Source organism: Amblyomma maculatum, unplaced genomic scaffold, assembly GCF_055883805.1.
Source record: "Amblyomma maculatum isolate TAMU_Amacu unplaced genomic scaffold, ASM5588380v1 scaffold_13, whole genome shotgun sequence".
Lineage (NCBI taxonomy): Eukaryota > Metazoa > Arthropoda > Arachnida > Ixodida > Ixodidae > Amblyomma > Amblyomma maculatum.
In genome coordinates, this window is record NW_028146738.1 from 39,164,832 (window position 1) to 39,309,010 (window position 144,179).

Here is a 144,179-nt window from a genome sequence, read left to right on the forward strand (position 1 = left end):
AAATAAAGCCTCATGGTTTTCAAACCATGTCCGCGCAGACGCTTAAAGAGTGAAGTACACGTTCTGGAGCATACGCTTATCGGTCCACCCGTTGTAACGAGCGACTGGCTCGTAGGTCTCAAGCCAGTCCTCGGCATGCTCGAACACATCGCCATGAAAAGACGGAGGTGTTCACGGCTGATGACATAGGATGTGCTTGGAAAGCCTCCTCTCAGATGTCATTGCAGAATGTTGTACAGCCTTCTAAGGCTGCGTCGTCCTGGTAGTGGCCGGAAAGGTCCCGAATTCAGGGGGCTCTCCACGTAGGTGGCGGCCGATGCGGTGATATACCGGTGTAAGCTCCGTAGTGATAGGTTGTTTATGCAGGACTGGATCGATAGCCGGCAAAGCCTCCACCTGACTTGTAACAGAGCATTACACAGAAGGCACCGAGGAACAGAAACACCGACAACCAGTTAGGTCAGCACGGGACTGAGCAGTCTCTTTTTGTCGTCGTTTCCCAATCGCCCGTACAATTCTCCGTCGTCTTTGAATGGCATGTGTCAATATAGCTGAAGTTAGTTCATTAAAACTATAGGGGCCATATTGATGCCTGAGCCAACCATAACAAAAATTCCGTAATAAAGCTAAAGAAACCATGAATAACGGTTGTATAAGTAGAAAGCGAATATTTGGCATTGACATTCACAGATTTGATCTAAATGCTGCATATTCTGTCACTTGAACAGAGCGATGCTGTTACTGCTGTCTCTCCACCTTTGAGAACAGTGAAAACTGCTGGATCGTTCGAGAAGGCGGATGTTCCAGCGAAGCTTCAGAGTAAAAGAGATAGTCTAGCTGTATGTAGTGGTTGTTTCTGATCTCTGATATCATTAGATATGGAAGAGGAGCGTTTGTGTAGAATGCTCACTTCTGCTTGTATGAATGGTTCTGAGTAACTAATTTTCATGAATTGTTCTTTACAGGATTTAAATTGCAAGAATGCGCCTTATCCTGCTTGGCAATATTTGATTGGTATAATAATACTAATAACAATAATAATAATAATAAATATGAATTCGTTCACAGGAAGGGGAAGGCGCAGTATCAGTCACACTTGCTCTGTGGACGCCTGAACTGCGCCGTAAGGAAAAGGAGGAAAGTGGGAGTGAAAGTAGAAAGAAAGAAAGGGGAGCCGTAGTCGAGGGCTACGGAGTAATTTCGACCACCTGGGGATATTCAACGTGCGCTGACATCGCACAGCACACGGACGAACTTCGTAGTGGTCACCAGTGATTATCATCTAGTGATGAAAGAAAGCAGCGGTTTAATTTTGTGCCATGGTTTGCGCAGTTCAACAAATATATTTATGATTCGTAGATTAACAAGGGGCAAAATCCACTTTTTGTACGGCACTCTGGTGTGCAGTTTAAGATATCAAGTTATGACGCTAACCACCGATGCGGATGCGCAATTTTTTTTTAAATTTACCGTTTGTGAACATACTGTAACTAAATTTACTATAAACCGCATATAATAACAGACGTATTTGATTTATATGCTGCGTTACGTCGGTTTAATGGGTTTTATTTTGTCCGGTTTTGTTTCAAGATGTAGCGCCGCGCTTTTCATAGCGTCCTCCGAAGGAAACGCTAAAAAGAGATCGCCAGCGCCGTGTGTCTGCTATGCAACTCCTTTTGAATAAAAGTCTCAACTCGCTAAAAGAGCGCTTAGGTAAGAGTTTTCGCTTGCTCGTGTGACACGGGTATTAGACACGCTCCAGTGTTATTTGGCAGCCTGCTATATCTTGCCCAGTCACGATCATGTCATCGATGTAACATCTGGCATGCGGGATGCCGCAAAGCACTTTGTCCATCATGGACTGGAATACTACCAGGGCACTAGCCACACCTGTAAGGTAGGCGCTGACATTCAAACAACCCCAGGCTAGTGTTTACATCAAAAATGATCTGGAACCTGGAGTAAGCGGCAATTGCTGGTACGCCGAAGAAATGTCTAGTAAACAGAATACCTTTCCTCCTTTCAAAGCAGTGTACATATCCTCGGGCCTGAGTAGTGGGTAACGATCTGTTTTCAATGAAGAGTTTACGGTTATCTTATAGTTTCCGTATAACCTGGTACTGTTATCTTCTTTTAAGACTAACGGTGTAGCCCAGTCCCGGCGCATTACAGGCTGCAGCATGCCTGTTTCGACTTGCTCCAACAATTTTTCTAAACCTTTTCTGCAATGCAAAGGGTACAGGTCTAGCGCGGCAAAATACAGGAACTGTACCACGTTTCAGAACAATTTTCGCTTGCAACTTATATATTGTTCCTAATTTCTCAGAGAACACCGAAGGGTACTTTTGTTTAAGTGCCACCTGTCCAATTTCCCGGCAGTCAAGTTTGAGATGTTCCAGGCAATTTCGGCCAGGTAGTGCTGGTAACCTCTTTTTGTTGCCCTTAAAACGACAGGTAGCGCCATGCTATTATCCTTGTACTGAACAGCTACGTCACACTGCCCTTTAAGTTCTATCTGTTCCCTAGTATACGTGCGAAGCGACATTTTGCATGGTATGCCTCTTACGCGCGAAAAGTGGGACTGGTACACTAGCTCTGGAACGACTGTGATGGCTGCTCCCGTGTCAACCTGCATATTACGGGCATGCCCCTCAATGTTAATGCCCCTTCAAAACATGATCGGGTTGAGTTAACCAAATGATACAGTTCATGCTCAGAGTCTTCGTCGAAATATTTGAGCAAGTGGGCGCTTTTAGATTTTGCCCTAACTATGCGAAACCTTTTTCTTCAAGTGGCCTACTTTTGAATACTCATGACAACCGAGTTTTTGTAACAGAAAACTTCCGATGACTGTGCCCTGCCGCACCTATCACACCTCCCGCTCTTGCCGCCTTGCCTTCTCTTGGGCTTAGGTTGCCTCGGCTAGGGATGCTGTAGAACTTTCACTACGAGCACTAATGCCTCGTGTTCTCTTGACCGCATTTGCCCACTGTCTCGCACCGCTAGTTCTCTGTCAAGGGCGATTGGGCATGCGCTTTGAAATGTCATGTCTCGCTCCGAGTACAGAGCACGCCGAGTCTCTTCATCCCGTGTGCCGGCAACCAGCCTGTCTCGGAGGGGATCTTGTAAGAAGTCGCCGTAGTCGCACTTCCTGGCTAAGTGATCGACTACTGTCAAGAAGACGGGGAGACACTTTTCGTTGGTTATCTCATTTGCCGTTAAAAAATGCTTTGAGTGCTTTAAGTACGACTCGAAGTTTTGCGTTTTGGGGTCGTATTCTGACATCTTCCCCACTCACGGCATGTTTAAAGAAGCCCAAAAGTTCGTTACTCATCCGTTTTCTCCGGAGACTGCTGTTGGGATGCCATGGGCGATGCTGCCCTCTGAACGCTGAACGAAGGTCAAGACGATGCTTGCATCCGTGAGCGTCTGCAGGCTGCGGGGTAACATGAGGGAGACGGTCTTCCACCCCGCCGCCACTGCGCGGGAGCAGCGTTCTCGCTAGCGAACCGCGGAGGGAACAAAAGGACAAGGAAGGGTACGACACAGCGTTAACTCCAGTCCCATTTATTGCACATGAAAAACATACAGAGCATGACGGCTAGCTATACATCAACAAGGATTTCCTTGGAAGGGCAAGGCTACGTAAGAAAGAAGGACTTCTGACTCACCGGCTGGGGAATGGGGGTGCGACTTTGGCTGCGGAAATTTGCATGCGCCGTGAATATGGCGGCCGGGATCTCCCATCCGCGCCGTGTTCTTCGGACAAAGCCATACCACGGCGTCTGCCGCGGGAGGCGGCGAGAGCGCGCGGTATTTGCTCGTCGCTTCGCCGTTGGAAACCACAAGACGGGCGGTCGTGCACGACGAGTCATCGCGTGTGCGCTGCATACTCCGTGCCCGCTATCGTCTCCAAGCGACAGACAACTGCTCGCGTTGCCGGCTAGATCCTGAAGCTCTCTGTGGGCTTCCTGCGGGAACCCGCGCAGACTTCTTGGTGGCGCACCCAACGATGGTCTCCTTCCCACAAGGGGAGGTATTTACCTTCTCTTCCAGCCGGCGCTGCCACGACGCTCGTTGTGGTGGTGGTGATTGGCCACGGCGGAGAGGGACACAACTGGTTTTCCACAAGGCGGTAGTCGTACCCCGAGAGCACGCACTACTTCGTTCCTTTTTCCTGTAACGCAGAACGGAAGTCAAGGCGATGCTCTCCTCCTGAAACACTGAACGAAGGCACCGCTCGGTTACTCGCTTGCTCGCTCCATCCGCCGTCTGCTTGTCCCATCCTCGTCGCCAGTTGTTATAACGTCAACAGCGAGTCATTCCAGTGAATGAACTGCTTTATGCAGTGCTGGCATCCATATACTCATGTGTGAAGTGACATTAGTCGGACCCAGCGACGCAGTGTTTTAGCCGTCGTGCTGCATTATCACATAGGTCAATATCGAGCCCTCCACAATGGCACCTCTCATATTCAATCCATGAAACTATCAATTTTTACTGCTTCCTATTCCCAGCTTATTTGAAAATATGGTTAGATTCGGTGAACTGTGTTGGCATGTATAGGTTTGTTGGCATGTGTTTGACAAACTGCAATTCAATACAGTGTATGAGCAGTGTGTTGATGAAAAAAGGATGACATGCTGGATTTCAGGCTTTCTACTGTTGCTCGTAGTCCTGAACACCAAAACATTTACGAAGTTTTTGGTGTAGGCAGAAAGTAGGGGCGTGCGAATATTAAAATTCTCAGATACGAATTGAGTACAGATATGGGGCGAAAAAATTCCTTCGATTATCGAATCGAATATCTGATAATGAAAAAAAAATCAAAATAGCAAACATTGCTAGTCCTCTTTATATCATAGTTGACATTTGTATCCAAAGTAAAATTAAACTAGATTCCTACAGAAGCATATGGCGCACTGAAAAATCTTGCATCCGAGTTTTAGAGGATTTCTTATTCAGTTTCTTTTAGTATAGAATGACCAGCATGAAGCCGGGTCGAGTTTTCATATTGCTGCTGGATGCAGTGAACTCTCATTACTGCTACCACGGGACCAGAAATAATGCCCTAGTTAACCGAAAATTCGAATTATCAAATGGGCCTAGAACAACTTGAGGTGCATAACAGCAACTTTGTGTGATGAATAGGTCTTGCGCTTGAGGTGAAATTTCAATGAGAACAATGTTTTTTCTTGGTGTCATGGATGGCTTTGTTTTGTATGCATTTTTTGGGAGACCTTCCTAAGGTCCCTCTTCACAAAACTGCATTGTCGCATGTTGAGGATGCTTAGCAGCAGTCAACGCGGTCAGGTATTGCAGTAAGGCTTCGTACTGTGAGTGATACAGTGTGGTAATTCGAAGATCACGAGTATCAGTTTTTTGACTGCAAGTATGAATCGAACAACAAACATATTTGATTGGTATTTGAAATATTCAATATTCGCACCCATAATAGTACGGTTCAAGCTCCAAGAATTGGTTGTGGCTGTTTATTGAATAGGCTGATTTTTATTCAGTGGCTCATTATTGATGTGAAATTGCACAGGGTGGAATATCTGTACACGTTGAGGGAACGTTGTCGCTTGTTCTCGGTGTGCGCCTTGCGAACATTGAAAATTGTGCTCTTCAGAATGGTACTGGAATATTCATGAACAGCTCGCACGTATTGTCGTAAAACAGCACAGTGGGGCGTCAAGCATAGTTTTTCCAATGCAGGCCAGAATGCAGGTTATAAAAACGAGTTCTGTTCTTGATGTTCCGTTGCTGAAGTGCCTGGAGTTGTGTAATAGGCACGGTCTTTCTTGCAGTGTGGAAGATGTACCAGCAGTAGATGAAGAGCCAGAGTTGCAGGCTCTAACCGATGCGGATGTGGATGATATTGTCAGGTAAGACAGGATCTTCCGCTCAATCGGCTTGTCCTTTCATCGCAGGAACCTTGGCGAGGTTAATCAGGTTCTGTGGCTTCTCTTGACTGCAATTTAAAACGTGGCCATGCTTTTTTACCTGTTAATGCGTTCTGGGAAGGAACAAAGAAACAACCAAAATAAATAAACGAGCATGGAAGGTGCATTGGCTAAAGACATCCACTATGCTTTTCACAAGTTCCTTCTGCAACTCCACGAACTCTGCCAAGTCTCTACTGGGGAGTTTGCAAGTTTCGTGAGTGGACAGTGGTAGCATATAGAGTTGCATAAATTGGAGCTGTAACGGGGGTCATGTATTGCAGCGTGTTCATGTAGACTTGCTCATTGTATGTTGTTTTGACCAACGGACATTGAAAACTGCCGATCGCTACTTTATAGTCTTTAGGTGTGAGCACACGGCAGCTATGTCACTCAAATACGAGTTGGCAAGGGCTTGCTGTGTAGTATACGAGCGCATTACAAGTATGCAGCCTGACCGTATGCGGCTTCATATTGCTGCTGCAGACGGCTACGGGACTTCCTGCAGGAAACCGGGCCGTCCCAGGAGGATGACTTGCTGAAGGTCCTGAGCCCCCAAGAGGCGCGGCAGGTGCTGTCAGAGTACAGCACGCTGGCCAACTTTGTGGACCGATATCCGGGATTCCGACAGGTGCACGAAGAACCCCTCTCCTTCCTCTACTACCAAGACCATGAGGACGACACCGATGACTGCACCATCCCCACTGTTGCTCCAGGGGGCGCCCACAACGGGCTGGAATTGTCTGCGCGCAAGGTATGGGTGCATGTGTTCTTGCTGGGTCTGGGTGATGGAGTTGTCGGGACGTCATAAATTAGTGCTAAGGGATAGGCACATGAGGACCTTGGTTCGAGAATTCTTTCTGCCTACATGGAAACATTTTGCAAGAAAGATCTGGGCAGAACCTGCAGCCGACTTAGCATGCCAGAATATGTTCAGTTTCTGTTCAGTATGGGACACACTGTGATTGGATGGACGCAGACAACTCAGTAGTGACTACACACTAATCACTACGAGGTGGTGGCTAGGGTGGAGCTAAGCTTTTGCCGGTGTCATTTTGATGTCATTTTCTTGTCGGTAATCTTGTACCTGAACAGAATAACATGCACTTGAGAACAGTATTTTCAACTTTTATCCATCCTTCCATCCACACCACTTGGAAATTGCTGTCAACTTGGCCGCATAAATTCAATAAATAGGCCACATTTACTGGATTAACACTAAATTTCTCGGGAAGGTTCATGTAACCAAAGCAAAATAATGAACCTGTAACGAAAACTGGATTAATTTTGGCAGGGAGGAATTGATCCGCAGAAACAACTGTGACAGATACGTACACTTGGTTATGAGACGTTACATGTCATGGAAAACAAATGTCGCCCTTACGTAAGGGTCACTTTCCAAATTTAGAAAACATTGGTGTCACACACACACACACAAACACACACACATTCACACAAAAAAGCTGTTTCATGTGCGCATAATGTCTGCTGCGTAATGTGATGCACCACCTCGCCGCAATGGTTAGGGCGCTCAACTGCTGTGCCCTAGGATGCCGGATCGAATCCTGGTCATGGTGGCCGCTTTTCGATGGAGGCGAGGTGCCCGTTTCTGTGCGATGTCAGTGCACGTTAAAGAGCGCCAGATGGTCAAAATTCTTGAGCCCTCCACTACGGCGAGTCTCTCATAGCTTGAGTCATATTGGAATGTTGACACCCCTAAACCAAACCAAACCATTATGGTAGTGGTTGGAGGCTTCGTAGTTCGGGTGCAGTCTGACGGTAGTGCACTGGTGTGCCGGAAAGATTGACCAGGAGCTGGAGCAGCCCGTGGAGGCAGGTGATGGCGGATATCAAGGTGCGCGGGCCAGTCCGTGCAGCCGCACCTCGTACGAGTTTGCTGAGGAGGATGGCGTCGAGGAAAAGGATGTCTGTGTCAAGGATAGCTGCAGCCAGACGCCATACCAACCTCGCTGCCTGTCGCGAGCCATGCAGGCTGTGCAGCTGACATGCGATGCCGCGACCCAGACCCACATTGTGGACCCTGCCCAGGTAACTACATCAGCGAAGAAAAAGTATGCTCATATTAATATTGTACAGCGAGGCTTTTCTGCAGACTAGGCGAGCTTTCTTCCGGACAAGTGCGATGTGCTTTAGCTTATTCCACTTACACTTCTTTTTGGGCGAGTTGGTTCATTTTTGGAAAACTTGTTTTGGTTTGGTTTGTATATTGGTTTGTATCCTGGCTTATGTTTCAGACATTTAGAAGCGTTAAATCTTTACCTAAGGCTAATTTTCAGTGGCTGAATTTCTTCAAACATGAAACTTGCAACCAACGTAAAGTAATGAACCTTTAACTAAAACTGGTTTAATTTTGGTGGGGACAGATCGATCCATGCTTTTTGGATTTCAAGGTGGTCATGTGGTCACGTTAGTTCAGTCTTAAAAAAGGTGGATCAGCTGAGTGTACTATGCGAACGGGAGGACCAGAATTACATTTGCAAGCTAAGAGAATTCGCGGGATAAATTTGATCACCTTATGAGCCCACAATAGCTTGCGAGATGGTGTGCGATTGCTTTTGTACATCCAAGGATGGTCGTGCCGCAGGACAAGCGCTGCCGCTGCTTTGGGTTGGAGGCGCTTCGATGTCGGTGCCTCCGCCAAATACTTCTTGACCATGGATGGGCTGGATAGATGTGAAAAGTGCGCGAACTGGTGTCTCTGGTATGGCTCTGCCTTGTCTAAGCGCCGAGAGAATGACATCCGTGGCTGCATTGCACTGAAGCCGCTCTCTGCAGGGACACGCTTCGGCGGTTCACAAGTCTCTTCATGCTGATAGTTTGGGGTTGGGGCGCTGCTGCATATCAAGCCGGGGATGAGCATAACTTTTTGAGTCTACAATAGATCATATCTTCATTGGTCTGTGGCAGAACGGAGATCGGTCATTGTTACCTACACCCCAAATTCTCGTATTAACCGGGCTGGTCCAGCCTAGAGCACTGGAGACTTGGTCAAATTTACCTACGAGACTGCAGATGTTCTTCGAACTGTTCAGAACTTCTAATTATTGAAGTTGTGCTTGCACATATTCAGGGTTATTTACAGCCACATTTTCTCTCTTAAATACTACGGCTACTGATCCTACTATGCTACTGTGGCAGCATTGATGTACGAGGAGCGAATAGGTATGCCAAGCACACGTACCAATGTGAGCTCTTAAATATGCCAGCATTTACCCAACACTTTACACCACCAGATATCACCAAAAATGCAGCCTAAAAAAGCGGCGCAAAGTTGAGTTCGACTGCCTCTTTGGTAGCAGTTTAAGCACTTCCCTCTAAGCTTAATGGTGCAGAAAGGACGTGTCGGGCCTGAAGACCTTGCATGTTTACCATACTCTCTGGGGACAAAACAGCTAAATGTGATAATTTTCTTATCAGCCTTCCGGACCACCTTCTAAGTTCTTTTTTTGGGGGCCTTTGTCTTTCGTGCGAAAACAATGTTCAGGGTCCTGACATGCAAGTGTCGAAACACGTGACGCAACTAGTACTACAAATTCATTATTTGTGGAAAGAAGCATCACGTGGCAATGCAGGACTCTACACTGCGCCGACATTGCCACGATTACCAGAATGCATTTCACTGGCTGTAGCATAGCGTAGCTCCCGGTGAAATATATTTTAGTACTATATCATGATCCAAAGCTGTTCAATTTGGGGAAAATCCTCCTCTGGTATCCTAAATAACATTTTTGGCCATTAACTGGGATGTTTTGCCAACGTTTCTTCTCGTGCAGCTGGAGCTGATACTGAAGGTCCAAAACGATGAAATCTCGGAGCTCCAAGACAGGCTGACGGTTCTGCAGGAAGATCATGCGTGAGTGTCCATTGAGCGTGCTGAATAGTTCCATTGCAGAGCAATTTTCTCACCTCTGCTTGAATAGTATGGTGTTGTTGTTTTCACTACCAAAACCCTTCAGTACGATACCTGTAGTAGTATAGTGTAGTAGCTTTCATAACCTATTGAAAGTGGTATGAAATGCCACCTAAACGGATGCCACTGTGGTCTTCGTACGAATTTCCAAAAATTCTTCCAGCTATTGTACCCGCCGTGGTGCCGCAGTGGTTAAGGACTGCAGTGTCCAAGGATGCGTTATCGAATCTCGACCGTGGCAACTGCTGTGCGATGTGGGTGCATGTTTAGGAACCCCGGATGGTCGAAATTTCTGGAGGCCTGCACTGTGGCATCTCTCATAGCCTGAGTGGCTTTGGGGCATTAAGCACCATAAATCAAACTGAACCATCAAGCTGTAGTAGGAATAGTAGTAGTAACATTAGAATACATTTATTTGGCCATAAATTATTAAATATTGGCCAAGTATGTTGATAGCCTGGATAACTAATCGAAGGATGGGTCGAGGAGTGGGTACATAAGTGGGTTTGAAAAGTGCACTGCTAAAGAAATGTAAATATGTGCTGAACAGTTTGGTTAGTAAACATATGCTAAAATGTTTCGTTTGGTACTTTGCCAGTATTTATTTAGCATGAAAGTGATATCTGTCACTGCGGCAACATAAGCAGCTTCCGGTTGTTTGAAAATGCTCATTAACCACCGGTGGGACACGGCAAGGAATTTGACTTGGTTTCCAGGGCGTCATTGATGGATATTGTTTTTTTCTTTGCAGCCGCGAGTTGAAGAAGCTTCATCTCCAGCTTAAAGAGCTAAAAAACAAGCCACTAGTAACACAGTCACCATCACAACAGAATGAGGTCAGTCTTGTTTCTTCTCTCTTTCATTCTAATCTTTTTGTCATCTTGGGAGTAGGCAATCTGTGTGTCATCTGTTCTGCCAGGCGTCCTTTAACTAGGCCATTTGCTGGCAGTGGTGCTTACGTTTAAAATGTAGCTTGCTATCTGAGGTCATAGAGTGTGAGGGTTCTGACATGGCTCGGACACTCCTCTCAGAGCCGAGACCCAGGCCGCTAGCTCAGACCACAGTCGTTGTCGTGAAGAACGGCACGCCGAAGCACAGCCAGTGGGCCAAGCCATTTATTGGGAGTGCCCAGTTTCCATCGTCGGTCACAGCAGCATCCGTGCGCTCCGGCGATACGGCGTTGTCTCTGGCGCAGACGCTGTCCGCCGAGATGAGAGGGGAAGGGGAAGAAGGGGCCGCCTGGCACGCTACGCCAGTTCTCTCATTCCCGCCCTCTCCACCACAGCCCTGGGGGAAGGAGGCCAGAAGGGAAAAGATGAGGGGTCCCTGGGAAATAGAGAGAGGGTGTTCCCCGCTCTGGTGCAGGCGAGGGGAGTGTTGAATTCCCACACCCTTCCTCTCTTAATGGTGACCTCTACCTGGGCGCTGTTTTCCCCTTTGAAGCTGCACGGCTGATCCCTCAGCAGATCCATGTCGCAGGACAGGAGCTGGGACTCGGGTTGGTAAGCTCTGTCTCTGGCACCGCGGCCAAAGCGAGGACAACCACCCTCCCGTTGGGCTGGCTCTGCGTGCAGACCGCACATTCGACTAGTTCTGCTGAAATCTCCGCCGCTGCTGTTACGGCGGAAGACAAGGGGCAAAGTACCCTGACCCACCATCTGTCGGGCCGTCGGTATGCCCACAGTGCGCTGCTCGCACACGGTCACGCCAAATTAGGGCAGCAGGTTCCGTTCCCTCCACCCACCAGGCGCCTTGCAGAGCTCCGTGTACAGGAATTCACACCGGCCTGCGTATCTACACGGGCTGAGTTCTTCTCCAGCCAGGGTTTAACGGGCATGCTCCAAATCCCAGACGGCAGAGGGAGAGGTCATTGTGCACTGGCATCTCCTCAGCCCTCCCGTTCGTGAATTATTTGTTCGAGCTCGAATGCAAGCTGCTCCAAGAACGTTTGTTGGCTGGCGCAGCCACGGGGCGCGCCGTCTAAACATCGCCATCGCCGTCCGAACTCAAACGGTGTGGCCCGTACGTGCGCCCGGAGTGCAGGTGTGATAAATAACGCCAGTGGGCGCGCACGGTTCGTATGAACATGCTCAGCACAGGCTTCGCGTGAAGGAACGTCGCCGGCTTGAAAATCGACACCTGCCGGGTAACTTTAAGTAAGACCTCCCGTGCCCTTGCGGTTGATATTCGGCTACTTCGCCTACCTTCAGCACTGCAACCTCGCGGAAAGGACTGTTTTTCCTTATATCCGCTCGCGCACGAACTCGAGGGTCTGGTGCTTGTCTGTCGCGAGCTCAAGTTGCACAAGCAGCTGACGGCACCGGTGCTGTTCTGTGCGTGATCTCACGCTCGAAGCATTCCGCTTTCTTTCATCGATCGCGCTTACTGAGGGTGTTGTAATCATGCCCACAGTGTAGCTGTGCGCGGGGTCTCACATGCACAGCATTTGACAATCCTTCAGTGATTTCGCTGGCTGTGGCTGCTACAGAGCCGCGGTTTGCGTGATTGCACGTGTGCGCCATTTTCCGGCTGTCGCAGTGAGTGCGCTGGCTTCGGGAGTTGCAGCGATGCCCGTAGAGACTTCTCTGGGGTTTGCTAGCTGACGCTCCATTCAGCGCGTGCAGTTTCCACTTGAACAGTCACTTTAAGTGTAAGATGCTGTTGGCATGGGTCCACTGATTCCGCCTTACCTTGGGATTTTCAGCTTGAAGCCACGCAACAATCTCAGCAACCTCTAACGGTCGCACCGATCTGAGCGCACTTCCTAGAGCGGCTTTGTATTCAGATTTCGGCGCACGCTCCTTTACGCGAAGCTTGTGCCGAGCGCATCCAGAATTACCGAGCCTGCCGATTGGCCTTATTTACGCCAAAGGCATTGCGGGCGCAGGTAAGGGCCATGCCGTTTGAGTTCAGGTGACGAGAGCGGGAAAGGCGATGTTTAAACAGTGCGCCTCGTGGCTGCGCCAGAATACAAATATTCTTGGAGCTGCTCGCATTCGAGCTCGAACGAATACCCGGACTCCAGAACGCCAGTTCAACCTTGGCTGGAGGAGAACCCGGAAGAATGCGGCCCGTGTAGATAAGAAGCCGGCGTGGTTCCTGTACACGGAACTTTTCAAGATGCCTGGTGCATTGAGGGAGGAAGCGTGCTGCCCTTATTTACAACCTGCGGGGTGTCGGCGCGGCAGGGGGAGACCAGCGCACTGCGGACGTACCAGCGGCACGTGACAGTATGGTATGCCAGTGGACTTTGCCCCCTCTTCATCCCCGTGACTGCAGCGGCGATGTAATGGCTGCCATCCTCGATTTGGACGCGGCGCCAGAGACAGAGCTTACCAACCCGAGTGCCGACTCCCGTACGGCGGGATGGACCTGTTGAAGGACCACAGCCGTACGTCTCCAAAGGGGGAGAAACAGCGCCCAGGTGGAGATAACAATTAAGAGAGGAATGGTGCGAGAATTCAACATTCCTTCGCCCGCATGACGCGGCAAACCCCCACCTTATCTCTCTCTCTTTCACGGGGACGCCTCATGTTTCCCCTGATGGCCTACTTCACACGGAGCTGTGGCGGAGAGGGGGGGACTGAGAGGACTGGCGTAGCACATCAGATGGCTCCTTGTTTCCTCTTACCTCCCATCTCGGCAGACGGCATCTGCATCCGGAGAGACGACGCCGGAGCGCACGAATGCTGCTATGACTGAGGACAAAAATTGGGCACTCCCAGTAAACAGCTTGGCCCACTGGCTGTGCCTAGGTGTTTCGTTCTTCCCTATCGCCGACGTGGTCAGAGCCCCAGTCCCGTGAGAACACTCACACGTCAATGCCGAAAACCTTGTGCGTCTTGAGGCAGGAGTAAGTCACCGCTATACTCTACCGTGTGCCGAGACAGGGAACAAAAGGCTGGCAATAATTCTATTTTTTGAGACAGCTATGCTTTTTCTCTTGCACCGCAACTTTTAGAATTGGTGTAGCAATATTACGGTATTATCATGAACATCATATCATTTTAAAGGACACTAGTATTGGGAGACAAGGTGGAAAATATTCACTTATTCTGGTTCTAGATCTTACCGCACAAATTTTCTTCAGCCTAATTTTTTTATCTCCGCAGGATGTCGTTTTTATGCTTGCATAATGTCTTCATTGTAGTCAAATTAGTGACAGAGGGAAGGTGTGAGAAAGTGGTTCATAAATGTAGATACAATTTTCGTCTAGATGTCAGCCAGTTGTTTGCTACTCGCGGTCGCCAATACTGTTTAGAGTTTATTTGAGGCTGTTGTTACGGATAATTTTTTGGTATGCAATTGAAAAGTTCTTAATAGATTTCAAATATATTTCTTGAAATTTTATTTTTTGAAGTTTTTAGTGATTTTATATCCGCCTTAACTCTTTCTATGTCATTGGCACCCCCGTTTGTTCTCCGCTCTGCATTAAAAAACACGGCGAAAATATTGTTCTAGATTTCTCTGCGCTAGCTTCGCACTTGTGCAGCTTTCGAAAGTGGTTGTAATCTTTTGGCCAAGCATCTACGAGTGTTGTTCGGTTATCAGTTGTAACTTAGGTTTATCATTTCCTCACTATGGCTGCTACGTAGAATCTAGTTGGTCTCCACTTCAAATTACGTATTTCGGCGATATACGTGGCAAGCTTGGTCTGTAGATCACTTAAAAATTTTGTCTCGCTACCACCGTCACTCCCACATAACCAGTTTCGAAGCTTTGAATTTGAGGCCCACAGCGCAGTTGTTGCCTCTGCATAAATGATAGCTGCCTCCTTGAGCGCTGTGCTGAACAAGCGCCGAATGCTTTTTGGACTGAAGAGCTCGTGACTAAGCATGTAGCCAGTCGTAAAGTCAAACGTGTGAACATGGAATGACCGCGAACTCAACGAATGATCCATGTCTGCTGCTCCATCAACCATCAACACTCCCTGGAAGTGCCGCCGTGTCACGTGACCAGACGTGACTGACGTGCAAAAAGGGAGCTTCGCCGCGATTCTAACAGTTGCTCTTCCGTAAACTATCGACACTCCCGCAGCTGCAGTTTGTGTTGTGCAGTAAAAGTTAAAGAAATATTCTTCCCGAAAACCGGATAAGCACGCACAGTAACTGAATGTTGCACTTGCTTTGGCTAACTGTGCCACTCTTTGGTTTCGATTGTAAGTCGACTCCCCAGCTTCGAATTTACGAACTTTAAAAAAGTGTCGCCTTACAATTGTTTAAGTACAGTATAGGCCGCTTAGCCGGACAAAAGTTTGTGTCTGGCCCCTTTGTTTTCAAGCTCTACCTACCACTCTGTCAAGAAGCACTGAGAACAGTGCTCTTTTTGTGTGCGTTGGTATGTTGCCGCTGTTTAATAACCAGGATGTAGGGGATACTGATATGCTCACTTGCAGTTGTCTATGTGACGTCGTCTCTTAAGCGAACCGAAAATGAACTGCCGTTCTCGTTTGCAGAGCTGGAAATAAAATCCAAAACATCAAAAGGACTGAAGGGTAAAATTTTATGCCGAGCTACGTGCCGTAGGAGCTGGTTCATTTTTGACAGGCGGACCAGAAGGTGAATAACTACTTCATGGATGAAGAGGAAGGAGAGGATGAAGACGAGATGCCTAGGGGAGCTGTCGCTATGATTAACACTTCGCTGTCCGCGCCTACTCCCATCAATATCCCGCTATCAATGGTTACACGATTCGAATTTTCCCGTTTTCGAAGCGCTCCTTGACAAGTGGCGTCCTCCTATGGGAAGTAGAGGAACTCTCAGTGTTTCCATCGAGTCGCGCACGTTCAGATGGTCTCCGGAGTCAGGTGATCGGCGCTCCTTGTTTACATCATGTCGTCGACGTCGTGCACTCCTGCTGAATGGATACGGGTGTTTCCGCGGAAGCTGACGCCTTTCACGGAAACGCCCGTTTGCACGCAGCAGGAGCACACGACGTTAACAGCAGCAGTAATGACTCAGAAGACGAATTCAGCTGTTCAGACGATACGACAGGCAGTGAAACTACGTCAGAACTACCCGGAACATCGACAGCCAGACCTCGACAAGTTTTGCGTTCGCTCCTCGAAAATGCCCGCTTTTGTTGAGCACTGATCAGAAGAGATCAATGTTCTGAAGGTCAGAACTGTTATCTGCAAAGTGACGTCTTTTGGGTTGTATTACTTGCCGCCAGTAGCGCAGGGAGTCGTGTTTTCCGCTAGAGGACAGCCAGTGGTTGAAATCGACACTACTGTTTTCTTTCCCAACACAGCAAATACTGTACACAGAAAGCTAGTATTTGCTGCAATTTTGCATTGGTCCCTGTTGTAAAAAAACATATAATTTGAAATATCTTCGTTTTATTTGTATCGAGAAACTGATCTCTTTGTGTGTTTGCTTTTACTACTATTTTCGCGGATTGTTTTTTTTTTAAACACTTATTCAATAAGTATAATGATTGTCACTAATAACCCATTGTGAAGAATAATTTCTCCTCTACAATTTGATACTAAACGCTCCTGTACCTAGCACGTTTTGTTAACGAAAAAATATTAATGACACCACCCCAAAACCACCATTTTTCCCGCGGACAGCAAAGTATTAAGGAAGCAGAAGACTCTGGAGATAGGGGGGAAGGCCAATGCCAGCTGCCACCCGCTCGGCCGTCATCCCCATCGCCGCTGCTGCGTGGGAAATCTCCTCCAGTTCGTGCTGAACCCGAAGATTTGAAGAAGGACGTTGTGTCCGTCTGGCCCAACCTGAAGCCACGCTCGGAAAACAACTTCAGGAGGCCAGGTGGGCTCCAGTCTCTATTGTGACAGTGTTGTGACGTGGCATTCAGGCTTCAGTCTAGTAGCTTCGAATAAATGTAGCTACCTTGGGAAGGTTGTGAAAATCGGCTTGCCCATAGGGTGTAAATTTGAGGGTTTTGCGGGTGCTGAAATTTTCGAATACGAATGTAGCAATTAAAATACACGATTCCCTGTTTGCTATGTTCGACATTTCGACAAACTTAGGTTATGTATGATATGTCATTACTCAAGCCCCAAGGAGCCGTGAAAGTACACATAGGCGAGAACCCGAGAATCAGGTCTGCTTCCAGCATTGATATCACAGTCCAACCCATATCGCCTCTCGAGCCAACAGCCGCTTCGTTGTTGTTATCCCTAAGCGTGGTAGCCGCGCAGTGCTAGGCACGTGGCAATAAGTTTTGTGATCAACCAGACATATGCAAATGAGCGCTCACAACGTTGGAAAACTGGTCAGCGGCGATCACCCTTTCCAGTTGCTTTCCTGCAGTGCCTAGGTGCAACTTCAGCGAGCCAACATACGAGGCACCCGTTCCCGTGGAAACAAGATTTTATGCGGAGAAACGCGGCGGCTTCTTTTGCGGTTTCTTAGTGACATGGGGGTGAAACATTTGATAATTACAACTACACTGAAAGCTCAATTCGAAATAGCACCATGACTGGTGCGCCAGCTGGCGGCGCCGGTGTGTAGGGGTTGGTGTCAGCGGCTGCATCTGCCTGCTCTTTTCTTCCGCGCAAGTTCCGAAGCTTGCAACTAAATACTCGTTAATTTGACCCATGTTAATTCAGAAGCACGGATAAGTATTTGTTTGTGCGGTCCCAGCCGGACGCCCATGAATGGTTATGGCATCGGATGGGCGCCACAGGATTTCAAATGAAAAACCAAGTCACTACGCAGGAAAAACATTCTTTTTTTTTGTAAGTCTTTCATTCTTCCACCCATAAGTCATTAACAAAAGCACGCGGTCAGTCGCACTCATGACCCTGGCTTTAGGCTCCGTTCGCTTCAAAAGTCGTTTGCACTATCACACATTCCAATGGTTGTTTGGCAGTGGAGGTTGCCAGCTTCAGACGCCACACGATGAAGTGAAAACGAGGCCTGTACAACCGTACGAGCACTGGCATTCTGCCCTGCCAAGTTGCCTCCCCCCACCCCTTTGCTTCCTCTTTCCTGATAGAGCTGGTGTGAAAAAATAAACACACCATGATGTTATCGCTGTGCAGCATCTTAGTGAACTGCCAAGTAATGTGCGGTGGAATGAGACGGTGACAGCAAAAAACGGGCACGCTAACGAACGCTTGCTTTTTTTTAAAGTTCTCAGTGGCTAAAGGGGGGGGGGGGGGGGGGTCATTATGCAAGAGGCTCGCACGCGAGTAAATACGGTGTAATTTACCGCAATGCAAAAACGGTTCTTGTTAGTTGCTTCTTTTATTTTTTTCGGGGAAGCACCCCCATAAGATAACCGTGTCCTTTTGGGGAGAGGAGACCACTACTATTGTGATGCACTGCAATGTGGGTAGCGGAAGCCTCTGAGTGTTCCCGACAGTGTGCACAAGGCGAAGCACTTCGAGTGCAAATACTGGGATGCAAGCAGTTCCCTACTGTAAACAACGTTTTTTTTCCTTCTAACCTGAGGACAGAATTAACGAGGATTTACGTATATGGCAGATATATGACAGCTCCACTCTTTTTCTGCAGGTCCATGTTGTAAAATGAGCCGGTATGCCAAATCCTGTGTAAAATTATTCCTAGATATTGTAGTAAAGTGTACATGAGCGATTTAAAAAAAAAGTGACAATATTTGCTTTTTTTTTATTTTTCACTGAATGTTTTCTTCCGTATTCGTATTTCATTTGTGTTTGGAAATTTAGATATTTGCGCACAGTAACATATATTAGAACGTACCTAGCATCTTTGCACATCTTTTAGGGGCATTTGTGTTACGGTTACCTATTTCTTTGCCAGGAACGTGGCATTCAGTTTAACTAAGGATCATTCCATGTTAGCTGATCCACACTTTTGGCTTTGCCATTTTCAATTTCTTCTTTAAAAATCAAGGCCTATTGTGTTACTGTGACCGATTATTCCAGTTTCTTTTTGGCGAAAAAATATTTTTACGTCTGTTAACTTTGCAAGCAATAGCCGAATGCAACCATGCAAATAATTTGTAAAAATAACATACTAAGCACAATTATGAGATGAATCATTTTTCTCTCAAGTAGAGCACATTGTGCTTTCTTGTGTAATGAATAGAACGTTTTTCTTATTTTTGTTGATACATTATAAGGTGCAGAAAAGAATGCAGTTTAAACTTTTATATATTCTTGCAGTAATTTCAGTTATTTGGTCAAGTTGTTGAGGGTGTTGTAGTAAAAATGTGAGATGGTAAGTCTGCATAGTACAATTCGAGGACGTTTATTTCTGAAGAAGTACTTTGCTTTGGGCTAGTTGGTTCATGGTTGAAGTTCATTTCTGAAAGTTTAAATCAGAAAAGTTCTGTTTAGGAAAATAATTTTGAAACTTGTGTCCTTGCAGTCAACCATGGCGTTGCTCCGTGCTAGCTTTTCATTGCAGCACACTTGCTGTCGGCTTCAAATTTGCGCAGAACCAGCACTCCTCTAATTAAATAAATTGGTGCACTAGGTTTGGGCACTGCCAGCTTCAGCAACAAAAAAGTTTGCTAAGGTTATTTATACAAAATATAAAATGGTAGCGTGGCAGAGGATCTGGATATACCCTGAATGCTTTTTACACGTCCTCTATGACACTGGTCTCTGAATTTATAATAGTTCCGTAGGCATAGTATTTTCAGAAATTGGGAGGAAAAAAATTTTTAGCAACGAGGTGAGGGCGAAAAAGTCGCAAAAGTTTGTTCTACCCGGAAGTAAACACTCTATGTCTAAATAAAGATGAAATTTTTTTAATAAAAGAAGTTTACAGTTATGGTTAAAAAAAATATTATTTTTAAAACTGTTTTGTGCAACTATGTTTTGATACCGCTTGTAAACTTAAAATGGCAACCACCACGGCTTGGAAAACATTTTAAATGAACGTGGGATAGCATTTGTCATGGTGACAGAAAAGACCACAATGGGCAGTCTGGATCAGTTGTTATGGAATGACTCTATATTGAAATGGCTAGGCTTAATGACTCCCAGAGTGATGGTATGCAACATGTTGCCTTGATGCCAACATTATCTGCATGTATATAAAACAATAGCTATACGTATGTCTTGGTGATATAGAAACCTTTAGGTTTGCGGTCGCAGCTCACAGATTTATATAAGCCATTGTAAACAGTGCCAGCCGGTTGGCAAATTTTATGAACTCATATTTACCGGATTTGTACCGTCAGGATTTTGCTCTCTTCCTGCTACAGTAAAATCTTGTTAGAAGAGACATGATTACAAGAGACACTCGGTTATGAGACATACTTAAAAATGCTTTGGTTGGTTTTCTTATGTTTGCCATGGTAACATCGCATACAAGAGACGTGATTACTAGAGACACTTGGCTTATTAAAGACAGCTATTCTGGGCACCTAGAGTAAATTCGTAACTCTTTAGAAAACGCATAACCCAGACACACTCGCACGACGTGGCCGACTTCGTACTAACTCGCATGTTCTTCACATCTCATAACCATGGCTCGATTTCATTACATGCTGTTCGGCAGGAGGATGTCGCACCTCGCATGGTTGCTACTATTGTCTCACTGCTCCGAAATTTCCGTCATTCTGCTTCTATAGTGTCATTCGCACTCCTGCACTGATGTTTTAGTTGAATTTACGGTTGCTTGGATTTTCGATCCAGCTTCCGCAATGCCAGTCACTTCGTACGCCAGTAGTCGGACCGGTCGGACTCTAGAGTATTGTCATTTAGATGGAACACTTCCGCTCGACGATTCATCCGCATAGTTTCTCATCAGACACAGACTCAAATCTCTAAAAGTCATGTTGAAGTGAGTCCAATATTTAGTTATCAAAAAAGGCAAAACAGTTAATTACATTTATGTTACGTTTAACTTATACCACTTCAAGGGCATTGTGAGCAACAAGAAGGCTTGCAAACACAAATGGGCAAAGCGGCTCACTTAAGTGAGCAACTGCGTACGGCTGAGCTCACTGAATTTACCCGCCTCATTTGAATGGCTCGCTGTCTGACTTAAATCTGGGTCGCTAAGGAGAGAGCAGTGGTTCTATTGGAGAAAGCCGGCTCTCTCTTTCTCGTTCATTGATCCGCGTCCAATCAGCCTCCCAAACCGTTCCATTGCAGCTGGGTGGCTGGGTGCATCTTCCGCGGCTGTGTTAGTGGTGCGACAAAACAACTGCTTTTCCGCCCTTCCTCATAAGAGCCGCAGGTACTCTCTCGCTACAACACTATAGCCTCGCCTTCGGCTGTCTTTTCAATTGCTCTTACCAAATAACGATTGTGTCGTAGTTTAATAAACGTGAACAATGGATCTTTTGCCCTCTTGAGAGCCAGTTCGCCCTTTCGTTCCGTGAGCCGTGTATAAAAAGAAACAGAGGCTCTGATTATTCAAAATTCGGGTGTTTACGAATACTAGCGAAACGCACGGTCATTAAACTGCGCCTAAGCTGCAAACGTTCAGATTGCTGGTAAATGCATAATCACCTGCAAAATAAAGTCGGTCTAGATGCAGTTACAAAAATTATTAGAAGAGCTGTAGAAGAAGTTAAGAGTGGAGACAAAAACAGGAAAAGAAGTGATTTTGAGAAGGCAATAGCGCGATTGTGGATGCTTTTATTTGCCGCTTCTAGATGGCGCCCGAAACCACAAGTACCTAAGGCTCCTTTATAGATAGAGGAGCCTACGTGTAAGCGGGTGGGCGCACCATCTAGCGGAGGCATCACCACCACCACCACCACCACCACCACCACCACCATCATCATCATCATCAGCAGCCTGATTATACTCACTGCAGGGCGAAGGCCTCTCCCATTTTTCTCCACTTAACCCGATTCTGTGCTAGCTGCATCCACTTGACCCCTGCGAACTTCTTAATCTCATCCACCCACCTAACTTTCTGCCGTCCCCTGCTACGCTTTCCTTCCCTTGGAATGCAGTTTGTTACCCTCATCGACCATCGGTTATCCTCTCTCCGCACTACATGTCCTGCAGATGTCCATTTCTTCTTCTTAATTTCTACTAGAATGTCGGTAACTTGAGTTATTTCCATTTCTTCTTCTTAATTTCTACTAGAATGTCGGTAACTTGAGTTATTTCTCTGACCCACTCTGGACACTTTCTATCTCTTAACGTTACCCCTACCATTTTTCGTTCCATAGCCCTCTGGGTTGTCCTCAACTTAAGTAGAACTCTCTTGGTTAGCCTCCACGTTCCAGCCCCATAGGTGAGTACAGGTAAGATGCAACTGTTGTATACTTTCCTCTTGAGCGATACCGGTAAGCTGCTAGTCATAATCTGCGAGTGCTTGCCAAATGCACTCCACCCCAATCTTATTCCTCTTGTTATTTCCTTTTCATGGTCCGGATCTGCGGTTACTACCCGTACTAAGTAGACATATTCGCCTACTACTTCCAGTATTTCGCTACCTAATGTAAACTGCTGTTCCTTCCCGAGGCTGTTGAACATTACCTTAGTCTTCTGCATATTGATTTTCAAGCCTACTTTTCTACTTTTCCTGTCTAGGTCATCAATCATTATTTGCAGTTCATCCCCCGAGTTGCTTAGCAAGTCAATGTCATCTGCATATCGCAGATTACTGAGGTATTCTCCATCTACCCTTATCCCTAACTGCTCCCATTCCAAGTCTCTGAATACTTCCTCTAAACAAGCTGTGAATAGTACTGGGGAGATTGTGTCTCCTTGCCTAACACCTTTCTTATGGGAATTTTGTTACTTTCTTTATACAGAACTATGGTTGCTGTGCAGCCACTATATCTTTCAGCACTTTCACGTTCGGCTCGTCTACCCCCTTATTTCGCAATGCCTGCATCACCGCCGAGGTTTTCAACTGAGTCAAATGCGTTTTCGTAATCAATGAATGCAATGTATAAGGGCTGGTTATATTCTGAGCATTTTTCTATCACCTGATTGATGATATGGGTATGATCGATAGTAGAGTACCGTTTCCGAAACCCTGCTTGATCCTTTACTTGATTGCTGTCTAATGTTGTCCTGATTCTATTAGCAATTACCTTAGTAAATACCTCATACGTAACAGACAGTAAGCTGATTGGTCTGTAATTTTTAAGGTCCTTAGAGTCCCCTTTCTTGTGAGTGAGGATAGTGTTTGCTTTCTTCCATGGTTCCGGTACCGTCGATTGCACCAGGCACTGCGTATACAGGGTGGCCAGTTTTTCTAGCACGATATCCCCCCCGTCCCTTCAGCAAATCTGTAGTTATCTCAACCTCTCCAGCTGATTTCCCCCTTTTCATAGTTTCTAGTGCTTTCTTGACCTTGTCCTTCGTCACTGGTGGAACGTCTGACTGTTTTTCTTTACTGCCAAGCTCATTACGGTCCCGACTACTTTGGCTACTGTAGATATCTGTACAGAACTCCTCGGCTACTTTGACTATATTTTCCATATTAGTGACGACGTTGCCCGCGTTGTCCCTTATCGCATACATCTGGTTTTTGCCTATGCCCAATTTCTTCTTTACCGCTTTAAGGCTTCCCCCGTTCTTTACAGCATGCTCAATTTTCTCCATGTTATACTTCCTTATATCGGCCACCTTGCGCTTATTGATTAGCTTTGATATCTCGGCCAATTCGATCTGGTCTGTTGGATTGGACGCTTTCATACTCTAGCGTTTCTTAATCAGATCTTTCGTCTCCTTAGACAGCTTACCGGTATCCTCTCGAACTATCCTACCGCCTACTTCTATCGCGCACTCAGTAATGATGATGGTAGTACTCACTTCCTAACCGCATGCAATGCCGCTCGCGGATTTCTCTACGACAGTTTGTTTTTGCTGCGTATGTCAAGTTTTCACATCGCCGTCTTAGCATTTTATCTTTCATTAAACATAGAGAAATTTTAGTGATAAACATCTACCGGGTGGCGATAAAGCTATTGTATCCAGTGTACCGGCGATAATCGTTATATCTGGATCAGTTTACATTAGGCCAATGAAAAAACTGGTAAATCCGGAGAATTTATTCATTATAAGCGATGTATCGTTATATCTTGTATCGTTAACGTGGACTGCAGTGTAATAGCTTTCCATGACAGCTTGCACTGCAAATAGTCCCACACAAAAATTCTCGTTTTTGTAGCAAAACTAAATGGACTTTTCAACTTTGATGGCTCTACAATGCTTGTTTCTGTAGCATGTGGGGTATCAGAGTGTGCATTCAGTTCGAGCGACGTTAAATTTAGTAGTTGTGACAGGGATATAAGCTTGCTTGATATCATGCTGTCGCATAGAACTTCAGCAACCACAAGGTACTGCAGGCAGACAGTAAGCTATCCCACGCGGTACTAGATGCCAATTGTTTATCCTTTGTGCCACAAACAAAAAACTTGTTTCTTGGGTCTCTCTCGCTGTAGGTTTTTGGGTTTGCGTTTAAGGAGGAGACCTCTTACATGTGTGGTCTCGCATGTGTGATTCTATGGCTGGTATTACCTGTAACAATGCTGCAGATGCCATGTTTGGAATGTATGCTTCGGGTCTCCTAAGCTGCCCGTTACGCGTGCTTTGTATTGCAACAGAGGGGCGGCGGGTTTCTGATTTCTGGGACCTACACTGGATGTTGGAGAAGGAAGCCTTGTATTCCAGCTGTCCATCCTCTCCGACTAAGAGCAGGGTGAGCATTTAGCCTGTTTTCTTTGGCTTGTGTGGATCAACTGTCTTTTTTGGTAGAGCTTGTTTTGTCTATACATCAGTTACGTTTTTAGAAATAAGTTCTGTAAGCTCGCTCTAAAATATACGCTCTGCCCATTGGCTTCAGCGCACAGCACGCTAGAGTGGCAAATAAAGACCAGGCTATGATTTATTACTTGCAGCAGTAGCATTATGCTCTTATGGTGTGTGCAGGGGCCAGTGAAACCGGTCTATTAGTGCTGCTGCGTGATCAGATCTGTCATAGCCATGATTATTTCCTTTCAACTTCAGGGAGGCAGTCATACAGTCAGTCTTTTTAGCGGTGATGAATGCTAGAGCTAGTGCTTTAGTAATTTTGCGAAAAGCGAGCCCTAATGGCACGGCCGCTCAATGGAGGTGCACTTGGGTGCGGCCCGTCGCGTCGCCCGGAAGAGCCGTATTGCGCCTAGTTCTCATCGCCACCGCGGCGGCGCCACCGCTTCGTGACGAGTCCGGGTTGTCCGGGCGGAGAGCGGCGCGCAGCGGCCGTGGCTGTACTTTCGTTTCAGCGTCCGCGCGGTCGGCGCTTGCTCAGATTAGGATTTATGAGCGGCGTTTCACACATTATGTGATGCTACGTGCAAGTTTGCTATTTATAAGGGGGATAGCAGCATGTCATCATCACTGGGATTTTCCAAGTCATTCGTGGACTTCCGTTTACAACGAGAATCGAGGCAGTCGTGCGCTTCGCTGAGTGGGCACCCATTTAGTTGCGTTTCAGCCACTGTAATAACGTATTACATATTACAATCTTGTAATTGGGACAAGGTTTGGGGCCATTTATTCAGCGTGCACTTTTCTGGAAACTTAGAATTCAGGATGTAGCGTTCAATATTATTGTTCAGCCTGTTCCTCCGTTTTCACTGGAAATAATATTCAAGTGGGTACCACCACCTAAACACGATAGCTAACACAAACTGTTGCAAACTGTTGCAAAAGAAACAACAAAAGACAGAAACAACGACACGCCCGCAGGCTAAGGCAGTTTTTTTTTCGTTTGATTATGAAGTCGCGTGATGCACAGAAGACACGCAGGCTTATTTGACAAGCGAAGAACTTTCTTCGAAAGTTTATGTGCAAGCGTGGTTGTTTTCACTGTCAGAATTATGTTGCCTGTCCTGTTGGTGAGCAGTGGTCGCATTGGTTTGGTTAGGTCCTTAGTGTGACTGCGGTCTTCTCTCTCGCAAATCAACTCCGGAAATGGCACGAAATTGGGAAGAAGGGATGAAACCAACATGTTGCACAGCTTGCTGCTTCTACTGACCTCCGGGCACTTCATCACCTTGTAACAAAGGTGCATGGTGATTTTCAGATACCTTAGGCGTCCATCATCAAGAACTTTGATAAGTCCAGGGGTTTGCAGGAATTAAGGCACAAAATTAATAAAAGGATGGGGACTATTAAAATAAAATTATTGACACTCTAAAGTAAGCACTCAAAGATATTTAAACTTTCGTAATATATAAATAATGAAGACAAGGGAAGGCACTGAAAACAAAATAAATAAAAATGTTTCATGAGATTCTGTAAAAATATGTATACCTTCTCTTCACATGGACGTGCAAGGTAACCAGCCAAGAAAGCAATCGGTGCTAACCCTATGTCAGCTGTTGGTTCACACCACACATGAATGAATGAATGTAAGCTGACTCGGAAACTGTCTCGCAGCAGACGTGATGGCAGTGGGCAAGGTACGACTTTTATAATCACGAATGCCAAGTTTTACAGTTGCCTAAATATTGATAGGTGCATCTGCAGTTTGATGCTTGCAAGATGCCAACCTGCCCAAGCATAGCAAAATGTGTATAATCTCAGTCGATATTCTTTTTTCGCTAGTGGTACCTTCAGTATTTTTTCAGAGGTGAAAGCAGTAGCATTTGCGTCAACTCTGTTGTTCCCGCCATTCAATTGCCTTAGGCTGCTAAAAAGCGATACTACTAACCCGCTGTTGAGAGCATGCTTTAGGGCGTATCGGAAGCTGAGAATAAGATTCGGTTAAATGCAATGCACTACACACAGAAGACATTGTTGTAAGATACTTGATGTGATCAAAAAGGTACTGAATTAGCGCCACTGTTTATCTGGTTGTCATGATTGTTGCTTCGTACGTTTGCTTGGTTAGCCTTTGCATAGACGTGCCACCTTGGACCTGAATGTCTTCGATATGGCAAAGTCCAACCCTAACCAACAGAGTCGCTCGTCATCTGACAAATAAAGCGACTCTTCTTGGTGTTTCCACGGCTTCACTGATGTGATGTTGTGCAAGGCATACCATTTTGATATCACTGTCATAAAAGTGATAGTAGCGGAGCTATCTTGAAACTCACATGATTTAGGATGACACTGGGAGTTGTCCAGGAGGAATTGAAGTGTAGCTATAACAAGTGGTGAAAATATATTTATTGGCATGCGCGCTTTCATTTTTTCAAGGGTAACTTAACTTGTGATGTGGGTAGTTCGGGAACACGGAGGGGACGGCTGAAGGAAGCGGGATCTTCAGTTTTATGTTCTTCCTGTTGTCCTCATCTGTGAAGTACAGTGAGATTACCAGTGACTTTTCACCGGCTCCCAACGGCTTCCTTTTCCGTCCTAGCCCCCCCGAGATATGTTTTTCAGCCATGCTGCTCAACGTTGTGAATCGCATGGGAACTCATTGTAACCGATCTTCAGATTTTTTCTTGCATTCGTGGTGCACAGCGGCACACAGCAGTTGCCTGGCATGGTGCTACATGCGCTTAGGACGCTGTTGACACAGACACCGATGGCACGCATGCAGAACTATCAGAACCACGCGGTTATGCTGAGTAGTCAAAACGAAAACAAGCGCCAACACATCCAGCGCGCTCCTTCCGCGTCGTCTGCTCGTTCGTGCCGGCGGAGCCTCGTCATGACTGGTGGCGCCCTCGCGGAGAATGACGGCGGAAACTGTAAATTATCCCAATACGCACTTCCGCAGCCATTGAGGCGCGACGCGACGGCCCGCACCAAGTGCGCCTCCATTGAGCGGCCGTGCTAGTGGACTGTAGACCAGGCGTAGGCTAGAAATTAGGGCATTTAATCACCACTCTGTACTTAAACAGCTGTGCTCTTTCGGCAGCGCTATCGGTCAAACAAAATGATCACTCAAAACACGCAGCTGTTGATCCAAATTTTCATTCGGGGTGGGGTAGTTAAGGCGAGCGTGGGCTAATTGCATTTATTTGTGCATTTTGAGCAAGCTTGTGTGTTGTATTGAAATATTTCTACCACGTTTCGTTTCTTTTTACAGTCGGAGAGGCAGATAGAGAAAATAGTACACATGGTGAAGGAACAGAAGCCCAACTATACAGTGTGAGTTTTTTTTTTGGTTTCTTCTGTTCTGTAGCTCTTCTTGGCGGTGTGGTTTATCGGCTGAAATGACTTGAATCAAGCCAGATTAGTCATTGCCATAGCATATTACAGTAGAATCCCACTAAAGTGAACACAGATATAGTAAAATCTCAAATATAGTAGGAAAGTGTAACTGAAGTCCCAATTCGTCTTCCATAGACTGCAGTGTGTTTGTCACCCCTTTATAGTAAAGTGTGTCTGGTCGCGGTAATGTACTTCCTACTAAAGGGCATCATCGCATGCCCGCTACCTAGAATCTAGAGGCATATTTTTTAAAATAAAACAATCGCAATGCGTGTATTTTATTTGGCTTTACCACCAGGTTCGCCAGCTCTGAGGAGGAGCCAACGTTACCTATGCCTTAGCAACATAATGAAAATCATGCGGCGCATAGTGTAAAAAACTAAAGCTGGCTACGGACGTGGAAAGAAGGCTGCGTGGTTCGTGGAGAAAGTAAACGAGAGTAAAATTGCGGTGAAAAGAAGGGATGGGAAGAAACGAACAAACAACCTCAGCAGTTTGCAGTGCGAAGTAGGAGGCAGAAATGGCAAAAAGTGGAGATGCGGCATGTGGTTTGGCCCTCTTGACTGTCTCGCGCAGTTCTCATCTGTTGATCTCCTGCCTCTTCGATCACAGAAAGAGCAGAACGGCCCCATGTTCCTCCAAGGCTCTGCTATTCACATGAAATCACTCAATTATATCCGTAGCCACATTGCATTCATGATTAGGAAATATAACCAGAAGATGTGAACAAGCATTGAAAATTGCGCAGAGAGATGGTGAGGTTTTTTGCCTTCATAGTTCCTGCAAAGTGCTAAAGTATCAAAGTTCGGCTCACTGATTCATCAGCGGCTAAATCGGCTTCTGTGTGCTTGTTTAACAATCTGTGAAGTTTTTATTATGTGAACACAAAAAAAAAATAAGTTGGCTTGTGTAAATAGATTACCTCCTTCATTGAGACCACTTTTAAGACAAGATAATGGTTTTACAAGGTAAAAAAGAGTACTGAAATACAGGTATCGCCCCCACAGCTGTTCTCGAAAATGTCTCCACACGTGGGAGAATTCGGTCGATAACAGATGATGTGTCTTATGGTTTCATGTCGAATTTGTGAAGTAGACTTTTGTTTTGAACTTGCCTGTGGGCTTTGCATGCTTATGTGGTTTTGTTTTTAGTTTGCCTCTGTCTAAAGGCTTGGAGCAGTAGAGGAAGACTTCATATTTTGGCAAGAGACTGCATATATTCGGTGTCGTGTTTACTGGTGTTGTGTGATGTTCTCAAGCATGGAAATTACCGCAGTGTAAAGTAGCGCGCACTGTCTGCTCCCAGCTGCTGCTCAATGCCAGTGCTGTGTTTCTGTGCGCGTGCAGGCATGAGATCCGCAGGCAAGTGGACGTTGTGCGCCGCCTACGGGGTGGGTTCTCGCAATTGACTTTTAACGAGATTGCGGCCCTGGTGCTCAGCCACATGGAGTCCACCACCACGCGCAGTAAGTGGCCACAGTCCACCGTCCCTACACTTCCGCAGTAAACATCCGTCCAGTTGATAGACGGCAGGTTTGCAGATGTGCTCTCTATTTATTCATCTTATCTATTTCATTATGCGAATGTCCTGCTGAAACCGACCTCTTAATTTTACCCCAGAACCAGACTGTAGTTGGAGACAGTAGTAATGTCTGTCTGTCTGCCTTTATCTGTTCCCATCTATCTTTATCTGTTCTTATCTATCCACCCGACTTGTCTGCTCCAGTTTGCCTTCTTTTAGAGTCCATTGATATTTTATTGACTTAAAAGGATGATGACAGGGTCGTTCGAGGTATTGCAGTTTTATACTTCTGTGAAGTATATGCAGGTCTGTGATTCTAATCGCAAATATTTAGTGCCTAGTATGTGGCGCATATTACAATAATGCGATAGAAATCGTAATCTGAAAACTCCTCCCTCCAAGAGAGACCGACATTTTGAAATGCTCATGTGGCGTCGAAAGAAAATACGCGGGGGAGCGTTGTCTGCAATTCAGGCTGCGATATCAAAGGACATGGCTCGTTTTCTGTTGTGGACAATTGACAGTGGTCATCCCTCATGCAGAAGTGCTTGATATAGATGTTACCACACAAAGGCGATATGGAGTAAGGAATATTTTCTTCAGCATAAGGCACTGTCACAGTCAGTGGGCTGCATGGTTAGGTTGTTATGTTCTTTACCTTATTGATGCATTACTCCTGCGACGACACCAGCACAACCAATGGTCGCCTATCACCATAGTGTGATGTTTTTGGCCCCACGACGCCGATAGAACTGAACAGCGGATGGTCGCCCGATCTGTTTTGGTTGAATCGGAGGCAGAGTTAGAACTTCACCCGATTAGTTAACAGCCTGAACAGCTGCGCTTGTCTGTAGCTTAACAGTGTTTATCAGCCACGACCTTAGCCAGATTTTTGAGTCGGCGCCGAACTGTCAGCGCGTGAGACTAGGAATACCGGGAGTAGCGGGGTTCGGGTCTAGTGTTTTGGCGATTACGAAGCACACATTCACAACTTTAACGGTTGTAGGCGTCGAGTGCAGGTCTGGCAGTACCAAACCCAAATTGACGACAGCTAACATCACAAAGCGCGTGCACATTAAGCAGGAAGAGTTTATGTGACTCTGTCTGACAAGCGCAAGCCGGCAGCTGTCGGCGCCACCTTTGAGTACCCGGCGCAGGTAGAGTATGCAGCATCCATGGGGCTTCTTAAAGCGCAGTTGTAATTTGTGATCAAACAAGGGTGCAACGGGTGCAAAAAGAAGTGGTTAGATTTGGTTGTGCTAGCTCAGCCCACATTTTATGCCGTGCAAATGAGCAGCATATATCCAGTCATAACAAAAGCTATGTAAACAAACACACTGTGGGTGCAGACGTAATTCGCGAATCGGCAAATATCTACGGGAGTTTCGGGCTCCCACTTTAAATGCCAAATGGTGGATATTTACGCTGAAGCAGTCACAATTAACGTGCTGGACAAGCACCAGAAAAACGCTAGGTTACGCTCGGAAGTCTGTCGCAGTCGCACGCGGCTGCGGGGAAGGCGAGATGAAGACGACGGTGGATGGGAGGCCCTTTTTCGGTGCGGGCAGTATCATCATCATCATCAGCCTGATTATACCCACTGCAGGGCGAAGGCCTCTCCCATATTTCTCCACTTAACCCGGTTCTGTGCTAGCTGCATCCACTTGACCCCTGCGAACTTCTTAATCTCATCCGCCCACCTAACTTTCTGCCGCCCCCTGCTACGCTTTCCTTCCCTTGGAATTCAGTTTGTTACCCTCAGCGACCATCGGTTATCCTCTCTTCGCACTACATGTCCTGCCCATGTCCAATTCTTCTTCTTAATTTCTATTAGAATGTCGGTAACTTGAGTTATTTATCTGACCCACTCTGCACGCTTTCTATCTCTTAATGTTACCCCTACCATTTTTCTTTCCATAGCCCTCTGGGCTGTCCTCAACTTAAGTAGAACTCTCTTGGTTAGCCTCCACGTTTCAGCCCCATAGGTGAGTACAGGCAAGATGCAACTGTTGTATACTTTCCTCTTGAGCGATACCGGTAAGCTGCTAGTCATAATCTGCGAGTGCTTGCCAAATGCGCTCCATCCCAATCGTATTCTTCTAGTTATTTCCTTTTCGTGGTCCGGATCTGCGGTTACTACCTGTCCTAAGTAGACATATTCGCCTACTACTTCCAGTATTTCGCTACCTAATGTAAACTGCTGTTCCTTCCCGAGGCTGTTGAATATTACCTTAGTCTTCTGCATATTGATTTTCAAGCCTACCTTTCTACTTTTCCTGTCTAGGTCATCAATCATTATTTGCAGTTCATCCCCCGAGTTGTTTAGCAAGGCAATGTGATCAGCAAATCGCAGATTACTGAGGTATTCTCCATCTACCCTTATCCCTAAGTGCTCCCATTCCAAGTCTCTGAATACTTCCTCTAAACAAGCTGTAAATAGTACTGGGGAGATTGTGTCTCCTTGCCTAACACCTTTCTTTAGGGGAATTTTTTTACTTTCTTTGTGCAGAACTATGGTTGCTGTGCAGCCGCTATATATATCTTCCAGCACTTTCACGTATGGCTCGTCTACTCCCTGATTTCGCAATGCCTGCGTCACCGCCGAGGTTTAAACTGAGTCAAATGCTTTTTCGTAATCTATGAATGCTATGTATAAGGGCTGGTTATATTCCGAGCATTTTTCTATCATCTGATTGATGGTATGGATATGATCGATAGTAGAGTACCGTTTCCGAAACCCTGCTTGATCCTTTGCTTGATTGCAGTCTAAGGTTGTCCTGATTCTATTAGCGATTACCTTAGTAAATACCTTATACGTAACAGACAGTAAGATGATTGGTCTGTAATTTTTAAGGTCCTTAGAGTCCCCTTTCTTGTGAATGAGGATAATGTTTGCATTCTTCCATGGTTCCGGTACCGTCGATGACACCAGGCAATGCGTATACAGGGTGGCCAGGTTTTCAAGCACGATATCCCCCCCGTCCTTCAGCAAATCTGTAGTTATCTGATCCTCTCCAGCTGATTTCCCCCTTTTCATAGTTTCTAGTGCTTTCTTGGCCTCGTCCTTCGTCACTGGTGGAACGTCTGACTGTTTTTCCCTACCGCCAATCTCATTACGGTCCTGACTACTTTGGCTACTGTAGAGATCTGTATAGAACTCCTCGGCTACTTTGACTATCTTTTCCATATTAGTGATGACGTTGCCCGCCTTGTCCCTTATCGCATACATCTGGTTTTTGCCTATGCCCAATTTCTTCTTTACCGCTTTAAGGCTTCCCCCGTTGTTTACAGCCTGCTCAATTTTCTCCATGTTATACTTCCTAATATCGGCCACCTTGCGCTTATTGATTAGCTTTGATATCTCGGCCAATTCGATCTGGTCCGTTGGATTGGAAGCTTTCATACTCTGGCGTTTCTCAAGCAAATCTTTCGTCTCCTTAGACAGCTTACCGGTATCCTCTCTAACTATCCTACCGCCTACTTCTACCGCGCTCTCAGCAATGATATCTCTGAAATTATTGTTCCTTGCCTCTAGGGTAATGTCGCCATCCTCAGTTAGAGCTGAAAACCTATTCTGTAGCGAGATCCTGAACTCTTCTGCCCTCCCCTCACCGCTAATTCGTTGATGGGTTTCTTTCTTACTAATCTGTTGCGTTCCTTCTTCAGATTTAGGCTAATTCGGGACCTCACCATCCTGTGGTCACTGCATCGCACTTTCCCGATTACCTCTACATCTTGCATAATGGCGGCGGTTGAACACATTATGAAGTCGATTTAATTTTTAGTCTCTCCGTTAGGACATTTCCATGTCCATTTCCGGTTCTTCCGTTTGCTGAAGAAGGTATTCATGATTCGTAAGTTATTGCGCTCTGCAAACTCAACTAGTAACTCCCCCCTGCAATTCCTAGAACCAATGCCATAGTCACCTACTGCGTTGTCTCCTGCCTGTTTTTTCCCTACCTTGGTATTGAAATCGCCCATTAGTACAGTATACTGCGTCTTTACTTTTCGCATTGCCGATTCTACATCTTCATAGAAGCTTTCAACTGCCTGGTCATCATAACTACATGTAGGTGCATAGGCCTGTACAACCTTCAGTTTATACCGCTTATTCAGCCTAATTACTATGCCTGCAACCCTCTCATTAATACTATAGAATTCATCTATATTACCCGCTATATACTTATTGACAAGGAAACCTACTCCTAGTTGTCGCCTCTCTGGTAAGCCTCGATAACACAGTACATGCCCATCTTTCAGTACAGTATATGCCTTATTCGGCCTCCTAACCTCACTAAGCCCTATGACATCCCATTTCATGCCCTCTAGTTCCTCTAACAGCACTGCTAAGCTAGCTTCACTAGCTAGGGTTCTAGCATTAAACGTTGCCAGGGTCAGTTTCCAATGGCGGCCAGTCCAGCGGAGCCAGGCTTTCTTAGCACCCCCTGCTGCGTCACAGGTCTGACCGCCGCCGTGGTCAGTTGTTCCGCAGCCGCTGGTGAGTGAGGGCCGGGGTTTTATGGAGCTTATCATAGGAGGTTGCGGCCATTTACTGCACCAGGGTGGCCAACACCTGTTCTGGTGAGGGAGTGCGTTGCCGGAGGTGTTCACCGGCATCAGGTCGCACCCCAAACCTGTTTATGCAATTCCATCAACACGCGGATTTTTTTTCTTTCATCCGGTGGAGAATTGCGCGCCACCGGGATTTAAACCCCGGTCCTCTTGCATGCGAGGCGGATGTTCTGCCGCTACGCCACCGCTGCGGGCAGTAAATTGCATTCAAATCCTGTTGGGTATTGCGATGACGGGACTAAAGCGGCGCATTCTTTACCAATGATTTACCAGCTGAAAATATATAAGTTTGACTGACACGCGCATGTCACAGCAAGTCCACAGGTACCGCTTCATACAAAAGTTTTGTCTGCTCCTCTGATGTCGTAAGGAGTGCTCTCGCGTAAACATATGGTTGTTTAGGGTTTCCTGTTAGTTTTTGTACAAAATGATCGGCGGGTAATAGCTCGGAAATCAGCAGCACAATGCCAACCCATCCCCCTTTCGTTGCGCACAAGGCGGAAGGATACTTTGGACATGTACTTTTTATAAGCGGGGCCGATTGCTGCTAAACAAGGTAACTCTCATAACATAAAAATATACTCCTGATTGTATGCTCAAATAATACAGTCTGAGCGCACCAATTTCGGTCTCCTCGACGATCTCTAGACGAAGCCCAAAACAAGTCCGAAGATCACTAAGGTCACTTATTATGGTGAAGGCTTCTCCAAGAAAAAAAGAGAATATGGAATAAAATATTTTTGCTGAAGAAAAAAAAAACACCGCGTGCATGCTAGAGTGCAGCCTACACTGTGAATAGCAGACGACATGCGGATGATATCTCGTCGTGACGCCAGCGGCCATTGGTTGACAGACCTGGATGCTGTTTTGAAGAATAATTCTCAAAATTGATTTTAAACCTACCTACAGATTTACAAGGTTGTAAGTTGACTCGAATGTAAGTCGACCCCCCCAAATCGGGAAGTCCAAAAAAAGACACACTGGCGTTGCACGGAAAGCCTGCACAGTTGCTTACTAGTACTTTGATGATTTTGATACTTGCAGACCACTGCAGTTCATTTCAAATGTTGCATAGGGCATTGGCAGGGGCGACTGGTGATTTGCCACACAAAGGTAGCGCACAGATATATCGCACGCGTGGTATCATCCAGTTTAGTAATGCAAGATGTGAAAGTGCCCAGACGAAATGCGTTTAACTGAGATGGGAAGTGAACTCTCAAATAACCTTTTTGGTCTCTTCCCTCCTCCCCTTAACTACAGAAAAGCGCTGAATGCAGGACGTCGGCAATGGAGACAACAGCCCCAGAAGAGCCACCACCTCTTTGTGCCACTACTCCTTCACGGGCCTCTGAGCTGCTCGCAACCATGCCACATTTTTTCCATTGTGTTTTCTACTGTGCTAGCCTTAATTGTTTTTTGTTTTCTCGTTTGCTTCAGTTTTTTTCTTTCTTTTCATCATAAAATTTTTCATCATAAAATTTCGCCGGTCTTAACTTGACAGTGTTGGGCAAGGGCAGCTGCGTTTGCTGTACAGCCAGTGGTGAAACTGCTGCGCCAATCGCGCCAAACTGGGCCAGATCAAATCCTGCTACATGCTGCTACAAATTCGATGTTTTTGCCTACTTCTGCGCCATGGCTGCTCCAAAAGTTGCTTAATAACTCTGTCGACTGCAAAACCGAACTGTCGCGAAACCAAAACTGACATCTGTTGGAACCGATCGACATAATGTGTACTCCTCAGCCAGTGAAAACGGAAAATAATGTTTCTTGGTACGTCACAATAAGGTCTGTCACAGCAAAAGAATACCCCACCGCAACACAACCAGCTACTACAACGCGCAATTCCCACGTAGTGCAACCTGCGAAGTTGCCAGGAGAGCGAAGAAAAGGCAGCGGACACACCTCCTCCAAGGGGTGGTTTTAAGCCAACCCACGTCCTAGTTACAGCTGGTGTAAGGGCAACACCGACCCGGATCTTCCTAAGCACAACCTCCTCTGCACGGGTGAGACCGCGGGGAACGGATATCGCACACGGAGGGATAAGTCCACGTGTGCGGCGCCGAAAGTGCTCCTTTCTTGACAAAAGGGGGTAGCATCGTCGACTTCGAGAAGCCGTGGGATTGATGCGTCTTGGCTCACGAGGCGGGTTGCAAAATCAGCTTGACTTTGGGAAGGCAGCAGATCCTGTTGGACCTACTCAATGCGTATTGATTGTAAAAGAGGCGAGCACAATTGGCTACTCGCCTTGCTCCTGCAGTTAAAAGCAAACCTTGGAAATAGCCCTTGTGAGAGACAGAGTAGTACAGGCTTTTGGTCTAAACACTCCAACATCGAAAAGCATCTTTTGGAAAAAACTGTAAGCCTTGCTTTTTTGGATAGAAACTATATCCTGGTGTGTGTGGCATTGTTTTTTCTTCAGATTACGGTTCCTCTTTAATCCAATAACCCCTACCACTGTTTGGTGGTGTGCTAAGCGAGGTGGTTTCTTAAGCGGTTTTGATAATAAGGTGTAATGTAAAAGAAAGAGAAACGTAAAGAATGGCTTTGCAAAAACATAAATGCCTTCCATACGCCATAAGAAAACGTTGTCAATGTCTCTTCAGCCTCGAGTACCCCTCCTTTTATTCCCTCCACGGACCTCATTGCGAGGAGCGGTCACCTCCGTACCACATGACACGAGCGGTTGAGGCTACTCCTCTTTATCTACTCCCTCACCCTTATGTTGAAAATTGGGAGGCTGCCCTGCAGGACTCCTGCCAGGAGAGCCACCAACAGCTGGCCCGCAGCGCAGTTACTGCAGTCTCGGCCAACGGGACCCTGGAGTGAGGGTGCCCTCCACTGACATAATAAAATTAAGATGTTTTGCCATCCTCCTCGTCCTCCAACTACCACACTGAGTTTGTGTGAATTCCAGATTGAATAACACAAATCACAAAAAAGCGTTTCACACTGGCATCTTCTGCGGTGGCAGCGGGGTATAATATCGCGAGGTGTTCCTGAAACGACACTTAAAGCAAAACAAGATGTAATTTGCTGCTTATATAATTGCTGCTGTAATTATGCTATTAATTGCCATACGCGCATGAGGTTATGCAAGATACTGTTTTATATGAAAGACCGCAAGCGGTATAAATGAACTAGCCTTTACCGAAGTCATTCATGTGTTCCTTTGCCGCCTAGCCAGTAACGTGCCTAGCTTTCTAGCTTTTCCCCTTAATCAGCAGCAGTCTACCATCCTTTGCAGAGATGCAATATATTCCATGTAAACATAATTAAACATGGCTTCATGTAACATAAAGTGCCATAATCCGTCTTTAGCCTTACATTAGCAATAAGCGAACACAAGTCATACTCTACAGGGTCTTGAATATTTGGGGGCTGGGATTTAAAAAATTCCTATGCAAAATCTACTAACCCATTCGAGCTGAAATAACGTCCACAAAGTAGCAAAATATAGTCTACGTTATCTGATAAGTGATTCAACATCGGTACTTGCCTATATTTCTCGAAATCGAGAAAAAACTGCTCTCGGTGGCGTGCACAATTTTCGCAGAAGAGAAAAGCTATTTTAACATCATGCGTCATCTGTCGAGCAGTGAGACAAGCTCCATCCCGGCCGTTGGCGCGCTTGCCTCGCTGCCCGACAGATGACGCACCATGTTAAAATAGCTTTTCGACTCTCTTCTGCGAAAATTGTGTACGCCGCCGAGAGCAGTTTTTTCTCGATTTCGGAAAATCTAGGCAAGTACCGATGTTGAATCACTTATCAGATAACGTAGACGATGTTTTGCTACTTTGTGAACGTTATTTCAGCTCGAATGGTGTAGTATATTTTGCATAGGAATGTTTTAAATCCCAGCCCCCAAATATTCAAAACCCTTATTAAATTATGTTAGACAACACAGGACAGAGGTTTGTACAAGGAACCCCGGAATGACGCATCGTCTTCTGCTTTGGCATGACGTGGTTTTTAACCAAAGCCGAAGGCGCCTTTTCTGTTGAATGGGTACCTTGAGGCTGTCAACAGATCATAGATTCCCTTCTCGGTGCGTTAGACTTAAGGTAACTCAGCAGGCTGTCGAAATGCTACTTCTTAACCATCTCTCATAATTTGAGGCGTTTAAGGAAAAAACTTGAAATCTTGCTAATGGAATGATTGATAGCTTTTAGTGGCTTAGAGAGGATTGTGACGATGCGTCCAAAGTGAACGAATACGTCCAGGTGGCCGTTGCAGAATGAGCACATTGGCTTCTTCGCAAACTCTTGTTTATGATCATCTTTGCGCTTCTCTGGCGAGCGTTCTTACCCCTGTTGTCGCTTTTAATTTTATTGCTTATATTTTTTAACAGGTTTCTTATCTCTACGTGTTTCAAGCAGTGTTTGCTTGGAATTGCCGCTCTGAGGTTATGGTCGCATATTACAATAAAACCTTTGCAGCATGCTCATTTAAACATTTTTTTATAACGGCATGTTCACAAGAACTGCGAACGAATATACCAGTTTGGTAGCAATTTCATAAATAAAGTGCATTGAAATAATTCACTGTTTAGTAAATATTCTATGGTACTAATTTTGTGCAGGGCGACAGTACTCGGTGGATGAAGACAAAAGAAGGTTCGCATTATTCAAAAAAACGTTGCGTTACGTGTATGAACAAAACAAAAAATGCAGAAATGGTGAATCGACATGGATGGCTGGTATCAACCAGTTCGCAGACTGGGTGAGTTTTTGCACCAATCTATCAGTGTGGATCACATTATCGTGTAATTCGTAGTGAGCAATGAGAAGGCCATTCAGATGCCATAGAACATTCTCAAGGAAATTAAGAGTTTTGTGCTGCTGGGGCAAAGCACCAGCACCTCTGGGTATTCTCAGTTTAGTTGAGCTCTCTGCAGCGTTGTCCTGATGCTGTAGTAGCTTTGGTTTCACACATATTTGTATCGCAGTTAAGTGCTCTTTTGAACAAGAGCGCGCCAGTTGGCTAGCTTTGCTTCCATTCATAGCACCTATGTAAAATTGAATTATAAGTGAAAGGCTTTAATTTACAATATAACTGTCTCATTTCGCTTTGCGGTGAATGAATATGAAATACTCTCATGATGTCTCGGTCTCGGTTAATATCGCAGGGAATGACATAGCTTCAGTAGTTCAAGTAACAACTATGTTGAACAACCAGCGCTAAATACAAGGACGAAGAGCAAGAAGCAAACATGACTGGCGCTGACTCCCAACTGATGATTATTGAAAAAACACACAATATAAAAACCCAAGCCCTGCCGCACTAAACCACACGTTAAGCAAAAAAAAAATCAAGATGACCCAGCACAGATACCACGTTCAAGAAACCTAACCTCATTATCTACTAAATCGATTAACAATTCACTAGCACATTTTTCACCTTATCGTACGATTGGGTGAAATATTCCTCCTCTTCAGCTTTTCATTTCATTTCGTTTTCAATTTTATTTTTCCTTTTTGTCTGTGCTTTTCTGCCACTATTTCGACGGCTTCCGCAGAATTCCGACGTCGCTGCCGGTTTGAACTTCCATCCTTTATATTGACATCCTGCACGGCTATTTTGACGTTTATTTACGTATTTCCATGTAAATAATTACTTAATCCTTCCAAGTCGATCGCATTTGATATTCGGCGACATTGTTGTACCCTCTACCTGATACTCTCGTTTATTTACGCTTCACTTTTTATTCATCTACGTAAGGCGTGCACGCACGTTTCTAGTCGGCGTTTTCCGCCTATTTGTGTCTAAGCGAAATCGCGAACGTAGTCAAGTAAGGCTTTCTTCTTATTAAAATTTTCGATTGAGGTGTGGATGATGGGTGACGGGAGCTAATGCATTCATGGCGTCTGCAAAACTTTCGTTGTCGTCCAGAGCGTAAAAGAAAAGGCGTTCGTACCGTGTAACAAGTTTAATAACGCATTTAATTACCCTCGCATTTGAGGACCAACATGCTACCTTAGTCTTACCCTACGATTGGTGGCTCAGATATTGTCACAATTGGTCGTTAATGCCAATCGTACGAATTATGCTTTCAAGGCCGAGTAAATTGAGTAGTGGTCTTTGTCCCAGCGCTTGATTCTCGGCTACTACTTATATGCATTCATCAGAGTGACGATGGGGGCTGTAATAATTTTGAGTAGTACATTTATGTAACTGTTATTCAGCGTTTGTAATAAATAAATGTGAAGTTCGGAAATGCTTACCGTAATTCTAGAATACCCTCGCATCGCGCTTTTAATCTTCTTAAATTTACCAAAGCGTAAAACGGCGCATTGCTCACGTTATCTTGAGTTAGACATGTTATTATCGTTTCACAAGACATATCACAACATCAAACGTTTCAGGAAAGCTTCAAGTGGAGCTTCTTTTTTCGGTTTCCTGGAGAGGTGTCAGTTTTGCGCCGCACATTACAAGTCATTTCGGGCCGTTTTAAAACGTGCGTAAGACTTCCTGCTTCCTGGTTTAGGACCGTTGCTGAGACCGGAGACTAAATCCGGTACTTTGACGCCTTTATCAGTTCATGAGATATATGTGGGTGAAGTTATTGAATACAAAAATAGATGGCGCCATATACCTCATTGGCACGAAAGGTAGGCGAATGTCATTATCGCTGGTCACTCAACACAACTTTTGCTGCAAACTTGCATTGCAGCCTGCCAAACGGCAGTATTGCGCCAGTTGATACTTGAATATGTGCAGCCTATTCTTCTCCAGCCTCATTTATGGTAATCGAATTGTGACCTTAAGCTGCGTGTCCGCTGCCACTGTAAGAAGCCAAGTGCGACAGGGTGCAGTAGATATCTCGTGATCGAAATTGGAGCAGTGTGGAACATGGTCGTGCCTCGGTCTGCAATGGCCACTTGTTGCACACCAGTAGCCGGTTAGTGTCAAATATTCCCCAGAGCAAACCACATCACGTCAAAATTAAAGGCTGCAAAGAAAGCAAACCTTACAATTAGCACAAGAGGCCAATAGCTTTAGACTTCAGTTTCGGCATCTTAGGTATATGACTGAACCGTAAGAGAAAGCGACAAGGCAGTCGCAGATGCTGACAGAGCTGCAAACTCGCCGCCTGTGCCTTCAAACCGCCTCTATTAGATGTTTTAGAATTTGTCGTGGTGAACATGTGGAATGTCAGTACGTACACACAAGCGGAGGGCCACCTGTCTGAAGATGAGCTCCAGTATACCATTCAACCTCGCTAATCGTAACCAAGGTTTCAAAAATATATTTGCCCTAGACCAGTAATCCGATGGAAAGCTTTTCAGAGTCAACTTATCTGGAGCAGTTCTTCATAGGTAATTAGCGGAAATTGACCAGCTAGGTTTTATTCATTGGCTTTACGAAAAAAGTGTACGGGGAAATGCAGGTCGTCTCAAAAACGGCTAGCTACATTCGTTCCATGCAATTCCAATTCACTTTTTGTTTTCGTAGAAAGACCTCATGTGGCGAAAAGCTTAGTGAAGAACTAGCTCAGTGGGAACACAGCTTCATCGGAGGCAGCTATAGAAAGAATATCGGAGGTTGTTACCTGATATGGGTCTCGGAACATTAAAGTGGCGCCTCTATCAGGTAGAAGTGTTTTCCTATTATGCGAGATATCTTTCGAGGCCAGTAAAATATGGTACTCACAAGCTAGCTTAATGAAAACAATTTTACTGGCTATTTTTGAGACTACCTAAAACAATTTTTCAGGCATCTTTTCCTCAAATTTATAAATAAAGCGTTGTCTAATTAGTCGTTAGCAACCATTACTTTCGCAAGAAATGTTTTACTGCAGACTACTCCAGGCTGCTAAAAAGAGCCGTCGGCAGGTTTAGTTCAGATAGGACGCACCATATTGTTTAAACCTTAGCTGCATTTAGCTGGAACTATTGCTATATGGATTAGCTCACTAAATGATCAGTGTTCCGAATCGTAATACAACTGTCACTATTCACTTGCAACATCAAAGTTCCTTTGACGTACAAAGTATTCCTTCTAGCTACTATGTAGTGGTGGCTGTTATGACATATATGAACCACAGTTGCCACAAAACATGACCTATTTATTCGTTATTGAGCCCTTTAGATATTCAACGTAACGCTGAGCTCCATCTCGGATAGACTACATGGTCCGCCAAAATTCTTTATCTTCTGCTTACCTCACAACTGATCGGATCTCACAAACTCATTACAGCGCGCATGCACAATTCTTCAGTTGCGCTACCAGTACATGCCTGGTTAGCCTACATAAATATATTACTGAGACTATTAGGTAGGTGTTCACAACGAAAACAAGGTGATATGTGCCCATTTCACCTGACGGGATGCCTGCGGCATCAGAGTTCTAGCTTTGTTGCTTCTTCGGAACAATAAGAGCAAGTTCGATCATGTCTAAAATTTATTTCTTGTATATATGAATAACACGTTGGAGAATTTTTAAAAATGAGCGCAGTCGCCAGCTATATGAAATCAATGTCTCTCTTTTCTTTCTTCAGACACGGGAGGAGATGAATACACACCACTAACTCACTGTGAATCAGGATACAGAGAAGCATGCTGCACTTGTGGCCCTATAAGTATATTCATCAGCTGCCGTTTCTGTGAGACGACGATCAGCGTAACAAAAGCTTTCAAATGTTTTTTAAAATGCCGAATAAAACTTGGTTGTCGCAATAAAATGAAGGCCAGCACGATGGAGGATAACACTGTATAGGAAACAGAAATCTGAGTTGTCGAAACCCGAGTGACGTGTAGATCAAAACAAGAAAGCAGAACTTCATGATGCATAAGTCTGCATTTGCAAACACTAATAAGTATAGAAGGGTAATTTGCTTCAGCAATTTCTTGAAAACAGCACGGAAAAGCGTGAAAATGAAATGAATGGCATGTACACATGTTTGCTTGCCGTTCTCTCGTGTTGTTTGCGCAAAATTTTGGAAAACGCATTGCTGAAAATGTTGCATAATGGCGAGTGCGTTCGTCGTCTTTCAGCCTCTGTGCCATGTTAGCGCGCTCTTCTGGCTGGATAAGTAGGAGGGGGGATTGCTTGTGTATTTGTTCGATTGCAGGCGTGTTTCCTTCTATATGCAAATTGTCGCACGCAGCTTTCTTCAAACGTGCTCAGTTCCACATCGTTGGTCCTGGTGCATGCGTGTTGGGTTATTCCGCAGATCTGAAATTAGGAATCGTTTTTTCACTAATTTCATCACTGGTTTTTTGTAAACCTTTCAGATGTTATAAAAGTAGCCACAACACAGTCATGCAGATGATCCTCTTAGTCCGCATTATTTTCTCTAACGCTGTTATTAATGCTCCACATGATATCGTCAGTACATTTAGTAACAAAAACAATTGTATACATGATGCTCACCCGACCTGTGAACTTTGCGTCGAACTGTATCCATGTTTGGGTTTATGAATAGGTATGTTAACTATTCACATTGAGGATAATGTAGTGTGTTAGATCGCCTATGCCAAGGCAGAGAAGCCTAATGACGTTTTGTAAAGAATCAGCGTTGATACTTTCCAATTATTCTTGGTAAATCCCAGTTCCATCATCTGCTTTAATATTACGTGCCTAAGCTCTGGAAATTTCATAAGAAACGGGCCTCTAACATGACAATCTTGCCCACACATCTACATTTTGGAAGATATAAATTGGCATGTCTAAATAACTACTTATACCTGCTCCTCTGTCTGTCTTTCTCTGCAGTGCACTTTAAGTAGAGTTCTGTTATTTGAACAATGCCGGTATTACTGGTGTGGTACGATAGCTTTAACATAAAACTAAGATTTAGAAGTATCCCGAAAAGAATACCGAAGGCAGATGCTGCATTACATATTCGCACATTGAAGTCTGCGTGGGGGCTGTAATTGGCGTAATGCCAAGAACGCTATATTCAGTTTGAAAAGAAACGCATTTCATGAATAGTTGTTCATTCATTTTTACAGCGCAAAGACGGCACGGAACAAGAGGAGGACACAACAGAATATGGACACCAGCGCTGTTGTGTCCTCCTCTTGTTCCGTGCGGTCTTTGCGCTTTAATAATGAATGTATGTAACCAACTCGCCCAAAATGTTGTATTATGAATAGTTGGACTCGGCACCTTACGGTGATCATGACAGAGTTGACTGACTTAAACCCCAAATTGTAATATTTTTCTATATATATTCAATTTATCCAGACACGTATTCTCCCTGAAGCAATGTTATAAATAAAGTTTAGATCAGTGAATAAAATAAATTGAAAAACCTTCTAAATATCTTCAATATTTTCAGAAACAAAAAATACTGAGATAGTTGTATAACAATAAACAGCTCTGTATTTCACGTTTGTAAATTACAACATTTCTAAAAGGCCTGTCTATATTATGTCCGTGAAACAATAATCGAGAAAACTAAATAAAGTGTACTTATGGTCTTGCGGGACAGTTCCAGGAAATTATTGATGCGTGATGTGCGCATAAAACTGTGGGCAATGCTATTTTTTTGTTTGCGTGGCGTATGCAGTGATTTTAATGTCAGACAAGCCTAAGACGAAAATTATACAATAGAAGTCATGTTCAATGCAGAGTTAATTCATCCGGAAAGATTTCAACACGAAATCATACATAAAATGAGTTTCCCAAACAGCGGTGATTGATGCCGGTTGTGGTATCGGAAAATTATGACATTTGCTGGAAACGCACAGCTTTTTCTGTGCTCTCTATCACCGAATTTACAGCACCGAAAAAATGCATAATTGCTAAGCTGTCCTGGTAGTTTATGAAACTATAGCTTCTTGGTTTCAAGCCTGCTTGACCGGTGTCTTTTTTAGTATTTCGGGGATCGAGGCATACATAATGCCGGATTTCAAGCTATTCAAGGGCTCTTTTTTGTTTCAGGAAGCTACAACGTTATAGTCATGCATAGTGTGAGCCCTCCACGGATCTTCTTTTATTTGTACATACCATGATCTTCTTCTTCCTCTTGTACATACCATCATCATCGTCCCACGGCGCCGACTCTGGCGCGCGCTTGGGTTTTCTCCATCAGATTAAACGCTGACACGGCATACCTTGCCTTGCCTTCACGACCTTGCCATCTGGACCTGGCCTTCTTTCACAAGTGGTGGAGGTGAAATTCGATCCCCTTGCTGCCTTGTGCCCTGCCTCTCGCTGGAGCTACGTTCCGGTCGCCGTTTAACAACTACCATCGTCATGTCAACCGAGAGCAGCCCCGACCCGGCCGGACCCTCTACCTCGGCTACACTGCCGCCTCCGATGGTGCCCACACGACAACGCGAACCGCCGCTGTTCGCTGGTCGTCGCGACGAAGACGTCGATGACTGGCTTGACACTTATGAACGCTGCAGTGCCTAAAAACGGTGGGATGATGCTTTGAAATTTTTGAACGTATCTTTCTACCTTATTGAGGTCGCCAGAAATTGGTTTATTAACCGCGAGCCCCACACCACAAACTGGCCCACCTTCAAGCAGCAGTTCCGACAGTACTTCGCCGACCCGGCTGTTCGGACGGAGATCGCAGGGAACAAGCTCGCTACCCGCCGTCAAGATCAAGATGAGTCCTATGCGTCATACATAGAGGCCGTGCTGGCACTCTGTCGGCGTATCAGTCCCACCATGCCGGAATCTTAACGTGTACACCATGTCTTGAAGGGAATCAATTCAATGGCTTATACCACCCTAGTTGCCCAAAATCCATTAAGTGTTGATTCCATTATAACGACCTGCCAACACCTCGACCAGCTACAGTCCTCCCGATTGCAGCCCGGCTTCTCTACTGCCCCGACCTGAACTGACCTCGATCTACGAGCCATGATTCGAGCGATAATCCGCGAGGAGCTCCAAGCCCTAAGCCCTTTCTGCCGGCACGGGTGCGATCATTCGTCTCCTCCTTCTAACGAGGCCGGCCTCCGCCACATCATTAAAGAAGAGTTGGCCACTATCAACCACCCTGTCACACCTGATCCTCCTGCACCTCGCCCAGCACCGACTTAAGCTCACGTCGCTGCATCCCCTCCTCCTTTTGTTCCCCCACCCCAAGCACCACCCTACAACCACATCAACGCCATGACGACGGCTCAACCGACGCCACCCTATTACGCACCTTGGCGCCCCTCTCGCCCAGTGTGCTATTATTGCGGAATTCGAGGACATATATCTCGCTTTTGTCGCCGACGCATTCAGAACGAGCGACGTGGTTATGACGCCTTCGAAAGTGACATACCTGCATATTATCAGCGACGACCAATTCCCAGCCAACATCGTCGATTCTCTCCACCGCCGGTATCCTCGTCTGAACCAAGTGGGGCTCATGTATCCCGACGCCGGTCCCCTTCCCAATACCGCCGCTCTATTTCGCCCCTTCGACCAGCAACAAGTGTTCCTGTCCGTAATTCGGAAAACTAAGCGATGCAGTTTCCGGAGGAGAAACTGCACTTTGCGAACTTACAAAAAGTCCTCCTCATCGCCCGTATATTATGATTTTCGTTTTAGCTGAAGGATTACCGGTCAAAGCTTTGATTGACACAGGAGCTGCACTTTCTGTTATTCATGCTGATTTGTGCCACCGTTTGCGGAAAATAACGACACCATATGATGGACCTGAACTTCGTGGAGCAAATGGCGTCCCTCTGCACCCTTCAGCAAAGTGTACAGTTCGAGTTGTTATAGACGGCGTCCGCCACCATGCGCAGTTTGCTGTGCTTTAACCGTGTGCGCATTTTATAGTTTTTGGATGGGATTTTGTGTCAACCGCTTCAGCGTTAATTTCTTGTGGCGACCGTGTCGCCCATATGACAGACAGTGATTTTTCATCTGACATTTTGAACAGCATCATTCCCTCATTGCAGCAGTTGATACTGTATTGCCTCCACAGTGCGAAACACTTCTTACCGTTGTTTCTGAACACATCACTGACGGGGATGTACTCATCGCACCATCTCATCATCATAAGTGGAATCGCCTTCCCATCAAGCCTTGTACGATTCCGCAGCGGCTCAGCGATAGTAGCTGCCACGAACACATCCCGTGAATCCCTCGTGCTGACTAAGGGAACTTCCCTGCCATGCATAGTGGATGCTCACTCTATATCCATGATGGTGCTCACTGACCCGCTACCTCCGCAACGTGATTCATCTCAAGTCTCTCTTTCCATGCTGTCGAAGACAATCAATCCGAACCTCATGCCACACCAACGTCAAGAATTGCTGCAATTGCTTCAAGCCAACCAAGCCATTTTTGATGCCACTTCCCCACCACTGGGACGGACTAGTGTTGCACATCACCGCATCCTTACCGAAGGTAACTCAATTGTACGCCGACGACCTTATCGGGTTTCTCTCTCGGAACGAAAAGTAATTGAAGCAAATGTAAATGACATGCTCCGTCGCGATATTATTCGTCCATCAACAAGCCCATGGTCCTCCCCAGTAGTATTAGTTAAAAAAAAAGGACGGATCGGTACGATCTTGTGTTGATTATCGCGCACTCAACAAAATTACCCGCAAAGACGTCTACCCGATGCCGCGTATTGATGATGCCCTTGACTCTCTCCAAGGTGCCGAATATTTCTCGACCTTGGACCTCCGCTCAGGTTACTGGCAAATACCTATGCATGAGGACGACAAAGAAAATACCGCTTTCGCAACTCCCGACGGACTTTACGAGTTTAATGTTATGCCCTTCGGCCTTTGTAACGCACCCGCAACATTTGAAAGAATGATCGATACTGTACTTCGTGGCCTCAAATGAAGAACCTGTTTATGTTACTTGGATGACATTGTTATCTTTTCGTCAACTTTTACTGACCATCTCACGCGCCTGAATGAAGTCCTCACGTGTCTTGCTTCAGCGGGCCTTCAGCTCAACACCAAGAAGTGCCGCTTTTCAGAGAAGGAAATTAAAATATTAAGACATCTGGTTAGCCATGACGGCATTTGCCCAGACCCTGAAAAAATAACCGCGGTCTTGAATTTTCCTCGTCCGCAACGGACTACAGATTTGCGCAGTTTCCTCGGCCTGGCGTCCTATTTCCGGCGATTTATAAGACATTTTGCAACTATTGCTGCGCCACTTCATGAACTACCTAAAGCGCGCAGCCCTTTCATGTGGACTGAACAGTGCAACACTGCTTTTAACGACCTAAAGCACGCCCTCACGTCAGATCCAGTTCTTGGCCACTTCAGCGACAGCGCTCCTACCATCCTGCACACTGATGCCAGTGGTCACGGTCTTGGCGCTGTACTTCTGCAGCGCGATGCAACTTCACGTGAGAAAGTGATTGCCTTCGCCAGTCGGACCATGACTCCAGCTGAGAAAAACTACACCATTACCGAGCAGGAATGTCTCGCCGTCGTCTGGGCTGTTCAAAACTTTCGCCCTTACCTATATGGTCGACATTTCACAGTTGTGACCGATCACCATGCTCTTTGCTGGTTATCTTCACTGAAAAAATTGACAGGCAGACTTGGCCGTTGGATTCTACGCCTGCAAGAATACCATTTCGACGTCGTTTATAAATCGGGCCGCCAACACCAAGACGCCGACGCTCTTTCTCGCTGCCCGGTTTTGGAATCAGCCTGCTGTTTTTCTTCACAATGCATTTCCAACTCTGACCACAGCCGATCATCGCTTCCACCGATGCATATTACTGCAGTTTCTTTTGACGACTCTGAGAACAAGCACGCTTTCCGCTCACAGCAATTAGCTGATGCTTACTGTCGGCCCATCATCGAGCGCCTTATCGGTGCTTCGAGCCCACCCAACGCTAGGCTTCGCTGACAGCTTCGCAATTTCAAGCTTGAAGATGGCATACTACGCCGCTACGTGTATTATCCTGATGGAACTCGCTGGCTCCCAGTCGTACCGCGTGCGCTTCGCCCACGTATACTAGCGGCTTTCCACGATGACGCTACTGCAGGTCACCTTGGTTTTAACAAAACATACGACCGCGTGAAAAGACGATTCTTTTGGCCTGGCCTGTCTACCACCGTAGCTAAATACGTTGCTTCCTGCCACCTGTGCCAACGTCGTAAGCGGCCGACTTCTTCCCCCGCTGGTCTCCTACCGCACCTTCCCTGTCCCGCCACACCATTCGACGTAGTCGGCATCGACTTATATGGTCCCCTACCTCTCTCCAGTGGGGGTAACCATTGGATTATAACAGCTGTCGACCACCTTACACGCTATGCTGAGACGGCCCCTGTACCGACTGGTTCCGTTGACGAGGTAGCTAATTTCTTTTTGCGGTCAATGGTATTGCGTCATGGCGCTCCATGGGTGCTTCTAGGTGACCGCGGGACGGCCTTCTTATCGACAGTCGTATCCGAAGTTCTTCGTGCGTCATCGACCCTCCATAAGACAGCCTCAAGCTACCATCCCCAGACTAACAGCCTGATTGAGCGATTTCACCGCACCCTATCGGATATGCTATCCATGTATATCACACCGGATCATCGAAATTGGGATACTGTTCTACCATTCGTCACATTCGCCTATAATACTGCAGTACAGCGGGCTACCGGTTACTCCCCATTTTTCCTCGTTTTCGGCCGTCCCCCCACTATAATCCTCGACACTTCCTTCTTCTCTACGCCCGACTACTCTTCATCATTACCAGCCCAGTTCTCATCCCGTGTGGCCAGATGCCGTCATCTTGCACGCTTCAACACAGAAGCGTGCCAGCAAGACCGCAAGAGTCGCTACGATTGGAAGCATCGCGTCGTCTCTTTTCGTCCTGGTGACGAAGTACTGCTCTATACACCACTGCGCACCCCTGGCCTTAGTGATAAATTTCAGCACCGCTTTCTTGGTCCCTACAAGGTAATCAACCAAACTTCTCCAGTTAACTACCAAGTCACACCTGTTGATCCCCCAGCTGACCGACGCCACCGTGGAACTGAAATTGTTCATGTATCTCGCTTGAAGCCGTTTTTGTGCCGCGGTACATCGGTTGGTTAGGAGCGGCCAGGCTGGCCGCTTCCGACCCCCCGGGCAGATTGTGTGAGCCCTCCACGGATCTTCTTTCATTTGTACATACCATGATATTCTTCTTCCTCTTGTACATACCATCATCATCGTCCCGCGGCGCCGGCTCTGGCGCGCGCTTGGGTTTTCTCCATCAGATTAAACGCGGACACGGCATACCTTGCCTTGCCTTCACGACCTTGCCGTCTGGACCTGGCCTTCTTTCACAATAGTTACACTTACGCTGAGTCCTCATTGTGGGGGTGGGAATCAATACAGCCTGGGCAGATAGAGCCAGAGTTTATGAATAGTCTTAAAAACTAATAAATCTGTGCCCTATGATGTACGGCACGTGTCGTCTTAGTAATAAATAAGGACGTAAAGCGGCGTATTGCCCTCAATGCTAAGACAGCGATAAGAAAGAATGGGTCAGAGCAGACTAACCAGGATTGGGCAAGCAAAGCCGGATTGGGTTTCGGCTGTTAAGGAATCTTTAATTAATATTGGTGTTTTTCTTTGCGAACACGTGTTTTTTCTTTCCGTGTCTGGCCTGATGAAATTATTTGCATATACTACTTTGTGGCGCCTGCTGCATTGCCAAAAATTCCGTTATAAAAGCGATCGCGACCACGTCAGCAGCCGTTTTGCTTGGCAGGCTCGATCGTACCAATCACATTTCAATCTCAATAAACAAAGCAACTGCACGCTTACAATTATTAGTGCTATATTTCGCCTTGTAATCACATTCATGCAGTTCAGCTATTCTTGGCCACGCAGCGAAACACTCGTCGCCTCCCGACCAGCATTATTAAATACGCCCATACTGATTGTTGTTGTTGTTGTGTTGGGTTTTATGGCGCATAAGCAACTAAGGCTATCATGCGCCAAGAGCGAGGTTAATGTATGTTCTGGTTGCAAAAGAGGAAATGGATATGTTTAATCTATAGTTTATTTAAAAAGCTTCCTTCTTCTAGGAAACTGAGAACAGATGCTAGGTTTACAAGTGCTCTTTCTCCTAAAAGCAAGGTGGGATGGAATGGGATGGTATGATTGTAAAATATAGTAAAATGTTTTCTCCGTAGTGCCTCAAGTTTTGAGCATGTAATTAGAATGTGGTTTACAGTGAGTATCTCGTCGCATTCTTCACAGGTCGGTTTGTTATGTTTCATTAGCAGAAAGTTATGTGTTAGATGTGTATGTCCAATACGAAGACGGCATACTATCACTTCCATAAAACGTTGTTGATGTGTGCTCGATTGCCATTCTCCTAGTACAGGCTTTATGAGACGCAACTTATTATTTTCTTGGTTGTTCCATCTGGACTGCCATTTATTCATCTGTTTATGTTTTATTAATTTCAAGCAATCACTATGTGGTATGTTTACTTTCTGAATCAATTTGTTGTGGGCAAGTGCAGCACATTTGTCTGCTCTTTCATTGCCGTCAATGCCTACGTGACTAGGGACCCAACAGAACACTATGTTGTGTCCTTGTGTCGTGATCATTTTTAAATTATGTATTATGTCACCGATTAGAGGCATGGCAGCATTTCTGTGATTTAAAGCCATCAGTACACTCAACGAATCGGTGTAGATGACACTGTTACAAATGCCTTCATTCACTATTTTTTCTACAGCTGTCAGGATAGCACAGGATTCAGCTGTAAAGATTGATGCGCACTGAGGAAGCCTAATTATTTGTTCCCAGTTCTCTTCAACTACGGCACAGCCAACATAAGTAGAAGTTTTTGATCCATCTGTATAAAACTCTGTATAATTACTGTACTTTTCTTTTATTGTGCGAAATTCTTGTATTATATGCTCTTTAGGAGTTTGGCTTTTGTTGAAGTGTGTTAGAGTGAGATCACAGACATTTGGAAGTTTGTACCATGGGGGTAGGGGGCTGTTTTTTGGTGCAGTGTCGGGCAAGGTGTCCAGAATTTCTAACTCACTGCAAATGTTTTCGAAACGCATTATCAGTGGCCTCGTCGCTTGTGGTTTATTTGTGAAAATTACTCGTGAGCGGCATGTTGAGACTATTGGATAGCAGAGGTGTTTTTTCTGTGACCTTATTCTAAGGACATAAGCACATGTAAGTGAAGCCCTTCTATCTTTCAGCGGAGGCTCATTCGTCTCTGCATACAGACTATCAACAGGGGATGTTCTGTAAGCGCCACAAGAAAGGCGTAAACCTAAGTTATGTACCGGGTCCAATTTCCTTAGGTATGATGGTCTAGCTGACCCGTAGACTATGGACCCGTAGTCCAAGCTAGACCGCACAACAGATCGATATATATGTAGAAGACACGCCCTATCAGACCCCCAGTGTTTCCGAGAGAGAACCTTCAGTATGTTTAGAGATTTTATGGCTTTCCTCTTTAGGATGTTTATGTGAGGCAGGAATGTTAGTTTTCTGTCGAACGTTACACCCAAAAATTTATGTTCGCTCTTTACTGGCAACTCAATCCCATTTAAGTGTAACTTGGGATTGATCTGTATACCTCGTTTCAGCGAGAACATTACTGCTACGGTTTTCTGTGGGGAAAATTTGAACCCATTTTTAAAAGCCCATGAGTCTAGTTTATTTACTGTTAATTGTACTTGTCTTTCACAAATTGATATGTTTGAGGATGTGCAGGCTATTTGAAGGTCGTCGACATACAGCGAGAACATAATGGATTTTGGGATTACCTTGCTAATAGAATTCATTTTTACAATAAACAAAGTTGTACTTAAAATGCACCCCTGAGGTACCCCATTCTCTTGAATAAAGTTCCTCGAGAAGGTGGTACCGAGACGTACTTGAAATGAACGACCTGATAGAAAGTCCTTCAGAACATTTAGCATCCGGCCTCGGATGCCCAAATCTGCTATATCGCGTAGGATCCCGAACCTCCAAGTCGTATCGTATGCCTTTTCCATGTCAAAGAAAACGGCGAGGCAATTTTGTTTATGTATGAACGCTTCCCTGACAGTATTTTCAAGACGCACTAAGTGGTCGGTCGTTGCACACCCTTTTTTAAAACCACACTGATGAACATTAAGAAGTTTATGAGATTCTAAGATGAAAGTTAGTCGGATGTTTAAAACACTTTCAAAACATTTTGCTAAACAGCTGGTCAGAGCTATGGGTCTGTAACTGCCCGCTGAGGTCGGCGGCTTTCCTGGTTTCAGAAACGGAACAATAACGGCTTGTTTCCAAGCCTCCGGGAGTTTACCCAGAGTCCAAATTTTGTTAAAGAATTTCACAAGTGCCTCTACAGAGGATTCGGATAAATGAGCCAGCATTTCGTAATGAATTTCGTCAGGACCAGGCGCAGTCTGTTTTCCAGCAGCAAGGACGTTCTTTACTTCTTGGAGTGTAATAAAACTATTATATGATTCATTTCTGCCACCACTTGTTGTGAGTTTTTGTTTCTCAGCTATGTTTTTGTATTTTAGGAATGTTTCTGTGTAGTGTGACGAACTTGAAACGTGTGCGAAATGTTCGCCTAGTATATTGGCCTGTTCTTCTATGCTAGTCTGAACACCAGGGGCTGTGAGGATGGGAATTGTAAACGGGGAAAAGTTTCCACTGAGTTTACGAACTTGTTCCCACATTTTTTTAGACGTCATTGAGCTATTTATTGACGTGACATACTTCTGCCAGGATTCTTTTTCAGAGTTGCGACGGATGTATCGAGCTTTAGCTTTGGCCTTTTTAAAAGCTGTAAGATTTTCGTGTGTAGGGTACCTTCGGAAAACACCCCATGCTTTATTTTGTCGCTTTTTGGCCTCCTTACATTCCCGAGACCACCACGTCTTGTGTTTTTGTCGCACCACACCTAAGGACTGTGGAATGGCGAGGTGAGCGGCAGTGATAATGCAAGTCGTGAACAACTCATTTATTCTGTCGACACTAAGGGCATCTGTAAAAACTGCTCCTAGATTCGCCTCTACTTTAAAAAGCTCCCAATCTGCTAAGTGAAGTTTCCACCGTTTCGGTTTGGTCGGCATGAGTGATGGTGAGGATGATAAGCTGATTATTGCTGGCAGGTGGTCGCTACTATACGGGTTGTTCAGAACATCCCATTTAAAATCATTAAAAAGGGAAGGTGAACTAAAAGCCAAATCTAAAAAACTCATTTTTCCTGTCCTTGGTGAACAGTACGTGGGCTCACAGGAGTTCAATAAGCAAATGTCTGAACTAAGAATAAAATCCTCGATAAGCTGTCCACGTGTATCACTTTTTTCACTTCCCCACAAAGGAGAGTGTGCATTAAAATCTCCTACTACTAGGTAGGGCTCTGGTAGCTGGCAAAAAAGGTTTTCTAGATCATGGAGTGTTATTTTAAGATTTGGTTGAATATAGACAGAACACACCGTAAGAGTTTTAAAGGCAATTATTCTGGCTGCTACAGCTTCTAAGGGAGTGTTTAATTTCAGTTCTTGAGCTGGAACTCCACTTTGCAATATGATGGCCGCACCACCCGAAAGCCTGCTTGCTTGCTCTCGATCTCGACGGAAGACTTGATATTTTTTCAGTATATTCGAGTGCATGCAACCTAAATTTGTTTCCTGTACGCACAGTGCAACTGGCGAGACTGTATCTAGAATGTCTTTTATGTCATTAATATTCTTTAGAAGTCCTCTACAGTTCCACTGTACCAGGAATGCCATCTTTTTTTGTTGAAAGCTTGGAGATTAAGTTAAGTTTTTTCCAGGGCCCGTGATTCGGGCCTTGTCTGTTTTTGTTCGTTCCATGGAGCTCCGCCGTCTCTGTGACGAAGACGGCAAAGAGCTGTCCTGGCCTATGTCCATTACCTCGTCTGAGGTGCTGGACGAACGTGCCAGAGGCACGTGTTCCTTATTTTTAGACCTTGCCTCGTGGGCAGAGGTCTTGTGGCCCGCCGACCCTGAGGGACGCGTAGCCTGTTTTGGGGGTGGTGGAGGAGCGGGAGCTGCTTCCACCAGGGCAGGGGATGGCACTACCTCAGCCTCGTTTGAGGTCTGGGTAGGTGCCGAAGGCCGTTGTGGTGCCCCGCCCTGTCGCACCACATCGGCGAGATTTGGTTTCGCTGTGAATTGAAAAGTGTTCTTGGTTTTGTTGTACTGGGTACGTGCCTCTTTGTATGTGATGTTCTTTGTTGTTTTTAGTGTTATGATCTGCTTTTCTTCTTTCCATTTTTGGCAGGATCGAGAGTATGCGGGGTGATCCCCCTCACAGTTTGCACAGCGTGGGTCTGCGGTGCAGTTATCAGAGTTGTGGTCGTTCGCAGCACATTTCGCACAAGTTCTGCGGCCACGGCAACTTTGCGAACCATGGCCGTATTTCTGGCAGTTGAAGCATCTCCTCGGATTTGGGATGTACGGTCGGACGTTTATTTTGATGTATCCAACTTCAATTGACTCTGGGAGGGTGCAGCTATTGAAAGTCAGAACCAGATGTTTTGTAGGGATCTCCTTGTTATCCTTTCGGATTTTTATTCTGTGAACCGCTATGACGTTTTGGTCTGCTAGTCCTTCTGCCATTTCATCTTCAGTGAGAGCAATGAAGTCTATCTCAGATATTACTCCTTTTACAATGTTCAAGGATCGGTGGGGAGTGATGACGACGGGGATGTCCCCAAGCGACACAATGTTTTTCAGGTTGGAGGACTGGCACTTAGTTTGTACTTCTAGCAAGAGGTCACCATTTGCAAGTTTTGATACTTTGTATCCAGGGCCCAGGTCTTTAGTGAGACACTTTGACACTATGAAAGGGGATATTTTTCGAGCGGGTTTTTCTAGCTCTTCGCTATGTATGACATGGAACTTTGGGAAAGTCTCTTTTGTTTTCACAAAGAAATGGCTTGTAGCATCGGTCCGCCCTCGTTTGCTTGGAGGGCGATCATTTGTTTGGGAGAAAGAATCCATGAAAGGGTTTGTGTTTTCGGTAGTTGTGCCTGCCACCCACCATGGAGCCCAACGAGGGGACGGGACAGGAACTTGAAAGAAGTCCTGCCCACGCCAGCAGTACACCGCCACTATAACCAAATATGGGCAACTCAGGGTAGCTACTCCACACAAGGTTAACCCTCGCCGCCAAGAAAAAAGGAAAAACAAGAAATGAGGAGGAGACAGGACAGTGCTGAGAAAAGAGATAGGAAAGTGAAAGATGAAGTGGAGGACAGGAAAAGGCGACTGCCGATTTCCCCCGGGTGGGTCAGCCCGGAGGTGCCGTCTGTGGGAAGCGTGGGCCAAAGTGGTGTGTTGCCTCCGCCGAGGGGCCTTAAAGGTCCAAACACTCGGCATCGGCTCAACCACCAGGATCCCCTTTTCCCCAGACACGGCGATGCCACGCACGGCTAAGCGTGGGTGCTCGGGGTCCGTGGTGTCGCACAAAACACACAAACACCTGCTTTAACAGGTGCCCCCTGCGGGGACGCCCATACTGATAAAGAGGCCAATGTGAAGAGAAAGGGAATTCTTGTTTATGGTTTGGTTTGGTTTGTGGGGTTTAACGTCCCAAAGCAACTCAGGCTATGAGAGACGTCGTAGTGGAGGACTCCGGAAATTTCGACCACCTGGGGTTTTTTAACGTGCACTGACATCGCACAGCACACGGGCGCCTTGCTTTTCGGCTCATCGAAAAGCTGCCGCCGAGGCCGGGATTCGATCCCGCGTCCTTGGGAACAGTAGTCGAGCGCCGTAACCACTGCGCCACCCCACTGGTTTATGGATTCGGTACACCTTGAAGGCTGGGATCGGCAAAATAATTTTTTTTCTTTCGCACACTAATTTATCTGCGATATATCATTGATAAGGGGGTATTGAAGATGGGCCAGGAGTATGCACCCAAAGCCTTACAGATTAGTAGGCAGGTAAGCGACTTTGTAATGCTTGCAGAGCTGTACGCCAAGATGGCGTGAAACCTGGAAGCATGTGCTCCGCCGCTTCTCCGCTAGCCGTCTTTCGTTGTGGAAAATTTTCTTCGTTGGTGCTGTAAGAGTGAAGGCACAAAAATTATCTCACTCCCGTCCATTTAATACTTTGTGTTTAGTTCCAAGGGCATACACAATTATGAATTGCTTTTGTAGTGTTAAATCCACCGACGAACTTCATCTTGCAAGATTGGATGGGGCTGTGAGAGTATTATACATCTTGAATACTCGTGCAACTTCAATAACTTCTCGGTGGAAGTCTAAGCGTCTTCAAGCACAACGCCACCAACATCGTTTTCAGTGGTGTCTGTTTTTTACGTGGTACGCAGAACGAAGATCTCGAATTCGCTCCTCCATCCATCGTTTCCAAAAATTCTTCTGCGAGGATTTGCCAGTAGGTGTATTCGGCACTGTCTCCACTCCCGACGTGGCCACTTTTGCCCTCCATCATTGAAGTGAGCCTGTGGCCCCGCAGGAAATCGCATGGTGACGATGCACATGGCTGTCCCACCTTCGAGTTCGTGAAAATAGACCACTTAAAGTTCACCACAGCTTCTACCTCCGCCAACATCGTCATCTCCTCAAACCCACGAATTGCGTTCGCCAAAATCGTCCCTAAAGAAAATTTCATGGTTCCGATTAGCTGTTTCAACATAGGGCCTGATGAATGTTCACGCGACACCTGTGTTGCCATGTGTCCAGCTACTTCATAACTTGACCGAATTTGATGTAGCCAGACATTATCTAATGGGGCCTTCTCGGTGGCTTACCACTGTCTAAGTAGATCACACAATCACAGTTGTAGCCAGCTGTGCTCGTCAGCGAGCCATACCAAGTGGTCGTCACTTTCTTCAGCTTGGAGCTGAACGGTTCAGTGATGACTGGAAAGTCGGCCCTGCGTCCACTATTGCAGTAACCTAATGAACCTCGACTGGTACTTGAAGGTCACTTGTGGATGTCGTTTTGCTGAATGTTGGTCTCGTAGTCCGATCAACACTGACCTGTACTGAGTTCACAGCCAAGGCACATAGTTTTCACTTTGCTAGGCGCGGTTCAAGTTTGAAAAATTGGTCGTACGCTTGTTGGTCGCGTCAATGGGAGCGGGATGTAATGTCCCAACCTGTCGTCGTCGCCGCAGAGGATCTTTGTATTTTGCCGTGATACATCCAACCCTCGAAAGGTTGCTCTCTAGTTTCCCAGAGGACTTCTAAAGGACCCACCTCGTCCGTAGCTCTCTCCCACGGTGATACAAATAGAGACCTGAATGGCGATTGAAAGCGTGAAAGACGGATGGTGAAGTGTGCTGCCATCTCCGTAGGAAGTCACAGATTTAGTTAGGTTGCTCGCCAGGACAGTGTCGAGGGTCGTCTGTGTAAAAACACAGAGGTCAATTCGTCTGCACGGACTGTGTCGGAGAATGTGGCCTGCATCTGCGCAATGGACGCTGGAGGGTGGTTGATGGAAGCCCTCCTGGCGTCGCATTTCTTTGGGCTATGATATTTGTCCTATGCTGGGCGGGAAAGGGTCAAAAGGCGGCGTTCAGGAGGAGCTTGCTCGCGTCGACAGGGGGTTGGAGGTTCTTTTCACAGCGCGTGACAGTGTAAAGTGGCAGCATAAATAATTGGCATAGAATCTTCACTTAACGGACGACTGCGTTACCTTAAAGAACGACTGCGTTACCGACAAATCCAGAGACTGCATATGCGATGGTAGAATTCGGTCCAGTTCTTCCCCAAAGACTTCACAGATAATATCTATGCGTTTATATCCGCTTACAAAGGGTACCTGAAGGGGCCGGTTGCTGAGCAACACGGGCTCCTTTTCGCCTGCATCGAAACGCAGCCGCCGGCGATCGGGATCGAACCCGGGTACGAGCACAGTAATCGGGAATCTCAACCACTGCACCACCATGGCTTGCTTTTGAAATTTGGAGATCATTTCGATACTCTTTGATCCTAGTAAGTACTGCGTTATGATTTTTGGTGGCTCATGTAGAAGTCGAACAAATGTTTAGTCTTTAAAACCGCACATCAGCAACTTGACCTTGGACTACTAATAAATGTTGAGATCTGCGTGGCAGAAAAGACTCTTCATTTCGTGGGCTAAACCTAGGATATTTAAAGTGTCCCAATCTTTCGAAAGAGATTCCCGATTATAAAACTGAATTCGGGCAGATCCCTCATCAAAAACGTACGCATACCTTAGCGTCGTATCTTCATTCCAGGTGTTGTACATTGACGCTTGTTGCAACAAGTCGAGCAAGTATTACGCATCATTATCAACCGGTAGTCCTTGGAAGCAGGGAGGCTCGTGGAGCTGGAAGAAAACCAAAGGTTGATTCTATTCGATGAGGACTCTATTTAGTTTTACGTCATAAAGTCGGGATTTAGCGCCGCAACCAAATGTCACGTGGCAGTCACAGTGTCATAGGCGAGGAACAATGTAGCTAGCGGTGCACTGAAATAAATAGGTTTAGTTGCACCAGCAAACAAATAGTCACACGATGGTGTCAAAAGCAACCCTCGTGCTTGTCTGTTTTTGAAGTACGGATTCCCGTTGCATTCGGCAGTGGTAAATATAGACAACAAGAAATGCTGCAAAACTTCAGAATAATACCGGAAGATGTCGCCTGCGATCATTCCAAACTATTCTCAGAGCGTCTATCTCTGCAGAGAAAGTGATAAAGGCAAGTTTCGAGACAATGAGGATAAACAAAAAAAGCACAAGATGGCCTCGTGCACTGTGTTCACAGTAGTAAGACCGCATGCTGGCGATTGTAAAAGAAGTGATGATTTGAAATGTTCGCACAATATTAAGTGTCTTATGCCTCATAGCAATTTCCAGCCCTAATTTTTCTCGAAATTAGGTAGGCTTACTTTAACATGTCTCATTCTGGCAGCATGGAATGGCTTGAGGGCAGGGCAGAAATGCCAATATGCAAAATACTTATTCCCTCGTTGTAACTCAAAGTGACTGGGCGAAAACTTGCTTTCATTTCGTTGTTTGTTGCAGCGCTTCGCTAATTGATTGCAAGACACAATTCAGATATATTGCAGCACAGAATACATGCGTCTTCATTGTCGAAGCTGGGATGACTTGGAATGCAGCGGCCAATAAAATGACACATTACTTTGTCCTTATAGCCATTTGAATTGTATCTAGAACAGGAAATATTTCATCTATTCTCCCTGTGGTAAATCGGTAAATTAGCAAACGCTTCATGACATCATTGCGTTAAACTTTGTCTATTTAAAAGAGTGTTTAATTTTAATTTTATACTTGATTCCAAGTTCGCAAACAGAGCTTGAGAGCGAAAAGTATTATTTTTAACGAATATACAATCGGTATTGTTTAAAAGGCTTTTTTCTAGTATTCCCGACATGACGCAAATAAAAGCATTTCCTTTCTTGTGAAGTGTAAGCTTCAAATTTAAGTATCACGCTTTTGGGAGACAAAATAGATCTCGGCTGCCATCATATTTGGTGTTTCGGTCCGCCCTATATCAATAACGTTTCAAATGAAGCAAGAAAAGTATTCACTTGCATTCAATATTAATTTACTATTGAAAGTTATGAGCGAATATGTTTCTTATTTTTTGTTATTGCAAGCAGCACTAGAATCCCTAGAATATTCGTGTGAGTCATATAGGTTAGGGAACATTTTCTTAATTCAAAAAGAAAGGGAATGCTAAGGATTTCAAAAATTACAGACCGACCAGCTTACTGTCTGTTATGTATAAGGTATATACCAAGGGAATCGCTAATAGAATCAGGACACCCTTAGAGTGCAACCAAGCAAAGGATCAAGCAGGGTTTCGGAAAGGATACTCTGCTATCCATCATAGCCACTCCATCAGACTCAGTAGTAACCTAACTAGTCATGCAGGCATTGTGAAATAGGATGTAGACGAGCCGTACAGGAAAGTGCTGGAAAAAATAATATACATATATATATGTATATATATGAGCAGCACGGCAACCATTCTTCTGGATAAAAAAAAGTAACAACATTCCTTGAAAGAAAGTTGTTAGGAAAGGAGGCACAATCTCCCCAGTACTATTCACAGCTTTCTTAGAAGTATTCAGAGACTTGGAATGGATAGATGGAGAATGCCTCAGTAATATACCATTCGCTGATAACATTGCCTTGCTAAGTAGCTCAGGGGATGAACTGCAAAGAATGATTGATGACCTAGACACTAAAAGTAGAAAGGTAGGCTTTGAAATCAATGTGCAGAAGGTTAAGGTAATCTTCAACAGCCTCGGGAAGAAACAGCACATTTCAATAGGTAGCGAAGAACTGGAAGTGTTAGGCGAATATGTCTGCCTAGGACAGGTAGTAAGCGCAGATCCGGATCATGAAAGGGAAATAACAAGGAGAATAGGATTGGGATAGAGCGCATTTGGCAAGCGCACGCAGAATATGACTAGCAGCTTACCGGTATCACTCAAGAGAAAAGTATACTACAGTTACGTCTTACCTATACTCACCTATGGGGCTGAAACATGCAGGCTAAAAAGTGGGCTTTAATTAAGTGCAGGACAACGCAGAGGGCTATGGAACGAAAAAACGGTAGGGGTAGCATGAAGAGATAGGAAACGTGCAGAGTGGGTCAGGTTACTGATATTCTAGTGGAACTCAAGAAGAATTGGCCGTGGGCAGAACATGTAGGGCGAAGAGAGGAAAACTGATGGTCGCTTAGGGTAACAATCTGGATTCCATGCGAAGGAAACTGTAGCAGGGGGCGGCAGAAAGTTAGGCGTGCGGATGATGATACGTAGTCCGCAGGGGTCAAGTGTATGCAGCTAGCACAGGACCGGGATAATGGGAGGAATATTGGAGTGGCCTTCGCTTTGCAGTGGGTACCGTCTGTCTGAGGATAATGATGATGATATAGGGAGTTGGGCGATAATGAGGATGAGAAGGTTTACTCGAAAGAATCAAATTAAGAACATAATTATTATGTGCAGGACGACGAGGAAAACACCAACGAATCATATGATGAGCCAGAGGATTCCGTGGACGATAACGAGAAAATGCCGGACGACTCATACTGGGAGTCTGATGATTCTGTTGAAAATAAGTGGAAGACATACAAGAGAGTATACAGTAAGTCCTGATATGACTTTTATGAAGCTTTGGTGGCCGGTTGAAGCACATTTACACCAGAACCTTTGTGGTAGATGAAGTCTCGCGCAGTAATTTCGATGTTATTAGGTCATGCGATCAATACGCCCGGAGTTGTGACAAATTAGCTAGGATTCCGAAAGCCGAAAACTCGGGATTTATCTCGACCGTGGCGGCAGCTTTGCATGGAAGATAAACGCAAGGCGCCTGTGTACCGTTTGTAGTCAGTGGGAAAGCCATCGGCGTCGTCCTAGTAATACTTTTCGGCTCCACGCGGTGGAAATGATTGGAGGCTGCGTAAACATCAGACCACGGTACTTTTTATTCCAATGAGTGATGATTGGTTGGAGTTGTCTGGTTTGTTGTTTGAGGGCGCATAAGAAACTAAGGCTATCATGTGCCAATAGTAAGATTAGGTTTGATATCCAAAAGTAGAAATGGTTGTGACAAAAGTCTTTAGTTTGTTTAGAAATCTTCTTCTTGTAGGAAACGAAGAACTGATGCCAGGCCTACAGTTGCTCTTTCCCAAACGTAAGGGGGCTGAATAGTTGTAAAATATAGTAAATGCTTTCTCCAAAGTGCCTCGATAACGAGTTATACATATCATTATAATTGATTTGTGGGTTAAGAATGAAATGAAAAATTGGAAAAAAGTTCAAAGGAGAGAATATACTCTGAATGAAAGGCCAATGCTTGAAGATGCTAATTACAAAAGTTTGCTTGTGTATTTACCAGTAATTTACATTGATAATTGGAAAATGAAAATTTTGACAAAGGACTTCAGTGCTGTAAAAATTCTCAAAATGAAAATGCTCGGTGGTGTTATATAGATTTTCATTGCGTACGTGATGAGTTATTTATTTATAAAATTAAAAAACTGAAAAAATTTGTTCAACGACATCAAGCTGTTTAGAATGAAAACCCAAACCCGGATGATGCTATTAAGAAAATATCGATTGTGTAATTGATCGTTTAGACGCCTTTTAATCCAATTTTTCAATTCTTTACTTTTTAAATGTGTTAGTCATCTAATTTTTCAATTGCACACTATTGTTTTTTATATAGCATCATCAAGCATTGGCTTCTCTGTCGAAAACTTCCATACCATTGAACCCCTTTTTTGAAATTTTTCTTGTATTCTAATATTCCAAATTTATAATCGCCAAATTGCACACCCTATATTTTCAATACCATCATTAGGTATTGCCTATTCATGCTGGGGATTTTGATACTTTTGAACCGCCTTTTCCCAATTCTTTATTTTCCGGCATTAAAATAATTATTGACGAATTACACAGTCACATTTTTCGTAATTAGTATTCAAGCAGTGACTTCTCATTCTGAGCGTTTTGACTAGTTTGAACCCCTTTTAATAACCATTGATTTATTTTCTTCATTTTTTTTAATTCAGCAAACAAATAATGCACATATTTCTTAAACTCCTCATAACCTTTACCACACCAACTATGTATCGATCACTAGGCTAAGAATTACCTTGACACAATATTTTAAGCAGCCCTGGATTATTGCCGACAGGTGGTGCCAACCACGTCGATGGGGTTTGAATCGAGCGAGCTGTATAATTTGCTGCGTTAAAAGACATAAGTGCCCTCAGAACCTTTGGCTCGCATGTAACATTGAGTATAATTTTGTAAAATAACGACATGACCAATTTCGTTCGGTGGTGAAGTATGAGAAATTCGCGCAGCGTGACAAATAAAATGATAATGCTACGTCTCGTGACGAAGGAAACGAACAAAGTAGAATCAATTCGTCCGCTGGAGTCACAGTGATGAGGCTGCATGACAGCGGCTGTAGAAAAAGAAGAAATAAAGTTTTGAATGATTTACCTCAATACATACAGATACAAACTGCATATGTTTGTATCTGGATTTACCTGTTACATTACTCTAGACTGTGTATGCTTTTATGTGCGTTGTTATTAATATTGTCTGTATTGTCATCACGAGCAGTCCCTTTCTTTCTATATGTTGAAATGCCAAGGAAGATTAAAAGTTTTTATATCTCTTTAATCGACACCGCTCTTTAAATGTATCTATATATGGCTTCACGTAGGGAAATTGAAAGAAACAGCTCTGGGACGATTGGTGGGGGATAGCTCTTATAAATTAGGCTATCCAGACCGTAAAGCTCTGCTTGATGAATTTATTTATTTATTTTTGGTACACCTCAAATGCCCCCAGTACGGGGTATTACATGAGGGGAATGCATGGCAACACAGAAAATCAAAAATTAATTACAAAGATTAAATAAAAATGATCTTCGACGGCTTTTTTTTTTTAAATTCGCGGTGCTGGTGTGGAGTGCGGCATCGGCAGGCAGGCCATTCCAGTCGACTGCAGTCTGGACAAAGAAGGGATGCAGATGTGCAGAGGTACGTGCGCGAGGCGGATAAACGGCTTTTGCGTGACTCGTTCGAACGGAGGTGCGATGAGCTCGTTCTAGATCAGCAAGTGACAAGTGATAGAATTTGTGAAAGAGGCTAAGTCTGTTGATTTTGCGTCGTGTCTCGAGGTTAGGCAGGTTAGCTTTAGATTTCATAGTAGTCACACTTGAACGATAAGAGTAATCGGAAATGATGAATCTCACTACGCGATTTTGGACAGATTCGAGGGTTTTAGTCAAATAAGAAATATGAGGGTCCCATACTACGCATGCATACTCAAGCTTTGGACGAACTAGTATTACGTATGCCAGAGACTTGACAGAAGGAGGAGCTAATGGTAAAGTATGTCGTAAGACAGGACACGATTAATTTCGTTACAAATTTTGTAATATGGGCGGACTAAGAGAGATCATGAGATATGTGAACACCTAAGTACTTACATGCTGATGTGGAAAAAAGAACGCAGCCGCAGAGTACATAGTCAGGCGTTCTGTATGAGTATCGCCGATGGAAAGAAATTAACGAAGTTTTACTAACATTTCATGACATTAGCCACGTTTTGCACCAAATTTCAATTCGTGAAAGGTCAGTTTGGAGGGCACATACATCGTTGTTACTGTTAATAGGGCGATAGATAACACAATCATCCGCGAATAGGCGAATGGTAGATGAAATATTTGTTGTGATGTCATTAATGTATATTAAGAAGAGTTGTGGACCGAGGACTCTGCCCTGAGGCTCACCTGAAAGTACGAGAGACCTGGAAGAAGTGGTATTATTAGCACCCACAAATTGCTGTCGATTAGTTAAAAAGTCACAAATCCAGTCATACACGTGCGGATGGAGATTAAGGTATGAAAGTTTGTGAATAACTTTGTCAAAAGCTTTTTCGAAGTCTAAAAATAGGGCATCAACGGGGACGTTATTATCTAAGTTACAACTAAGGTCATTGATTAATAATACTGTGTCTCACACGAGCGGCCTTTGCAAAACCCATGTTGGTTGGGATGAAAAAATTTACAAGAGATTGGAAAATTTACTACATGCGAGTGGATTATATGTTCCATTATTTAGAGCAAACACAAGTGAGAGAAATAGGGCGATATAGTTACTGGGTGACTGTGAAGGGCCTTTTTGGGGGACTGGAATGACCTTGCCTACCTTCCAATCTTGCGGAATCATGCCTGATGAAACGGACTGCTGAAATATATGAGATAATATCACACTTGAAACGCACTTTGTGTTCATTAGTATTTTTGCATTAATTCCGTCCACACCAGCAGAAGAAGTAAGTTTCAGCGATTCAACAAGTTTTGCGATTCCATAGGGCTCGAACGTTAAGTCAGGCATTAAAGGGTGATAAAAAAAAGGAAACTCTGGAAACATGCATCCTAACGGTTTGGCGCACACTGTATAAAAGAAGAAATTGAAGGACAAACCGTTGGCGAAGTACCTGCCAAAATGAAATATGCATCCTAACGGTTTGGCGCACACTGTATAAAAGAAGAAATTGAACCTAGGACAAATAGCTGGCGAAGTACCTGCCAAAATAACCACTTGTAGACACGTGTTGTTACAGCGACAAATCGGCCGAGGCGAAGCCATTATTATGCCATTTCCTTGTCTCCAACAGTCACATCGGCGAAGCCGTGCGAGAGCGCGCTGCAGCCTCTCTCCGTAAGAGGCACACAGGCGCGCGAAGAAGTGAGGAAAAGAAGGTCAGCAAAGGAAAAGAGCAGAGTGGCTTCTGGATTTATGTGGCTTCTCGTGCCGCATTGCATTAACAGTAAACCTTCCAAAATTGATCTTGGGAGAAACGTAGGAGTACAGGTTTTCGTGTAAACACTGCGTCACCGAAGCCCATATTTTGGGACAACGTTTTAAGCCTTGCTCTTGTTTGGCAAACCAAATTTAACCTCAAAATAACGGCTTGAGGGGCTAGTTGGTGCTGGATCATATTCAGATATGTGACGCAAAAAACACAAACACAGGAGAAGATACACAACACACGAAGATACACGTGTGTTGTGTATCTTCTCCTGTGTCTGTTTTTTTGCGCAAATTTAACCTGGCGGATATAATTTTTTTTTTATTTTTTAGTGCAGAGATTCCTCTTTAAAACGGCAATCACTGTCATTATTTATGTGGTATTTTAAAAACTGTGGTTTCTAAAGCAATTTTTGTATGAAAGTCTAAGGGAGAAGAAAACAAAAAAAAAATTAATATATGACTTGACAAAAAATTAAGAGTGAAGTAATCCGTAAGCCAACTGCCATATTCACTTTATGTTAATTCCAATGCCGGAAAGCAGAGACGACAGGGAAGCGCTTCACAACGCATATCTTCTCCTGTGGCAGCGGCGTATATGATGGCGACGAGCTCCTGCAGCAACGTTTCAAGCAAATCAATGTTAAGATATATTTTGCTACTCCTAAATAGTTACTGCAAATACAATTTATTTACGGTATGCACAAGAGCATATACAAGATACTGATTTAAATAAAGGACAGGAATTGGTCTAAATGACCTACCCTTTTCCAAATCCGTTCAAAAGTTCTAAAGTTGCTATATTCAGTAGCGTGTCTAGATTTCGACTCAATCTGCAGCAACTTAACATCACTGACAGTGATGCAACTATTCCACCCTAATATAATTACACATACCTTAATGTAATTTAGACTGTCATATTCCGGCAGTCTTACATTAGCAATAAGGAAACCGAGGTCATGCTGTAAATACTTTTTATCACAACACAACGGGGAACATGAACTTTTAAAAACTACTTGGGGGTAGCATATGATTTTCGGCCTGTGTGTGTCATGAGCATTAACCAAACGACGATAGCTCTTTTCCCATTTGGAGCTTTCAGCTCAGGGTGACATGTCACAATGTGTCCTTTTCACTATGCATAATTAAACATTTCTGATAACGGAAGGATGTCAAGAACTGGAAAGGAATACATATGTTTGATAGCGTTTTCATGAGTGAAGTGCATTAACATCATTCAATGTTTAGTGAATGCTGTATGGTATATATTTTGTGTAGGGCGACACTATTCTCGAGATGAAGATAAAAGGAGATTCGAGAATTTCAAAAAGAGCTTACGTTACGTGTATGAAAAAAACAAACAATATAGAAATGGTGAATCGACATCATCGGCTGGCATCAACCAATTCTCAGACAAGGTGAGTTCGAGAGCAATCTGCCTCTGTGGATCAAGTTATCGAGAACTTTCTATTGCGGAATAAAAAGGCCATCCAGCTGAAACATAGCGTTCCCCCAGACATTCGAGTGTTGTAATTTCCTGGTGCAATGTGTCAGCAGCTCTGATTACTATGAGTTTAAGTGAGCATCGCCTCAGTAGCAACGCTCTTGAATATTTACTTCGGCATACACATATACGAGACGCCGTTCCGGAAATGTTTGACTGCAATTCAGAATAATAACTTTGTTTGCTATTAGAGTTCCCTTATATAAAAGAACTATAAGTGACAGGCTTTCATGAGAATATGACTGTCTCCTCTCGCTTTCCGGTCAGTAGAAATACGCTCTTCACGTATATATTCATGTAGGAAGGAAGGACATAGTTTCAATAGATCATGTAAGCAATAACCTAGGGTTACTGTTCCAAAATAGGGTACAAATGAGCTCATCAACAATTCCTTTCATAGCTGCAGTGAGACGGTGATACACATACTTCGTCTCGAGTTGCGCTAACGCAAAGAGTTAAATGTCTGTCGGAGTGTTCTGCCTGAAACTGCTTGGCACTCACTTAATATGCACCGAATTAGCATAACAGGATCAACGTTCCTGGCGAAGTATGCAATGGTCTTGGGAGAACAGAAGCAAAAAAAAAAAAAAACGTAAAAAGAGCATCTACTTTTCGCGCTTCTGCTTGTCGTCAGGCCAGCTGGTCTGAATCTATCAGTATTAGCGGAGAAACAGATCAGTAGGCGTTGCTGCGTAATAAGGCTGCAGAAATGTGTCAAATTTAAATGAAGTGTCTTGGCCGGTGAAGTACACCAAGTAATGCAGCATTTCATGGACTAATTGAGTTTTTCATACAGAGCACGTTTAATTACCGGTCATTGCATTGATGAAACGAGATCAAACTAGGCTCCATATCGTTCACCCCCGACGATTTTACTGTCCTTCGACCAGATAAAAAGACTTCGTAAACTATGCGTCTTAAGCTGAATATGTGAAAGCAACCTCAAAACACGAGACCACAGTCATGAAAACAGATTATTTAAATATGACCAATGTTCCTTAGGCAGCCAATTATTTCGCTGATACTGCTCTGCAATATTGAGCCGCAAGAGAAAGTGACGATGCAGTCGCAGATGCTGTTAACCCAACACAAACCCGCACGTAATAAATGGGTATAAACTAATACAGTTGATGGCTTTAACAGCCTTTTACAACTGTTTTAGAATGTGTTGTGCAGAATATTTTGTATGTCATTACGCAAACGAAAACGATGGGCTACAATCTGGCGATGAAAAGCTTTACTATACTATTCCAGTAACCTAGCTTTTGAAGATAACGTGTGCCCTAGACCAGTGAAACTTACTGAAAGCTTTTCAGTGACCTAGTCTGCAGAGAGTTTTCGTTCTGCGTAGTTATTTACCGGAATAACGAGCTAGGTTATATTCATTGGATTTAGGAGCAATGTGGTAGGTCGTGTTAATAAACGGCTAGCTACATCCTTTCTATGCATTTTCCGAATCAGTTTTCTTTCTTGGTTTTCGAAGAAAGCTCTCAGAAGATGAGTTTTTGGCGAAATAACTGAATCAGTACGCGCACAGCCGATTCAGAGACATCGATGCATACAAAGCGGACTTTGTTACTTGATATGTCTTGCAGCATTGGACTGGCGCCTCTGTCCGGTGAAAGACTTCTATTGTGCGATGTATTATTTGAGGACAGTAAAATACTCTACTCCCAAGCTTGCTGATGAAAACAACTTTATTAGCTGTTTTTGAGATGACCTTAAACTTTTTCTCTGATATAATTTACTCATGTTCATACGCAAAGTGTTGGTTACTCGGTATTTAGTAACATTTACATTGGAGAAATAAAATTATTCTGAAATATACACCAGGCTACTCACAAGAGCCGTCGGTTAGCTGGACATCTTGCTGTGGAGATTATTTGCCCAATTTAATACATACCAATCGCAAGTGAACTATCACTATACATTTCCAACATCACAGTCAATTAAACCTTCAGTGTATTCCTTCGCGCTGCGTTCGAGTGGTCACAATACCCGTTTGGTCACTCTTAGACGCTAGACTATTGATTATAACTTTCATCACCGCCTCGGGTAGAGCAGATGGTCCTAGAATATCCTTTATCTTTTCCCGCACCAACAAGCACAGCGGATCCCAGGCACCCACTGCAGCGTGCACACGAAAGATTATGCAGTTAGCCGCTATGCTGACACGCATTGTCGGCCTACATAAATGTGTAACTTAAACCATTAGGAGGGGGTAACAAAGAAAGCAAGGTGTTAGGTGCCCAATTAACCTGGCGGGAAAGCTGCGTTATCAGAGTTCTAGCTTGACGGTTTCATGGCAACAATAAATTCTATAAACGAGCGGAGACATCAATTATATGTTAATCATTGCCTTTCTTTCTCTCAAATACGGAACGATATGAACAGGCGCCACTAACTCATGGTGAATCAGGGTACGGAAAATCATGGTGCTACTTATGCAACAACAGCCATTTCTGTCAGATGACGATCAGCGTTACAGAAGCTATCATATGCTTGTGAAAAGCCTGAAATAAAATTTGTTATCCCAAAACAAATTAAGACCGGCACGATGCAGGGCAACCCTGTGCAAGGTTTACTGGTGCGGTATGAAAGGTCAATGATGGAAGCTAGTACATAAAGCTAAGTTTTAGGGTTAGCCGGAAACGAATGCGGAAGGCTGACGCTGCCTAATGTATTCGCATATTGAGGTCTGTGTAGTGGCTGTTATAACCGCTATGTAACGAACGTGACACTTCAGTTTATAAAAAAAAAAACGTATTGCAGGAATGGTTTTATCCACGCCGATGTTGAAATGAATATAAGAAATCATGAACGAGCTTACTGACTTCATGGGCTATTCATTCATGGGATTTCCATTTAAATTCAATAATTCAATCACGTCTGCTTATGGAAGCGTTGCTACAAAAAATACTAAACAAGTTACCTAAGTGAATACAAATACCAGCAAAAACGTTCTACATTTTATCAATCGCTACATAAAGTGTTAGATGGCGCATCGCAAAAGACGTGTACATTCAGTACGTTGGATATCTTGCGTCGTTTTACGATGCAACATGAAATTTCAAGAATGGCATTGTCTTACCTATCGTGCCTACTCATGCCTTTCGTGTTGCAAATCTTCAGGGATGCATTCAATCCAAGCGGCCTTGCGTGACTCCGAATTTTGAAGGAATATTGGTATGCGGATAGTAAACGGGCTGATATCCGACGGTCGAAAATGCTTGAGGCTGCCTGCAAAACAAATCTGCTAGTTTTTAAAAATATTTTGGAAATTCAAGATAATTTCACATGAAAAATCTGATGGTGTCCGTGCTCTGATGAGGGTGTCTGCTCTAGAAAGACAATTCTTGCATGGTCCCACTTTGCAACGCCTTCTGCATATGAGGTCCGGTATACCCAGGCTTAAGAGTTACAGATGCACGGAGTCATTCGTAGTCTAAGCCGTTTTGTCAGCAGCACGTAAAGCGTTATTTCTGACATAGCTCTCAGTGGCCTCCCACGCTGTGATTTCCTGAAACTCCGTCCTATCTTTGACTGTGAAGCTATTTGTAACTCAGCTGTACTCGACCTGCAGATCTTGTCTCTCAGAACAGCCCGCACGTGGTATGAAAGTATGAGGATGCCTCTTCGTATAAGATATAGCTCTTCGTCTGCATATTAGTTTCCGCACAGGTTCAGTGATGCGACGAGATGAATTTATGGGTGTGTCTTCGGTGTGCCGACAAATATAAGTGACATATTTTTCTGAGAATCGGAGTATCAGTTTCAGTTTCACAATCCTTTGTATTCTATCTGCCTTGACGGACACACCTGCGAATGTGTGTCCGACCAGGAACATCGGGCCGAAAGCTTCAAAATGAAGCAGAGTTACATGAGGGGTAGATAACTTGCCGACGCTTCTGGCCTGAGCGTGATTGGCTTCCTACATGTAAGATGCCTCTCGCACAGCGTCAGGCGTTACCAATCAATCTCCTGCTGAGACAAAGCTTGAGCAGGACGCACTGTGGGAGGTGCATGCTGCTATGTCGCTGTTCCCAGTGTATTGGTGGTTATGCCAGAGTTTACTGAGTTAATGTCAAAATTGTTAATGACAGCTTTCCACAAGAAGCAGCGCTAAACACCCTTTAGTCATCCATTTGAAAAGTTCAGCGGAGCGACGCAGGTGCACCGGCGACTTCCGCCGGCACAAAGAACGGCACGGGCAGTCACCTTTGCAGGGTTTGAGCCCAATTTACAAGTATTGACGATAGTGACCGCTTGCCAGGACAAGAGGATTGAAACATTTGTGTCTTGCGGGCTTACCGAAAAAGGAGGTAAGAGGGTGGCTGAATGGCCGTGTCGTTATTATTCCTTTGAGCAATAAATAAATAAACAAAAGAAGATATACGTAGTCCCTTAGGCTCGAGCTGATGTTTGTTACGCTTGCCAGGACAAGAGGATTGAAATATTTGTGTCTTGCGGGCTTACCGAAAAAGGAGGAAAGAGGGTGGCTGAATGGCCGTGTCGTTATTATTCCTTTGAGGAATAAATAAATAAACAAAAGAAGATATACGTAGCCCCTTAGGCTCGAGCTGATGTTTGTTAGTAAGCAGTACAAGAGAGGCATTCGGCTCATCGCCATCTACACAACCCGTGAGCGCAATCACAGAACAGGCAACGGCTCGAGGCAGGGTACAACAATGTGAGCTTGCGGAGATAAGATAGTTGTTATATTCGGGATGTTCGCCTAACAACACAACGCTGTGTTGTCGTTCCCTTCCTGTGTCTGTGTTTTGAAGTGCGCTAGTTTGCTTTCCAAGATAATTTGCACACGTAGCGTTGTTTCTCGCAGCGAGTGTTTTGAATCTTGCGCGACTTGTTTACACGATAGCTTTCTGAACATTCCCGTAATGCGCGGAGGCTCGACGATGTGTAGGCATAGAATGTGGCCAGATGATTTACTTCAGAGCTGCGCCAGTCACTTTGGTATATACTTTGGTATCTACTTTTGATCTACGTTGGATTTTATGTTGCTTCACTGCAATTATTCACTATCGCATCTCTATTTTTTTGTACGCAAGCTTGCCATAAGGCATATTATAGAATCTCATGTAAATGGTTTTCCGTGAGGAACCGGAGCAGGCTCCCGCTCTTAGCATTGTCGGTGAACCATTTAGAAAAGTCCTCTTCCCTTGTTGTGGTTAGTCCCACTTTGCGCCGAATCTGTGTCCTTGATTCCCTTGTCCCTTCCTTCTTCCCTTCTTCCACTACATGGCCAGCGCATACATTCGTTTTGGATTTGTTCATTTGGACCTGTAGATGGGGGTGCATTTTCTTGAAAGGAAGTTTTGTAGCAGGATGGGTTGTGACCACCCAATGGAAGTTAACAGGAAATGGGCTGCGCCCTTTGAATTAGGCCCACCATCTTTGCTTCTCATGGTCGTGGCCTTCGAACTCACGTGAATCACCCCGTTCAACGATCCTCTGGTAACACAGCTTGTTGCTACCTCATTAGTGGTCAGGGGATAAACGACCGCGTCGCCTACAGGCCGACACGCCCGCTCTGCGGTGCACACCGTCCGCGAATAGGCGGCAGCGGCCAACAAAGGAATGTGGCTTCCTGTTTGGACCGTTTTGTAGGAAATCGGCAGTAGCAAACCGCCTTTGATGAGCCTGCAGCTTCAAAAAAAGTGCGGAGACGCAGGTGCACTGCCAACTTCAGCAGGAAGAGGAGCTCTGTGCGCCATTCTGACGGGAGAGAGGAAAGACGCTGGAGGAGGAGATGGAGAGCAATGAATCCAGCACTGAGCGTAGACAGTAAAACTAGAGGGGCGGCAGAGGCCAGATCTTCGGCGAAGACGCAAGCGCGAAGGCTTCCTTAATGCAGCCGAGTTGATGCTGATTGGTACCGGATCAACACTCCTGTTCAAGGTTTGGCGTTCCAGATTGCGAGCATGCCAAGCAAGTTCATCACATGGCCACCGACGACCAGGGCCGAAAAAGGACACCCGGTGAAATTCACAGTCCTACAAAGGTGGGTAGACGCCCGCCGTTCTCAACCCTTTGCTAAGAACCGCAAGTAAAATTTTGTAAACTAAACCATTACTCTCTCTCTGTGTGTGCCTCTGAGTCTTGGCACGATCTCATGAACATATGAGACCCTTGGATGTGGTTACGGTTAAGAACTTCCGAGCACTGCCTGGCCGTCTCATGATATGGCCCATTAAATGAAGCTCCTCATAGCAAATTGGCACTTCTTTATTTTAAATTTAGCCATGACGACTCATGATGTCAAGAACTCGTCGAAATCGTTTCAGGTCGTCTTCAAAGTTGGGAGAGAAGACAACGATGTCTTTCAAGAATACCCAGTAAATCTGCTACTTCAAGTCAGCTAGTACAGTATTCATTACTTGCTGGAACGTCGCTGGTACGGAACATAGACACAATACATCACAAAAGAAAGCACAAAGCATGTGTTTCAGTGCTGCCGTAGAAAAAACGGAAAGGCAGGCGCGAGAAAGAAGCGAGAAAGTTGAAGCTATCGCGAAAGAGAAAGCGACTATCCCAAAGGCACAAATGCGCCCGTGCAAAGAAAATGCGTGATTGGTGCGCCACACGTAAGGAGAGGGATAGGTTGTTTAGGAAAGTGAGTGACGTATGCTCATGTGTTTCTTTGCACAGAAACAGGAAGGTACGGTTAGTCCGTGAAACGGACAGCCGAAGCTTTAGTGAAAAGGGTGATCTCAACGGTAACGCCGATGGCTTAAGTCGGAGCCCATAACGTGAGAAGAAGCCCCAGTTTTCACTTCTTGGTGTTTTTCTTCCTGACATATGATTTTGAACAGATTGCATTGTATTATCTTTGTTTGAAGTGACTTTTTTGAAAGCGCAATTTTCAAATTTGTGGACGCGTTCCAAGTGCTGCTGAGCTGCCCTTTAATATAGAGGGGGGCATAAGAGGGAAATAGTCTGGCAAAACTTGGTGAAGTTTGTGCCGTGCTTGCTGGCTGAACGGTTGAGTTTTTAGCGTGGTTGTGACGTTGTGGGTTATCAGAAATCTCTCCTGAAGACAAGTTGCAGAGTGCCTTGGAAACCGGACAGGCTGTTTAGCTCAAGAGAAACAGAGTCGGATGACCCCGGCTAGAAGCAACATCCCGATCCCTCCGGACAGCGGATGCAGTCCCCTGCCATTCGGGATCTCCCTTCCCCGGCGGGGCAGTCTGTTACGTTTCTCCACCGAGAGTGGGACAGCTAACGCGGCCACCGCATAGCAACAGGTAGAACCGCGAGCGGATCGGCCATTTCGGCGCCGTTCATCGGCCGCGCAACGCTTCCTCCCGCGGGCGAGTCTCAACGTGATCCTGCCACGCGCCAAATGTGTGTGCGTGCGTGTGTGTGCAAACGCCGGCCAAGCCTGGAGCTCGTGGGAGAGTGCGCCGCCCTCGCCCGTCTGCAGGAGGTGGAGGAGATGCGTTCGGAACACTTGCGATTGAGTCGTCCCATCTTGCCCAGACACGTTGGGCGCTCCATTTCCTGTGAGGGTTTACCCTTTCCCTGTGAACGGGAAAACCTATAAAAAGCAGCTGCCGACTCCGCTGAGTTAGAGACTACTTTGACGCGCCGTTGGCACTACGCTAGACACCAGCTGTGTGAGAGTGTCTGTATTCTCTCCGGGTCAGCTTCTCTGCCCGTATCTTCTCGATGTTGTAGTAAAGGTTGTTTCGTTAGAAGACGCCTCGTCTTTGCTGGAACCGTTGATGCCTTCCGCCGTCCACGGAGCCGCCAGGCCAACGTTACCGAGGGGCGCGCAAGCGCGAGCCGCACGTAATAACTGCTGGCAGTGGTACGCTACCCAGAGCCACGCGACCAGAACCTAACACCTCCTAGGAATAAACCAAACGTGGCGGTTATTCCGTACCTTCACGCCATGTCTTACAATTTGAAGATTGGCAAAAAAGCAGGAATGGACGTTGTATTTTCGACTCCGCTGCATTTGGGCAGCATGTGGACATGTGTAAATGGACCGGAAAAGCATGTAAAAACTTTTCCTGGCTTCATAATGAAGCACCGAAACAATTTTTGTACCCTGCAAAGGCAAAAAATGTCTACTCTATCCCTCTGTCCTATGGCAACTACTATGTTGGTCAAACTAGTCGTCTTAAAGGGACACTAAAGACAGCCAAAGATGGTATGAAAATCTAATAAACTACATTTGTCGCCGCATATCCGGCAGCAAAAAATCGAATAATTGCTGAGATATTGCGATAAGAAGTTGAGTTTTTTTCTTGTTCCCGCCGGTCGAATTCAAACTGTGGCCTCCAACTACGTAGTTGGAGTTGAGTGACGCACACTATGACGTAAGCGGAGACTCCGTGATAGCTAGCGAGCCGGCGCGGCCCGCGGCAAGTTGGCCCTCAAGGGCCAACTTGGCAACAGCGTACTCGCAATGACGGCCTCAGCCGAAATAAATAAAACGATGAAGAGAGTAATTTACCGAGCGATGGGCCCATAAAGGAAGAAAAAAAAACATAGAGCGCTTGTAATGCACAATACTTTACATGTTTCTCAAGCTTTCGCGCTCCTTCTTGCACTGTGTATAAACAAACCGAGCCCTCGGTCATCGCAACGCTTCCTGACATGTTTACATACAAATAAGATTTAGTTACCAGCAAAATAGTTTCCTCGCTGCTGCGCTTGTCAGTTTTGAAGCTTCGTCGCACTTTTTTCCTTCAAGGTTTGTGCTACAGCTCCGTGTTCAGCGAAAATTACGTTCACGGTAGCAGAACATGACCAAAGTGCCGGCGCCACTACATTTGCCAGCGCTGTGAAATTCCACATGTTAAAATGGGCATGCTGAACATTAGTTGCAAGACGTGAGAGCAGGCAGCATGCGCCGATGATCAAGAAGTTGTAATTTTTCGACCGGCAGCAAAAACTCTTTATTGTAAATGGGACCACGACATAAAAACTAGAAATATTTCCAAGGTTCTTGTGGTGTGGCGTAGCCGAGCGGTTAGCGCGGAACGTTACGGAGCAAGCAGTAGCAAGTTCGATTCTTGTCGCTTCTGCCGTTTTTTTTTTTACAAATAGATTTTTTTTTAACCTTTTGTAATGTATTTCTGGTGCTTCGTTATTTTTAGTTTTTACTTTTTACCCGAGGCCCTTTTTTCGCCGGGCGACGAGCGCAATATATCGACGCTCTCCTTGGTATGAGCGGCAAGTATGCCCCTTTTGTTTATGACGCCTGCAAATAGCACGTTGAAGGTCTTGTTGACGCAGTATATGTTGGTCAGATGTGCCGTGATTTAGTGAACAATTGAATGATAATGCGTTTTTCCTTCGGTACTTAGCATATGTATGCTTTTCGCGGCGTACGTAGCTGCAGTCAAGCGGTCAGGTCGCAGTCGAAGCGGCAACGGCGGCGATATGTTGGCGCAGAAGTGTGAACGAAGGAGTGCGTCGGCGGTAGCGGATTTCGCTCGCTCGTGCCCCCGAATGCTCAAATGGGAACCATCAAGGCGCATCTGCTGCTCCAAGCTCGTAATTCAGGCGCTGCAGGTTCAAACAAACTATCCGAGTGCGCACGAAATGCCTGAGCCGAAACATAACCAAAACTGAAGTGGGCGCCTGTGGCGCCTCCAAGTATATCGTTGTATTTGCCTTGCAACGTTTACGTTGTCTTTTCGCCGTCGTTTACGTATGATAAAAGCGTGTTATCATGTTTGAGAAAAAACGTACTACCGCATTCAAACATGCAACGTAATTCGCATTTGTCAGCCTCCGGGATCCCTAGCGCGTCACGTGATTTGTAGTTGCGAGCCTCGGCCGTTTGGCTGTGGTGGCGATACCTGTATTTCTGTTATTCTTCTTTACTACCTTATAAGAGCTCTGTTTTCAGTAAGAGTGGTCTTTTTGTAATCAGGAACTGGCATTCTATCGATGCAAACCCACTTCCTTTCTCTCTTTAGTGTCCCTTTAAGGACAGGCTGAGGGAACATTGCAATAATGTAAAAATTGCAGGTTGCAATATTGCGATTCATTACCGTGATTGTGCTTGTCATCCGCAGGTCAAAAAATTGTAAAGTTGTAGCGTATCACAAAGATCTGGGTCACAACAGAAATCATTGAGGCTTCAGAGATTGCAAAGCTAGTCTGGCATGCGTTAGCACACCGTCCACTGCCATATCAAGAAAAGAACAAGAGTTTTTTGTATCATCGTAAATATTAGTCTTGTTTCCCCTGTGGCTAGCTTTACTTAAACTGAGACACTGGATATAATAATCAGTTGTTAGTAAGCGCTGTGTCTCTTACTCCCTGATGTTTGTGCAGGTGCGCTGCGTTTTTCCTAAAATGTCGTACCGAGAAATTGGAACTGCTTTCAGTGTGGAAAGGAAATCAAAACCGGACTGTCCCAACCAGTGAAAGCCTGAAACTCAATATCTACCTGGAACGAATACCCATACCGGAAACGTAACCAATACGAATATTGGACATGTGGGTGCAATCCGACCAATACAGTACTCCCACGCTTACCCGGGTCAAAGCGACAATGCTACAAGTAATACGCATGATCACCCGCATCACCAACAGGTGGCATGGCATGCACGAAGAAGACACACTTACACTAGCCAGAAACCTGGTAGTTAGCCGAATTATGTACAGCCTCCCCTACCTGTGCCTCAACAAGAGCGAAATACAGCAAGCGGATGCCCTGATACGCAAAGCGTATAAAAGAGCTCCGATACCGCGCAACAGGTTTACAGAAAAACTCATAACCCTTGGATTGCAAAAAACCTTCGAGGAGCTACGCGAGGCATAGGTTGAGTCGCAAAAAAAAATCAGTCTGCTGCAGACAACGAATCGAGGAGCGCCCTTGCATAAACACAGATACCGCGAGCAGATGCGAGAAATGGCGATGACGGAAACAATCCCCGTCGAACTTCGCAAGTCCCTCATAGTAGCTCCAATTGAGAGGAATTCGGACCGCAACCACCACCGAGGCAAAAGAGTACCGAGGACCGAATTCATTCGGAAAACATACGCTCCTCAACACACGACCGTGTATGCAGAGTGTCCTCTGAAGGAGGAGACACCTAAATGGCAGCTGCCACGTGGGTGAATTCGTCTCTGCTGGGGATTCTGGGGATTCCACAAGGACACACCTCTGAAGACGCCCCAAAAACCACCGAATAATTGATTTATAGGAAAGGAAAGGCGCGGTAACTTTCTCACTGTTATACTTACCTAGTGCCGGGGTTACCGAAAACCACCGAAAATCACATGGGGCAAAACCATTGTAGAGGGCACTTTGGACCAATTACGTGCGATGAGGCGAAAGCCATTATCGATTGCAGCCCTCCACTACAGCACCTCTATTTCCCTCTGTTCTTTCACTCCCACCTTCCTTCCTTCTTTTAGGGCGTGGTGCATATGTCTGCGGACAATTGTGATAGATACTGCGCCTTTTATATCCTGTAAATCAATTTCAAACGCCGCTGATGTCAACTGTACTAACGCCTTCTAAACATCTAAGTCTGCTTCGATTTGCTGTGTGATGCGGCGTTCGAGGAAGCGGCAAACGAAAGGCATGCATCATATTTTGAACGTATACAATGACATCCAAAGTGTCATTCGGTAGCTCTGATGACATCGTTGTATATTAATGTGAGAATTCGTTTCAAATTTGTTACCATGTTTAACTAAAGATAAGCAGCCCCGTTAGAAGACGAGACATAATAGTCCTAAGGCAACGTACAGGCGTTGTAGTATAAAAATGTGGAAATTGACACCCGAAATGCAGAATGACACCCGCTCGAAGAAAATGTGACAGCGCCGAGCCGTCAAGTCCGCCATACCTTTATTCCTAAAGACATATAGTCATGCACATATACAACAGGGTGTTCAGACAAGGAAAGCAATATTGATGTGCCAAAATATAGTAGCATTTATTAGGAATAAAATGGAGCACTAATAATACCAAATAATGACTGAAAATTTAAACGGTTGAAACAAAGTCACTTTCAGTACTCTTTTTTCGAAGCGAGAATAACCACAGTCGACCTCCGTAGAAAGGAAGAAGTGAGACATTTTACGTATGTGGTCAGACATATTCACAAAATCATCCTATTTATCACGAGCGGGTGTCTACATTTAAAATATAATGCCGTGACAAAATAAATGCTAACGTAGGGTGAGATTTATGAGCACACGAATACGCACATGTTGCAGTTATAGCCTTCGGTGCTTGTATACACCATATGACGCGTTGAACGGTGCTTAATTACAATGCATTAGATCATAGGTCGCATGTATAGGGTCACTTCGCAGTGTGCTTCCCCCTTGCGCTGATCGCTGTTGCAGGTTGAGTGGCTGCAAACGGGTAAGACTGTCAGTGTGCTTCCCTTGTGCTCAGTTTGATGGGCAGAGAGGGAAGGTGTGCTTGCGTTTGTGTTCAGCTGAATGTGTAAGCCACTTAGTTGTAACACTAGACATATCTCGGTGCTAAGGTGAACCTCTGGTGTTCCGGTGAGTGCGTCGAGTTAACGTGGAGTCCGAGGCGCTGTAAAATGGATCTTGTCAGATTTGTACGTTCACTCACATGCGTGACCTTGTGTCGAGTTATATGCATACTGAGATTCACATTAATACTGTCGCACGCTTGTGCCCGTGTGCTGTCTGAGACTGTTTGAGTGAAATATGAAGGATGAGGAGCTTAAAAAGGCAACTGGATGCATTTTAGGTCGCTCCCTAGTGTGAGTGAGCTTGTTTGTAGCTAATGTACAAGGACATATGACGCATTTGTTGGGTTTCTAGCTGGTGTGGTGCAGTTATGCAGAGCTAAATGTGAAGAACGAGCAGCTACATAAGAGTAGGTGTCGTATGTTTGAGGTTCAGCACATGTATGCGTGTAGTTGTGCGGGATAATTGCAAAGCCTGAGGCGGCAGCCAAATGGCATACCGCATTTTAATGTTCTTATACAATGTACGAGCACTTATGCAGAGGAATTAGGTCGACACTGTAAGGTTTCTCGCCTGTGTCCTTGCGCATATCTTTAAGATGGGCCACCCGCCCTCGGTCACGAGCTCACGCTTTCTTCCTGGTCGTCTTCTTCCTCGTAGGCGCGGTAAAAAGAGAGGGGCTAAAGATATACCACACTAGAGGCGCCGAAATTTCGGGTGTTGATCTCCGAGGGCATAAGCTTCTGTATTGGTCGCATGATGAAAAATCCGTCGCCGAAGTTATCCTCGCAGGGTCCGCTTTGTAAACTTTGGGCTTGTTTCGTGGTGCCTCATTTGCCCTCGAGACGTCGAAGACGAGTAGATGGGCGCCATCAAGAATAAAAGTACATAAGGGAGTACGGATGGTATCAAGAATATTGGTGCGACATTTATTGCGCAGAGTAGTGCTAGCATAGTAGTAGTGACTCATACGCTTTCATTATAGTCCTTGTACATGCATCCAGGCACCAGGGTGCTGAGCCTAACTCTAGTGTCGAGATCGTCTTGACCCTCGCTGGGTATCTAATACTGCTCGCTTCTAGATTGCTGCAGCATACGCTAAGGGACATGCATCGCCAAACACGTGGACGTTCAGTACGCTAGGTAGGTCGCTTCCTCCACTGACGTAACGCGAAATTGCAAATGCTTGCATCTATTATTTATTTTTTATTTTATTTGATGCATACCGCTAACCTCCATGTGGAGGTTGTTGCAGGTTTGGGGTATAAAATGGAAGCACAAAATAACAGATGTTGACAGTCCACACTTGCTAACTTTTTACACAATTCTATATGGCAGTGTGGAAAAAGAAATAGAAAAGAAGATAAGGATATGATAAAATTCAACACAATATAATACAATGTAATGCAATGCAATACAATACAATATGGTACAACACAATCACCATTGAGGTACATGTTTCACAATATATAGGGTTCTCAAGAAACACTTGCCAGCCGTGAACTGAAACTTTCTACTGATGACCAATTAACCACTTCATCGGCTAAATCATTAGTCGTCGTAACCACTCTTGCCATTCTTCTTGTAGGTATTACGAAAGGCATTCATTCCAGTCGACACCGCGTGACAATAGTTTTTGGAAGATTCCTATGGAGATTGTAAAAGGTCCGATAAATCCCAGGGGATTGAAAATTCTTGACGGCGCCTGTAGGATGAACCATGTTGTGGTGGTTTTCGCTTTAAGGAAGCCGATCAGACTTGCTTTGTTAAAGGTGAATGTGTCTGGTCTCAGGTGCCAAGAAATTCAAAGCATTAGGACTGATGTCTCACGAAAAACGACCATGTCCTGTCCAGAGTAGGGGTGTGCTTGCTCGATTTTATTATCCTGTCCGAATTTGTTGTTCATTTCCGAAGGGTCATTCTCGCTACTTAGATAAGATGGGGAGGTTGATTACACAACTTCAGAGCTTCTTCGTCTGTCTCCGCACCAATTATAAGATCATCGACATAAAACGATCCTCCAAGCCCCTTGGCAGTAGTTGCTTTGTTGGTGGTTGTTTCAAGGGGTGTAAAATTGTGGTAGTAAGCAGAAGTATGTGGCCCTAGATAGTTCTCGCGTTGTTCTCCACTCTTGAATGTTGTCTTCAGAATGCTTATAAAAATCTCTTCTCAGCAAAATAAGCGAAATGCATCTCGATCTTTCTGTTTAATGGAGATCTTTGCAAAGGGCTTTTCAATGTCGTCTGTCACGGCTATGCGGGGGGCTCGGAAGCGCAGCAGAATCTGCAATAGGTCTTGGTAGAAGTTGTCACTCTTTTCTAGGCATTCAATAAGAGAGCTGCATCCTTTGGTATGTGATGATGCACCAAAAACTACCTTGACTTAAATAGTTAGGGCTTCTTCTCGAGTCACTGAATTGTGTGGCATGCAGTAAACCTCTGCTGCGTTGGAAGCACGGCTGTCAATGACTTCTGCATGTTCAGATCTTTTCCTGATAGGCGTAGAGGATCGTCCTAACGTTTTTCATGACGACGTGTCGGTTATCAGAAATCTCGATGACCTGCTTCCATAGCAGTGCAACTTCATATTTTAATCACGAAATCTTATATTCTCTTCAAACTCTTGCATGATCGAACTCAATGACTTCTACCGTACAATAGGATCCGATATTCCCAGGCTTTAAACTCCGCAAAAGAGTGGATCTATTCGTGGCGATTTATTAAGTTTGTTCTGAGCAAGCAAACCATCGTTCCCGATGCCGATTTCTCCGTTCTCACGCATGTTGTACCAAATGGACAGGTCCGCGCCACCTGAGATACCAAAACAATGAGTGACGCCGTCACGTCGAAGATACCGACTTGCGGCGTCAAGACAGTCCGCATCTGGTCCGACCAATTAAGACTCTTATCCCACTGCAGTTGACAGCATCGTGGCATAGCTGTTCTTCTGCAGTATTCCGGACACATGTTTAAGTGACGCAACAAGAAAAGAGTGTGGGCGTCTCTTCGATGTCCTTGCCAATGTGAGGAATCACCATAGCACGCAAAGTGACTTCAGGATCTAAAAACTGGCTCTTGAAGTGTAGCGCTACAACACGTCGTTTCTTCGCCGCTTAGTCAGAGGCGTTTGCAAAGGTATTGAGGGCAATGGTTACGTTTCCCACGAACTTCGCTTGCAACTACCTTGCCAACGACTGTACAATGAACGTGCGCTGACTGCCTCCAACGAAGATGCCTAGAAAGTAACAGCAGGCAGTTGCACCCACTGCCAAAGTAGGGAACGTTTGGAGCAGCATACGTGCCGCATCAGTTGCTAGTGAACGGTAGTACTGTATGACGAGAGCATGCGGGAGTGCTCTTAGGAGGATGTCACAAAGCATTGCAGAAGACGATGTCCTGCTCACACCCAAGAACTACACCTCTCTAATGTTAGTACATTCTCGTAGATCTTTCGGACAGCCGTGGTGTTCGTTGGCGAATGTAGGGCTAGCAACATGCGAAAAAGTAACACGCCTCGGTTGTCGGGAGGCCCGTTTTGGATAAGGCCACATCACCTCTCAAGAAAAGTCACAGTGAAATTCGGGTGTCACAGTGAAACCATCGTAGCGGTGAATAATGTGGTCAAACTTGTCCCAAAGTGTAGTCCAGTTGCTCAGGTTCGCGGAGAAAGGTGTTATAGTGAGCTTCAGCAGCTTGGTTCCGGGTCTTTTGGAAGAGGTAGCTATAACTCGAGCAGCAGCGTCGGAAGGCGAGGTTATCATTGACGTAAAACTACTGTAGCGACTCAGAAGGTCGGTTAGCGTATGCGTCGCGCTGTCTTCGCACTCGATGACCTTCGCGTATTCCGCTTCGAAACATGCGTCATTGCGGACGCGCTTTTCGAGCTTCTCGTGGAGCTTCTTCACCTCGTCATTATTGGTCACGAGTCGCTCGTAGAGGCAGGTCAGATGGCTAAGCGTCGTCGAATGCGATGACAGAACAGCCCTTGCCTCATAGATAAGTCGGGTGCTCCAAGCTCGTCGAGCCGACCGCTTAGGTCTAAGCCTATACATGGGGAAGTAATGTCCAGGCAAGACTTCCGGGTTTCGGCAATAAAAGTGGAAAGATCACCAGCACGCACCCAAAGACTGAGGTCTGGGGCAGTGTCTAGAAGAGTGCCTTTTAAGCGTTCGCATTTGCTCAAGATTGTGACTCGAACCCGTCCTCGTTCACGAGCTCACGCTTTTTTCGCGGTCTTCATCATGCTCGTTAGTGCGGTAAGAAGAGCGGTGCTAAAGTTTTAGCATGTCTGCAGGCATAAAGGCGCACAGCGAACCGCTGCATAAAGATACATGACGAATTTGTAAAGTTTCTAGCCAGTGTATGTGCGCAGAGCTAAATGTGAAGCTCGAACAGCGGTATAAGAGTACAAGTTGAAGTCGTAAGAATACAAGTCAACGTTGTAAGGTTTCCATGCAGTGTACGGCAAATATACAAAGCTGAATTTCAAGAGCGAACAGCTTCATAAGAACACATGTTGAATTTGTGAGCTTTCTAGCAAATGTGCGTGCATTTATGCAGAGCTAAATGTGACGGACTCTGAGTTGCATAGGGAGTCATGCCGCATTTTTAAGGTTTCCCGCCAGTGTGAGTGCGCTTGTGCTGAGTTAAATTTCCCGAACTAGCAGCTGCATAAGGGTACATGTCACATTTGTATTGTTTCTCGCCAGTATGCGTGCGCTTGTGTTGAGTTAGATCTCCCGAAGTAGCAGCTGCATAAGGACAAATGTAACATTTGTGAGGTCGTTCGCCAGTGTGCACCCTCTTGTGTCGATTTAAAATGCCTGGCCAGGCAGCTGCATAAGGGTAAAGGTCACATTTGTAAGGTCGTTCGCCAGTGTTTATGCGCTTGTGTCTGTTTAAATCTCCTTGCGAGACAGTGGCATAAGGACACAGGTCACATTTGTAAGGCTTCTCGACTTTAGGATTGCGCTTGTGTTGAGTTAAATTTCCCGAACAAGCAGTTGCATAAGGGAAAATGTCACATTTGTCAGGTCTGTCGCCAGCATCGATGCGCTTGGGTTGATTTAAATCATCTGGCCAGGCAGTTGTATAAGGACACAAGTCACATTTGTAAGGCTTCTCGCCTGTATGCTTCCGCTTGTGCTTGGTTAAATCTGTCAAATTGCTAGCTGCATAAGGGCAAATGTCACATTTGTAAGCTCGTTCGCTAGTGTGCATGAGACTGTGGTCGGTTAGTTGTGATGACCGCGTAGGTTTAAGAGGTAACATGTCATATTTGCAAGATTCACGCTACTACCCGTGCCTGTTTGCTGAGTTAGAGTTTCAGACTCAGGAGAGGCAAATGGGCGCACCTTAGCTTCATATGTTCGTCCTGCTGTGTGATTTACCATACGACTCTCACTGTTGGACTTACTCGTAAACACCACTGGGGACACTGAACCTATAACTGTGTTTTCTTCCGTGTGATTCAGCATGTGTGTATTAAAATCTACTGAGATCGCCGAAGTGTACGCAGAGAATTGGCACTTGAGCCGGTCTTCTTTCCATGGAGGTCTCCTGTCGTAGAATGTACACCTTGCCATGAAAAACAACTAGGGCTAGGGGCTGTACTGGCAGTATCGGCTACTCTTCGACTCAGCCGTGTGTCAGCAGATTGGTCCTGAAGGAAACTCCTGTGATCGCAGGCAGGAACGCTGAAATCTTCTGCAAATAATATCCATCAAATCTGGATCTTAGGCAAATATTCATTCGCTTGCTTTTTGCACTCTGTCATTTGGTACACTCATAGGCATTCACAGCTATCAACGACGTCGCCTCTGCAGTGACATCGCACAAGACCAAGGCTATAAAGACCCTCCAGCCCGTCATCCTCTTCAGTGGGCAAGGAAGCAGCCATTGCAGCAGCATGGCTAACCTGCTTCTGTTCTCGCACCAAAGGCGTTCCTGTCCCTGGTGACGTGCTGTCTGTTTTCTTGGCAACCTTCCTGTGCGGGTACTCCCGGCTATCTACCTTTTGCCGAACCGGCATATCAGCGGGCTCACGCATGCGCCTACGTTGAAGGACAACCAGCTGTTATTGTGCAGGCAATAAACGACATCGCCTCTGCAGTAACATCGCACAAGACCAAGGCTATAAAGACCTTCCAGTCCATCATCCTCTTCAGTAGGCAAGGAAGCAGCCATTGCAGCAGCATGACTAACCGCTTCTGTTCTTCGCACCACAGGTGCGTAATCAACTCTCTCTTTTCGCTAAAAATGCGACATTGAATTCTTTTATCACTTCCTTGCCCAAGTGTAGTTTGTGCTGTTGCTCGCGAGTGCCTTGATTATGCTCTTTTTCTGCTATGCTGCGATGTCGAGTCTAAACCCGGTCCTAACACATGCGCTGGCTCTGGCTCCTTAGTGACGGAGCGTGAGCCCGAGCATATGAGCGAAGTGATTAACTTGCCCAAATACATTGACAAAAAAACCGACGGAACTCACGACTGGACAAGCGAAACTAAGTGCTGAAGTCAGTGCAATTAAACCAAACCAAGAAGCCTTAGGAATTAAGTTACTCGATGTATTAAACCGTCTGGAACAGGTTGCAAACACGTGCAAAACTGTGGAGGCACTAGAACTTGATTTCGCCTCAACGCAAGATACTGGTAACCAGCTAATCTTGAAACAACATGAATTACAGGCCCGTAAAGACGACCTTGAGGACCGCTCTCGCCGCAACAATTTAATCTTACGAGGTATACCCGACGAACGTGAAACCTGAGAAGAAACGGAACGCAAGGCTTCTGCCGTCTTTTCAAATACCTTTGACAATGAACTTCCCGATTCATTCATAGAGCGTGCTCACCGCATAGGCTCATGTTCAGCGGAGCGGTGTCGGCTGATAGATAGATGCCCGTTTTTGTTCATTTAAACTTCATTCTTTGATACTGGCATCGCCATTTAAACTAAAGTCTGACAATTCCGTGTAGGAAGATTTTTCGGCCGCCACCCGCAAAGCGCGCCAGCAGCTTACTAATTTCGCCAAAAGCCTGCCGCAATCACCTTAGTTACAATAGCGTCAGAACAAACTTTACGTTAATAAGAAATGCTACATGTGTGACCACATCAGCAACAACATCAAACTGATCAAGAACTTGCCAGTTGAATCATCACATGAACACTCACCTCGGCGAGCCACAGTACATGCCGAACATTCCGATAACATCCCATAGCATCACATGAGGGGGCGTGGACAATCATCTACACCACGGATATCTCTCCTACTAGCTAACGTGAGAAACATTGTTAACAAACGTGACACATTTCATTCTGTAGCTGGCACTTGTAACCCAAATGTTATTGCGCGCACCGAAACCTGACTTCATTTTTATATACGTAACACAGAAATCTTTAACGACTCATCGCGCTACGCCTTCTATCGCTGCTACCGCACATCACCTGAGGGTGGTATCAGTATCATTCACGCACAAACATTCAAACAGTATCATTCACGCACAAACTTCATGCCATCCTCGATAGCCGCTCATTAGCCGACTGCGCCTTTCTCGACCTCGCAAAGGTGTTTAAAAAGTACCCCATAAGCTACTACTCCTCAACCTAAGCAAAGTTAACCTCGATCCAAGTCTTTTTCCTGGCTTGAATATTTTCTTTGCAACCGCTCTCAGTTCGTAGCTGCATACTCACAATTATAATGACAGAGCACGCTTTACAGGTGAAGCACTACTCACCAGATTACTAAATTTGAAAGCAATGTGGATCTTTACTCAGCTGGCTATACAAATGAGGACGGAACGGAATAACAGCACTATTATTGACATATGCGTCAGCATGCAGCCTTTATCAATGGCTCAAATGAAAGTTTTTATGAAATTTCTTTTTAGCCTTGAAACAAAAAAAAAAGTTTCAAATTATCATGCCCTATTACGCAATTGCGGTCTTAAATAACATCTATGCAGATGTCTTAAAAAGGCTAAGTAAATAAACACTCAGGTATTGGGTGCCTTCCGAACATCGACATTAGGCAATTAACAACGAACAGCGTAAGTTGAAGTTTGTTTTGCCACAAACACAAAATTATAATAACAGCACGCTTTACAGGGGAAGCGCCACTCGGCTGATAATTAAATTTGAAAGCAATGTGGATTTTTATTTAGCTGGCTATACAAATGAGGACAGAACGGAATAACAGCATTATTACTGACGCATGCGTCAGCATGCGTTAGCCTTTATAAATGGCTCAAATGAGGATTTTAATAAAAACAACCGCAACAACGTTAAGACTGCGCGTTGGCTTCTGCTTCGAAATAAGCCTTTAAAACAGAAACACATTTCACATAATCGTGCCGTACTACGCAATTTCGGTTCTAAATAACAACTCTACAGCCTCCTAAAAGGCTAAGAAAAAAACACTCAGGCATTGGGTGCCTTCTGAACATTGACATTAGGCAATTACCAGCGAACAGCGTGAGTTGAGGTTTGTTTTGCCACATACTCATAGTTATAATGACAGCGCAAGCTTTACAGTTGAAGCGCTACTCGCCTGGTTTTTAAACTTGAAAGCAATGTGGATCTTTAATTAGCTGGCTATACAAATGAGGAGAGAACGGAATAACAGCATTATTACTGACGCATGCGTCAACATGCGTTATCCTTTATAAATGGCTCATGTGAGAATTTTAATAAAAACAACCGCAACAACGTTACAACTGCGCGCTGGCTTCTGCTTCGAATAAGCCTTTAAAACAGAAACACGTTTCACATAATCGTGCCGTGCTACGCAATTCTGGATTACGCCAGAGCTCTCCAGAATTTTCTACGCGTCCTAGCCAATGGCGACGCGCGGCTGGACTGGAGGAAAAGGGAGCGTTCTAACCGGCGAAGCGAAGTGTGTGCGCGCGCTAGCCTTAGCGCGTCTTAACAGACAGACGTGGCGCGCCCTATTTATTGAGGCCGCGCCGCTTGTGTAATCAGTCAGTTATTCAGCCAGTGTTTGCGACGTGTTCGCTAGTACTTCGGCTGGACTCCCGGGGATAACCCGCTGCTGGCAATCCCACGGACTTGCGAAGGAGCAGCGCTCGTCTTGTATGGCGGCCACAACTTGACTCTTGAGGCGTCGGACTGCAACAGTACCCGGTGAACGATTTGATGTTTTTTATGGGATTCTCTCGTGCTTGATCTGTGTTGTAAAGCCTCTGTGCTATTGAATCCCTCTGTAGTTGCATGCTTAGCGTTTGTATTCTGTGAACCTTTCATCTATGCATTTCAAGTGTTCTTGTGTAATCCTTTGTATCATCTCTTGCTGTGCATATATTGTGTTTTGTTTGTTACTTCTGACTCCGATCCTTACTCTGGTTTGAATCGGCCACAGCTGGGCACCAAACGGCTACCCCCTTCTGTCACTACAAGGTAGTCGAATTCCGGCTGAGCTTGCCACGCAGGTCGAGGGCATCTCCTTGGCGACCGGAACAGCTACTCCCACTCACTCTAAGGGTGTCTGGGAGTGTTCGTACCATTATAGGGCGCTTCGGTAATAATCCCTCATAATTATTCAGTTCAGTCAGTCACTCATAATTATTAACGGGTGACAATTATTATGGCGTCCGCGACAGGACATTTGGTGCACTCAAGCTCAGAGGACGGAGAACGAGTTAGAAGAGGCCAGCGCGTCGTCGCTTGGAGGCTTCCACAACGTTCGAGAAACGCCTCCTTCCCCGCTCGAGGGAACGCGTAACTTTGAACGCGTTGCCGTCACCCTCTTTCTCATCTCCCGGCGATAACGGTGGTTCATCAGTAGCTGGCTTCTGCTTCGAAATGAGCCCTGAAACAAAAAAAAACGTTCTACATAATCGTGCCCTACTAGGCAATTCCGTCTAGAAAAACATCTATACAGCTTTCTTAAAACGGCTAAGTAAGTAAACACTCAGGCATTGGGTGCCTTCTGAACATCGACATTAGGCAATTAACAACGAACACCGTAATTTGAAGTTTGTTTTGCCACATACGCGCAATTAAAATGGCAGAGCACGCTTTACAGGTGAAGCGCTACATGCCAGATTACTATATTTGAAAGCAATGTTGATCTTTATATACTGGCAATAGAAATGAGGACGAAACGGCATAACAGTATTATTACTGACGCATGCGTCAACATGCGTTACCGTTTAAAAATGGCTGAAATGAAAACTTTAATAAAAAAAAACAGCAACAACGTTAACACTGCGAGCTGGCTTCTGCTTTGAAGTAAGCCTCGAAAAAAAAAAGTTTCACATAATCGTGCCCTACTACGCAATTCCGCCTTAAATAACATCGATACAGGTGTAAATTAACGGCTAAGTAAATAATCACTCAGGCATTGGGTGCCTTCTGAACATCGACATTAGGCAATTAACAATGAACAGCATAAGTCGAAGTTTGTTTTGCCACATACTCACAATTATAATGACAGCACGCTTTACAGGTGAAGCGCTACATGCCAGATTACTATATTTGAAAGCAATGTTCATCTTTATATACTGGCAATACAAATGAGGACGAAACGGCATAACAGTATTACTGACGCATGTGTCAACATGCGTTACCGTTTATAAATGGCTGAAATGAAAACTTTAATAAAAACAAATGGCAACAACGTTCACACTGCGAGCTCGCTTCTGCTTCGAAATAAGCCTTTAAAACAGAAATACGTTTCACATAATCGTGCCGTACTACGCAATTCCGGTCCTAAATACCATCTATACTGCTGTCTTAAGAGGCTAAGAAAAAAAAAAAACACTCAGACATTGGGTGCCTTCTGACCATCGATATTAGGCAATTAACAACAAAGAGCGTAAGTTTACGTTTGTTGTGCCACATACAATTATAATGACAGAGCACGCTTTAAATATGAAGCACTACTCGCCAGATTATTAAGTTTGAAAGCAATGTGGATCTCTTCCTTCCAAATTTTGGCAGCAGCAGCGGCGGATCGCGGACGCCTTCACAGTGTGCTCTTGGATTTTTGCAGTTGCGCAAACTGGACCCGGCGCCCTCCTGCTGCGCAAGATACCACCGGTTTTCATCGCTTCAGAGGCCCGACCATCTAATCGCTGCTGGCGATCATGACAGCTTCCACGTGTTGCGTCATCATCTCTCGGCTACCGGGGCGCCACCGACAAGCTTAAAAGAAGAAACGGCTGCGGATTCCTCCTTCATTTGGCAGCAGCAGCGGCGGATCGCGGACGCCTTCACAGTGTGCTCTTGGATTTTTGCAGTTGCGCAAACTGGACCCGGCGCCCTCCTGCTGCGCAAGATACCACCGGTTTTCATCGCTTCAGAGGCCCGACCGTCTAATCGCTGCTGGCGATCATGACAGCTTCCACGTGTTGCGTCATCATCTCTCGGCTACCGGGGCGCCACCGACAAGCTTAAAAGAAGAAACGGCGGCGGATTCCTCCTTCATTTGGCAGCAGCAGCGGCGGATCGCGGACGCCTTCACAGTGTGCTCTTGGATTTTTGCAGTTGCGCAAACTGGACCCGGCGCCCTCCTGCTGCGCAAGATACCACCGGTTTTCATCGCTTCAGAGGCCCGACCATCTAATCGCTGCTGGCGATCATGACAGCTTCCACGTGTTGCGTCATCATCTCTCGGCTACCGGGGCGCCACCGACAAGCTTAAAAGAAGAAACGGCTGCGGATTCCTCCTTCATTTGGCAGCAGCAGCGGCGGATCGCGGACGCCTTCACAGTGTGCTCTTAGATTTTTGCAGGTTGGTGACTGCCGCCTTGCGCTTATCAAAATATTTTCCTCTGGCATGTACCTCGCTGCTGCTGCTGCCCCCCCCCCTTTTTTGCAATTTCTTGTTTGTTGCGATTTGATGCCCTTTTTTTTACTTTTTAGCCCATGTTAGGTTGCTATTTTTGTGCATAATAACCCATAGGTTGCTTTAGTTGCTATTCAAATTGTTGAACATCCGTTACCATGGATTGCAAAAAGTGTGAAGAATCTATAGAAGCTGACTGCCGGTCAATAACATGTAGTGAATGTTCGGGAGAGTACCACCTGGGTTCTTGTTCTGGTGTGTCAGACTCTACATATAAATCTAAAGGAGATGACTATAGGAAGTCCTGGAAATGCGTAACATGCCGCAAAGGCAAGACAAGTGCACCCAATTCTAATGACTCTGATAATTGTACTGTCACAGCGCTTCTGCTTGACATGAACAGAAAACTCAATGAGCTCCTTCCTCTGAAAACCACTGTTAATGATATGGAGGCTCTGATAAAGCACATGTCCGCCCAGTACGATACGGTACTCGCAACCATAGCGGAGCACACTGGCGAAATTAAGACTCTGAACAAAAGAATTTCAAAGCTCGAACAAGTTGGAAGTAACGCTGAACTGAAGAGACTGTCTGCTGCAGTAAATGACCTTGAATACAATAGTCGAAAGCTGAACATCGAAATTCACGGGATGGCGAAACAGGAGAAGGAATGCCTCATGGCTAGAGTAAACGACCTAGCCAAAAAACTAGACCTTGAACCTCTTAACGAGCAGAATGTCTCTGCCGTTCACCGTCTTCCTTCACAAAAAGATAAGACTCCCGGTGTGATTGTTCGCTTCACGCAACAATCGACACGAGACAAATGGCTTGAGAAAAGGAAGGCTGTATCAGCGGTCGACAAGGACATGTTTATATCTGAGAACCTAACCACGCAAAATAGGTTGCTGCTCAAGACTACAAAGGAATGGGCACTTCAAAACAATTTCCGGTTTGTGTGGCATCGCCATGGAAAAATTTTGGTCAGGAAAGAAGAACATGCAGATGTTCACGTGATCAAGGCTAAGACCGATCTCGAAAAATTGGTAGACTGATACCCACGTGCTATGCGTAGGTTGTGCAGATTTGGGCATGGCTTCTGCAGACTCGTTATCGCCTTCTGACTTCTTTTATTTTGTTGGGCCAGAACATAAAAAATCTACTCGATGCATTCATTTAAACTGCCAATCAGTACGAAACAAACATGACATGCTCGACCTTTTTTTCAGCAGCTTATCATTTCAGTTTGACTTTATCATGCTGTCCGAAACATGGTATGATCAGCACTCAGCTGTTTGGCAGCTCCCTGGTTATCAGTGTTTTACTAGAAGTCGAGAAACGTCGCGAGGAGGCGGCGTCAGTTTGCTTGTTCGTGAAAGCATAAATGTAGAACCCATTAACGAATTTTGTTGCACTACTGCTGACTATGAAGTTCTATCAGTTGTGTGTGCTCGAACTATTTATTCTGTTTTTTACCGGCCACCAAGTGGAAACCTAGACACATTTTTTCGGTTTCTTGAACGGTTCCTTTTGTATAGGTGTGAATTCAGTTATGAAGTTGTGTTGGGTGGCGATTTCAATATCAATATGATGGTCGACAGCCCGTCAAAACGCAGTTTTGAGGCAGTTATACAGACACATGGTTGTTTCAATGTCATAACAACACCTACCAGAACTACTAGTAATACGTCCACATGTATCGATCTGTTCAACACAAGTGCTGCATTAGGTAGGATTAAATCGGGAGTTTTTTCGTGTGGTCTTAGTGATCACATGCCCATATTTTTATGTCTAAACCGCAAAAGCTATCGATCAACCACTAATGACACTTTCAAACAAGTAATTACGCAGAACGGGCTGGACAGTTTCCGCGACGAAATGGAAAGCACAGACTGGACGGATGTCTATGCTGTACAAAATCCCGATATTGCTTATGAAATTTTCCTTAAAATCTTCTCCACTTGTTATCATAGACACTTCCCCTGTAGTATTAAGCGAAAGAGACCTTCCAGGATTCGCAAGCCATGGATTACAATGCAACTATTTGAAAAAATAAAAACTAAACACAGGCTATACGATAAATTTATCAAATCACGTAATCCAGATGACTGGACTGAGTTCAAACGCTTTCGCAATCGCCTCACAAACGAACTGCGCAGCGCTAAAACCAACTATCATACCGACCTGTTTAAGTCATGTGAAGGTGACAGTCAGAAGACTTGGAAACAACTTAATGTCTTACGGAACCATACGCCGAGTTCCCAACTACCTGTGCAGATTGTTAAAAATGGTGTACAGATAAGCGATGAGTCACTGCCTGACTCCTTTAATGAATTTTTAACCAGCACTAATGACATTCCCGTATGTATGACCGCCTGCGATTTCATACCAACAAGCATTCCGGATACTATATTTATGCACCCAACCAATGAATCCGAATTAACCTGTCTCTTCTCTGAACTTAGCAATAGTCGTAGTCTGGACGTAGACAGCCTGCAGATAATGCCAATTAAGTATATACTAGATATCATTGCTCCAGTGTTGACATATGTTTACAACTTATGCCTAAATGCCGGAATCTTCCCGCAGAAAATGCAAGTCGCTAAAGTAATCCCGTTATTCAAGCGTGGTGACAGGACCCTAATAACAAATTATAGGCCCATATCAATTCTGCCAGTTTTTTCAAAAGGTCTCGAAAAGATAATATTTAAACGTTTCTCTGCATTTCTTGAGGATAATTGCCTCTTAACTCACTGCCAGTACGCGTTCCGCAAACACCTGTCTACTCAGCTTGCCCTCTTGGAACAAAAAGAATTTATCCTTAGGAACATTGAACATCGTCTACTTACACTCGGTGTACTAATAGATTTTACAAAAGCTTTTGACTGCATTAATCATGAACTTCTACTTAAAAAGTTAACTTACTATGGTATACGTGGCGTTGCTCATGAAATAATTAGGTCATATCTGGGCTCTAGAGCTCAATATACACATGTCAGTAACATATCCTCTCAAATAAAAAACATAAGAATAGGAGTGCCGCAGGGTAGTATACTTGGACCCCTCCTCTTCAATATTTATGTTAATGATATTGTTAATATTGATCATGACACCAAATACATCATCTATGCTGATGATACCACACTCCTGTTTTGTTCTCATGATACCTCAGACTTAATAAGAATTGCTAATAAAGCACTAGAAAAACTACATGTATGGTCGATCAAAAACGGTCTCATAATAAATGCAACTAAAACAAAAGCCATATTATTCCAAGCCAAGAACAGAAATGCTACACTACCTGCAGACATCACACTTAATATGGATAAAATTGAACTAGTGAATTCAGTAAAAAGCTTAGGAATTTTTTTCGACCATGACATGTCATGGAACAGCCATTCATCATCACTTGTAAGTAAACTATCCCAGGTAGTTGGACTAATTTTTTCCCTTAGGTATCTTCCCCGTAATGTAAAATTGCTTATATATAAATCTCTCTTTATGAGTCACCTTAATTACTGCTGTCTTGTCTGGGGTACCACGTCTGCCACAAATGTAGGTCGGTTATTTGTCCTTCAGAAAAAATTTCTGCGCGCGATATGCAATGTGAACTGGGATTTCCCAAGTGAACCTTTGTTCCAAGAGCTTAACATATTGAAAGTGCATAATTTATACAACTACATGTTAGTACACGCATACATTAAAGAATGCAAATTGAATAAGTTTGCCATCCGTTCAACAGCCAATCTTAAACAAAATCTACTTCACTACCAAACGCGATGTCCGGAATACTGGTATGTAACACACACGCGAACTAATTACGGTAAGCAAATGACTGCTCACACCCTACCTGCCTTACTCAATGCACTAATCTCGGAAAATATTGATGTTTTACATGTTTCATTATCTACTGTACACAATTATTTTTGCCACTAATATTGAGTGTGTATTTATATTGTCAACCATTGGGTTAGTCATTGTAAATCAGCACTATATATGTTCCTTGCCAATTGTACTTCTTTTGTGACTGAGTGAGATTATTTTCATGCTGCTGTATTTTTTATTTTCTATTTTTTATTTTCTTTTTTTTTTTACTTTTTTACTAACCTATGTAGCTTTGCAGATTCATCTTTTTTGTTTGTTATTTTTGTTTCTTTCTTCATGCTTGTGCTTTATTGTATTGAAAGCATTGCCATTCCGCACGGCTGCTGCTGCCAACGAACGGGTTTTAGGACCTGTCAAGCTGTTTCCGCAGCTTTTTTCCTCGAACCTGTCCGTTTACAACTGTACTTTGCAAACGGAAAATAAAGCACTTACTTACTTACTTACTTAAATTAACTCGCTGCCAGCTGCTGGAACAGAGCTGCCTGTATCCTGTTCGGCATATCCACCGATTGCAGCCGTGGCGAGGTCAGCAGACACACAGACGCTGCTACCCTGGAGCAAATGCGCATGCGTGCCGTATTACGCACAATCCCGGCATGCACCTTTAAGCCGGTCTCGCGGGTCCTGTGGACACGTCGTCAAATCGACGCGATGCCTGGTGTTGCGCCATACCAGCCAGTCTCTTCTCGGTACCCTATTTGGCGCCGTTTGCATCTGCCTTACAGAAAGAGGCGCCACCTCCACGAACTCCTGGTCGCTGTTTTCGACTGGACCCCGACTTGCAGACACTGAAGTCCACGTGACATGCCAGCCATCCTGCGGAGACTCTCAAGCTGCCGTCAGCGCACTGCAGAAGTCTGAAGAGGCAGCGTCGGTGCTATCTCTAATGGAAGGTCCTGCCTCAAGTGCAAGTTCATGAAGGCATCTCCATAGCATTTAGTTACAGAATCGTGGGTCAATTTAATGTTTAGGGGATATGGGAAACGATGTCCCATCATAGCTTTTATATTCGGCTTCCCCCCGCGATATTTACTCTATCACGAGCTAGTGTTAACAAACGTTAACATTAACTATCGAGAGATGGCGCCAGTGTCGCCGCATTAAAGCCTAAGCGCCACTCCTGGCCTTGTATTGCGCACGCAGTGGTGTCATGGCTATTCGGCCTGGGGTACTCGACGCGAGCGGACGCATCTTTGCTCCACTCCACAGTCAACGCCGAATCGAAGGATTCGCGGTACTTCCCGCCGGCTCCCCTGTCCGGGCTCGGAGCTTGTCCCTTGCTCTAGCGTGGGCGAATATTCGCCCGTAACCTTGCTGGCTAGTCGGACGACCTAGATCCATTAGAGTGTTTTATTGCTAGCTGGCCTTGTTACTCTAGCAATAAATGCCTGTTATCGGTACGTGTTCTTTTCCTCGCAAGAGCACGGCCCAGAGCGATCTGCGTGTACTCGACAGCGCACGCGATCACACTGCATAAATAAGAGCTCAAGGAGTGGGGTACGTGCCAGGTTACCTTCGCTCTCCCTCTCTCTCTCCCGCTGTCGCAGACTACCGCCAACTACCTTATTTTGGCACCAGGTGCTGGTGCAATGCGAGGAATCACACGTGATATATCATGAAGCCTGAAGGAAGCTTCCGGGGATCTGAGTCCCCAAAGCTTCCGGCCATTCACTGATGATCTTTGCGCGGACTAAGTCCTTGCGCGGCGTGACCAAGAGCGCCGTGACCCTGAATAACGGAAGCACATATAAAGTCGTTTCGATGCATCACTGCATCATGCGATGATGCCCTTACCGCATCAAGTCGGATGCCTTCGAGCCAGCGCCGTGTCGACGGCCATCTTTCAGCGTTTGATTTTCTGTATGACTTTTCTTTTCCTTGTTCTTTCTTGCTGTCTATCATTTATTATCATCATCATCAGCCTGATTATACCCACTGCAGGGCGAAGGCCTCTCCCATATTACCTGTAGTAATCCCGATCGCCATCAGCTCGCGCGCCAACCCGAAGAGGTAGACGAAGTGGAGCCGGAGCCTTGTTAGCAGTGCACCGTTGATTCGAACGCTACCCTCGTCGCTTTGGTTTGCGGACGTTGCTTACGGTCTTGGTACTCCAAGAAACACCTTACACTTGGTGGAGGTATCTCGGTCGTCGCGCCAGTCCTCCTCGCAAATTTCACCCTGGAACTTCGAAACCGCACGCTACCGCCTTCGGTCACAACCATGCAGGACGCTCCCAGCCAACCATCGGCGCCCATCCCTGCCACTGCTGCCACCATCTTCTGTCCCGGAGCACAACGCCCCCGTGACCCACCTTTCTTCAGTGGTACCGACGACCATGACGTCGACGACTGGCTGGCCTCTTTCGAGCGCGTCAGCACTTACAACCGCTGGGACGATTCCATCAAACTGAGCAACGTCCTCTTCTACCTCACGGACGTGGCGAATCTGTGGTTTCGAAACCACGAAGCCGATCTTCCGACGTGGTCTATCTTCAAGAAGAACTTCGCGGATGTCTTCGGCCGTCCTGCGGTACGTAAACTCCGCGCCGAACAACGCCTCCATGCACGGCTTCAACTTCCCGAGGAAACGTTTACCAGCTACATTGAGGACGTGGTTGACCTCTGCAAGCGGGTCAATCCGTCTATGCCCGAGCACGAAAGAGTCACCCATGTTCTAAAAGGTCTCACTGATGATGCGTACTATATGATGTCGGCCAGGGACCCTACTTCCGTATCCGACATTATAACCCTGTGCCAGAGGTTTGACGAGCTACGAAAGCAACGCGCTTCTACGCGGCGGGCTGCCGCACCTGCCGGCATTGCTGGCTTGGCACTGGCTACGCCATCTCCGGAACAGTCTCAATTTATGCAGAATATCCAAGACTTCATCCGCGAAGAAGTTGCATGCCAGCTGTCCCTCCTCCATCCAGTTCAGCCGACCGTCTGCACTTCGCAATTAGCACCGGCCAACGCGCCATCCATCTCGCCGGCTATCCGCCAAGTTATCGAGGAGAAAGTCGCCGAAGCGCTGCCTTCTAGTGTTCCCATCGCTTCTGTGCAAGCCCCACTCACTTACGCTCAAGTAACCGCTGGAACGCGCGGTCCGCTTCCTACATCGTCTTACCAGAACGGCCCTACATTTTATGTTCCACCTCGTTTCGTGGCCCCTCAGTCTCAAATCCCTCGACAGCGACGCCGCATTACGAACCCATGGCGAACCGCCGACAATCGCCCAATTTGCTATGCTTGCGGGCTCCCGGGTCACGTCGCTCGCCTTTGCCGTCAGCGCCCGCTTCATCCTGAGAATACAGTCCGTCAGTACCACTACGATCCCGAGCCGCCCTTGAGCAACGTCTCTTCTGGATCACCTCCACCTCGGGCTCAGTACTCAACACGCCGTTCGCCTTCGCCTCGCCAACGTTCCATTTCGCCAATGCTCCGGCGACAGGGCCCTACGCAAGGGGAAAACTAAATGCCGCAGTTCCGGAGGCAAGAACTGCGCGTTTGAGGAACTCGTTAAGTCCTCCGCCTCCTCCCGCCAACGTCATTGAAGTGTTCGTAGAAGGTTTTCCCGTTCTTGCGCTGGTGGATACAGGTGCTGCCGTTTCCGTAATTAGTGATGCCCTTCGCCGCAAAATTCGCAAGGTCACGACGCCGCTTTCTGCCTTTTCGCTTCGTACGGCCAGTTCAGAGCGCATCACCCCTGTGGCAGCGTGCACGGTACGAGTTTGCATCAAAGACATTACGTATCTCGTCGAGATGGTGGTGCTTTACGACTGCTCCCACGACATCATCCTCGGCTACGACTTTCTGTCGACTCACAGTGCTGTGATTGATTGTGCCCGTGCTGAAGTTGAGCTTTCCCCTGTGTGTAATGTTTCCCTGTGTGACCCGCCTGTGCGCCCTGCTAAACTCCTTGTAGCTGCAGACACCGACATTCCTCCCTTTTCTTCTGTTCTCGTTCCCCTTATTTCGACATCTGCCCTCCCTAGTCCTGTTCTCTTTACGCCCAAAGTCGCCTCCGCCCACCATAACCGCCTCCTTCTTCCTTTCGCCGTTCTAACGATTTCTGATGGCAGCTGTGTCATCTATGCTTCCAACCCTTTTCCCTGCCCAACGGCTCTTCTTCGCGGGGAATGCCTCGGTTACATTGAAGAACTGGACCCTGATCGCACTTACATGTTCTCCGAACCTGAAGTTTTTCCTCACGTCGCTGCCCTGACGTCTTGTGCTGCTACGAGTGATGAGCTTCCTGTCGACGCCCTTCATCGAGCTATCGCGACCGACCTTCCGTCCGCCCAACGGGACCAAATAGTCGCCCTCCTTCAGCGCTTCAGTGCATCTTTTGACGTGTCCCAGCCTTCCTTGGGCCGCGCCTTGACCGTTTCTCATGCAATTGACACTGGTCCTCATGCTCCCATGCGGCAGCGACCATATCGCGTGTCGCCCACTGAGCGCCGCGTCATTCGTGACAATGTCGCCGATATGCTTCAAAGAGGCATCATACGACCATCTCATAGCCCTTGGGCCTCCCCCGTAGTGTTGGTGACGAAGAAAGATGGCACGATCCGCTTCTGTGTGGACTACCGGCGTCTGAATAAGATAACCCGCAAAGATGTTTACCCACTACCACGAATTGATGAAGCGCTAGATTGTTTGCAAGGAGCGGAGTTCTTTTCGTCGCTAGATTTGCGCTCTGGCTATTGGCAAGTACCGATGGCTTCTGCTGACCGCCCGAAAACAGCCTTCATCACTCCCGATGGCTTGTATGAATTCAATGTGATGCCGTTCGGACTGTGCAACGCCCCCGCCACCTTCGAGAGAATGATGGATAACATTCTCAGTGGGCTCAAATGGGAAACGTGTCTTTGTTATCTAGACGACATTGTCGTTTTCTCGAAAGATTTCCCTTCCCACCTTCTACGCCTTCAGCGTGTCCTTACGTGCCTTACTGAAGCCGGCCTACAGCTCAACTTGAAGAAATGTCACTTTGCCGCTACCAAGCTCACAATACTTGGTCATGTCATATCCAAGGATGGCGTTCTACCGGATCCTACCAAACTTCGTGCCGTCGCGGACTTCCCCAAGCCCACAACCTTGAAAGAACTTAGCAGTTTTATCGGTCTATGTTCGTATTTCCGCCGTTTTATCCGCAACTTCGCCAGTATCATCGCCCCTTTAACGCAACTTCTCGCCGGAGGCCCGAACCTCTCCTCTTGGTCACCAGCCTGTGATGCTGCGTTCAGTACACTACGCCGTCTACTGGTTTCTCCCCCTATACTCCGCCATTTTGACCCTGCCTGCTCGACCGAAATACACACTGATGCAAGCGGCGTAGGTCTGGGCGCTGTTCTTGCTCAACGGAAACCTGGATATACCGAGTATGTCGTCGCGTACGCTAGCCGTACCCTCACGAAAGCGGAATCGAACTATTCTGTGATCGAAAAAGAGTGTCTGGCCATCATATGGGCCATTACCAAGTTTCGTCCTTATATTTACGGTCGCCCATTCTACGTTGTTACCGACCACCACGCGCTCTGTTGGCTATCCTCCCTCAAGGACCCCTCCGGCCGCCTCGCCCGCTGGGCGTTACGTCTTCAGGAGTACGATATCCACGTCATATATCGATCAGGACGCAAGCACACCGACGCTGATGCCCTTTCCCGTTCACCGCTTCCTAACGACTCGACGGCTGGCTTCGTTTGTGCCTACGATATGTCGCCGCTCAACATTACCAACATGAAATCTGAGCAGCAGAAGGATCCATGGATATCCTCCCTCTTAACATATCTGTCTACGCCCGCAGAGCTGTCTCCGTCACGTGCACTTCGTCGTCAGGCTCACCACTTCGCCACTCGTGATGGACTTTTATACCGCCGCAATTACCATCCTACAGGGCGAAAGTGGCTTCTCGTGATTCCGCGACACCTCCGTGCTGAAATCTGCGCCTCTTTCCACGCCGATCCCCAATGCGGCCATGCAGGTGTCATGAAAACCTATTCTCGACTGCGTATGAGATATTACTGGCGCGGCATGTACCGCTTCATTCGTCAGTACATCCGATCCTGTACCGCCTGCCAACGTCGCAAGAATCCATCTCCTCAGCCAGCCGCTCCGTTGCAGCCATTGCCTTGCCCCAGCCGCCCTTTTGACCGTGTCGGTATCGATCTGTATGGCCCGCTTCCGACAACGTCGGCTAACAACCGCTGGGTCATCGTAGCCGTTGACCACCTAACCCGCTACGTGGAAACATCGGCCTTGCAGTCTGCCACCGCACGGGATGTTGCTTCGTTCATTCTGCATCGCCTCGTTTTTCGTCACGGCGCACCGAAAGAATTGATCAGTGACCGCGGACGTGCGTTTCTTTCCGACACTGTCGAAGCCCTCCTCAAACAGTGCCAGGTCATTCACCGGAGCACCACAGCGTATCACCCCCAAACGAACGGCATGACTGAGCGATTTAATCGCACTCTCAGTGACATGCTAGCCATGTACGTTGATAGCGCTCACTCTAATTGGGACCAAGTGCTGCCTTTCGTAACGTACGCCTACAATACGGCTACGCAGACTACGACTGGGTTCTCCCCCTTCTTTCTTTTATATGGTCGTGAACCTACGTCCACCATGGATACCATCCTGCCCTACCACCCCGACGCTTCAGAGACCACTCTACTGTCTGAAGCGCACACATTTGCCGAAGATTGCCGACAATTGGCGCGCTCCTTCACAACGGAGAACCAGGCTCAACAAAAGCATAACCGGGACCCTACAAATCCAGCGCCTTCATATCCCTCAGGTGCCCTCGTTTGGCTCTGGGTGCCTTCCTCTGCACCCGGCCTCTCATCCAAACTCTTATCGCGCTATCATGGACCTTACCGCATTCTCGAACAATCTTCTCCCGTCAATTACGTAGTAGAGCCCTTGAACCCATCTCCAGATCATCGCCGCCGCGGCCGAGAAACTGTACATGTCGACCGCCTCAAGCCGTATTATGATCCCCCTACCCTTTCCTCACCATGAGTCGCCAGGATGGCTCCTTTTCCGCCGGGGGGTATTGTAGTAATCCCGATCGCCATCAGCTCGCGCGCCAACCCGAAGAGGTAGACGAAGTGGAGCCGGAGCCTTGTTAGCAGTGCACCGTTGATTCGAACGCTACCCTCGTCGCTTTGGTTTGCGGACGTTGCTTACGGTCTTGGTACTCCAAGAAACACCTTACGTACCATTTATTATATGCTTCGTTTATTTACCTAATTGGGTAAAATGGCTTTTATGATTACGCATCTTGTGTTTTCTGTTTGCATATGCATTTTATCTTACTCTTGTTCCCTTTAATTCTTACTTTCTCTTCTTCCTGCTAATAATTATGTGTTTGTATGTTCTCTGCCCTCCTCAAATTTCTCTCTTATCCATTAACGCGCTGATATATAGGAAGCGTACAAGGAAGACAGGCCTACAAGGTTCTATAACTCTGGCGTTGAGGTCAGGTGCTTGCGTAAAGCGGCCCCTGTGCCTCCACGGTTTGCATTTGACAGCCATTGGTCAGAGCAATTTGAGACATTCTTGCATTCCCCATTTGAATTTTGTGTTTTGGAGGAGAGGGGAAGGTGGTAATAAAGATTTTAGAGCGCAGCTCTTTGGCGTCCGTTCCTGCGTTTCGCCTGACCGTTGTCCCTCGTAACCAGCTCCGCTGCCTGGGTAGCGTGCGCTCCTGCCGACACCGTTCGCGGCTACGTATACCCTCCCTCTTCCCCGTTCCGGCACCCGCGCGTGTTCTCCAATTCCTGCGCAAACTCTTTCCGCCACCGTTCACTGCTGCGTGTACACCCCTCTCTTCTTGCGTGACGGTGACGGTGTTCGCAGGTTGCAGTAGCACCGGGTCGGCATCATCGGATCACGGTCTGTGTATACCGAGCCGAAACACAGAGCCACGTTCTCCTGACTCGCTAGCGGCATCCGTATGTTGCTGCTATCTCTTCGCCGCGCAACGTTTGTATGGGCCCACCGCGACCTCACAATAACCTAATTGCTCTGTTTGCTCTTCCTCCAATGCCACCCCTGTGCAGCGGCAATCAGAGCGCCGGATCGGTGGCATCGGATCTCGATATGTCCACCGCCAGAGCCGAAACCTATAGCCGCCACCATTCGTCACTGCGAACTGCTTGTCTAAAAGTTGTCTAATTAAATTCACATGCCTTGCTCGAATTTTTCGCCTCAATATATATCGAAAAGCTGAAGCAGCTAATGAGCTGCGCTCAAATTTCGCATAAGCAAGGAGCGTAAATATTGCCAATTTTTTTCCTTTGTAGGCTCTCTGGTGAGAATGTGACTTGTGCTTTAAAGGACGAATAGCAAAATATCACGCGAGGACGAGTTTTATTGCTTGCTTGATGCCGAGTGCAAGCATTGCGAAAAAGGAGCTGCCATCTTTACATGAATTTATACCTTATTCTTACCCTGAAGTCGAAGGCTACCGTATAGCTGAGCCAGACTGTGATCTCAAAATTGACTTTAATAGACCAAACACATTCCCTTTATGACTTAAATTGCATTGATAATATCTTCCTTGTTCTAGAACATTGGGGGCGAGGTGGGAATGAAGGTAAGAGATAGTGCAGTTCCCTGTAGCACTATTAGAAGGGAATTTAAATTTTAGAATTACCAATTTGCATGTGCCATTTGTAGAAGAAGCAGGGTGGACACCAGGAAGCCTCTAACACTGCGTTTAATCCCCACTGTCCCTGGCTATCAATGTGCCAACATGGCGCTCAGTCTTTCTCACGCGCGCTAGTCGGAAACATCGTTTTCGTCCTCTTCGTTCCGTTTGCAGATTCCCTCCGAATCTGCAACACCATTCTCCGCATTTCAATCTGGGGTCGGTAACTAGCGCAAGATTTGGAAAAGTGGAAGGTACCATATATGTACAAGGATTTCCATGTACATGTTTATTATAGCGGGGTTCCATGGTGTTTTACTGCACAATTTGGATTACCTTCTATACGTCAAAATATAAAAAGTTGTGTCTGTTTTGAAGTATTGAAAACTCGAGAGGAGCCATTGCATATTTAATTGATGTGGTCAAGTGAGCTCAAAGTGCTTATTTTGATTTTTGGTATTTCAAAGTGCACTAAGGAATAAAGGAATAGAGAGATTTTTGTCTCCATTCCTATCGCGGTTTCAATTTTGAAACATAATTATTAAAGAAAGATATATACAGAAAATAATCATATACAATGTATATTTGAATGTTTAGTTCCTTTACATATAGCGCACATACGGTCCACGTGCACAAACAAACCTAACGAATCTCATATTTTAAAATGTACAAGTTGTGAATAGCTTCTTGCGTCAAATAATACTAGAAAGTGCACAAGCAAGAGTCTAACATGGTAGAGAAAAATAAAGGTTTCATTATTTTCGCTCACGCTCACACACTGAATCATAGGCAGCTTCTTGGTGAAGTGCGATGTGGTGATTTTGGTATGGTAAAACTAATGATATTAATTGGTTCACAGCAAGGGAAAGGCGCAGTATCTCACACTTGTTTCTTTGGACACCTGAACCGCGCCGTAAGTGAAGGGAGGAAGGTCGGAGTGAAAGTGTAATGAGAGAAAGAGGAGCCGTAGTTGAGGGGTACGTAGTAATTTCGACCAACTGGGCATCTTTAACGTGCGCTGCGCTCGCACAACACATTGACACCTCTTCGTTTTGCCCCCATCGAAGCGCAATCGCCGGCTAACGCGATCACATAGTGGTCGGGCCTTACCACTGCACCTCCACGGCGAGGCTTTTGGCATGGTAACGTGTGGAATAAGTGTAAGACGTAAAAATGATACAGTTGCAGCTTTGAAGATCACCAAAGGGAAGAATACGTTCAGCGTCAACACAGTAGACAGGCCGTCAGTCGGCTAACAGTGAGTGATATTTCCGATGGTATCATTACGCAGAGCGCAGTAGCTGTAGGCAGGTTTACACTTGTCAATTATTCCGAGATACCACCTAAGAGAAAAGTCTGGACTTAGAGATGTCAAAGCACACAACATTCTCTCTATGCAGGCAGAACCCATGAGCGAAACTTAATGAGTTTTGGGAAGAATACCCTAATTCGCTGCGGAAATAAAAGAACGTTAAAAAGCAGGATGGGCGTAAGGCATTTCAGTCCACTTATTTTAATTAACTCTTAGACTGTAGCGTGACTACGGGGAGCCGCGACTTTGGATGGTGCTGCCTGCGAAAAGCCGACTGAGCTGCTCTCCGACGCGTTGCAAATCATACAGCATGCCTAATGTTTTAACGACGGACACTGTAAATCCGGTGATTGCCGGCGCTGATCCTTTAGCGGTGTAGCCATGTTACACTAAAGATCGAAACAATTTTACTGCTAGCCTATGCATGACTGCATGTGAACACTTATGGAGCAGCTGAACTGTGAAGTGCCGCCGAAACTCTTCACGGGTGACAACCTCAAGAATTAAGCAGACAATTGAAGGGAAAATGAGGGGCTCATTGTTAAAGAATTTAGAGAGCCGACAGTCCACCATCGACGCGTTGTTTTTCCTTCCGCCGAAACACATCACGGGTGACAACCTCAAGAATTAGTATTCTTTATTCCTAAAAGGTCATCATAAGACTAATTATTGTCAATGCCAACAACAAAACATAAAAAGAGAATATCCCAAACGTTTCCCTTGGACTAGTAGACGGTTGGCTCCTTTAAAACCTCAAGAATTGTTATTTGTGTAAGATGGGGGTTTATTGATCGGATCAGCAGGACTCGATCAGCAGGACTGGGCAGATCAGCGGCGAGCACAGCAACAGCGAACACCGTCAGTCCAACACGCGCAGCGATCACGATGCCACTGCCTAGAATGTTCCTCGTGTACTTCTTCCTCTTCACATTTGCCACAAAATAGCTAGACAGACACTTGTCATGAAGAAGGTGGTGTGATTCCTGAGGTTTACATTACAAATGCAACTCAAGCTGTGAGAAACACTCTAGACGAAGGCTCCGGAAATGTCGACCCCTGGTGCTCTTTAAGGCACAGCATACGGACGCCTAGCTTTTTGCCTACATTGAAAAGCGGCAACAGCTGCCATATTCGATAGCGCTTCCTTGTGTACAGATATCGAGCGCCCTAACCTCTGCGCCACCGCTGAAAGGGGTCAGGAATGAGATTGTATCTGATAAATAGAACTCACAATACCTGGACGTGCGCATATTCCTACTTTAGGCTGCTACTCGCTTACAGTTCTATGTGGTCATACTTGCTGGGCGTAAAATGGACTGTAATGCTCGTACAAGGAACGACTATAAAAAGGCACGGTTATATGCGATACGTTTGGAGATGCCTGAGCAAATGTACGGCGAAAAACTAAAATCAGCAAAACGCATGAACACATGCGAAATAGCAAGCACGCCCAAGCACACGGTCCTTGCGTCCGTTTCTTCCTTGTCCCGTGGCTTAGACGAGGCGACACGAGCGCACAAAGAATTGATGACTAATAAATAGTGGCATGGGAAGCTGACTGCGCCTCCTCGCATTATACACCCTCACGAGGTTTGATTGGGTTCTGGAAATTTTGGGTGTAGCGTTGTAGCGTTGCATTTGACAAGCTGCGTATAGGTAGATGAAAGAAAGGACTTATTAAATGTAAAGACAGAAAGCTTTGCCAGAATAATCAAAATCTCGCCTCCTACTCTGCATTGGGAAAGGGGAAGAGGAGAAGAAAGAGGATCATGATGGGTTACAATGGGGGTGAAGGCATATGAAAATATATACAGGCACCGCCACGTGCATTACAAGCTCGAATCAAGTCTGGTGGGGCAGAAGAAAAGGCAAAAAGCCCAAATTGCCTGGTTATCCTCGGATTTTGAGAGGTATCAATGTTAACGCAGTTTGCTCAGTTGCTCCAGAATTTAAGATTTTTGTAGCTGTCTTAGGTATTCAGTTAGCTATTGTAGCCGCAGTTAAAAACTGTGGCTCTAAAAGGCGTTGTTAGCGGCCCTGTTATACAAAACATCCGACTGTGGTGTTGTAAAGGCCGCAGCATATAAAACATTACACGAATGGCACGGGCGTTAATGGAGCAGGTGGGGTGATTACTGGGTCCCTATCGGACTGTTAGTATCGGGACGTTATGAAAGCATATGATATAAGCCCAGATAAACGCGCTGCCATATCACGCTTCTCATTATATATGGGGACGGGATGGAAATCAAGCTATCCAGGACTGGTAGAACACTACATCTAGGCAGTGTACACGTGTTCGTGTAATGCTTTAATAACCCCGGCGTTTGTATACGTATCGCGACATCTTAGCTGCCTTCGTCTGGACGGCGAAAGGTAAAAAACTAACTTAGCGGCGTATGACATATGACGGACGACCATCGGCCTGCCCGCATCAGCCGTTCGGACTTCCGTCGGTCATCTGGTTTTACCCACGAAGTTGTCCCTTGGATATCCGGCAAACCATCCCATGCAAAACCGCAGAACAAGCGCAGTTATTTTGGTGGACGTCCGAGTGCTGATATATGGACAACACTCGACCATTTGTCAGTAGCATGCATACCTAGCCAATCCGCGTGATGTTTACATGCATTTGTAAAACCGCGGCAGCAAGACACCATTTTTATTAAAAAAGCTAGACGTAAGTTAAATGAAAATTTTATTTCACGAGATATACGTACATAAAAACGAGAATGTAACGTCAAATGTGCTCTGGCAGGTCTAAGCTCATCATTCCAGTGAAAGCTTCAGCCACGATTTGGGGGCAGCCTCAGCGGTGCCCATTGAGTCTGGGAGTAGGCTCCTCACTGCAGCTAGAAGGAACGCAGTTAATATATCAAACTGAGAACTCCGAATTGTTTCGTCGTGCAAAACAACATCTGCACAGCGAATGACAAGATACATAGGCGATGAAAGTACAAGTGCCTACCAAAGCTAATAATACCAGTGCCGCTGAAAGCAACAATGTGAAAGCATGCGATTGTAGCCAGACCTGTGTTCTGACTGTTGCAACTTACAACGCTAAAGACGAATTGTAGTCTGCTTTTATTAGTTAGTATGCTTTCTTATTCGCACTGAAATTTTGCAAATGGTCCATAACTGGTTTTATGGCTTTGAGTACCAGTTTCGATAATTTACTTGCCTGATACGATCAGAATTAATTTGAAATAAGTGTCTGCAGCCTTGGTGGACGGCGACCTAGATAACAAGGGTGCTGATCGCCGCGGCAAAGAGGCTGCAGTAGACATGGATTTTTGAAGACATTGCGGTCGAATCAGGCAGGTACATAATCTAGACTCGTAATAAAAATGCTGGCGGTTGTACGCTATACGTGTGCCAAATTGTAGCGCGAATGAGCGAGCGGTTTAACCGATCGAAGCATTTTACGGCCCTTTCCGGTTCGTAAAGCAGCAGCGTTTTATGAACAGCTCCTATTCCATGGCTACTGTAGAGGTCCGTATAGAACTCTATGGCTACCTCAATTATTTTGTTCATGTCAATAACGACAATGGCCGCTTTGTCCCTCAGTGCATAATCTGATTTCCGCATATCCATAATGTCCTATTTACCGCTTTCAGACTACAATCATTCTTTAGAGCGTGCAGAATTTTTCCCATGTTATACTTCCTTATATCGGCCACCTTGAATCTATTTATTAGCTTTGATAGCACTGCAAGTTCTATCCGGTTTTTTCGGTTGGACTTGTTCATACTTTGGCCGTTTTTAATCAAATCTTTTGTCTCCTTAGATACTTTACCGGTATCCTCTCAAACAATGGTACCGCCTATTTTTACCGCGCAATCAGTAATGGTATCTTTGAAATTATTGCTCATTGCTTCTAGTCTAAGGTTGGCTTCGTCGCTAAGTACTGAGTATCTATTCTTCTATTTTTCACCTTCCAACTAATTCTTTAACGTACTTCTTCCTCAATCTGTTCCACTTCCTCTTCAATTATACAATAATTCAATTAATTCAGGTTAAATCTATGTAACTCTGATAGGTTCAATAATGGATGTTTACTTACCAAGATAAGGCTAGATGTAGCGGATTATGAATGACGCACGGCAATGTGCGAAGTTCCGATGAGATCAGGGGTACTACTGCTGATTGGCTAGCGGCTATGGCTGGCATAGGCGCAGACAAAATTAGCCGAGACTTCGGCCGAGCTACCTTAGAGAAGCATGTTTCTCTATGCAGCCGCTAGAAACCTAAATGTAGCATGTTACCGCATTGCGCTGAAATAAAAACTTCAAATTATATTTTTATTGAGTAACAATGGCTAATATGAAGTACTTTTTTATTAACACAATCTTTTAACAATACTTGAATACTAGTTGTACGCTTTGAGTCAAGAAAAAACCGAAGGCATCTAAGAATTTGACATATCTAATTAAACATGGCAGATGATACTTCGATGTTTCGCTGAAAGCATTCGAACATATAGATAGTACATCTTCCTCCATGCGTTCGAAGTGCTGGTTAAATACATGTGCAATTGATGTTCATAAATTGAGGATGTTTCTTTATGGGTAGTGACATCACGAAAAAATTGGCTGAAGGCTTAGCTTGGTTAAGCCTGGTGATTGCGAAAGCAATACCGTAGCTACGCTTAGTTCAGCTGGTAGTGTTGCTGGTGGTGGTGCCTATGATTGGACTTGTGGTTATGCAGTGATAGTACCTGGTTATTCTGTGTACAACTAGTAGCGATGCGAGAATTGCTGTGGCTGCAATGATATACTTGGTTGTAGGCGAGGTTAATGCGGAATGCAAAACTCAAACATACGTCGTTGGTACTCTTCTCGACGCTCTTGTTCAACATCACCGCTAGCTTGAATCAGACCGGCATTGATCAAAGCATTCTCCCTTTGCTTCATCCGACGTTCTTCTCGTTGTTTAGCAGTTTGTTCTGCACGTAGTTTTCTTCGGCTTCCATTTTCCCTGTCCCGAAACGCACGTTCCTTATCGAGTCGCTCCTGTCGCTGTTCCGGAGTTTCTTGGGCACGTCTCTGCCGTTTAGTCGCGTTTCGGCGTTCGGTCCTCGAGAGAGATACGCAACTCATTGCAGTATCGTTATCCATGGCGTTTAGCATACTCATAAAGTCAGGACGCTCGTCCATAGATTCTTCCGTAGATTCTGCTGTCGAGGCTGCACGTTGAGCTAGAGATACGCTGCTCCCATCTGTATCGTCATCCATGGTGTTGAGCATACTGATTAGAGTAACTTCTGTAGAGCGTTGCCGTTGAGCTAGAGATACGCTGCTCGCTTCTGTATCGTCATCCATGGCGTTAGCATACTCATAAACGCAACTCCCGTAGAGGCTGCACGTTATCGCCGAGCGGCATACTGGCCACGCCGCTTAGAAAGTCTCTGTTCACGCTCTTCTTCGGTCTCCGTAGCTCGCCGTTCTTTTCTCTTCGCATTCTGCCGAGCAGCTCTCGTGATAGGCGACATCGCAACGTCTGGCTGGCGGCGCACCGCGCGCCCGGTTTTACAGCAGATGGCGCGACGTCACACCGCTAGGCGCGCCGCGCGCGGCGGGCGCAGGAGTTAGGCAGCAGCCACCACGCGTGGCCTCGCCTCGCGACGGCACAAGTTGGAGCCCTGCTCTTGCAGCTGCGACGGGATGGATGGATGCATGGATGGAATATAGGAGCGTCCCCTTTGAAACGGGGTGGTAGCAGTAGCTATCATGCTCATTTTTCTCCCTATATTCGTATTATTGATTTAGAATGGTTAACTAAACCATAATTCTATTTATTAAATTTTGTTTCTACATTACTAACATTATGTCACTTCTCTGCTTTTAAGCCACCAATCTTTCAGTCGTTTTTTGCTAGTTTCCACCGCCGGTTTATTCACCCGGCCACTGTTATCTCTAAAACCCAGAGCTTCAGGAACAGTGATTGCGCCTGCACCAACTTCCGGATGGATACCATTACATTCGAGTATAATATGGTCAATTGTTTCACTGGAGTTTCCACATACAGCACATGCGTCATCTCCATTGTTAAATTTCTTTTTGTAGTTGCGTGTTCTAAGGCATGCTCTAGCTTCAAAAGGTAGGGCACTGCCTCTTCAGTTATCAAAGAAAGCTTCCTTCCTGATCTGCATTTTCCACTTACCGTATAATTCCACACTCTGTTTCTTTTCCATCGAATTTATCCAATTTTCACCTTCTGTGTTTTTCACCTGTTGCTTAATGCTCTTTATTCCTCCGTCCTTGTGACTAGCATACTTACTAGTTAGTTTCCTAGTTCTTTTCCTCCATTGTGAGTCAACGCTTTTTAAGTACAGGTATTTAAATACTTTAGCTGCCCATCTGTTACTGTGCAATTTCCTCAGGCGTTCCTCATATAATATTTTACTCTGAGCACCTAGTGCTAATCGTCCAACGGATCTCTGATTTGTTTCTAATGACGACTGTACCTCTGATTTTAGGCACAAAACCGCATTTCCGAAAGTAAGTCCGGGCACCATAATTCCTTTCCAAATACCCCTCAAAACCTCAAGTCCGGGCACCATAATTCCTTTCCAAATACCCCTCAAAACCTCAAGTCCGGGCACCATAATTCCTTTCCAAATACCCCTGAAAACCTCATACCTATTGTATCCCCACAATGCCTTATGCTTCATTATCCCGGCATTCTTTCGCCCTTTGGCCTTAAGTGATTGCTCATGCTTTCAAATGTATGCCAATCCTTCGTTTGCCCATACCTTCAGGTATTTATATTCTGCTACTCTGCGTATTTCATGGCCTTGTATTTTAACACCCTGATCAGTTGAGCCGTTGAAAATCATCAGACCCGACTTAACTGCGCTAAAACTGAAGCCTAGAGCATCCCCTTCGTCTCCGCAATACTTAACTAGAGTTTGCAGTTCTTCCAGCTCTCAGCTAGCAGCACAATATCGTCTGCATACATCAAACCGGGGAGGCGCTGCTCTACCACCTTTCCACGTAATCTATATGACAGGATAAAACCTAGGTTACTGTCTTGTATCCTCCGTTCCAGGTTTATCCACTGGTTTTCCACCAGCGCCCCTAATACAGCGCCCCCTTGAGGCGAGTGAATTTCGGTCTCGAAACCGAAACCACAGTACCACACTACGCACAATACCACACTAACTCCTGTGCCCATCACAGGAAAAGCATCTTGGAACGGTCGCAAAAAAAAGAATATCAGTGGAAATTCATCTGGATAGGCACTCGAAAAATGTCCGCCAAACGCGCCAATGATTGTCGTGTGGTTTTGACAACAAGCGATAGCTGTCTTCAACAAGTTTTTGCCCAGCGCACCTAGCGTGTTTCTTTTGTTCCCTCGTAGAGCTGATAATTTCTTTTCTTTGGTTTATCAGCAGTTTAATTACCTTAATCTAATACTTTTTCATGAATATTCATGCATATCTGTTCCTCACATAAATGCTTGATCAGCCAGAGATAAGATGAAACTGATCACTTACTGCATCAATTATCCTGTAGGTTTATCATTGTAATGGTCACCGATAGGTGGTATTATCAAGGCTATGATATGTTGAATCGTCACAGAAACAGTTTTACAGATCGCCGAGACAGGCGGTGGAGGCCTTGCCGTACATCTAATATCAAATAAAAAGTAAATTTTAGTACCTATTTTCAGTACAGCAAGGAACTATGAAATATTACCTGTAAAATCCGGAAACGAAATCTTCGCTAGGGTATATCGTCCGCCAAACAGAAATATTGCATCCCTCTGTAACTTTGTTTCAGAAACGAAATTTGTTCCTTGCAGTGATGGTTTAAATATTAACATTTTGAAGAATAAACACTACACAATCGACCTGGTCACAACAATAAAGTCGTCCAGTTTGGTGAAATTAATTACATCCCCGACAAGAATCACAACTACTACATCATCCTCAAATGGCCTAACTACTACAACCTCTGAAGCAGACGTTTACAGCGCAGGTACAATAGCTGCCCACACAGCTCAAAATTTTTCTGTTTTTATAACATATCCGCATGCTTCACAACCAACAACTCGCATCAGAAACGTAATACTTTCCAGATAATTATTGAAGCCGAATTAGAATCATTTAAAGGGGAAATTCTGGCGCAAAACAGGTTACAAACAATTCAAATAAATAGGGCCGACGATTCATATAATGCATTCATAACACAGTTTGTATCCATTTAATTAAAGCACTTTCCATTTATAACAACCAAATCCATGAAAAATAAATGCCCTTTGCTAACTACGACCATATGAAAATCATAAAAGCTAGCCATCGTATTTACAATAATGATTTGCGCACGCGCTGCGAGGAATCACTGCTGCAATTTAAGAAAGCTAAGAAGTGATTTAAAGACTGAGTTAATGCCAAGTTCTTAATATGAACAGCGTTTGGACACAATTACTAAACAGCCTCCTGCTACAACATTGGAAGCTCTCAAGAACGGTTTTAGAAGAGGTGGAAAATGGCCAGATCCGCTGATCACGAATAATGGACGTGAGCTGGAAAATTACATTAATAATCACTTTCCTACTGTTGCTACTGCTAAAAATGATTCCACATAATCGGACGTCCGAACAGCGAACGCTCAGTGCAGTATGTTTAGAAAGCCAGCAGATGATCAAGAAGTCTATGTCTCATTTTTTTCTAATACGGTTAGTATCCTACATTGATAATTTGTAAAAAAAGCCAGTTGAATACGTCTTACCTGCTATCACATCACTACTAGCCCATATTTGTAACTTGTTTGCAAACAGGAGTTTTTTCTGACCAGAAGAAACATGCAATGATTTTTGTAATCGATAAAATGCGGTGGCAAATACATGCCAATAAACTATAGGCCTTTATGCATACTCCCCGTATTTTTTAAAGTATTTGAAAAAGTTATTACATGTCTCAAAACATTTCTTTATAACAGATTGCCAATTTGGTTTCCGAAACAACAGGTAGACTGAATGCGCATAAAAATTATAAACAATATCGAAAACAATCACTTATCTGTGGCAACTTTTTAACAAAGTATTTGATTGTTTTGGTCATAACATACTGACAGGTATGTTATAGTGATATGATAATCGCGGAGTACTATTGCTATTGCTTAAATCCTGCATTGCGATTAGACGACTGTGCATTCTGTACAAAATAATATATCAGATTTTACCCAAATAAAGTAGGGAGTACCTCATGGAAGTGTATTAGGACACTTGTTTAATTAATAAATAATTGATATTGTAAAAATGTTTCTTTTGTTCAGTTTGCTATATAGGCAAATAATAGCGCACTGTTGCATTCTGGTTCAGATATAGATCAACTATTAGTGAAATGTAATGAAGAACTCCCATGTTGTAGTCTTGGTAAAAAAGCAACTCCAGAAAACTAAATCCTTCCAAGACCAATGCCATCTTATTCAGTCAGAAATGAAGACATGAAAAGTACTGGTTACGTGAGCTTCATATACGAATCGGGGATGAACGTAAGCCACTTAGAGTGTACTTCTCACTTAAATTGGGAAACGTTCCTTCATTAGCTATCTAATAAACTATCATGAGTAATTGTTCATTTCTCTCGGTGTCAGCCTTTTCCACTCACTTATGTGACAATGCAAATATAATTTGCTCTCCCCTTTTCTCAACATATTGCAGCCTAGTGTGGGCACAACTACAAAGCATAACGTGGACAACATTCTCGTCTTTTGAGAAGACAATGGTACCCTATATATCGCCAATATTGAATCTTCGATGCCTGTCAATAAAGTAGGACGCGTTTGTGTCAAGGCATCATTCGAGCTGAGCATTTTTACGCGTTTCGTTTATTGCATAGATATATTTTCATCCCGTTAGATTCGTAGACGTTTAAAATCTCTTGCATCACAGGAATTTCGCTGTAGCAATGTGCAGACACTGAACACCGATATCTTGACAATACCAGGCTTTCGCATTTGCACAAGGGGCATTACACACATTTGGAGGCTAAAATGTAAATCTCTGCCTAGCCACGCCAGCCTTTACGCGGCAAATCCGTCTGTGAGCTTGCGTTTGGAATCTTTAGAGCACAAAGCGGGAGCAATAGACCTCCCCATAAGCGGATGTCAATGTTTCACTAGTTTTGAGAATTATGTATCAGATACTTGTTCCTCGAGAATTCTTAATACCGCATTCTGAGTGCTGCTACGCGATTACTCGTTTAAAGTGGCATGAAACTGTTACTCAGGTTAGGCGCCACTTGCTACAGAGAGATGAAGGAATAAGCAACATGATAAGTAATAAGGATTATGAGTTTCAGTGGGAGGTTATGCCCTCTAATTGTTAATTCACACGAATTAATTTCATATTTACAAAAGTACACTTTGGATGCATTCCTAGCTTAAACATGCATTTGCACGTTTTCTATGTAGGCTGGAAGAGAACATTCAGAACTTTTATTTTTGATAGATAATAAAAATGGGTTCTTATTATCGAAAAAGTCTTTATAGGTACTTGAAAGGAATTAATCTTTTTATCTTCTCAGAGCCTTTCATTGAGGCATGTACCCGTTCGTCCAATGTAACACTTCCCGCAGCTTAACCGGATCGCGTGAACCACATCTGTGCTGCAGGGGACAAATGAAGTCTGGTGTTTTATGCTACATGCGGGTCACTTCACACCAAAAGTTTGAGTCATCCTACTACTTCAGCTCAGCAAATTAAAAATGCGTAAAACAGTAAATTTCAACTTTTGTCTAACTCAATACGAGAAAACATTCTGACCGAACACCTTGGAAAGCAGCTTCATTCGTCAAAGTGACAGGTTGAAAGAAGCCGGATATCCGGAACATCTTGTCATCTCAGTTGCTGAAGGAATCTACAAAAAAAATGAACACAGACAGCAGAGAAGCTATAGATGCCCAACGCAGCCGAGAAAATACAGCAGCAAAATTTGGTTGCAATACCATACCTGCATGACGTATCCCATAATCTGAAACGCATAAGGAAAATAAAATTTGCCGGCGATTACGTTACTTCCAAATGTGAAATTTGAGCGCTGCTTACCTGTTTCACCTTTTCGGTAGATTGAGGCAAATATCTCGAGCAAGGCATGCATATACAATGACAGACCACGTTTTCATTTTACTCATATTTCTTCGAGAAACACTCCACGAACAGTTCTTGACTGTCGTGAAGGAAGCTTTGTGGTCGGAGAAATAAAAAGAACAATTTAGTTATATCAGGAGCTTGCGGGAGGCAACGCCTGGGCCTATATGAACGCTGCGCGGCGAATAAATAGCAGCGACATACTGATTCCACTGACGCCGCTAACGAGTCAAAACAACGTGGCTCTGCGTTTCGGGTTGGGATGCACGCTCCGTGATCCGCTTATAGCGAGTTGACGCTTCGGTGTGTGATGTGGTGTATGAGATCCCGTTAAGCTGCAGGAAATGTTACATTGGACGAACTGGTAGATGCCTCAGTGAACGGTTCAAAGAATATTATAAGAATCACGAAAACGTGCGAGAAACATCTACGCTGGAAAGTTTGCTTTGCTTTGTAGCAGATGTGCAGATTGCATGCCCTGGCTTCACAAAACAGATTATTGGCAGAAAAAATAATCAGATTACAAGATAGATTCTGGAGAGAAGAGCCATCGAACAGAAAAAGGACGTGTGTGTGAGAGCACCTTCAATAATGCTCAGTGCAAAAAAACAGGGATCGTGTGATCACTGTAGGTTTGCTCAAAGCGCTTAGTATAATGTTTCTTCTCTTGTATGCTGGTTTTTAAGTCTTGCGACACATTACTTGCGACACGCTTTACATTTTGACAAAGGAAGCCCATGTACAGCTCTACTTGGCTTTTTCATTTGTCGTTTTCATCGTTTGTTTAGCAGCGAGGCTTGTGCGTGGTCATAGTGTTTGCTTCTTGTGTTTGGTTTTTGTTATTACTTGTTTCTTGCTACTTGTTCGTTTGGTTTCGTCAGTACGCTGTTAGTATAGGAAATCGGTCGATGCGCATTAGGTGTTTTGATTTCGGCTGAGTCACATGACATAAAAATGTGTACAAATTTCCCGCTATTTTTCATTGAACCTTAGTTGAAAGTCGGCACTTTGTCTTCCTCTGCCCTTGTCTCTCTGCGCTACTACTACATATCAAGTCTTCTTGAGATGGGCGCGCTTCCCGACCTTAAAGATTCATAAAACTGATACCATACAGAAAGCTCGATATCAGGCACCTGGACACTTAAAACGAAGCCAGGAGACCGATATACGGGTATTAGAAGCGGAGCGCCGTAAGTGTGCGAACGAAGCCAAGCTCGAACGTCAGCGAGCATTTTAAGATCGCCAACGCAGGACAAATGTAGTCCGCTAAGCGGACGACGCCACCCCTAAATGTTTGCGTAGCCAGGAAGCTGCCGATAATGGCAAATGACGTCAAAGTATGATAGAACTATCATCAGAGAAGCAACACGTGGGGCAATGCGTGCGCACAGTACCACGTCTACTCTTAGTGCCTAAGCTTAAGCTTGCTCACAATTATTGCGTATGCCTTATCACTGTGGATGGTTGCTCAAGAGCTCCCTAATTTATTACTGTGCATTGTTTTGAATTGCGTGGTTACAGCATTGGCTTATACATTATACCCTGCTAAACAGTTTTGGAGGTCATTAGACAAGCACTTCCACTAAGAATTTCTCTACACCTGTCTCTGTCTATAATGATGTTGCTGCCTTTTTATGTAAACGTCTTCGCCAGCCAGTTTCAGTTCGGTTACAAGTGCATAGCAATGAATGCCAAAGGTTGAACTAGCTGATAGGTAACGCCTCTTACGAGCTTAGGGTTTCGTAAACAAGACGACGGCAAGGAAGATTAGACGACGTTATATTTGGCGTCAAAAGTGTCCATAGGAGAGACGACATTCAATGCGTATATCTTGATGCCACCCCTCCCTCCTGGGAATCCGTCGCCGCTGATAAGGCCCTGATGTATCACGTTTTAGATGTAGCCGCACCTAGTGAAATTTCAATACAGCTTGCATCTCCTGTCAAAGAATACCACAGTTTTCGCCACCACCGTTGAAACACAACTGAGATACGGCCCATAAACAAGCGTTGCGCTCATTTCTGATGCAGAAGCTCTTGCAAGTGGCTGCAGTATTCCGAGATACATACTCTCAAATATCGCTTCGGGAAGTGTTACAGCCGCATGCTGACTGTGGCCTAATGTTAACAGTTCTGTGCCTCTATAATTGTGGTATATAATTCAGACAGTCAATAAAATATTACTTTCAGTACCCTGACAGGCTTGGCTGGAGAAATGCATACGCAGCGGGCCTAACGAAACGCTGCACATTTTAAGTAACTACTTTTCTTTATAATTGCGTGCTAAAGAAAGCTTCCTTAGAAAAGTTTTATTTGTAAGCCAATGTTCTCACATTACAATCAGCAAGAGCGCATGTACGGTCTAAATAGGTGGATCTGGGTGTTGAGTATATATGTACGCAAAACGCGAGTGATGTGCATAAGGAACAAATGTACTTACGTAGCATGCACCCGAAATCAGTCGCCGCTGCGGTCTCGCTTGGTCGTTCAGTGCATTGCGTTGACTAAACTGCGCGCTTTAACTTTGGGAGTGCAAATCCGCTCTCGCGGCTGGACTTCCGTAACAAGCAGGAAAATTATTAACTGACTTGGCTACCAAGCATATATCCCATACAGCCTGCAAGGTTAACTGACATGTGCTGTGAAGAAGAGCTTCATATCTGTCTGTCACTAAAAGCCATCGGCATCAACAGAAGCGATTGAACTGATGCGGCAAGATTATCGGGGATGACAACGGAATATTTCTTGAGCACGCAGGATTCAACGCTATGCCAATACGCACTGAAATATCAAGAAAAGTGCAAAATATGTGATAGAGCGCCAATGCGCATTATGGGCCGTCCTGTGAGGTGTCATGTGCGCATTTTTTGAAGCGACCTGTGACGATACCTTTCATATCAAATGCTGTTTCTGATGATATTGTGATGAATAAAAAATTAAGCGGCTGGTGTTTCATAAACAGCCGATATCGCCAATAAATTTCTTGCATGCGCATTATTTCTAAGCCGTGAGAGCATTGTCATTCAATGTATTTCCAATATATATACAGCACAGCCGCAACTGTCATAGCAGCTATCAGCACCACGGAAACAGTCACACTTCGTCATCATCCAAATGAAAACTTGCTAACCGAACTGAGCAGCATCGCTAAAGCAATCAAATTGCCAGATCTGCAACCGAGCGATATCGACAATGTCCACAGACTTCCTGCTAAGGTGAGAAAAATTCCCACAATTCTGTTGCGGTTCTCTAAACAAGCGATTCGTGACAAATGGCTCGAAGGACGAAAAACTTTGAGAGCTGCGGAGGCATCTGCTTCCATATCTGAAAACCTGACTAGGTACAATAGAAACCTTTTGCAGCTAAGTCGAGACTGGGCAGCAGCAAATGGTTATCGTTTCACGTGGCATGCTGGCGGTCGTGTATTTGTCAGAAAAGCGGAAGGGGAGAGCGCAGTTGTCATCCGTAGCCCAGATGATATCTTCAAACTGGAAAATGCATGATGCAATCGTCGTTTTGACATTTGTCTAGTTATTGTCTGTTTTTCTTTTCAATTTCTGTTTTTCTGTCAAGCCTAGTCTATACATCGGACCTCGCTTCTTTCTGCGGAAATTCCCAGCAATCTTTAAATATTGTTCATTTTAATCTTCGCTCAGGAAGAGGGAAGCAAGATGACATTGAAATTTTTCTTGCTGAAGTGAAGTTGCCAATTCATGTTCTTATGTTATCGGAAACTTGGTTTTGTAACGAAGACGATGCGTTCAGCATACCAGCGTTTAAGAGCTACTGCTTGAATTGCCAGGTTAAACGGCGTATCTATGTTGATTAAAAATGACATAGAATGTGAACTTCTTGACGAATTTTGTGTATTTAGCGCCCATTACGAGATACTACGGTCAAAGTCCGCTCGTACCTGTTTTTGCTGTGTGTTACCGCCCTCCTTCCGGCAATACGAGTGTTTTCTTTTCTTTTTTAGATTCTGTTGTTGAATTTGCGAATCAGCACAAGTTGAATATTGTCTTTGGAGGCGACCTGAATATAAATCTCTTGTCATATAGTACTTCGACGCGGGAATTAGATACACTGTTAAATGTTCACTGCTGTATGAATACTATAAATGCCCCAACCAGAGTAACAGAAGAAACAGAAACATTATTAGATGTTTTCATTACAAATAACCAAAATCACTTAACATCCGCAGTAATCAGTCTGCCGATTAGCGATCAACTCCCTATATTTCTGTGTGTCAACCACGTACCTAATCTCAAAAGGAGCTTGAAACTGTACGCTTACAGGGACATCAATTCGTTTACGCTTTATAACTTTCGTGAGCAGATAGTTGGTGCAGACTGGAGCGACGTTTTCAACGAAACCAATCCTGAAGCACCGTACGATAAATTTATCACATTATTCAAACACATATATTCTACTTGTTTTCCCCGCAAAATACATAGTCGTCCACGGCGAGCTCGTAAGCCTTGGATCAGCAGTACGCTACTTAACCGAATAAAAGAACGTGACAAATTGTACAGCCAGTTTCTAAAAACGAAATGTCCTGATTCGTTGAAAGCTTTCAAATCTTTCAGAAACATAGTGACAAAAGAGCTTCGAGCTGCAAAAAAACTGTATTATGAGAATTTGTTTGTTTTTTCGAGGAATAACCCGGAGGTGACTTGGAAGAAATTGAACTCTATCATAGGGCATATAACGGAACCAATTACCAAACTTATTCTTGATGGTATAGAGGTTGAGCGACATGAACTCGCTAACGCTTTCAATGATTTTTTCACTTCTGTTGCCCAAACTTCGTCATCCTGCGAAGAGGTACCGCTCAACTATTCTCGCAATACCTCAACAATATTTTTGAATCCAGTTTCAGAGGGAGAGGTGGTGGCGGCTTTCAACAGTCTTAATAATAACAAATCTGAGGATAGCGCAGGTGTTCAGATAATGCCAGTAAAATTTGTTATTCTTGATATATCAAACTGCCTGACACATATTTTCAACTTATGTTTATCAAAAGGCGTGTTCTCACGTAACATGCAGTCGGCGAGGGTCACAGTATTAATCAAAAAGGCGATAAAAACGACCTTTTCAACTATCGCCCAATATCTATCCTGCCTACCTTCTCAAAAGGATTTGAAAAGTTAATTCTTGCTCGTCTTACGTCCTTTATTAATCATCATAATATTTTAAACCCCGCTCAATTCGGGTTTCGGAAAAACAGATCTACTGAGCTTGCCCTTCTCGCTCAAAAAGAGTATATATTAACTAATTTTGAAGAAAAGAAACTCGTCTTGGGCATATTTTTAGATTTCTCGAAAGCTTTCAACAGCATCAACCACAAAACTTTACTCAATAAACTAGACAGGTAAGGCATACGTGGCGCAGCCTACTCTTTAATATCTTCCTACATAGCCAATAGGACACAATATGTTGAAATAAACGGTTTCTCCTCTACAGTCAAGCCAGTCATCTCGGGAGTTCCACAAGGCAGTCTTTTAGGCCCCCTTCTTTTTATTCTCTACATCAATGATCTTGTTTCCATAGATTCATCTGCAAAACGCATTATTTACGCTGATGATACAAGTCTGTTTTTCTCTGGTCACTGAGGCACAGAGCTATCCAGTCGAGCTAACATAACCTTGGGAAAAATTGAACACTGGGCGTGTCAAAACAGTCTAAAACTCATTGTCAGTAAAACAAAAACCGTTCTCTTCCATCCCAGAAATAAAGCATTCGAGCTGCCTTCTCTTGTACTTAGTGGCACGAAAATAGAAATTGCTCACTCTGTGAAAACGTTAGGCGTGTACTTCTCAGAGCACATGACATGGGACGTTCACATAGAATATTTAGTCAACAAATTATCACGCACAATAGGTTCTCTACGCCGACATTTTCGTGTATTTCCACTTACTATTAACATTATGCTTTATAATTAGCTGTTTTCGTCTATTCTGTACTACGTCTTGCTAGTATGGGCAACAACAACAGCAGAAAACATTACAAAGTTACTACTCCTTCAAAAACGTGCAATAAGAAATATTACTAAAGCTTCTTACCTCGAACATACAAGACCAATATTTAAGCAGCTAAAAATAGTTAAAGTAACATCTTTGTATAACTACAGGCTTTTGCGATTATATAAACAAGTCATCAGTAAAAAGGACAACACACTAACACTCATAGCAGCGCTTCAAGACAACATAAACACATACGACACCCGTAACCCGGAGCATTGGCACGTTACAGCGTGCCGGACGAACTATGGCAGGCAGATGCTTCGCTTCAGGCTTCCTACCATATTAAATCAATACTTTGCTAATAGCGGTCAAGATTTCTCTCTTCCTCCCATTAAATTAATCCGCGAAATGTTTCTATAAATACATATCTTAAAGTTAGGTGTTCTGTCCTGCGGCGTTTCTGTTTTATTTTCATGTATTGTTCCTGATTTACATAGTGCTTTTTTGTAGCCTAATTATTTCTCCATTGATTGTTTATTCACTGTGTGGGCGTGACTTTCTCTGCTGTGAATTGCCGTCATATGCAGGGGCAGCCGCCCCGTCAAGCTGCTCTTCGAAGCAGCTTTTTAGTGGCTGCTCCTTTCCTTTCCTTGTAGTAAAGGAAAAATAAAGTACTATTATTATTATTATTATTATTATTATTATTATTATTATTATTATTATTATTATTATTATTATTATTATCTATCTGCATTTTCCCTTCCGCAAGGCAAGGGCGCAAAACCGTACCATGTCAGTGGCGGGACGAGAGGAGAACGCTGGCACAACAGAGGCAAGTTAATACATCACGTCAGTGACTTATTTTGGCGCGCCAAACGGTAAGGGCCACTGCATGGTGGGGGGGGGGGGGGGGGGGTGGAGTGTCTACGAGAGGCCAACGTAGCGTGCAGACAATAGAAGTACGAGGGAGCCAGGATCATAGGACACATGGTGATGGCGCCTATTGTAGGTAGACTTCTGCGCAGTCCGAGAGGCGAGGAGCCTACTACATGCTTCTTGGCGCGCTTCAGTGGCTTGAGCAATGACGTAACGTGCGTGTGTGGTTATGGGCCGGGCAGAAGGCTTGACCAGCGTGTCCAAAGGTGTTTCCGCCAAAGAGCAGGAAGAAGAGTGAATAATCCACCGAGTCGTGTTTCGCAGAATTGTAGGCGAAGGTCGCATATGTAAACGCGAGGTCCCATTCGTAGTGATCAGGTCATATATACACAGATAAAATATCCGTTAGCGTGCGGTTGAAGCGCTCGGTAAGCCAGTTGGTTTAGACATAGTAAGCGGTCGCAAGCTTATGCTTCGTAGACCATGAACTCTGAATGTCTTCAACACCTCAGGACGCGAAGTTGCGCACCCGTCTATGATTAAGTGGCGAGGAGCAATGTACCGAAGCATGATGCTGTGTAAACGAAAGTCAGCGACATCCGTAGCGCAGCTAGAGGGTTGTGTTATGACGTAGCGTGTCTCATATCTATCGCAACTGCGATCCATTTGTGCCCTAACCGTGACGTCGTAACGGGCCAAGAGCTTCGAGTTCAACACGATAAAACGATTCCAGGAGCACGTCAATAGGTTGAAGGAGGCCAACTGGTGCCTCGATGGACGTTTCTATGCTGACCCGTATTGCAATTTGCCATGCATCAACAGAGTAGAGGAGCTGCTTGTGAATCACCAACAGAAGGAGAAAACTGTCATTATAAAAGTCAAGGTGGTAGAGGACACCATCCTATTGCAACAAAAGGAGCAGAGAAGAATTTGATCTTCCAGATATCAGGCCTTCAATGATGGGTCTTAAAGATGGATCGTTGCGCTGTTCGTCTCCTAAGCTCTCTCTAATCTCGAGAGCATAGATCCAGTTGACGGCGTCTGTGTTACCAAAAACAGGGGCTCTAAATTATAGCGGTACAAACAGTCGGCGTCTTGATGAAGGCGTTTCTACTTGACACTTTGTTTAGGAACGTTCTAGAAGGTGCAGTGCCCAGAACTCTAGACGGCCGGAGAGATATCGCAGGGATGAAAACAAAGAAAGCACGTTTTGGTCAGTTACAGCTGAGAAAGTACCGACATATAAGGTAAGAGATTAGCGACAATCCGTCCAAGGGGCGAGACACTGTCGCTCAGTGTTCGAATAATTGCGTTTGTAGATACAGAAAAAGCGGCTAGCACAGGCGATGACGCGGTCGTTGCCGTGGTGGTGTTGGGTCAGCGCTGCACCAATCCGAAGGCATCGATTCGAACTTCAGTAGAAGCTGAGGGATCGAAATGAGCCAAGACGTGAGCAGACATCGTTAAGCGTTGCGAATACGCCTTGTCTGACAAGGTCCCACGTGAAAGTAGTGTCGCTGTTACGTAGGTCGATGGGAAGACAAGCGATACGGACAAAGAATTTGATAAAGCGGCGAAAGTAAGATCGAAGGCTAACAACGTTGCGCACATCCTTTGAAGACTGAGAACCCGTGGAGTCTTTGAAGGCTTGGATTTTAGCAGGATTAGGACAAACTCTGCAGGCGCTAATGTTGTGTCCAAGAATAGTGAGCTGGCGGTCACCAAACGGGTATATCGATGAATTGAGCTGGAGACTGGCTGTACGGAATGCAGTGAGAACACTGGTGCGATGTTCAAGGTGCGACGTAAAGATCGGCGAAAGGAAGACGACGTCGCTGAGGTAGCCCTGACAGGGGTTTCATTTACACCAGCGAAGAGGAGAGTCCATTCATTCAAAGGTCATCGATGTATGGCAGAGGCCAAACAGCATGATTTCAATGTGGTACAACACGAAGATTTGAGATCATGGACAATTTAGCAGCATCACATCTAGATGCTGCAACACCTAGTTTTCCGTCGGGGGTGCGGCCATAGAGTCTTAGATGAAAAGCAACGGCGTTTGGGCGAACAGGACAGACAGCGCTATAGGGAGGGCCAAGTTGATGCGGAAGGGTTTGGTATCAATGGCGTTGCTTGAAGGGTCGGGACGAGGCGAGAAGGGATTTGAGCTGTTATCGTAGGTAGAAGAGGGTGGAAGGCAGGACCTTTGTGGCTGGAATCAAAGGTTTTGTCATTAACAGGTAATTTTGCCGACGCAGGCGCAAGCAAAACAAATAGGCCTGTTCTCTGATGTGCCCCAGTCACCAGATTACGTCAATATGGGAGGACTTAAGCACATCGGCCAGTATAAACTGTTCGAACGGCGAACGCAGTGGGCGCGCTGATTGCAGCAGTGGAGTTGAGATCTCTTAGTGAACGGCCTGAAAGTTCCAGTGTTGGCTGTCGGCAAAAACTAGCGGCAAAATAACGGGGCAGGTGACCTAGATATCGAGGCCGCTGATACGGCTCACATTTTTGGTTAAGTTCGGATGGTGTGGGGGCGGCAATTTTTGACAAATATATGTGGAAATAGTATTAGGAATGCCGGCAAAGGCAACTATTGGTACCTTCATAACAACGGCATTCTTTTATGATCGTATCGGCCGTGTGCTGTCTTTTACACTAACAGATTTAATGCATAGACTGCGATGCCCTTCAAGACGTGACCAACTTTTTCGGATTCCGACATTGTGACTTCCACTTTGTGGCAAAGGTTGAGGGCATCCTGAAAGTAGGCCACGCATGATTCAGTATATGTATGGACACGGATCGCTAAAGTTCGCTTCGCGGTAAAATCCCGACCAAGCGCTTTTCCAAAGAGTTCGCCTAGCGTCTCTTTGCATCCCAGGTTGCCAACTGCTCTTCATGTGTCTCGGATCAGGCTAGCGCCATGCCCTCAGGGTAAAAAAGCAACATTGGCCTGCATGACTGTAGGGTACAAACAAATATATGTGCTGACGCGTTCGTAATTGCGTGTTCATTCTTTCACGTCCATAGTGTCCGTGCAAGTAAAACAGCCAAGATCGCACGGATGTATAATGATGATCCATGGCAAGGCCTCAGTTGGTGCGGGGACGCTATCCTGAGGTATAGTGCTCTAGAATATTGGGCAGTGTGACGACCGGCGCCGGAGAGCGGGCCGCTTTTGCGATGACAAGAACCGACTCCCGCGAGAGGGCGCGACGTGCAACAGGGGTGCCACGTTCGCCGCTCGGCGCGTAGCGGCCGCGGGATAGCGGAGGGGTGCGGTTCTCTTTGGAGCAATTTTCAGACGCTACGCAATTAGTGTGATAATAACTAAAGAGGCGACTTATTCCAGGTGCTTAAACTGATCCCTGCCATTCTTTTACGTCTATCTGGAGACATCGTGCACGCTTGGGTTGTCCTTCGCAGCAGTGCGCGATGTTTGAATCGCTATCTGAAACTCTCAACATTTTCCTGCAGACAGTTACAAATCGTCCAGATGAGCAATTTGTACTTAATGTTTGCAACGAAGCGTGGTGTTTTGCATTCGTTTTTCCCGTAAGGGAATAAAGGCTACTGCCCAGGAGCGCTATTAACACGCGGAGAAAAACAGTGTACATATGCGAATCAAAGCTTGTGCTTCGTAAGGCCTCTTTAGGAGCACCTATTTTTTACAAACCTTATTTACGAACACCTGCTTGCATTTTGCTGCTTGCGCTTATTAATACATAACGTTTATCTTAAATCGCCAGTAATCTGTAATATATCTCTTTAATCGGTGTTCTTTATGTGCCCTAATCACCGCTTATATAAATTATAAATACAGTGTGCGAGCAAAACACATTTATTCACTATACCGTACTATTTAAAGCACTGTGGTATTTACCGGCAAAAAAAAACAATAAACAAGGTATACGCGACTCAAGCATTTATTCTTTGTTCGTGATTAACATATACGTATATCACGGACATTTGTTTGCGTGCCACTAACCAAAGGGTGAACCAGCTGTTTAGATGAAAAAAAAATAAAAAAGTCAAGTACAGTTACGGCATTACTTCAAATAAAATGTGAAAAATTAAACCTGTCACATACGTAATACGTTCATAGTGAGCACTTGAGTGCGGACGCTTTACTGGCATCAAATGGTAAAGAGCAAACAAACAAAAAATAAAAGCACTGATAATTGCACGTCGAATTGGCAGGTATGACGCAGTTCTTGGCGCGCACCGAGAGAAAGCGGAAAAATGCGAAAAAGATGACGAGGACCTAATACGCAAGCAATTAATATAATGCCGAAATCATATGCGTACATAATGCGTGTTTATTTGAGTCTGTGGTATGAAATATGAGTAATCGACTGGATATACTTGCAAATACTGCTTACCGGACTATATATAATCGGGCTACAATTGCCGCGGGTGCTCTTTGCAATACTAACCAGACTATAATTGTTAACAAGGCTGATATTACACGTAAAATACTTCCAAGGGATTTTAATTATTTTCCCTTTGGGAACTCTTGTCGTGATTCGCTTACTTCGCAAAGCGCGAAGCCGCAAAAACACATTAAATTTCATTGCTTCAAGTGGGAGCTTTTTTGGGGCTCCAATTAAGTAGGTAAACTTTTTGAACCTTCACATTTTACATGAAGTTTGCACAATCTGAAGTGCAAAGCAATCGAAAAAGACCGCGTGCATCCGAGCCAAATTTTTTAGTAAATTTTGCGACCTAGCTTCGAACCTATAGCGCTATTTTTGTTCGTGCTGAGAAACCGTGCGGCCTCACAACCTCTCTTTCGCAGAAGGATGATCTAGCGAAAGCGAATTAAGCCTACCCTATAGCCTCTGCGTCCTCTATTTTCCGTCGTTATTTCTTTTTCAAAGCTATTAATTTTTTTTTTTATTGTGTATGTACATAAAACAGGACTAAGCTATCTTCTGGAGGCAATGACTTGCATATTACCGGTGGCTTGCGCACCCTAGAATGGAAACATTTTCTTGAAGAATTAGGTCATCTCTACCTCCATGCGGGGTAGTCCACATTTAATTCATTCCAACTGAATGCCGACTTCTCTCGTGGCTTCAGTGACGTACTGTAGTCGGCATAGTTGGCGTGGGAAACAACGGAATATACCATTTTGGACTGTTTTGATAATGGGGCTACTGTGACCAGTTTTAGTCAGTGCTCGAACGCACATGTTGTATGTTTCACTTCTTCATACATCCTGCCGTCACACTGCCCTCTTTTCAAAACGACTACATTTCTGGACGTGAATTAGGTGCTTTAGGAATGCTAAAGCAAGCTGTACGGCGAGTGAAGCGTGCTGTGCGAGTCGTACGCCGGCCCTCTCCAAGCTGTTTTCTTCGGAGCCAACTCCTGTCATATTACTTCCCCGAGGTGTTGCCGACGGCCAAAATGGAAAATAAATTAGGTGATTGCTAACAGTACTGAGCACCGTTAACCGGCATATTAGTAAAATCTTGTCGCGAACAGCTCGAGATGACGCACAAGCAAACAAGAACGTACAGTCCGCGCGGTATCCGCCCCGCCGCACAGCGCGCATACGCAGGCGCCCAGACGGCTGACACACCAGTTGCTGGTGGCGCCCTCTGCGCTGCGGCGCCTCCGTCATCGCAAAAGCGGCCCCTCGCTCCCATGCATTTCGCGGCGCGGTCGACACACTGCCCAAACTTCTAGAGCACTATACCTGAGGCGTCGCCTGGTAGGAAACCATACGGCGGCTGGAGAGATCCGTCGGGCGGAGGCTGACGCCGGGATTAACAGCCGTAGCGCCATAAAGAGTTTACGTGGGGACTCAATGTAATTGCATTATGTTTACAGCACAGCCACAACTGGCATAGCAGCGAGCAGCACCAGATGATGATGATGATGACATCAGGCAAAATGGCACATACCCACGGCAGGGGATTGGCCAGGATGCATTGTAGATTGTAAATATATATGGTTCAGTACTAAATTATTGAGATAAATATGGGTGTTTAACTAGAATGTGGACAAACTAAAAAGGAAAAGAAAAACGAACTAATTCATACCTAGTGTAGGAATATACCTGATGAAATTATGTAATCATGAACAGAATCAGACACTGGGTTTAAGGCTTATCCCTTGACGCTTGCCATGAAGGTGAGGAGAACTGAAACGGTTAGTGGAAGGCCTAATCTCAAAAGGGGAATCGCTAAGTAAATTTTGCGGAGAGATGCGAACCTCTGGCAGAAGAGGAAAAATTATCCATGAATTCAATTTCTTTGCAAGATTCAAAGAGGTTAGTGGCAGATATCCCCGAATGACATAAATACAGATTTAGTTTCGGTAACCTGCAGCGCAAGAGAGTCATAGACACTTCACATAGCCTTGAAACACACGTGAGGCCACGCCAAGGCCATCTGAGGTGTTGGTATCTGGTGCATAAAAGAGGGGCTCGTGACTTAGGTGATGGGAATTGGAAATGTTTTGAAATCGTGCTTAAGTTAAGTAAATGGTATTAGGTATGCACAGTCCCACTTTGTCGTCATCTATCTGCGTTTTGCCATCCGCGAGGCAAGGGAGGAAAAAATCATCTAACGCAGCGTTGGCTGTTAGTCGCGTAGCCAAGACCGGAATGTTCAGGAGCCGGACAGGATCACGCTGTAGCTTCATGGCACGTGCCATGAAGCTACGTCATAACACAGCTTGATCATAACACACGCGTCATACGACTTAAGTAACTGTAGATTTCAGTTCACTGTAGGCACAACTATACTTGATCGTTATTTTCCATGCTTAAAATTTGTTAATGTTGTCTCCACAATCACCTGATTCGTGCACAATAAAGTTGCGCACTAAAAAAGGTGCACGAACGCGGTGCAAACTATAAATCCGTGAGCAATTACGCATCTTCCTTTATAATGAAAGAAAGTAATGAATAAAAAAGCCGGTTCATCCACTTAATTTTTTCTAGCCCTTTGTATAGAGTAGGAAATTAGACGCCATTGTAGTGAAGCGAGCGACATTAAGCAGCAGTTCGAGCAATAAGTTTCCGCGGTGTTGCACGGTGCTGCCAAATGTCGGGGACCAAGTTGTTAAGAGTGGTTGGCGGGCTACAGCGATATGTTTCCGAATAGTTCGCCTTGACACAATAAGGTCAACTATTAAGCAATTGTTTCCGCGGTGTGTCCCCGTCTTTAGCGAACAGTTGTGTGCTATCAAAGCACACTACGTGCCTGCATCTCGACGGCATAGGTTCGTTATCCACGTGAAATTTCTGTGGTATGTCATCTGTTTTTTTTTTTTTTGACATCAGCTAAAGACCTTGCAGCTAGGAATCGAAACTGCTGCATACTAACAAAGCAATAATAAATATAAAATGCAATTTTATATTTCTAACACAGTGTTCAAAGCTAACAGAATCGCTACGCATTATTCACGACCTCACTCGAAGGTAGAAAATGAAAACTAAAAGTAAAAATTCCAAATCCTTACTGGTTTCGAACCTGAAACACAGAGCGGTCAGCTGAGCGAAGCTTTAATGCACAGACACTAGGGGCCCTTAACAGATTTCCTTACAGGATGTTGTGCGGGCCTTGCCGGTTAAGTTGTGGCGCACTGAATATCCGCATTAGTATATTGGCAGGTGTCTTTGACCGATGGCACATGGCAGGCAGTAGGTGAGGCTAATATAAATTCAAAACTCTTTTGCATTCGATTTTGAGACCGCATGTGAGGCCACTGGCGTAAACATGTGAGGCCAATGGCGTAGACAGCTACGCCACCTATTTGCGAAACTTGAATATTGCGCGTGCCTAAAAAACGAACTCTTCTTCCATGCTTTGCTTGTGGTTACCGTCATCAACTTTAGTCAAAAAGCAACGGATCGGGAAAGCGACCCTGTCACTGCTACATCGTAAAGTTCTGTTATCGGCTACAAAGTTGTGTACTCGGCCACATTGAGCGTTTGCTTTTTGTTTTCGCGCGAAGACCCCTTGGTTTGTCAAAAGAAGCAAGAACCGAAACCAAAGTGAAACACCATAGCACTCCCAAGCCAAATTGACCAAGGCATCATCGTTCTAAGTTAAACAACCTCTTAAGCACCTACCGCATCCTTGATAAAATGTTCCTTTATTCACGCGGACAAAAGTTATGCCCGAGCAGGTACAAATATAAGAAAATCAATTATTGAAAGATATAAACAACTATTTCCGAACTCTTAGGCCACGGACATATTCCTTCGCAAACCGAAGCTAAATAATACTTGGTACCCCCTACTCAAAACAGATTGACACGAAGGGCTTGGGGGATAAATGTACAGAACTGTACATAAATTCACAAAAAAGGACGTTCGCCGCGCCTTCTAGACATGAAAATCTGGCAAACCTAACCTCACGAAAGAGAGCTTAGCGCTGTAGTCTCCCTTAGCAAGCGAAATGACAATTTCATCAAGCCCGCAAACAAAGTTGGAGGTACAAATATTTTAAGTAAAATTATTACATTCGGGGGGACAGCGGCCAAAAAAATACCCGAGCATTCTATAAGAAACATTATTCGGTCATATCGCTGAACGCCACAACATTATAGCAAAGACACACTAAACTAACCGATGAAAGCGAATTACCACCACGAGTAAAAAAGGCGGTGTTACCAAAACACCATCTGCTGCAGGGTTCTATATGCTGTCGAAAATACACAAGTATTCTGCTTCCAGGGCTATCTGTTTTATTGTATTGCCACACTCATCGAAACCAATCTCAGATTACATCGGTTCTCTCATTATACATATACTTCCGAAACATGCATTATATATACGTGACATTTATCTTTGCCTAAAAGAATTATTCAATATCAACTTCCCACGTGTAGTTTTTCCACACACCCGGTGTAGCATTGCTGTACACTAACATCCCACAATATGACGGAGTTCAAGCAATCATAGAATCTTATAAGAGCTTAAAACTCTTAATCCTGCTAGTGCATGTGAAGTCAAGATACTCTCCAGGTTGGACTTTAAGATTATGGCTTCGAATTCAGCATCTTCAAAGCAGCGGTAAAGCTATAAGCAAAAATGATGCCCAATTACAGCATCAGATTCATGGGCAAAATTGAATCAGACTTTTTAATATTCAAACGAATCAGGCTCTTACAAACGGTTTCACGATTACGTATTCGTAATTTTGACAGAGACTCAGGATGAACTCATTCAGTTTATCATCTCATACACTAAATTACAGCCAAACACCTCTATCGCAAAAAAATACTCAACTGAAAAACCACAACCACAGACATACAACACTCATTCAGATGCAGTTTGCGATGTCTTCCATCATGGAAGAAATATGTAACACCGGCAGGAACTAGTTAGCTTAGGCTGCAGAGAGCAGGCTCCTTCTCAAAATTCATAAATCCGCTTCTTCTGAAGCGGCATCAAAATATTGTTAAGGTTTATTTACAAAGTGGTTCTGCCCCTTAGCCTGATGTGCTAACCAAGATATAGTGAGCTTCCTCTTCTTCCACTTCTATTCCGGAGAGCCTCTTTTTCCACTTCCTTGTTCTCTTCTGTTCGCATGCCTGCCATTTCCCCCTTCGCAGACGAAGCCCCTGGGCTGTCAGTCAGAGTCCCGAGCGGGAGTGGCAGCGCTTCATTCTTGCGACATGAACTACCTGTGTTTTCCGAGAGGGGCGACCTTGGGAACATTGGCGAGACACGACGTAGTTCAACTCATTGATGCGTTTGAGCACAATAAATGGGCCTGTGTAGTGCGACAACAGCTTCTAGGACAAACCACGCTTGCGGAGAGGTGTCCAGAGCCACACTAAGTCGCCGGGAAGGTAGGAGACATCCTGATGCCGACGATCGTAGTGCTGCTTAGAGCGGTCCTGCGAGGCCAGAGTGCGTAATCGGGCGAATGGACGAGCCTCTTCAGCGCGGCAGAGGGGGCTCGAAACAGACAGCTCGGTGTCGAGAGAGAACGGCAAAATGGTGTCAAGAGAACGTCGAGGCGGACGGGTGTAGAGGAGGAAAAATGGACTACAGGAAGTTGTCTCATGCTTTGAGGTGTTATAGGCGTAAGTAATGAAAAGGAAGCACATCATCCCAGTTCTTGTGCCGCGAGTCAACATACATCGCAAGCATGTTCGTCAGTGTCCGGTTTGTACGTTCGACGAGGCCATTTGTCTGGGGATGGTACGGCGTAGAGTGACGCAACTGGCAAGTACAATAGCGCAGAAGCTGCTCCACAACATCTGCCGTAAACTGGCGGCCTCGGTCACTGATAATTGCACGAGGAGGCCCATGACGGAGGACGACAGCGTTGAGAAGAAAGAACGAGACGTCAGCGGCGGTGGCGGAAGGGATGGCGGCAGTTTCACAGTAACGCGTGAGATGATCAACGCACACGATGACCCAGCGATTGCCTTTGGACGAGCGGGGAAACGGGCCTATGAGGTCAACACCCACTTGCTCATATGGTGTGGTCGGTAGTGTCACCGGATGTAAGTAGCCCGGCGGAGAAGTCGTGGGGAGCTTGAACCGCTGGCACTGCACGCAGGAGTTCATGTAACGCTGAGTCGTTCGACGCATATTTGGCCAGTAGAAACGTTCCTTAATGCGCGTAAGAGTCCTGGCAAACCCCAAGTGCCCAGCTGTAACGTCATCGTGCATAGATTGTAGAACAGAGGAGTAGAGGCTAGTCGGAACGACTAGCAGAAAGCGTGCACCGCCAGACGAGTAATTTTTTCGATACAGCAAACCATCGCAAATGCAGAAAGGGTTCGCAGATGCCGGATCACGAGCTTTTTCAAAAAGTGACACCAAGTCTTGATCTTTTCGTTGTTCTCGCTGGAAAGTGGCAAGATCCGGAAATTGTACGGAAACGGCGGCAAGATAGTCGTCAAAGTTGTCATCGCATAGGGTAGTTGCGAGAGGCAGCCGCGAGAGGCCATCAGCGTCAGCGTGGTAGCGGCCACTTTTGTACGACACTGTAAAGTTGAACTCCTGAAGGCGTAATGCCCAGCGGGCCAACCGACCGCAGGGGTCGCGTAGATTCACCAGCCAGCAAAGTGAATGATGATCGGTGATGACTGTAAAGGAACGTCCATAAAGGTACGAGCGAAACCGCTGTACGCCAAAGGTACGGGGATCGGGGATCCCCGTGCGAGAGGTACGGGGATCGATACCCCGCACCTCTACCACACTGTTAAGGTTTATTTACAAAGTGATTCTGCCCCTTAGCCTGATGTGCTAACCAAGATATAGTGAGCTTCCTCTTCTTCCACTTCTATTCCGGAGAGCCTCTTTTTGCACTTCCTTGTTCTCTTCTGTTCGCATGCCTGACAATATTATCAATATAAATCCACAACCAAATTATACAGTCTAACAGTGGATCTGTCGAGGATTTGGCCGAAAACGAGCTGTACTCAAACAATTCCTGCACAACAGACACGGACCTCATTTCATTGCGCTACAAGGGACGCAAATCAATAGCAAACTAGTAGGATATCAATCATTTTCATAGCGAGGTGACAAGCAGGGGGTCACGATTTCAGCCAAGCGAAACATTACGGTTGTTCAGCATGGCACCCTATTGCAAATGTCACACACGTGCTAGTTTAACTGATTTCACATTAAAAACATCCGAGCGCAGCCTCTTTGCATTCAATGTCTGAAGCAGGCCGGGGTTAAGGAAAGCGAGGTTTGGCCTACTTTTTCAGTCGACCCTGAAACTTGCAGGCAATCACCCCATATTTTTTTGCTGGATATTTCAACGCCCAAGACCTGGCATGGGGATACGCACATAAGGGCATTAAAGGCCACAAATTGGGGCTGCACGCACAACAGTGTTCGTTGACCCTTCTTACAGACCCACTAGTGCCCACTCTCTGTGGTAAGTCCCCCGATTTGACATTTGCTAAAAATGCGGGCACTCAAACATGGATCACCAGTCAGAACAATTTCGCAGTGGCCACTACATATTGAAAATTGCAGTGTGCACCGGCCCCAAACTTCATAAAGCACACGACCCAGCCTTGTAGATTGGGACCCATTCCGCGCAACAAAAACCCCCAACAGACAAGCAGGTACACCCAACATTCTAGACATAGATATTTGGGCGCAAGATCAATACAAAGATGTCAGGACCGCCACTCGCATGTTAGAGCAGGCTGACCACCTGGAGATTGCGGGCAGCCACATTCTTCATCTATGGGAGGCAAAGAAAGGGCTCGAAAAATGACTCAAATGGCAGCGACTTGACCACAATCTGCAAAATTGAATAGCTAGACTGAACAAGGACATTGAGAATCATGCAGCTAAACTTGCATAGCAAAACTGGGACGACACATTCAGCCACATTGCTTGAAATATGGGAGTCTCTAAGCTAAGGCTTGGAATTTGCTCCATCATCTACTTTATCCTACAAGTAGCAGAACCACTCAGTGGCAGAGCCTGCAAAAACTCACACAGACGATCTTTTCTTGAACTGAAAGACAGATATATTGGGCACGCTCCCAGCCAAGCATTTCCCGATTATGCGGTCCGCAAAACCCACAGCTTGGCCTCCCTATTATTTGGCTGAGGTAAGGGGAGAAATTACCAGGCTAAACTGTAAATCCGTGTTATAGGGTAAAAATAAGATACTCCGTAATTTACATGCAGATACACTAGGCTCCCTACCTAAGCTCATCCAGAAATGCTGGTGAGAGGGCTCAATACCACAAACAAGGAAAATGGCTGAGATCATTCTAATTCCAAAACCAGGCAAAACCATCAGCCTTGAAAACCTCCCAAGTAGCACAAAGTGGGCTATGAAGTGGGGGCCCGCATTGGGCCCGTGAGGGCAGCCCATACGGGCCCCATGCGGGATTTGCAACACGTACCCAGAGGGGCCCCGCGTGGGCTGCCCAATTCTGCCACTATCGGTCCCAATCTGTATCCGTGTGGGCAGCCCAAATAGGGCTGCCCACGTTCGGCCCAGGTAGACGAATGTGGGCAGCACACCAGAATCATTAATGGGTCCCACATTTGTGCAGGCAATGCCATCCCATTGATCAAGGTTTTAAATTTTAATTCGATAAATCCCTCCAATACCTGAATTATACAGGCGCGGGATTTGCGAAAGCCAGTCCGTTTCGGGCTGACCCATGTGCTGCCCTGATGGGTTGAATCGCATTTTCGGGTCTGCCCAAATTCAAATAATCATCAATTGCGAAACATTAGGCGCTATTTTTTGCTTGTATGCGACACTCAGTAACATGAGAGAAATTTATTCCCAACACTACAATAATGTGGGCTGGCCCACATCACCCCCAAATGTTGGTCTGAATATTTATTTCGGTGGTGTGTGTAGAATAGTAATGCCGCAGGAAACATTTGGAGGTCGTTCAGTGCATACCCGTAAAGCGGAACAGTTACTGTTGCATATTTTCTGTCGACACTGCATAATTAAGGCAGTTGTTAGAGTAAAAATAAATAGTCTTTATTCATAGCAGAGATATGCTAAGGACAGTTATGTGAAACCTCCAGAAGAGGCAATTAGTAGCCGGTATAACATGATTTACATAAATAAAATGGTGCCTTAACGACAGGGTGGAGACGTTTCAGAGCGGTAAGCCCGCCTACGGCCAATTTGGGGCCCACTGCGGCATTTCATGGGCCGCCCCAATTGGGCTGATCTTGATTTTACCGCATGGACTACGAATATATGTTGCATTTTCCCGCAAGTACCCCAAGAAATACCCGTGTGGGCAGCGTGGCGGTGTGGTCGCTTTTCAGCCCGGCCGCAAACCATGCGGGACCTATTCGGTTTTCGCGTGGGCAGCCCCAATCGGACTAGCCCGTCTTCTATTTGCTTTAGGCCCACATTTGCATCGCATCTGCCCTAAATTGCCCCGCAAGGGAACGATGCGGGCAGAAGCGGGAAGAAGTACTTGCCTGCACCACTAACGGCCATGCGGAAATTATCTAGGCTTTTGGTGGGCAACCCTATTTGAGGCAGCCCAGGAATTTTCTGCATGAATTCCAGATTTTCGTCTGACCTTCCCTCAAGTCCCCCTCAAGGGTCCCATGTAGGCAATGTGCGGGCATACCCGTATTTAGCCCCGCCGCGGCCCATGCGGGACCTATTAGGCTTTTGAGTGGGCAGCCCCAATTAGATCAGCCCATGCGTTTCCAACACAAAGCCCAAATTTCATTTGCAACGGCCCTAAAATTTCCCAAGCGGGACCCTCGCGGGCCAGATGTGGGAATATGTACTCAATTAGCCCTTTCTACGCCTACATAATGCCCAAATGGAAAAAGCAGGGGCAAGCCCAATTTGGGCTTGCCCTCTTGATCCCTAAAGCGGGCCCTCGTGGGTGTTATTGTGGTTGCCCAAGCCCAACTTGCCCATACGGGCCCCCGGTGGGCCATGTAATGTGTGCTACTTGGGCTTAGGCCAATTTCACTCACACCTTGGGTGGGTGAGATTATAGAGCATGTTGTTCAGACCCACCTCAACAGATTTATGGAGGAGCAAGAACTGTACACCCCTCCCCCCCCCCCCATCATGATTCGATTCTGACCAAACATTTCCACCAACGACTTAATGCTTCAACTAAAATACACAATTGTTAATGCGAGAACACGGGACACCAGAATCATTCTCGGACTACACCTGGAGAAGGCTTTTGATAATGTCAGGCATGATGCGATCTTAAAAAAACCTCCACGAACTCGGGATGGTAACCCGCACCTACAACTATATCCGGGACTTTACCTCGGTTAACAAGGCCTCCTTTCGAGCAGGAGAAGGGATAGCGGCCGCCGTTTAAGGAGGGGGGCCATTCGGATCACTCGTCTGTATCCGCTGGCAATAACGTTTCCCCATTACCACCCCCTAGACGTCTGAATTCGAGTTGCAGCAGGGACAACACCCACTGAAGTTTATAAAGCAACCTCGCATACAAAATATTGGCCTTTTTGAGTTGCAACTTTTAATGCTGAAAAACTTCAATCCCCACTGACAGGCCGTCAGATTGAAACTACTTTGCTCAAAATGGCAGAACATTCACGAAAGCACATGCCGTTTGCGAGTAGTCCTAAGGAAACAATGCCACCCATGCTCTATTATAAGTGACTCCATTAAAATTGCGGAAAAAATAATCGCTTCGAGTTACCGTGCTTACTTATATTCACAAACTATCTCCCGATTAGTAACAAAATAAAAACCCTTCAACATGATTGCACACAGTGAGCAGCCATCCAAATTTTTCTCGAATTTTTGAAGGCATTCTCTACCGTGGAACTGCGTTCGTGGACCGCTTCACTCGAGCTGTGCTGAATCTTACACGCACCCCAGCTATCGCCTCACAACGGCCCACCATGCTGCCAAATGGCCTGTAATTTTTCGAGCGCTTAGCGTCCCCTTTTTTAGTAAGATTCAGACAATGCTTGCTTTCTTCCATGGTTCATCTGGTACCGTTGAAGACAACAGGCATTACGTACGTAGTTTGGCCACTTTTCCTATCACAATATTCCCACCTCCGTCAACAAATCTGCAGTTATCTGATTCTCGACAGCTGTTTTCCCCCCTTTCATAGCGTCTAAAGCTTTCTTAGCCTCGTCCTTCGTCACTCTAGGAACGTCTGACTGTTTTTTGCTTCTGCCAGTCTCATTGCCCTGACTACTTTGGCTACTGTAGATTTCAGTATAGAACTCCTGTGCTACTTTGACTATCTTCTTCATATTCGGGATGACATTGCTCGCCTTGTCCCTATTCATTCTTAACCGTTTTAAGGCTTCCCCCGTTCTTCACAGCATGCTCAATTGTCACCGTGGTATGCTTACCCATATCGGTCACTTTACGTCTATTGATTAGCCTTGATATCTATGTCAGTTCTATCTGGTCTGTAGGGTTGGAAGCTTTTATAATTTCTCTTGTCTCAATCAAATATTTCACCTGCTTAGTTCATTTGCCCGTAATTATCTCTAATTATCCTACGGTCTACTTCTACCTCGTAATCAGTAGTGATATCTCCGATGGTATCGCTCATCGCTTCTACATTAAGGTCGTCATCCACGGTTAACTGTGAAAAAGGCTGATCGCCGAAGGATTGACGCGTTTCAATTGTGGTGCTGGCGAAGACTCTTGAGAGTTCCTTGGACTGCCAGAAGATCAAATCAGTCGATATGGTCGACCATAAACCCTGACTGCTCATTGGAGGGTCAAATTCTAAAGTTAAAGCTCAGCTACTTTGGTCATTTGATGAGAAGAGAGGAGTTTCTGGATGAAGATTTGATGTTGGGAAAGGTTGAGGGTCGCCGGAGAAGGGGTAGGCAGCGAGCGCGATGGTTAGATGGCATCCTCGAGGCACTGCAGATGTTATGTGATGTTATGTGATGTTAGGAAGATAGTGAGAGACCGGAAAGCGTGGCGTGACATGGTCCATAGGGTCACGAAGAATCGGACACGACTGAACGACTGAACTGAACTGCCACGGTTAAAGCTGCATAGCTATTCCATTGCGAAATCCTGAATTCTTCTGCCTTACCCTTCACGGTAAATTTGTTCATGAACTTTTTTTCTTACTAATCTGTTTCCTTCCCTCCTTCAATCTAAACTAAGTTAAGACTTTACCATCCTGTGGTTACTACATGGCAACTTCCCTAATATCTGCACATTTGTATAATTTCAAGGTTAGAAACGGTATGAAGCCAACTTCGTTTATAGTCTCCCTATTAAGGCTCTACCATGTCCACTTCCGATTCTTTGGTTTGCTGAAAAAGGTATTCATAATTTCTTGCTTCCTCTCATAATGCTTTGAAGACAGTATTCTACATTAATGCTGGAATTCGTGTTTAAATTAGTTACAGTGTCTAACTAAGGACACGCAGGTCCGGTACAAGGCGAGACATAATGGGCATTAGGCAAAGCATCGGCTTTGTAGCATCCAGATATGAAAAATATCACCCAAAATGTAGGATGACATCAGCTCGAAAAGAATGCGAGAGAGCCGTCAATTCAGCCGTGCCTTTACTAAAGACATATCGTCATATACACATACAACAGGTATTTCAGACAACAAAAGCAATAGTGATGTGCGAAACTCAGTCTCAATCATTAGGAATAAAATAGAGCAATAATACTCAATAGTGATTGAAAATTTTAGGGGTTAAAACAAAGTCATCTTTATAACGTTTTTACGAAGCAAGAACAGCGACACTCGATGTCCGGAAGGGAGGATTGATACGTCCTACGTATATCGTTAGACAATTTCACAATATCATCGTATTTATCATGCGCTGGTGTCTTCCAATAAAATATACGGCCTGTGAAAAAAGAAATGCCAACTTTAGGCTATGGTTTATGACAGACGAATGAGCAAATGTTGCAGTTATAGCCTTCGCTGCTTGTATATGCCATAAGACACGTTAAAATGTGCTCAAATACAATACAACACATCATAAGTCGCACTTCAAGGGTCACTTCACAGTGTGCTTCCCCCTTGCCCAGGTGTTTGTAGACTGAGAATCTGCAAAAGGAGACTGCTCACATGAGTAAGATTGCTTGTCAGTGTGCCTCCCTTGAGCTAAGTTGGATGTGCAGCCAAGAAAACTGTGCGTGGATTTGTGCTCACCTGAACGTGCAAACCGCTTAGCAGTAAAACGGGACATATCTCAGTTTTAGGATAAGTATCTGGTATTCGCGTGCGTGCATTAGGTTAATGTGGAGTCCGAGGAGCTGTAAAATGGATATTGCCAGATTTGTAAGGTCACTGAAATGCTTGTCCTTGTACCGAGGTAAATGCAAACTGAGTTGTAAAAAAGAGGCTAACATCGGACTTATACGATCGCTCACCTGTGTCTCTGCGCTGGCGCTAAGTGCAATATGAAGAATGAGGAGCTGCAAAACGAAACTGGGCACATTTTAGGTTGCTCGCCAATGTGAGTGCGCTCGCGTGAATTTAAAGCAAAAGGACATATGACGCACTTGTAACGCTGCTAGCTGGCTATCTGGTGTGGTGCGCTAATGCAGAGCTCAAAGTTAAGAACAAGCACCTACTTAAGAGTACATGTCGTATTTCTGAGGTCAGCACAAGTGCGCGTGCGCTTTTGCGCTGTTAATTGCAGCGTCTGAGCAGCCGCAAAATGGCATGTCGCACTTCTAAGGTTCTGAGCAAGTGTGCGCATGAGTATGCCGATGGATTGGTTTGTGGGGTTTAACGTCCCAAAGCGACTGAGGCTATGAGAGACGCCGTAGTGGAGGGCTCCGGAAATGTCGACCACCTGAGGTTCTTTGATGGCATCGCACGGCACACGGGTGCTTTGCTTTTCGCCTCCATCGAAAAGCGGCCGCCTAGGCCAGGATTCAATCCCGCATCCTTGGGAGCAGTAGTCGAGCGCGGTAACCATTGCGCTAACCCGGCGGGTGCCGTGAGTATGCCGAACTAAATATGAAGAGCGAACAGCTCCATGAGGATACATGTCGAATCGGTAGATTTCTAGCAAGCGTGCGTGCGCTTACACAGAGCTAACTGTGAACCGCGAACAGCTGTATAAGGATAATGCGGAAGTTTTTAAGGTTTCTAGCCAGCATGATTGTGCATATGCAGAGCTATATCTGAAAAGCAAAGAGGTGCATTGGAATACACGACTCATTTTTAAGGTTTTTATTCAGTGCACGAGAATTATGCAAAGCAAAGGTGAAGTACGAACTGCATAAAGATACAGGTCGGATTTATAAGGTATTTAGCCAGTGTGCGTTTGCTTATGCAGACCTAAATGTGAAAGAGTAGAGGTTGCAAAAGAACACATGTCGCATATGTAAGGTTTGCGGCCAGTGTGAGTGAACTTGTGCCGAGTTAAATTTTCCGACCTAGCAGCTGCATAAGAGCACATGTCACATTTATAAGGCCTCTCGCCAGTATGCGTACGCTTGTGTTTAGTTAAATCTCCCGAACTAGCAGCTGCATAAGGGCAAATGTCACATTTGTAAGGTTTCTCACCGGTATGCGTGCGCTTGTGTTCAGTTAAATCTCTCGACCTAGCAGCTGCATAAGGGCAAAGGTCACATGTGAAAGGTCTTTCGCCAGTGTGCATACGCTTGTGTCTGTTTAAATCTCCTAGCCAGGCTGTGGCATAAGGACACAGGTCACATTTGTAAGGCTTCTCGCCTGTATGGTAGCGCTTGTGTTTAGTTAAATGTCCCGAAAAAGCAGTTGCATAAGGGGAAATGTCACATTTGTAAGGTCGTTCGCCAGTGTGCGCGAGCTTGTGACCATTTAAATGTGCCGACTCTGCAGATGGAAAAGGTAACATTTCACATTTATAAGGTTTGTCAGCTGTATGCATGCGCTTGTGTTGCGCATTATCTGCCGAACTAGCAGCTGCATAAGGGCGCATGTCACATTTGTAGGCCTTCTCGCCAGTATGCGTGCTCATGTGCTGAGTTAGATCTCCCGAACTTGCAGCTGCATAAGGGCAAATGTCACATTTGCAAGGTCGTTCGCCAGTGAGCGTGAGCTTGTGACCGGTTAAATGTGGTGACTCTGCAGATGAAAAAGGTAACATTTCACATTTATAAGGTTTCTCAGCTGTATGCATGAGCTTGTGTTGAGCTATATGTCCCGAACTAGCAGCTGCGTAAGGGCGCATGTCACATTTGTAGGCCTCGCCAGTATGCGTGCGCATGTGCTGAGTCAGATCTCCCGAACTAGCAGTTGCATATGGGCAAATGTCACATTTGTAAGGTCGTTCGCGAGTGTGCGTGAGCTTGTGACCGGTTAAATGTGGTGACTCTGCAGATGGAAAAGGTAACATTTTACATTTATAAGGTTTCTCAGCTGTACGCATGCTCGTGTGTTGAGCTATATCTCCCGAACTAGCAGCTGCATAAGGGCGCATGTCACATTTGTAGGCCTTCTCGCCAGTATGCGTGCGCATGTGCTGAGTTAGATCTCCCGAACTAGCAGCTGCATATGGGCACATGTCACATTTGTAAGGTCGTTTGTCAGCGTGGATGCGCTTGGGTTGATTTAAATCATCTGGCCAGGCAGTTGTATAAGGGCACAAGTCACATTTGTAAGGTTTCTCGCCTGTATGCTTCCGCTTGTGCTTGGTTAAATCTGCCGAATTGCTAGCTGCATAAGGGCAAATATTACATTTGTAAGGTCTTTCGCCGGTGTGTGTTAGCTTACCGTCGGTTAAATGCGATGACTGTGCAGATGCACTAGGTAACATGTCACATTTGCGACTGCTCTCGCTGACACCCTTGCCTGTTTGCCACGTTTGAGTGTTAGACTCATAAGCGGGAAATGGGTGCACCTCAGCTTCATTTGTTCTTCCTGCTGTGTTATTTAGCATGCCATTATCACAATTGGACTTACTCGTAAAGACCATTGCGCACTCTGAACCTATAAGTGTGTTTTCTTCCGTGTGGTGCAGCATGTGTCTGTTGAGATCTGCGTAGTTCGAAGAAATGCGCGCACAGAAGCGGCACTTTAAC

The 144,179-nt window shown here is 45.3% G+C and overlaps 1 protein-coding gene across 1 annotated transcript; it reads left to right on the plus strand.

The window, feature by feature from the left end:
• The first annotated feature begins 1,832 nt into the window (after nt 1–1,832).
• Nucleotides 1,833–96,729, plus strand: LOC146172609 (uncharacterized). Its single transcript, XM_084585816.1, has 12 exons — nt 1,833–1,897; nt 5,811–5,888; nt 6,432–6,699; nt 7,749–7,994; nt 8,972–8,980; nt 9,740–9,819; nt 10,628–10,712; nt 16,448–16,649; nt 24,295–24,458; nt 27,783–27,844; nt 29,254–29,372; nt 96,596–96,729. Exons 1-12 carry the CDS (start codon nt 1,833–1,835, stop codon nt 96,727–96,729), a joined length of 1,512 nt encoding a protein of 503 aa, XP_084441942.1.
• The last annotated feature ends 47,450 nt before the right edge of the window (nt 96,730–144,179 follow it).

Coding starts and splice junctions, on each gene's coding strand:
- LOC146172609 (XM_084585816.1), top strand. CDS start 1,833: ATGCCGCAAAGCACTTTGTCCATCATGGACTGGAATACTACCAGGGCA. Junction 1,898..5,810: donor GCACTAGCCACACCTGTAAG/GTAGGCGCTGAC, acceptor TCTTTCTTGCAG/TGTGGAAGATGTACCAGCAG. Junction 27,845..29,253: donor CAGAAGCCCAACTATACAGT/GTGAGTTTTTTT, acceptor GTGCGCGTGCAG/GCATGAGATCCGCAGGCAAG.